This window comes from Salarias fasciatus, chromosome 4, assembly GCF_902148845.1.
Source record: "Salarias fasciatus chromosome 4, fSalaFa1.1, whole genome shotgun sequence".
NCBI lineage: Eukaryota > Metazoa > Chordata > Actinopteri > Blenniiformes > Blenniidae > Salarias > Salarias fasciatus.
The window spans coordinates 11737131-11879496 of NC_043748.1; the positions used below are offsets into that span (position 1 = coordinate 11737131).

At 44.6% G+C, this 142366-nt stretch overlaps 7 protein-coding genes across 15 annotated transcripts; 4 read left to right on the forward strand and 3 right to left on the reverse strand.

Annotated features, from left to right (window-relative positions):
- Window positions 1-979: 979 nt before the first annotated feature.
- LOC115386789 (nuclear GTPase SLIP-GC-like) lies at window positions 980-38098 on the forward strand. The gene is given in 19 exon segments (XM_030089253.1): window positions 980-1088; window positions 2241-2273; window positions 5792-5819; window positions 5935-6009; window positions 6553-6646; window positions 12321-12534; window positions 12617-12829; window positions 13818-14024; window positions 14381-14559; window positions 17750-17879; window positions 17965-18052; window positions 18180-18301; window positions 19983-20156; window positions 21157-21311; window positions 21423-21540; window positions 21801-21909; window positions 22032-22106; window positions 22109-22164; window positions 38021-38098. Coding segments are annotated over 15 exon segments (1977 nt in total). The 5' UTR covers window positions 980-1088; window positions 2241-2273; window positions 5792-5819; window positions 5935-6009; window positions 6553-6587.
- Window positions 38099-38361: 263 nt separating this feature from the next.
- gpr139 (G protein-coupled receptor 139) lies at window positions 38362-49009 on the reverse strand. Its single transcript, XM_030089150.1, has 2 exons — window positions 48502-49009; window positions 38362-39578 (listed from the first exon to the last, which is right to left on the reverse strand). The coding sequence occupies exons 1-2, from the start codon at window positions 48647-48649 to the stop codon at window positions 38575-38577; spliced, it is 1152 nt and encodes a 383-aa protein (XP_029945010.1). The 5' UTR covers window positions 48650-49009; the 3' UTR covers window positions 38362-38574.
- Window positions 49010-56314: 7305 nt separating this feature from the next.
- Window positions 56315-87472, forward strand: proza (protein Z, vitamin K-dependent plasma glycoprotein a). Of its 2 annotated transcripts, XM_030089141.1 has the most exons (11): window positions 56315-56449; window positions 57988-58127; window positions 58592-58743; window positions 58821-58845; window positions 58928-59041; window positions 59117-59251; window positions 60249-60364; window positions 60474-60591; window positions 60684-61219; window positions 84048-84054; window positions 87453-87472. In XM_030089141.1, the coding sequence occupies exons 2-9, from the start codon at window positions 58049-58051 to the stop codon at window positions 61214-61216; spliced, it is 1272 nt and encodes a 423-aa protein (XP_029945001.1). In that variant the 5' UTR covers window positions 56315-56449; window positions 57988-58048; the 3' UTR covers window positions 61217-61219; window positions 84048-84054; window positions 87453-87472. The 2 variants fall into 2 exon arrangements, with proteins under 2 accessions (XP_029945001.1, XP_029945000.1); XM_030089140.1 differs by lacking the exons at window positions 84048-84054; window positions 87453-87472 and having other exon boundaries at window positions 60684-61597.
- gprc5ba (G protein-coupled receptor, class C, group 5, member Ba) lies at window positions 71090-82782 on the forward strand. Of its 3 annotated transcripts, none has more exons than XM_030089147.1 (4): window positions 71090-71585; window positions 78640-79674; window positions 79862-80007; window positions 81233-82782. In XM_030089147.1, exons 2-4 carry the CDS (start codon window positions 78642-78644, stop codon window positions 81275-81277), a joined length of 1224 nt encoding a protein of 407 aa, XP_029945007.1. In that variant the 5' UTR covers window positions 71090-71585; window positions 78640-78641; the 3' UTR covers window positions 81278-82782. The 3 variants fall into 3 exon arrangements, with proteins under 3 accessions (XP_029945007.1, XP_029945008.1, XP_029945009.1); XM_030089148.1 differs by having other exon boundaries at window positions 79862-79983; XM_030089149.1 differs by having other exon boundaries at window positions 71097-71183; window positions 78813-79674.
- iqck (IQ motif containing K) lies at window positions 87162-97058 on the reverse strand. Its single transcript, XM_030089254.1, has 9 exons — window positions 97010-97058; window positions 96821-96927; window positions 96645-96753; window positions 96452-96549; window positions 95990-96042; window positions 95808-95885; window positions 95436-95520; window positions 89987-90098; window positions 87162-87412 (listed from the first exon to the last, which is right to left on the reverse strand). Exons 1-9 carry the CDS (start codon window positions 97056-97058, stop codon window positions 87162-87164), a joined length of 942 nt encoding a protein of 313 aa, XP_029945114.1.
- Window positions 97059-97796: 738 nt separating this feature from the next.
- On the reverse strand, window positions 97797-119318 carry sun1b (Sad1 and UNC84 domain containing 1b). 4 transcript variants are annotated; one of them, XM_030089104.1, is made up of 23 exons: window positions 119186-119294; window positions 113786-113892; window positions 106249-106437; window positions 105228-105496; window positions 104744-105013; window positions 104495-104629; window positions 104007-104132; window positions 103352-103438; window positions 102756-102866; window positions 102520-102639; window positions 102341-102434; window positions 102165-102223; window positions 101888-102078; window positions 101527-101802; window positions 101351-101443; window positions 101174-101265; window positions 100918-101062; window positions 100460-100774; window positions 100288-100372; window positions 99704-99819; window positions 99402-99569; window positions 99215-99307; window positions 97797-99132 (listed from the first exon to the last, which is right to left on the reverse strand). In XM_030089104.1, the coding sequence occupies exons 2-23, from the start codon at window positions 113866-113868 to the stop codon at window positions 99016-99018; spliced, it is 3234 nt and encodes a 1077-aa protein (XP_029944964.1). In that variant the 5' UTR covers window positions 113869-113892; window positions 119186-119294; the 3' UTR covers window positions 97797-99015. The 4 variants fall into 4 exon arrangements, with proteins under 4 accessions (XP_029944964.1, XP_029944962.1, XP_029944960.1 ...); XM_030089102.1 differs by lacking the exon at window positions 119186-119294 and adding an exon at window positions 115878-116078; XM_030089100.1 differs by lacking the exon at window positions 119186-119294 and adding an exon at window positions 114299-115851.
- Window positions 119319-122021: 2703 nt separating this feature from the next.
- On the forward strand, window positions 122022-130245 carry ccp110 (centriolar coiled-coil protein 110). 3 transcript variants are annotated; one of them, XM_030089108.1, is made up of 14 exons: window positions 122022-122166; window positions 123133-123343; window positions 124612-124740; window positions 125770-126952; window positions 127057-127184; window positions 127288-127462; window positions 127565-127674; window positions 127848-127964; window positions 128049-128150; window positions 128236-128352; window positions 128454-128527; window positions 128614-128679; window positions 129030-129089; window positions 129269-130245. In XM_030089108.1, exons 2-14 carry the CDS (start codon window positions 123179-123181, stop codon window positions 129342-129344), a joined length of 2502 nt encoding a protein of 833 aa, XP_029944968.1. In that variant the 5' UTR covers window positions 122022-122166; window positions 123133-123178; the 3' UTR covers window positions 129345-130245. The 3 variants fall into 3 exon arrangements, with proteins under 3 accessions (XP_029944968.1, XP_029944969.1, XP_029944970.1); XM_030089109.1 differs by having other exon boundaries at window positions 127063-127184; XM_030089110.1 differs by lacking the exon at window positions 129269-130245 and having other exon boundaries at window positions 127063-127184; window positions 129030-129093.
- Window positions 130246-142366: the final 12121 nt, after the last annotated feature.

Genomic DNA, 142366 nt, shown 5'->3' on the forward strand with positions numbered 1-142366 from the left:
ACCGGATCAAACTAAACAGAAGAAAGTCGGGTGCTGGAAGGAAAGTCGAAATGTGTTTCAAAATAAAACTGATTTAAAAAAAAAAAAATCGACTTTGTGTTTTTGCCTTAACATTGTTTTTTTTAATTCTTCTATTTGAATACATTACAAAAAAATGCGATCTAATCATTATACATAGAAGAATGAATGACTTTGTACTTAGTCATTGTAGGAAAGTCAAACTATACCAAAATCGCACAAAAAAAAAAGAAAAGAAAAACGCAAAAGAGCAATGTAACTAGAAATGGAACTAGAAATACGTAGCTCTATGAGGTAGCTCTGTGTTGCCAGATTGGTCAGGCTTCTGTCCAGTCAGGCTTTTTTTTGAACACGTTGGGTGGGTAATTGTTCATATGTGATTGTCTATCTCTCTGTGTCTCCCCTGTGATGGACTGTGATCTCTCCACAGTGTATCCTGTCATCGCACATAGTTAGCTGGGATTGGCTCCGGTGACCTGTGACCCTGAACACTGACGAAGCAGGATGGAAGATGGATGCATGTCTAAAACAATGACCACTGAAACATTGCAATTTAATTTTCAGATTCTGCTCTTCATCATGGATGATTTTGTTAAGAATATACTGACTGAATTGAATCTACAAAATTACATTAAGAAATTTCAAGGTAAACTCTGATGGCGCTGATGGTTTATTACACTGAAGATTTCATGAATGCACTCTCAGACATTTTATCCTGTGTAGGATAACAAAGTTTAACTACCTGCAGAAACTTTTAAATACTTTTAAATAATACCTTAATAAATGTATGCACAATATTGTTTATTGAATTTGTGCCCAGTGATGATATAAGAAACACCATACAGATAACACAATGAAAATATTTATTTGACCAAAATGTAATACTAACACATGTTGATTTCGGAGAATCACATTCACTATGAATTTACAAATACTTTTTTTTTTTTTTAATTACAGAGGAAGACATCAGCTTGGAAAGCTTATTTTGTCTTGGAGAAAAAGACATTGAAAAACTGATTCCAAAAGCAGGACCAAGAGCGATATTTGAGAATTACCTCCAGGCTTTGAAGGTAAGGTTCAGGACTTTGTGTATTTCATTTTCTATTTTCTTTATCATTGAGACAATGGTGCTTTTGATCATGTGACGAATAAAACAAGATTCCCCCAAATCTCCAATGATTATCAGACATTTTGTAAAAATGAAACAAATCATATCACTTCAAATTTACATAAAAAATGATGAAAGATATGATTAATTTGTTGACGTGAAGGGTTTAAAAAATTGTGCACACTATTGCCCTTAACGTCAAAATAATTCAACTAAAAAAAGTACAATGATAACAATAATAATCCATTTAACCAGCAACAGTTTTTTTTTAATTGACAACACAGATTTCCCCATTTTTAAATCCAATTTCTAAATCAAATAAAATGCCATTATAAAGTAATTTTAATTTCTGTTATTGTTATTGTTATTGTTGAGCAAGGCCAAACTTTTTCAGATCTCACAGCCTTTTAAAGCGAGGGTTGGCGATCTTGGAAAACTAGCATGTATTCGAACGTAGCATCTCCCCAAGGCTCCGCCTAGCTCAGCCCAGCTCCCGCCCAGCTCCCAACGGGAGCTCCTCCAATGGGACGCACCTGCTTACATGCACGAGCACCGCTGTTACGGGGGGAACGCACTGGACGCAGAAGCACCGCACACGGAGTTTCTGATCGCCTCCCACCTATCTGACTGCCCGCACACAGCGCGCAGGGGATTGCCGCGCGCTCGCAGCGCTGAGAGCGCTTGGTAATGCGCGCACTGAACCAGGGCCAGTGCACGCCATTGAAATGTACACGCAGGGGGCTGGTAGAACGGCGAAGGGATTTGATTGGTTTACAACCAAGGTGTCCCGGCAAGACTATTGGTTGCTGTTTTTCCTGTTTTACTCCTGCTGTAGATAGCGGATATTTTCCGCTCTACTTTAAGAACACGCTATGAATTGCTTCCCATCGGGTCATAAAGATCATTTTAACCAGTATTTAAAAAAAATGTATCTAATTCAGATCGCCAACCCTAGCTTTAAGGGTTCTTTGTAACCTATTTTTTTCCAATGGCATGAAGAAAATACAAATGAAGAAACAGATACACAAGCTGTACAGATATATTTTCATGTATTTAGTTTTCATTTTTTTGCACGACTTTGTATCTAATTGTATTTTAATGTTGTTGTTCAAAGAAACATCAGGAAGGAGGAGATGATTTGGAACAGGTAAGACAAAGGGCTCTATTTTTGTAGACCAAGCACAAATGTAGCGTAGACCAGGTGTGCCGCGCTTGCGCTCCATCAACAGATTGTGTCCAGAACATTTTGTGATTTTTGTGAAGGGTGCAGTCTGGCACAGAGCAGCACATCCATGTCTTCGTCCCTCCCACTGGCGCAAGTGGCAAAGAGGGAGGAGAGAAGGGTCTTGGTTTAAACACAGCTGACTGTAATCATGACCAATCAAATGAATGCCTCTCTTCGCCTTTAAATGTGCCACAGGCAGAAGCGCAATGCAGTTTCACCTCACAATCACCATGGATCACAACAGCTAGCCTGGCATGCCAGACTGACTTTATGTGTTACACACAAGACAGTCTGGTACCGCGCCATTGGGGCAGCATTTCAAACAGGCTGACGAGAGGCGTGACTATTGAGCAGAGAGAACCAATCCAAGAAACAAGGCTGTGACGCAACGACAATGCGATGTACGCAGCACTCCGCTGTAGTAGCTTTGTAGTCCAAAATATGGGATCATGGCATGGAGTTTTACGTCTGTTTTACCCCCAAATTCCACCAGACACTTAAGCACCGTGCCGCGTCTTGTTCCTGAAGTCAACGCACACCGGGAGAGCAGCGCAGCTCCGCGCTGTTTAGAAGCGGCGACCTGAAGCGAGTCACCAACACTGTGATGCATGCCTCCGTCCTGATGATCCGTCGTACCAGCGCTTCTGGGCACTTTCGTGTCCGCTGGAATTTGGGGGTTAGAAAGAAAAGCCTTCAGAGCAGATTCTTGCTGTGGTTTCAGCGCCAAATTCAATTCGTTCAAAACTTCAGACAAACCGTGATAAAACCTCGCTGTGTTGCAGCTGCCACCATGATTGTTTTGAGGGGGGTATAATATGACGCATCGCTAACTCCAGACCTGCCAACCTGTACGCATTTTGCGTAGCAGGTACGCAATTTGACATCAAAATACGCTGGTACGCTCTGCCTCATTAAACTACGCAAAAAGCTGCAGACGTCTGTGAGCGCTGTTATAAATGCGGACCGTGGACGTTCTCATGTCTGACAACACGATGCAGCAGCAGGGCTCTGAAGTGTCACGCATTTCGGAGTGTTGTCACACATTCACGGCACACATTGTATTTGTCACGCTGAAAAAAAATACCGGTAAATTAGGCTAGTGCGCCGCAGCTATGGAACCGGGAGGAAACGCATGTGCTACCCTCGTAGTGCTGCGACGTTCAATGAACGTTTGAATGGCTCTTTCAAGTGAACGACGAGAGCCGGTTCACAGCTGTCTGAGAGTCGTTCCTTTGTGCAAATTGTCCTTGCTTCCTTCACGTGTCTCCTGAGTGTCTCCTGAGTCCAGCTGTCACCGCTGCTTTCGTGTTAACGACCGAGTTTCACTTTTCCGCAGCAGCTCCAGTCACCTGAACGCAGCAGCTAACTAGCGGAGGAGGAGTGTCGCGAAACCGGAGCGGAGCCGGTGTTTTGGAATAACTGAGTCCCTTTTAACTGGCGACTGGGTTTCTTTCATGTCCCTTGTTGCTGATAGATATTAAAAACCAGACAAAAAGTCGTGTCAGACCTTTTATGAGTCTGATTTCAACATCTGCGGCTACCAGCAGCAGCAGCAGGAAGGTCTAAAGGAAGTCAGTCACCAAGGACCAAGGTAACAAGGACACCAGTTAATTTGAAACACCGTATTCACGGCTTTATAAAGGTTTTAGTAATGGAACACACACGCGCACGCATGCGCACACACACACAGCAAAAAATGCTTAGTTGAAGGACATGTAGCAGCATTTTGAAGCTGTTTTCTGGGGACAACGTGCACGGTCAGCCGCAATGTAATGTGTATCAGAAAACTGACAGCCCCCCCCCCCCCTGCTCGACAACTGTTCCGGCAAGTGGTACTCAAAAAATTTCACCAAGGTTGGCAGGTCTGTAACTCCCGCCTCTCGTGGGCTGTGATTGGCCCGGCAGAAGTTTGCCGGGCAGAAGTCAGATTCAATTGGCGCGGTATCAGACTGTTTCCCCATGTATCCCTGAGCATGGAGAGACAGTCTGGCGTGCCAGGCTACACGACAGCAGCAGCAGCTGCAGGCGGTCAAAACTTCTCCTAGTAAAACACTGTAATAAGCTTTATTAAAACATCGCGTAATAAAGATGAGAATCAGAATCAAAATGGAATCAGAAGCACCTGTGCTGAAATGGTGCATTTTTATTGTTTGCTTGTGAAATGAACTTTATTTACATGATTGAATCATGGTAATTTTGGCACGTAACTCCTGATGACACAAAGCTAAAGACGTGAATACATTTGATTAACAGTTTTTTTTTTTTTTACAACACAACCGACTTCTGTGTTCAGTCTCAGTAGATGAGCAGCAGGAGGAGGGAGGTTGGTGACCTGGGGACTGAGGAAGTGTAGGGTGCAGGGAAACAACTCCTCGTGAGACAGAGATGTGGGAGACACAAGTAGAGATGGGTCTGCTTACAGAGCCAGATGCTGGAGAGGCAGGTGAAAACTGGCTTGAGGGCGTGGAAACCCGGCTCCTCGACTTGGAGCTCCATCTGTCCTCTATTGGCTCCAGCCTCGTTAGACTGGCGGATGCAGCCACGTCTCCTCCCATAGGGAATATCCACACCCCCGCAGGCTTCCCCCTCAAAACCAGCAAAACAAGTGCACACAAGGAGGAAGAGGAAGGAGGCACGTTTGTCTCATGAGTGATTTTGTGTATCATTAATGAGACTGAGTAAATTGTGGCCAAAACATGTATAAAGGCAGGCTAATACTCACATTGAAGGGCAGAGCTGAGCAGCCAGGTGGTCTGTTCTCTCCTGTGCACTCTGCTGCTCTAACTGCTGACATGCAGTTCAGCCTCTCTCCATCTTAAGTCCTGTCTTGTCTCCTCCGTAAGGTCAATGTGGCATCCACGGTGTAGAGCTATATTGTGTAGCACGCAACATGCAACAAAGAATACACTAATACTCTGGAAACCAGCCTGTGAGGTTTTGGTGGTGTGAGTGCACTGCACGCTTGTCAACCAAATTACCACTGGACCGGGCGCGGATCACCTGGCAGACAATAGACATGGTTGGCGGCGGTGCACTTTCAACGCAGCTTGCGCGCACTGTTTTAGCATGAAATTGTTACTGTGCTCAGCTGAATCTGTCAGCATCTCCCCCTGGTGTACAGCCCCACACATCTTGCCATAAGCCAAACTGACCAGTCAACAAAATATCAATATAGGCATTGTGCATGTTGCGCCTGCTGAAATTACCTTTGCGTGGCCTGCGTGACCTCCGCCACCCGGCACTACACTGTTAAAATAGAGCCTCTTATTTGAAATAATTTATGTTAACACTTCATATTTCATACACTATTTGTACGCTCACACACCAGTAACTCTATAATATGCACAACAGACTTACAGTAATATACATTATAAAACCTGTGTGACATATATGACATATGTACTACAATTTTCGTTTCTTATATTCATGTCCTCTATCAGAGTCCAAGTACAAGTACAAGTAGTCAAGGTAAGACACAAAACATTTTATTCATGACATTCAATACTGATGTGATTTCTTGACAAAGTCCATATTGAGAACAGTTACCACTACTGTGAGGTGCTTCTTCTTTTGACTGAAATAGGAAAAAGAAGGTTTGACTCTCCAAATAAATCTAACACTGAGCCATCACCAGCAAAACGTTCAGCAGCAGATAGAGGTACACGCGCACACACACACACACGCACAGTCTTGTATTTCTATCCTTGTGGGGACCGTCCATTGACTCCCATTCATGTCTAGCCCCTAACCCTGACCCTTACCCTAACCCTAACCCACACCACAACAAAGCCTAACCCTAAAGAAATGTTTTTGCACTTTTACTTTTTTCAGTAACAACAACATGGTCAAGAAAACACTGTTTCTCCTACTTAGGACCAGAAAAAGGTCCCCACAAGGCACGTCGTTCCACGTTTTGCTATCCTTGTGGGGACATTTGGCCCCGACAAGGATAGAAATACAAGAACGCACACACACACACACACACACACACACACACACACACACACACACACACACACACACACACACACACACACACACACACACACACACACACACCTCATCATTCATGTCTGACTCTCTCTCTCTCTCTCTCTCTCTCTTTCTCTCTCTATCTATCTATCTATCTACCTATCTATCTATCTGTCTATCTCCCTCTCTCTCCTTGTATCGAATGACTTGGTTGATGCTATCTGTTAAGTTGAAGGCTACTCTTTTGAAGAGGTGAAAGCGATAATGAATGGAGTTCAAAGGAAACTGAACTCATCAGAGACTGACTTCACTCAGTTCTTGAGGTAAGAATAATTTGTATTTTCTGTATTCTGTCTTTTTATTTTTTTTAACCAGGTGCCTCTTTGCACACACTGATATCATCTGCATAAAGATTAATATCCACTTTGATGAAAACTATGATTTGCAAACAGTCTGTTGTCAGTATAGTGATTCAAAGAAGTGTGTTCATTCACGTCACTCTCCTGCGTCGCTTCAGATTGCAAAGTCAAATTGAATTTTGTTCCACTGAAAATAAAAAAGCAATCTCCTCTTTGCATTTTATTTTTAGTTATGTCACAAAAAGCTTCTCAAAGAAGGAAATGGAAATTCAGTCTGGATGATTGATTATTAATTTTAAATCTGAGTCAAATAATGCAGCCATACTGAATTGTTTTTAACTGGTTCAGTTCTTATCTCACAGATTGATGTTTTCATGTAATTATGGATATATGTTCCTCAGGAACCCATGAAATTAGGTGTGGGGTTCCCCAAGGTTCAATTTTACGTCCCATTCTTTTAACCTTTACATGCTTCCTCTTGGGGACGTCATCAGGAGACACAGCATCGGTTTCCATAGTTACGCTGATGATTCTCAGCTGTACATCAGTTTCCATAGTTACGTTGAGCTGTACATCGCCATGTCAACTGATGACACAGGGCCAATAGAAACCCTTTTTAACTGTATTTCAGATATCAAGTCAGGACGGCGGTGAATTCCCTACAGCTCAACCAGGACAAAACTGAAGTTTTAGTTATTGGTCCCGAAGGCCAGAGAAAGAAACTTTTACCAAAACTACAAGATTTTAAACCAGCACAATCGGTTAAAAACCTGGGTGTGATTTTTGACTCTGAGCTGAATTTATTCCACATATTAGAAATTTCATAAAGATCAGTTTTTATCATCTTAAAGGGATAGTTCAGGATTTTTGACCTAAATCTGTATGGCATCCCAGTCAGCAGTGTTGTTCATTCGCACAGACTTACCCCTGACAGCGTCCAGTGAGTGGAGATCGTGTCCGGTTTACGTCCAGAGGAAAGTAGTCCGGCAAGTTTGCTGGGGGCACGAAAATAAAGCGTTTTTCTTCTCAAACCAATATGTGTGCGAAAGAGTGATATATTTGCATCACAAAACCGTTGTCCATGAAAAAGTCAGACCTCGTAAACGCTTGGCACTATTTTCTCTCCCTTCATATCACTCCACGCCGTCTCCAGCTGCAGGCAGCGCGGAGATGCTAACAGCTAAAGCTCGAGCTAGCTAGCTCTTTACTAGCGGTAAACAAAGTGAAACCAGCGCATCTGCCCGCAGCTGGAGATGTGTTTTGTGATGCAAATATATCACTCTTTCGCACACATATTGGTTTGAGAAGAAAAACGATTTATTTTTGTGCCCCCAGCAAACTTGCCGGACTACTTTCCTCTGGACGTAAACCGGACACGATCTCCGCTCACTGGACGCTGTCAGGGGTAAGTCTGTGTGAATGAACAATACTGCTGACTGGGATGCCATACAGATTCATGTCAAAAATCCCGAACTATCCCTTTAAGAATACAGCCAGAGTCCGCCCGTTTCTCTCTCAGCCAAGTACAGAGGTGCCGATGCATGCTTTTATCTCCTGTCGGCTAGATTACTGTAATGCCTTGCTCTCTGGCCTTCCAAAAAAGAGTATTTCAAACCTCCCATTACAACTAAATTCAGCTACACACGTGCTGACAAGGAGCAGGGGGCGGGCCCACATTACACCAGTTTTAAAGTGGGGGTGGGAGGGTGCCAGAGCACCGGCAATCTTGGCCCATGACTTCTCCCAGTGTGGATAGCCCCATTGGTGGTGTTTCCCATGATGCTTAGTGCCTTGCCATATCTCCCAAATATATGTGATAAAAGTGGGAGTGTGTATGTTTCTGTATGTGTGTGTGTGTGTGTGTGTGTGCGCACACAATTTCGGTGAAGGTATGGCTATGTTTTTATTTCTATGAGGGGCCGTACAAGACATAATTCATTCTGGCTCTCTCACATACATATATTCTCATGCTTATACACACATATATTCTACTTGCACACACACATATTCTCCTTTCACATACACTTACTCTCTTTTTTTTTTCTTTTTTTTTTCCCTTGTCTTGTTCGGCAGCTGGGGCATGCAATATTGTATGATTGTAGCCTTTTACTATCCGAACAGATTTTAATGTTAGCAGCAGGACGAGACTGAATCTCCTCCTGCTGCTGCCTTTATTTAGAGCTGGCATCCGGCATGGCTGCCGGAGAGGACTGGGACGGAAACGCTCAGAGAGCAAGGACAGAAAGAGAGAAAGATAGAGAGAGGGAGAACGGGGGTGGGGGGTGGGGGGGGGGGGCACAACCTATGTACAAATTCACAATACAAAACAGTGTTGTCGACGCACCACACGCAACCAAGAACAATCCCAAACCCCAATCTAGACAACACCAAAACAGAGCCGACAACCAACACAAAAACTGATAGAACCATACATATACATAATTTTTTTTTTTTTTTTTGAGAATATAGCTAGTAGTAACTAGTAGTAAACTCGGGGCGTACATCAAGAGAGGTCTACTACAGATCACCCTTAGTCTAACCACCACCAGAAGACAAGGTAACCGAGTATGGGAAGAGTGATTAAAGATCAGCGTGATCATGAAAATATGATGGTGATGGTGATGGTGATAGTGATCATGCATATATGACCTCTGACCCCTGAGAAGGCCAGAAGCAGGCCAGAGAGGCCCTTAGAGCCCAGACAGCCAGCAGTCATCACAGAGCCCGGATCCAAGCCGCTCCCGCAGGCAGACGCCCCCGCTCTGGTTCAGAAATGGGGCAGAGGAAAGCCCCGGCCGGGGGCCCCGGCCGGGGACCCCGGCGGTCCCAGGGCCCAGGCCCCGCGGAGCCACGACCGGCAGGAGCCGGTCCACCCCGGGCGCCGGACGCCCGGGGCGGGCAGGGCCGAGAGCCCAAGGTCCAAGAGCCCAAGAGCCAACCCCCCACACAGGCGGAGGGCCATGACCCACCCAAGAGAACCGGCCCACACGGGCGGCTACCCACCCCAGGCCAGTACACCCCCCAGCGCTCCGGCCACGCACCCCGAGATCCAGGACATACATTTATTCTCCTTGCACACACATTTATTGTTTAGCTTACACACACATATATTCTCCTTTCACATACATACATTCACCTAAATAAATAGGTATATATGCATGTGTACAAAGAAAATATATGTATGTAAGAGAAGAATGTATGTGTGTGCGAGTGATTATAGTGGAAAAGGAAGTGAGTATAGTGGAAAAGGAAGTGCGCTGTGATTGGCTAAAAAGCTCAAGCAGGCGGGTATTGTTCAGATCAGTCAAAATTGCCGGTGCAGTGGACTTAGCGCTGCTACAAGCCACTGGGGTGTTGGGAAATATTTTATTATCTCCAGAAACGGTCAGATCCTTATCCTCATGGCTTGAGCAGCAGGTGACAGGTTCATCTGCTCCAGACTGGACTCACAGCAGGGTGGAAAGTGAGAAACTCTTCAGACCTGCCAACGTCCAAGTGGCTTCAGCAGGACAAGGAGCTAACGCTAACACTACACAGCGCCCAATTGGAGAATTAGGGCAATGTTTTTCAACCCCTGTGCCATCATGTAAAGAGTGAATGATGCTTTCCGTATGGATATGATGCCTTAAGACACAGTAAATAAACATACATTATGGAAAAAAACTCTGCTAGCTTAATGCTAATGTTAATGGAAAATAGAATGACCATGCTAATAGTTAGCATAACAGTCACAGAACTTACTGGAACAAATAAACCGAAAATTTCACTTGATTAATACAAATAACAAACTAATTATTTAAAAAATGACTGGACTACCGTATTGGCCCGAATATAAGACGACTCCGATTATAACACGACCCCTATTTTTCAAAGATCATTTTGTGAAAAAAAAAAAAATGCTGAAGACAATAAGGTCACTCATAAAACAACTTTTTATTATATAATTATTATAAACTCAAAAACTCACAACTGAGATAACATTTCATGGGATATGAAATGAAAAAATATATTCTCTTTCTCAAAATAAGAAACAATAAGCAACAAACAAGAAGCCTCAAGGGGTCAAAACTGCATAAATGATGTAAATAACTTCCCAGTGCCTTCAGCTGAATCAGGCTCTGGTGGTGGACATTCCGTCTTTCCGTCTTTCAGAGATGTATTCACTCACCCTTCTATCAGTCTCTCTGAAGCGTCGCTCTCAGGACCACGGAAAGCTTTTCTCATAGAGTTAGCATCTGTAGGCGTTTTTTCTGTGCTATATCGAACGAGGCGCTCTGCTACACCAGATCTCCTGGCAGCTTGGCAGTTGTTTGATGACTCTGCTGCGTTGATCACCATCAGTTTAAAGCTGGTATCATAACTTCTCCTCTGTTGTTTGCTCAGTTGTCCAGCGTTCGAGCCCCTTTGTTCCAGATAATCCGCCATTTTTCATCAGATCATTTGATCCCATTTCATCGCTCCACGCGCTCTCTGGTCAGTGATACTTTGGCTCCATCTAGCGGCGCGGATGCATATTGACCATCTACCGTAAGTCCGCGATTATAACACAGCCCCACTTTTGAGGATGCAATTTCTGGAAAAAAACATTGTCTTATATTCGGGCCAATACGGTATATATTCCTCAATCAGAAGATTACGGACAATAATAAAAATAAGAACATAACACTCAACAAGTAGCTACAGAAGCTCAAGAGGCTCAAAACGCAAATCAAAAATTCATCCAGATTACAGATTCTCATCACTGTTCGTAAGGAGAATTTATGTGTGTGTAAGAGTGACAATATATTAGTGTGCAAGGAGAATATATGTATGTGTAAGGAAAATATACGCTTGGTGAATTCCAACGAATTCACCAAGCGTTGGATTGTTCACCCACTAATAGGGAACGTGAGCTGGGATTAGACCGTCGTGAGACAGGTTAGTTTTACCCTACTGATGATGTGTTGTTGCAATAGTAATCCTGCTCTGAGAATATGTGTATGTGCAAGGAGAATATATGTGTGTGTAAGCATGAGAATATATGTATGTGCAAGGAGAATGTATGTGTGTGAGAGGGCCAGAATAAATTATGTCTTGTACGGCCCCTCATATATTTCATTGTATATTGATTTTTGTTATAATATTGTAACACACTTTGTGTTGTTTCTGTGATAAGAAAAGTGTGTTATAAAGAAAAACGGATTCGATTTGATGTGATAACCTTAAAATTAAAAAGCCTTTCTATTTGCAATTTTATTTTCAAATGACACATTTCAAATTGAATTTGGTTAGCTATGTGCTTGGGCATGTTTTGAAAATTAAATCTGAAATGTCACTTCCTTTTTCATTTTGATGAAGTCATAGAATAAAATGAAAATGAAAATGTGTTTCCAATGTGTCAAATAATACAGAGATAGCCTTGAGAAAGCATTTCTGATAATACATTTTGTTTTTAATTTTACTCCATATTCACTTCCAGACATGACGTCATTGAGTAACATTGATATAAAATAACATTACATTTTCTCAGTTATGTAAACCTGTGATAGTTATGTGTGGAATCAGAGGCATTTACTGTGGTATTTAGTCTCAGCTACAGTTTTTCTGTTACTCTCCTTGTTCTGTGTGTTCAGACTCTTTGATTTATCTTTTACAACAGGAGGAAAATTAAAGACCTGGAGACAGATAAAAAGGAGCTGGTTGGTGTGTTTGGTAGAAGTGGAGCTGGAAAGAGCTCTTTGATCAACGCCATCATTGGAGAGAAGAATCTTTTGCCCACTGGAGTTATTAAAGCATGTACCTCAGTCATGATCAAGATCGAGTCCAACACGAAAAGCGAATATGAGGCCCAGATTGACTTCATCACAAAAGAGGTAAAAATTTGTACTCAGTAAAGTCAGGATTTAAAAAAACAAACAAAAAAAACAGCAACTTTTTTCCACCTTTTTCTAATAGGAGTGGATAGAAGAGTGGTGGTCCTACTATGAGTTTTGCAAAAATAAAAGTGGTCATAAAACTCAAGAAGAAGACGATGATGACATTGCTGAGAAGCTGACAGCGGTGTATGGAGAAGGATGGGAAGACCTTGAAAACCTGCAGGACGACAAACATTTCAGAGAAATTATAGAATTTATTGTGTCAGAGCCAAAGATCATCAAACATAAAACAGTAAGTCTGTTACACAAGTTTATTGTTGTACTGTTGCCAACAAAGAAAGACATTAACTCAGTCTGTCAGCATAATATAGTTGATAAGTCAATACACACATCTAACTTCAAAGTCAGGCATAGTTTTGGTTTAGATACAGTTTTAAAATTAGAATTTATATTCAAAGCTTCACTTTATATTCTACAGCCACAGTTCCAGGGAATTCCAGGAACAAAATGTTCCAATTATTGACATTTCAAGTTTTGTCCAGTGTACAAGACTTAATTAATTATCCTTGCATATACATATAATGAAGGAAATAAGTCTTGTTCGGCCCCTCATACCAGTGACTTCCTGGTTAACTTAAGCTGTCTCAGCATTAGTATTGGTAGCTGCTGGTTGTCAGCAGTTTGAGCCTTGTTGGAAGCACTCGGTTTTTGTATAGTTCCAGTTTATCATCTAGCTTAAGAAAGAAGTAGTTGACCAGTGGCAGGATTTTAATTCGGGAAGGTCAAACAGAAGATGCCAAAAAAGAAGAGGTGGGTGTCCAACGCCTGCATACCAGCTATTGTTAACGTTAATGCCATACAGTGAGATCTCTTATTTTAATTCATTCATATATAATTAGCATTTTACATCAAAAGTACTGCTAATAATGTGGTGGTTTTAATGCATCACTCAACACTACAAATGAAAAAGAAACAACTTTTGTGTCACATGGGTGACTACTTTTTATTTTTTTACCTACAAAAATATTTTTGATGAAATAAGCATTTTGGCCTTCAACCTGTAACACATTTTTATGGGAAAACATTGGGTGGGTGGGGGTGGGGGATTCTCATTGCTTTTGTAACCATAATGCATTATTTGTAGAGATGAAACTGACTTTCTTTATTGACTCAACTTTGTTTTTCTGAATATCACTTTACATGTATCGTACTCACTGTGATTTGTTAAAAGCATGTGAAACAAACTACACTGTATTTTATTTTATTTTTTATAACTGCAGGCTGAAAAGCTCTCAGAGGAATGTGAGAAATTCATCAAAACTGAGACAAAACAAAGAGAAAATAAAGGAGTGAAGAAGTGGTATTGGCCACTGGTGAAGTGTGTGACACTCAGAATACCAAATACGGATCTGCTCCAGGATGTCACACTTGTAGACCTTCCTGGAAATGGAGACCGCAACAAGAGCAGAGATAAACTATGGAAAGAGGTCAATTAATAACTTTTACTTCTGTTTGTTGGAGGTTCGATATTTTTACCTCCACCAATACCAAAACCTGAGGCAGGAGGGGATATTTTAGTTGGGTTTGCTTGTCTGTTTGTCCATGTGTTAGCAACATAACTCAAATAGTTATTCAGGACAGATCATGTTGAATTTTTCAGGAAACGTCTGAAATGGGGACAAGGCACAAGTGATTAGAGTTTGGGAGTGATCCAGAAAGGAGAGAGGGACTGAACTGTTTGGCGGAAGTTTACACTCGCCGCATGCTTTTCTACTTTGAAAACAAATTCCACACATTTTCATGGCAATGATATTTCTTTCTTTACAATAAATGTCTCTTTCAGATGGTTGGAAGTTGTTCTACAGTATGGATTGTGACTGAAGTGACTCGAGCAGCATCAGATAGAGACGCCTGGGAGATCTTGGAAAATGCCAGCAGCCTCATGGGAAATGGGGGCGAGTGTCAGCAAATCCACTTCATCTGCACCAAGTCTGATTACATTGAGAACGTTACAGCAGATGAGTGAGTAAATGAAAAGAAAAACCTCATTGAAAACATCCGTACTGTACACTTTTGTATTGCATGACTAAAATCTCAGCTTCTAATAATAAGCAATGATAACAGTAAACTAAATATAAAAATATGTTGATCTTTTCAAAGGCTTGCTGACCTCATCAGAGAGCTGTTATGTGACACTTGTCTTCCTGAAGTTTATTAAATGCTAAGTACACTTTACCAAAAAGTACACTTTACCATAAATATTGATCATGTGTACTGAGGAAACAATCCAAACTGCCAAGCAACACTTATGAGGTCCTCAAAATGAATCTGTATTAGCAATTGACCCATCATCACCCAGGCCGATTATTGGCACCGATATTCGACAATTTGACGCATATCGTCATCAGCCTGTTTTTGATTCCGACGGCCGACAAGAGATCAATATGAAACGGGATTATTTTGACTCAGATTCAGCCATGTCTCTATTGAGAGTTGCTACTCAGCCTCCAGCATTGTCCCGCCTAGAGCACCATCTGATTAGTTACACTCAGAGCGGCAGGACTAACAGCCAATCAGCGCAATCAGCGAATCAGTGTCTGCTGAGCCATAGATATATGTGCATAGAGATAAGCGAATAAGCTTTGTCAGTGAAATAAGCTCTGGAGAGAAGAGATTTGTCTCCTGACTGGCAGATGAATCATGTAACGGCTGAATTCTGCTTTCCACATGGACGTGACGCCATAAAACACAATAAATCACAACATGCATTATGAAAAAAGTCCCACTACCTTTATGCTAACTTGTATGGGAAAACCCATTGACAAGCTAACAGTTAGCGCAATATCCATCCATTTTCTACCTCTTATCTGGGACCGGGTCGCGGGGGCAGCAGTCTCAACAGGGATGCCCAGACTTCCCTATCCCCAGACACTTTCTCCAGCTCCTCTGGAAGGATCCCAAGAGGTTCCCAGGCCAGCCGCAAGACATAGTCTCTCCAGAGTGTCCTGGGTCTTCCCCGGGGTTTCCTCCCAGTGGGACATGCCGGGAACACCTCCCCAGGGAGGCGTCCAGGAGGCATTCTGAAGAGGTGCCGGAGCCACCTCAACTGGCTCCTCTCGATGCAGAGGAATAGCGGCTTGACTCCGAGCTCCTCCTTGATAACTGAGCTCCCCACCCTATCCCTAAGGGAGCGCCCCAACACCCTACGGAGGAAGCTCATTTCGGCCGCTTATATCTGGGATCTTGTCCTTTCGGTCATGACCCAAAGCTCATGACCATAGGTGAGGGTGGGACAAAAATTGAGAGGGCAAGCCACCTTCTTCCAGTCGAGGACCATGGCCTCGGATTTGAAGGTGCTGGTGCTAATCCTCATCCCCATCGCTTCACACTTGGCTGCGAACCGCCCCAGTGCATGCTGCAGGTCTGGGTTCGATGAAGCCAATAGGACAACATCATCTGCAAAAAGCAGAGACGAAATCCTGTGACTACGCAACCTGACCCCCTCCGGCCCCTGGCTGCACCTAGAAATTCTGTCCATAAAAATGACGAACAGAATCGGTGACCAAGGGCAGCCTTGCCGGAGTCCAACATGCACTGGGAACAGGTCTGACTTACTGCCGGCAATGCGGAGCAGACTCCAGCTTTGGTTGTACAAAAACCAGACAGCCCTTATCAAGGGGCCCCGGGCTCCGTACTCACAAAGCACTCCTAACAAGATACCACAAGGAATGCAGTTGAACGCCTTCTCCAAATACACAATACACATATGGACTGGTTGGGCAAACTCCCACGAGCCCTCGAGCACCCTATGGAGGGTATAGAGCTGGTCCAGCGTTCCACGACCGAGATGAAAACAGCATTGTTCCTCATGGATCCCAGGTTCGACTATCGGTCAAATCCTCTTCTCCAGTACCCTTGAATAGACATTCCCGGGGAGGCTGAGGAGTGTGATCCCCCTATAGTTGTCCCCCTTTTTAAACAGGGGGACCACCACACCGGTCTGCCATTCAGAGGCACTGTCCTTGACCGCCACGCGATGTTACAGAGACGTGTCAACCAAGACAGTCCCTGCACATCCAGAGACTTAAGGTACTCAGGGCGAATCTCGTCCACCCCCAGTGCCTTGCCACCGAGGAGCTTACCAACCACCTCAGTGACTTCAGCTTGGGTGATGGGTGAGTCTGCCTCTGAGACCTCAGGCTCTGCTTCCTCCAAAGAAGATGTAGATGTGATTAAGGAGGTCCTCGAAGTATTCCTTCCACCGTCCAATAATATCCCCAGTTGAGGTCAGCAGCTCCCCGCCTCCACTGTAAATAATGTTGGCGTAGACCTGCTTTCCCCTCCTGAGGTGCTGGACGGTTTGCCAGAATTTCTTCGAGGCTGACCGACAGTCCTCCTCCATGGCCTCCTAGAACTCCTCCCAGACCCAAGTTTTTGCCTCCACAACCGCTCAGGCTGCAGATTGCTTGGCCTGCCGATACCTGTCAGCTGCTTCGGGAGTCCCACGAGCCAACAAGACTTGATAGGACTCCTTCTTCAGCTTGACGGCAGCCCTTACTTCCGGTGTCCACCACCGGGTTCAGGGGTTGCCGCCTGTTTGCACCTCCCTCTTGTTTTTCTTATCTTTTTCTTATGTTCGCTTTTCTTGATTGTATGAGTGACTGCCTCCAGTTTGGATATGTTTGTTCTTTATAAAAAGAAAAAAAAAAGACAAAAACAACATAAAAACAGGGAGTAGCTACAGAAGCCCGAGAAGCTTTGCACTCGTCAAAATTTGACCAGTAGCAGCCTGTGGCGCGGGGCGCAGGTGGAGTGGAGAGCTTGTTTTCTCCGCCCACACCGCCAGCCACGGGCGGTGTGGTGTTAATTCACTTCCGCATCGACAGGAGCGCTCGTTTCCACACCCACGCATTCAAGGCGCATTCCAAACAACACAACAGGTAGGCAACGATTATTTTTAATAAACTGGTTTCTTCAACACTGCCCGCCTGGAATGCGCGGGTATAGAAACGAGCGCTTCCACCAATGCGGAAGTGAATTAATGCCACACCGCCCGCCGCTGACGGTGTAGGCGAACGAAACAAGCTCTCCCACCACCTGCACCCCGCTCCACCGGCCGCTACTGATTTTGACACCAATATTCTAAATTTTACTGCAAAGGAATATTAGGGGTAAGTATCAAGGGATCTTGACTCTACTTAAATGGAAAAATGTTTGACTGCCAAGTGTTATTTTTCCCCAAAGGAATTTCAGGATACCAACTCATACTTTTCTTTCTTGAAAGCGCCAACGACATCAAGGAACAAGTTAAGGACGTTTTCAGGAGAGATGAGGAGATCAATGTGAGGTTTGAACACGAGCAAAATACAATACATTGATTGTATGTACCTTATAGCAAGCCTCATATTCATCACCTTTTTCCTGCAGCAACACTTCAGTGATGGCTGTTTCGAAGTGTTCACAGTGAGCGCCAAATACTCACTTGAAGGCAAACGTCTACACCCAGATGTCAACGGTAAAATCTCCTCTTAGGAACCTATCTGTAGAACTGAATGCAATGTGTAGCTGAAACTGATAATTATGAAGATGTAATGCACAATAAATGATGACTTTTCAAGCAGCTTCACTATATTTGTTTACAGAAATGTGGAAACTTCAGAATGTTTTACGAAATGTCACTGATCATCAGTCAAAGGTTAAACATTATGTTTCTGGAGCTCATGGGATTCTGTCATTGATTGATGGAGCCAGACGTGGAGGAATGGTGAGATCAAAAAATTGATACTTAACTCAGGACATTTTCTTTACATGACTGTACATTTTAACATCAGTTTCACAATCTGCCAGGTCTGTTTTTCTTTGATTTAGTCTTTTGGAAACTATAATCTAGATTAGAGAATCTCAACTATGCCAGGCAAACTTTCATTCCTGTGCATGTGGGCAGTGTGGACCAAAGGATTGCAAGCTTCCCACCTGCAGCGACGCATCATTCAGTCGTTGAACAAGTTGCGCCAATAAATAGCAGCAGAAGACAGATGTAAACATTCAGCTGAAGTTAAGGAAATGTTTTTATAATAAAAATTTAAGATGCAAGTGATGCCACCTCCTCCAAAAAGGCGAGACTGGTGCACAACATCAATCTTGAATGTATTAAGTAGGGCTTTGTGAAGAAGAAGTGAGACAGTGTGCCTTTCAAAACTAAGGGTTCATCATGAAACCAAACATCCAAAGCTAGTTGGGAAATTGATGGATATGTTCAAGAATGTAGAAAAGTGGCTATAAATGTTGTGAATTCGCACTGAGGGCTGTGAAAGTTCTCCCATTCACAACAACATACCTCTGTGAATCAGGATTCTCTATTGTGGCCACAACTAAGACCACAACAGACTCAGAGCATCACTGGAGGCTGAACGCCCAGTCTGTCGCCCATTTCAGCCAGACTGCATCAGTCTCCCATTTCTACCCAGACGGGATCTGATCATGTCTGACAGGCAGGCCCAAGTGTCTCATTAAATGCAGGATTAAAGAAAGGGCTGTAATGCTTGTGACTGTAGGTAATGTTCATTTGTCACAGATTTGTAGAGTTCAGTGAGAATTTTTTAGGTTTTATTAGAGCAATGACTGCAAAATTGTCATTTTTATCAGTAGGTCATTAGAAAAAAATTCAATTGCATGCTATTAAAATTATTACCCCCAAATTTTATTTGTTTGAATTTGTCTTCAGATTTTTGAGTATCTAAATCAAAATATTTTGGGATATCGGAGTCTTTTTTTGTCTTTATAAAAGTGACTTGAACCTTTATATTTGTTCTTGTAGCAACTTTATTTTTTATAATTGCTCATCTGTTTTGTGTAGTCATATGGGAGGGCTTCTCACCCCTGGTCTTTGAGGTGTCCTGCATGTTTTCTATATCTCCTTGCTTCAGCACTCCTTCCTCTGATGTGATATTTCATTATGGTTGTGAAAAAGCCCACCAATGAGCCGTCATTGCAATCAGGTGTGCTGCAACTGGGAGAGACCTAAAACATGCAGGCCACCAGATCTGGATGACTGAGAAGTTCTGTATCTGTGCAGATTTACATACACAATATAAAGAAATGTCTTTGAGATGATCACTGTTGATTGTATTCTTTTTTCAAGGTTTTGGCTTGTTAAAGTTACTTAACTTTATTAAACTGTAAGTGGACTTAATTTGGTTATTGAACACAAGTCAAACCAAGACTGTGATCAGTTGAAATGAAAGTATTAATATTTAAATTGGCCTCAGGCCAATTGGGCCCAGAGGTCAAAAACGGTTGAGAACACTTGGTCTAGATGACTGAAAATGATTGCTGATTGTTTTCTGAATATTAACTAAACTGAAGAAGAATTTTCTAAGCCTAATAAGCAAATATTTCTGATTATTTTGAATGATTTTATTAATTTATCTGACTTTTACTTTCAGGCTGACAATAAAAAACAAGTACGTCTACAGCTTGGCTTAACCTTAACTGATGAATGCATGAAGATCAGGAGTTCAATGGACAAGGCTTTCCTCGAGTTTGAGAAGTGTCTCAATGACGGGCTTGAAAAATCCCAAAAGTCATGTGAAGAAAGGTTGAAATCTGCCATCTATCCAGTACGTATCAGATATATAACCATATACTAGGAGTGTAATGATAAAGAAAAATCTCGGTTCGATACGTACCTCGGGTCTAAGGTCATGGTTCAGTTTCGATACGGTACGGGAACAAAATGCAAAACCTAAATTTTCTTGTTGTTTTCCATGCTTCCCATGTTCGCGTGTCCGCCTCCGCTTTGCCATGCATCACCGATGCATACGCTCATTCTCTCCTGCTACATTTGGGCTCATGTGGTGCACGTTCCATGCAGGCGCACTGATCCACGCATCCTCGAGAAGCTTTTCCGACACTCTATACTGTTTATCTGCTCCTTTATTGTAGATTATTTATAGGAAATGAAGCACATACATTGTCAGAACATTATCATTTAGTATTAGAGTTAATTTAGCCTTTTTTTTTCTGTTTCTGAGTTGCGGGGGCTGCACCTGAGTGATTAGATACTTTCACTTCTGTCGGCAGACCTTCTCATCCCTCCAGACAGTCTGCTCTCTCCATCTACCAGTTTTTCACTCTCTGAATGTCTTTGTAGACGGAGCTGCAGCCTGATGGCTTCATGCAGTCACTTTTCAAAGTTAGCATCTGTCATGGTTTGTTTGCTGTGGCGCTCTGGCGCATGCATATACCGGCATAACGCGGTCACAAAATCTGTCCTGCGCGCGGTCCCGTGTGGACAGGAATTAATGACGATTTTTACATCACAGGGACCAATGCGCACCCACGCGGACATGTGAAGCATGCTAGCAGTCGCCATCATGCGCATGGGCTGCATGTGTAGCTGCACACTGTAGCGGCAGAACGTAAACACGCGCAACGTCCGGCCTGCGAGCCAAAAAAAAAAAAAAAAAACACCCATGCACAGCTCCGTACTGAACCAAACGTCCCGTACCTAAACGGTTCAATAACAATACATGTACTGTTACACCCCTACCGTATACCATTATTTTGACACTTTGAGAATATATTTTTTGAAAATCCTGTTTAACTTTTCATTTTCAGAAAGACAGCGGCAGCGCTTTTCATAAAACACTCCGGAGTGTTGTTGAGAAAGGCGGCGTTCACAAACCAAAAAAAGGGAAACCAATAAACCTCAACGAGACGTTATCTTCATTACTGACTGAGAGCATTGATAAAGAGTTCAGGAAGACCTTCCCGTGAGAAATAACTTTCTGAAGACACAAACAGCAACATTTGAATCCCATCAAATTAACACACACTAGTTCCTGTTTCAATTTTCCATTTTCCATTTTCTTTTCTTTTTTCAGAAATGAAAGGAAAAAGGGAGCATTCGATGACGCCATCAATAAGTTTTCACTTGGAACAAACGAGCTGACTGAAAAGTACAAAGATCTGGAACTGCAGCTGATCTTTCTCAAGACAGAGGTGAAATATTAGAACACCATTATTAGATTTCACCAACCATCTTTTACTTTTGACCATCATTCTATTCATTGGATGTTTATGTTAGGTATTGATCTTGAGTTCTGATGTTTAATGATGTTTTCATGTCAGCTGATCTAAATGGACTCATACTCCAGAAATGATTTTTGAAATGATCAGAGTGAGGAGTAAAGGTTTTTTTTCACCTCATTGGCAGCAGGTTGTGTTCTGATTATCTGATTAATTAGAAGTTTTACTTACAGGAAGAAAAAATAAAGACCAAAGTGAACACAAACATTCGAGACCTGAAGAAAACAATCTACCACAGTCTGACTGAGACCATTGAGGACAGAATGAAAGACGCCTATGACAGTAAGAAAGCAATAAAGACTTTGTGCAATTGTGTGAATATTCTGTTTAATTGTGTGTATGTGTGTTACACCGTTATTTGATCATTTTAAGTTACACAATATCCTAATGATGTTTTTCTTCAGATGCAGCACAAATCAAAGGAACAGACTCACTGAAAAACATGAGAGACACTCTTGAGGATTATGTGACAATTTCAAGGCTGAAATGTTCAGAGAGGCAAAAGACACGATGCTGGCACTGCTGGAAGATCTTCAGGTTTGTCACATTTTCTGAAGTTAAACATAAAGAAATCATCTGCAATAGATTCACAATATAAATCTCTTCCTTCAGCTCTAACGTGTGTGATCTGAAAGAGGATTTTTTAAAATGAAAATACAAACACGAGATAATGTATTTAGTTAATAGAAATATGACATAAAAGCATAAAAGCTTGCAATTATCGTATTATCCATAAAATCTATCTATCTGGTAAAGAGTAAACTAATGTGTTATTTTTTTTTTTTTTTTTTAGCATAACTTTTGACTGTGAAATAAATGTTGATGGGTAAAGTTTGTATTTCTGAATTTAGGATCAGAGTGTGATTGATTTAGAGGAAACCATGCTGAACTCAGTGGCCCTCTCTCTCCGTACCGACGATACTTCAATCCCAGGTAAAGAAATCAAATCCAATTCAAACCTTTTACTTAAAGTACTTAAAACCTTGTGAATACATCATTAACAGGCATATTTATGATCCTCTGTTATCTTCTAGATGTTGCAACTGAGCTTGAAGCAGTGAAAAAAATACTACAGCAAATTGAATGACCTCCACTGGGTAAACAAATATTAAAGCATAAACATATTTTATCAAATAATTATAAATCAGCTGATTTTCAAACACACTAAGATTGATCTCTATAGAGGCCAGACTGAATTTAATTTCATTTTAATGATATGATGAATGTTTTTTTCAGCAGGGAGTCGCTGATCAAACACCGAGGAAACACTGATTACTGACTCCAGGATCCATTCCAGCTGTTTTCAGTTTTAACTCTTGACTTTTAACTTGTACTTTATATTTTAAACTTCCTTTCAGTGAAATTTATGGAGAAGAAAAGAGTTTTTGTTGTTATTGGTGATGGTGGCAGTATTGCTTTACTTGCTGCAGGTTTACTTTTGTTCTTTTTTGGAATGATGAGGCTTTAGTGTGTGTGTATTTGTGTGTGTTTTTTCCACATAAGTATCTACTATTGAAATACTCTTTCATCTTCGTATCCTTGAAATTATTCTGGATTATCTGATGTTGTTAGATTATCCATTTTTCATGTCAGTTACATTATATTGCAATAGCAAATAAGAAAAACAAACAGTTAATACATTGTTAAAACTGCCAGGATATTTAGGTATTTAGGTATTTAGTGGTTGCCTGCATCGATAAGAGTTAATCTCATTCTTAAATTTTGCTCTTAAATTTTGTTGATTATTCCAAGATTACATCGCGATATAAGTGTGGTTTTAAGAATCAGTAAAGAGGCACAAACTAAAATGCAAGCGTTTTACACAAATACTCTTTGATCAGCAAGTGATTGTGCAAAGATTATTTCTGGTGTGGTGCCATTCTAAACATTTCAGTTTAAGGTGTTTTAAATTGGTGAATAGACTTTCATCATTGCTTCAGAACAGCAGTTTGTTGTGATGATGTGCTTATTTTTATTGGGGTAAAAGAAACCGATTGAAGGCGGGATGTGGCCTCTGTGAAACAGTCAATTTATAAAATTTACAAATCTGGAAATTTAAAAAAAAAAAATCAAAATAAAGAAAAGTCAGCATATACGATCATATTTTTTCTCTTTAATTTTCTTCAAGGACTTGGTCTATTCTTGACTGAGGCTTCAGATGTTGTTCCTGGGATTGAACCCTAAAACTCCTGAATATTCTTGAGCTGCGAACAACACAACTGGGATCCATTCATCCAAGCTGCGGCCTGCTGGCAGCACTGACTGAGCAGATTTCACTTCCTGATGCCTCTGCTCTGCGGCTCACTGCGTCTCCATGTGGTCGACACTGGAGGCTGCATGCTGGATATCTATACTGTATTCATGAAGGGTAAAATATCAGTATTTTAATAAAACAGATTTTTAGAACTAAATTTATCGTGAGACATAATGAAAATAGATTAAAGTGATATAAAATGCTTTAATGCAATAGTCTACAATTACCGTTTTAGTCTTCAAAAATGTATTGGGTATTTTAATTTGAAAGCATATAGCAAGCACAAAAGTTCAGCTTGTTTGACTTTGTGCAATGGGAAAAAACATTAGATACCAGCTCCACGAAGTAAGAATATAAGGAAAAATGTGTCAGGAGAACATAAAAACTCTAGTAAAATATGGAGAAATACTTGGATATACTGGCCAACTCTGACTCAAAACTATGTCTTCATGGAAAACTAAAAGCTTCAGCAGTCTTAGTAGCAGCATCAGTAAATCCATCTGGAACCACAGTTGCTGCTGTTGTATAATTTTAGTATTCAAAACATAACTGAGGCGTGTTTCCAATACTGGCACATCAGTCATGCTGCAACAACAAAGCCCAACATGTTTTAGTCATCAGTATTGACAATTTATTTTTTTCCTTTCATTTCTTATCCACACATCCTCATCACTAGCCTGTGTCTCTTCTGGTCTGTGCTCTCTCTCCCTCCTGTAGTCCTGTCCATGAATTTGAATTGAATGGTGAGAAGTGTTATACATACAAAGTCATAACAATTTAAATTGATGTGCATAATGTGAAATAATGATGATATTTACATTAAATGCTTAATTAAAGTAAATATGATGGTCTTTTTGTGTTTTGTAAGAAAAAAAAAAGGTTTAAGACCGATTGTTGTCAACTCCTCGGTCAGGAAAGTTTGAAATGATGTCATCATCTAATTTACATAGTTGCTCATTTGCATATCTAGTTCAAATTAGATGATGACATCATTTAAAACTGATTCATTTTTGCCATCTCCTCAGTCAGGAAAATTCTCATACAGAAAGAAGTAAACATGCATTTTAAAGTTCCTTTAAAGCGAGGGTTGGCGATCTTAGAAAACTAGCATGTATTCGAATATAGCAACTCCCCAAGGCTCCGCCTAGCTCTGCCTAGCTCCCACCCCATTGGAGGAGCTCCCGCTGTTAAGGGGGGAACGCACTGGACGCGGAAGCGCCGCACACGGAGTTTCTGATCGCCTCCCATGTTAACCTATCTGACTGCCCGCACACAACGCGCAGGGGGCCGCGCACGCCGCGGCTCGCGCTCTGCAGCGCGCCCGCTCCGCTTCGTTCTATTTTTCACGCGAGCCGCGAGCACCAAGAGCGCGCTTGGCAATGCGTGCACTGGACCAGGGCCAGTGCACGCCATTGAAATGTACACGCAGGGGGCAGGTCGAACAGCGAAGGGATTCCATTGGTTTACATCCAAGGAGTCCCGGCAAGACTATTGGTTGCTGTTTTTCCCGTTTTACTCCTGCTGTCGATAGCGGATATTTTCCGCTCTACATTAAAAACACGCTATGAATTGCTTCCCATCGGGTCATAAAGATCATTTTAACCGGTATTTAAAAAAAAATGTATCTCATTTAGATCGCCAACCCTAGCTTTAAGAAGAGATCCAAATTCTTTAGCATATTTAAACATGTTTTTATAAGTAATGCAATTACAGTTACTTTGCCTAGTAATTAGTTACTTCTAAAATAATGTAGATCAATTGCTAACCCAGTTACTTTTTGAATAAGTAACTAGTATTGATGACTTATTACTTTTTTAAAAGTAACTTGCCCAACAGTGTTTATTCCTCATGGAAACTTGCCCCTGCACACTTCCTCTCTTCTCCTTCTCCTTTTCCTCCATGTTCCTCCATTAAAATATCACTGTCACTAATTTTGATAGATCCAATGGAAAATCTTTTATGCTTCTGCATTTTTCTACCATTGAAAAAAAAAATTTGGGGGGGGGGGAGAGACAACCTTCTTTCATTTGATCTATTGTGACTAAAGCTGGAAAGAAATTCATTAAGAAGAAGCCATTTTATGAATGTTTATTTGAAATGAGAAGATCTTATAAGGAGAGAGCATGACACCTTGTGGTGTGGAACAAGGAGCTTTAGTTACTGAAGCTCCCCTTTTGTGGATGCACAGTGTGATATTGATCATCAAACCGCAGCTGCTTTATTATGAAGGAAATCACACCAGTTCTTGGGCGATCCAGCGGGGCTTTTTCACTTCACAGGTGTCAGGTCGAAATGACTCCATAAAAATAACGACCACACAAACTCACTTTCTGCTCTGCAGCAAGATTTACCCACGAAGACTGAGACTGATCGGAATAATAAAAGACAGAGCTTCACCACGGCTGCTGATTACTTCTTCAATCAAAGGTAGGAAGAGCTGGTATTGCCACAGCGAAACACCCAAATTAAGTTTAGCCCCCTGAGTTTTGAATCACATTATATAAATGTGGGCCCATAACTGTGAGGTCTGATAGAGTGAAATGGCATTGTGATCTGTTTTGAATTACACCAAAGAGAGACACCCCTGGGAGCAGTGATGACAACTTATTTGGGCCCTTCATGGCTGCCGGCCATACTAATTAATCACACTGTTTTGTATTGAGTACAGAGGAAGGATTTGCTTGGAGAGAGAGAGAGAGAGAGAGAGAGAGAGAGAGAGAGAGAGAGAGAGAGAGAGAGACTGCATCAAACCTCCCCTGACTGCTAAACACAATGAACTCAGTGAACCAAGGAGTTACAGCACAGTAACTTCTACAGGCAGCAAGTGTACAAACAGCAAGGAATTCCCAGTAATCAGGCTCACTTTTTGCTTCTCTCTCTCTGTGTAGCACAGATGTGGAGTGCAGATGTTTCCAACTCTTGCTCACTTCATTGCGCTGTGTTCATCGCTGCCACTTTCACATGTTGACAAGGCCTGACTGTGTGACTGATGTTTATCATTCCATCAGCTGACTTTATTTTCTGCAGAAGCTGAGAAGCAGTTTGGGTGACAAACAACCCGAGACCATAATCATATATCAAAACAGCCATTCAGTACCTCTCCTAACCTCTCATCGGTCACAAGAGTCTCAAACTTGAAATAAAGGCAAGTTACAATTCACCAAGAAAGGAAAAAAAAAAAACAAGAAACAAACAAAAAATCCATGTAAGGTGTCAGGGTTCTCTGCTCATCCTTGGTTCCCTCGTGGTCTTTCATCTCCACCTGCTGTCCACATCATGTCCTACACCCAGTTAGTGTCTCACCTCATGTTTCCAATCATCCCATTAACCAATCCCCTTCCAGCTCTGTGTCTGTCTCCCCTGTCCAGCTCCACCTGTTGCCAGATGGTCTTCTTGAGTTGGCAGTGACATCCTGCACTTCCTGGTGTCCTCTCACATTTCCTACTCCCCAGTTTTCGATCCTCAGCTCACTTTGTAGTTCTATCTCATCCTGCTTCCTGATCTGCTCTGAAACTGTCAGCACTGTCTCAGTCTGCTGTCCTGTCCTATAAATTATCTTATTTTTCCAGATGTTCTTTCTAAACCACTTATTTTTATGACTCTTAGTAGGAGTTTATTCATCCATATTTGGAAAGTGCATCAACAGTTTTTAATTTGATGACACTTTAGTTTCTATTTCACTAAACTTCTGTTAATTGGAGAAGGAGCGCCTCATCAATCTTGAATGAAATAATTCCTCTGCATGAAAATTGTCAAACTCAGACATCATCCACAGTACTTGTGATGAATCTCCCTGCATTTTGATGGATTATCTCAACTCTGTTGCAACCACTTCATCTTGCTGTAGTTCAGACATTTGTTTCTTTCAAGAGGCATTAACATGCAGATTAGGATCTTCTTCCTCCAGAACCTTGACTTAAGTTCAGCTGAACCAGATGAGTGAAGCGATCATTAGACTGACCCACACAGTGCCGGCAGCTGATGAGTCGCTTCAACTCTACTCTCAATCAGCGATAAAGCTTGATTGATCTTCAAATAAAACTCGCTTTTGTTGTGCAGAAACAAACATATTTTTATAGAGAAATATCTGGTGATTTAATCAGTTTAAACTTGTAACCTGAACACGAAATGAGCACATGATATACCTGGGGAGGTCACGAGTTAATCACAGGGCAAATTTAGAGAGATGGACAGTTAAACACACTCAGAATCACACCGAGGGGCAATTTGGGGTCACTACATAGCCTCAAATGTTTGTTTTTGTTGGTCATTGGTCGGGGCCATGCAAGCTGCTCTCAAACTGTATACCTTCCCATCAGAAGGTGACTCATAATAAAACTTCATCCCTGGATTTGCATGTGTCCTCGCTGAACTTAACAATTAAGTCTAAGCTTTTATTTAGATGGAGAATTACTTTGATCAATATCCCTCTTCTGACTGTCTGAACCTAAATCATCTAGATGTAATTGCCTTTTTTAGCCAGAAGTAACACAAGACACAGCAAAAAAAAAAAAAAATCATTATGTTTTTTTTCTTCCCCTCTATCAATTTCCGGCAGTTTGAAAATATGTATATCTGACAGCAGAGTTGTTCAATTTCTCCTGAAATGCCAATTGGGACAGGCGGCGCACTCTCCTCCCCGAGGGTACAGATGAAAACTGGATGTCCCTAATGTGCGCCATACACATGTGGCGCCGGGATATATTCGACTGCCCGGGAGCAAATTGACTGTACGCTACGCTCGCCGGCATGTGCCGGGCCGCTCAACAGATTGCAGCCGGAGCTTGATTGATGGGCTGTCAGCAGATTCCAATTTGCATCCACTGATTGTAAAAACCAATCATTGCAAGAGGAGGAGTGATGAAGAGGAAGAAATAGTCGGAAATCTCCTGTGGTAGCCCATTAACTGGTGCATGTCGTCTTCTTCTGCTTTCCCAAATCACATCATGTTTGACTTCCCTGATGTCTGATCCACACCAGAGAGAAAGGCTCAGAGGTGAATCGAGATCAATCTGAGGATGTTTTTTTTTGTTTACATCTTTCAGCTTGTCGCACTCGATGTCCACCTTCTCCATCTCTCCGTCTATCTCGCCCTTCCTGTCCTCCAGTTCACACTTTGTTCACCTCTCTTTGAAGGTGCTCAGGAGTATTTGGCCAGCAGTTTGCCACCGGGGGGAACGAAATGTCTTTGGAGTCTGGCCTGTGTCAAATAGGATCGTCCTCATTGTCAGCGGTTGTCATTTCGCCAGATAAAACGGGGGCCGATTGCGGTTCCTGTCCTCCGACCGGGCCGGGAGCGAGGCTCAAAGGGAACTCCCCGGAGGGTTGTAAAGGGCGCTGCAGAGGACGGATCCAGCCTCTCGGAGCTCGCCAACACCAGCAGCCACACACTGCTCACTCCTCACACTGTGAAACTGACCCCATTCATCATAAACAACCCTCAGTTTCTGAATCTTTGTAGAGAAGCTCTAATCTTACGAGGACCGACAGCCTCATAGCCTGCTGTTGTTTCTGTAAGTGAATCTTTTCTGAAAGAAAATTAACCCAGGACAGTAACAGTGATGATCTGAAATAGGATTTTACTCCCAGTGGAAATTATCTCCTGACAAGCAAATGATATAAATCTTTTTACCCACCTCTGCTAGATTAAATGCACACTTACAAACATTTTGTCAGAGTCACTTGTTACCTTGTTTCAGAATCTCCTCTGCGAGTCCTCATCAGGCAACGTAATTGAATTTGCATTATTAAATCGGTGTATTTCCCACATTCAAACAGAGGCATCCGACACTGCTGCGCTGCAGTCAATCAGAAAGCAGGCGTTTACATCAATTTTTAAATAGTGGTGGAAATTCTCCAAAGTCGGGTGAGTGGGTTTACACTACCAAGGAAAAACAAAGCCACAAGAAAAATGAACCCGATCACCCAAAATGTTGTTGCCCTGGTGTTGTTTCTGCTCCTCATCCCATATTCAGTTTCTTTTTCTCAGTTCCAGTATTTTGATTGATCGCTCTTGTTGCCTCCTGGTCTTGCATTTTCATGCACTGCATGAATTATGATTGAGGAGGGAGTTAGCTTAAAGCCGCTGCAGGATTAGTGACAGCTGCAGAGAAAGGACGCTATTGGGGGGGAAAAAAAAGAGAGAGGTAGAAGAAAACCCACAGGGGTCATCATTAAAGGAAGTTAGGCCCAAAACACCTTCAGCCATTAAAAGTTGAACTTCGCAGCAGTTTGACCTGGACCACAGCAGAAGAGACGGCGAAGCGATGCGATAAATGTTAGTTGCAACACGAGGCCACAGCCAGAGTTGCTCTCTCTAATTAAACCTGCGGCCGTCCTTCTGTGTTTCCCATCACCTCGCGATGTGTCCCTCAGGAAGGCCTGTGCACCGCTAGCTCCATGCGTCACGGCTTTAATATCAGCTGGCCGGACTTTCCCATTAAACCTCGCTCGATCATTTAGCTACACGTTCTGCGCTGGGTTAGCTGACGCAAACAAGCCAGAAGCTTCACCGTGCGCAATATTTCACCCACACAGATTTAAAACAAAGAAGGCGCACGCTCATGTCAGTGTCAACTTCACAGGTGACCTTTTGTTCCTGCAGTCGCTCGGACATGCGTTCTGTTTGATGCTCTAACCAGCCTGATTCAAGCACTACTCCAACATCAAGGCGGCGCGGTTAGCGAGATGAAAGCACGAGGGGCCGCACAGCGGGTAATACATTAAACAGGCAGGTATTCGCTGCCAGGAGCAAGGCAGCTGGGGAGAAAGACTATGTGTGATGAAAGGGGGGATTAGCATGGATTCATCATCCCCTAAAAGGTGTGAGTGCCACATGAGGCTACTCCGAGATTTCCGGAAGAGAAGCCCAGCAGGGTTGTTGGGCGTCATTACCATAAGTAGTGGCCTTTAATTTGCCTCGCACGTTTTTCTGCGTCCCTTACAAGTGCCCTTAAGACGCATTCATTTGTAATTATTTCACGATTTGACTAGAACGCATCAGCTGTGATGTGTTTTTCAAACAGTTTTCAGAAAACACACACTCCAGCCACATATTCCGTTTGTAGTCCAGATGGTGTTGATGCCTTTAATGCCCCCACACTTTGATGAACCCTTTAACCTCCACTTCTCTCCTGAGTAGATTAACACCCCTGAAAGCGTAATAGCACTATCGGCTGTATTTACCCATGACATTAAATATTCATAACTGAATTAACAGCAGTGTACGTTAACGTTGAGGAATTAACCCTTCCTTAAAGGCACCCTGTGGGGTTTCGATGTGGACAGACATCGTTGGCTTTGGGTGCCGGTGTCAGCCTCCCGTTATTCACCTGATCAGAGGCAGAAGTTGGATTGCTTTGATAAAGTCAAGAAAGAAACTCAAGGTTAAACATTAATGAAACTGGATTAGCATGTTTTGGATTAGAAGGAAAACACAATCCAGGTCCAGGCAGACAGAAGAAGAATGTCCACATTGCTGTGCTCAGCCTCCCACCCCACGCCAGCAGGCGCCTCATCATGGAAACAAATGGGATTTTTGGTGTCATTGCCTCGTTGTTGTCACTGTTTACTTGTTTTATTTGAATTTTTTGATTTTCTATCTTGGTGTTTCCTTCTTTTCTTTGTTATTTTTTTATTATTATTTTTTTAAAGATTATCAAGTCATGTTAATTCTGCTCTATAGCTGTTGTTGTTTGGGATGTGTCAGCTGTGATTTATGTTTCTCTCGGTTCAGCTGCGCTCACTTAATTTCGATACGGTTACTGACGCAAAAAAAGCTATAAAGTTTTTGAGCATCGGGTGTATTGAACTGCTGAGGTGAGTAAACTTCCTTTGACTTCGTAATCTGAAAGAAAATTAGAACAGAATCATTACAAAAAGTTTAAATGTTTGCGTCCATACTGAATACACACACTCCCAGAAGGTGTGTCTGCTCACTCAAGGTGTAAATAAATTAACAAAGGAAAAGGAAATTTGCCTTGTAGGTGATTCATGCTTGAACTTTAATGCCAGCCCGTCTGTTTCATTGTGGCGGTGTGTGGGAGGTTTGGACCGATATGAGAGACTCCAGAGTGTGACTGTCAACACACTGAGGCGTGAGTACAGTAATATCACAGCAAAACACACAACATCACCTCGCTCCCGGTAGAGATCCTCCCACTATCGAACCATTCACAACAGAGCAGATCAAACAACGCTTACGCACTTCAGGTTCATAAAACATCAAAAACTGCCTTAACGTGTGTTTTCATTGTCAAGAAAGCAGCTTTCCAGCACTTCTAGCCAGAATAAAACTCAGTTATGTCTTCCGATATCATTTCCTGTCATCTTCATGATGATGCTTCCTGAAACAATATCACTTATATTCCTGAGTCACCTGAACACGATCGTCTTCTGAAAGAACCACTTTAAAACCTCTTCAGAGTCATTCTGTCACTCTCCAGGTGTAATTTTCCCCCAGCTGTAGACTCACTCTGAGAGAGAGGCGTGTAAAAGCTTCCTGATCTATACGACAAAAAATAATTATCATGTTTCTGCATTAGTCTGTGTGAAAAACTTCTACTTCATCTTTTCAGAAAAGACACTCTTCTCTTTGTATTTCAGCTGCTTTAAAAAAAAAACCAAATCTTAATCTCTAAGCCTGACAATATAAATCCACCAGTTTTTAGATATATCTCATGATGCATCAGCAACTTATGATTTTAACTGTAAAAGCTTTTCCTGTCGCGATCTGAGTGAAGCGCACTAACTTGGAGATTTGCGTAACTGCAGAAGCATAGCCTGAAGTATTAGGTTTCATTAACTATCTTGTGACAGAAGGAAATGTAGGAGGAATTGCAAAATCTGTGAGGCGTCAAAACAATGAAGTTCAGCAAAAAGTAACATATAACTTCAGACCGTATTGACAGAAAAGGGCTCTTTGGAAATGTTCAGTCTTGTTTTCAGTCAAACCGTAAAACAGGAGTCTGGAAATTGGATGTTTCTCCTGGTGCTCCTTGATCTCTCAGCGGCCTGTGGCAGCATCAATCACTCAGAGCTCATTCGGAGGCCCTGCTTCTGAGCGGTTTATGTGACATTTAGCACACAGGTGTTTGGACACAGAGGTGTTTTGTTAATATGAGGAACTTTTGGTAACTGCAGAACACCCAAGAAAGGAGGAAAGAAAGAAAGGAAGTCTTTACATGTGCATACACGTCCACGTGAGAGTCCACTCACAATCAGCTCAGGCATCAGAGCAGCTTCAGACAGCCTCATCCATCTTTATTGCTGCAGCAACACACACACACACACACACACACACACACACACCACACATCTTTATTTTCCGCTCCTATTTTCTCCTCTTTCTTTTTGTCTTTCCAGGACTCTCCTCGTCGCGCTGAAGCGCGAGCTTCACACGGTTCGGAGCTGACAGCGCATTTATCAGATAGACACACTTTATTTCACTGTATATGGATGAAGAGCCGCGCTGACCTCGCCTCGTACAGTCTTAAAGAGAGATGTGGTTTATTGGATTGCAGGTTGCCTCAGTGGAACAGAAACACCGAACATTTTGTTCAGCTGCTGGTAATTTGGCCGTAACGCAGGGAAATAACAGTAAGTCTTCTCTTGCCGTAGGAGCTGTTTCCTGCGAGAAGGGGTGTTAATTGGCCTGTCTTGCGCTCGCTGTGTTGGTGATTGGTAGACTGTGAATATCAACAAGTCAGAGATTGGCTGGCGGCGCCGTGGATGTAACCAGGGGGACTTTAAAAGATGACACACTTGCATGGTTTCAGCATCAATCAGAGGTGATTATAGGCACGTAAAATAGCATCCGTTCTCGTGTGTGTCTGTCCTCGTGCGCAATATGTCTCACAAACACCTCTGACAGGGACAAAGTGTCGGCTGAGTCACTGCTGGTGTCAAAAATTTTAATTAGACACAAAAAAAACAACACACTCAGTGATGTTTCTATCTCTGCAGAGGACTTATTTCCCAGGGAATTATCCTGATCCTGGCTTCAAATCTAAAATTGTGGTCATTTTTTGTTTTGAAATGAGCATTTTTCCTCCAGAATGTGGACTGAGACTCCACAGTGTGACCAGATTTATGTCCATAAAACATAACTAATACATACGTGGTGAATCTCTCCTCTTTAAGGTCAGCTTGCCATATGAACAGTCATGTCCTGTTCTGGATGAAATGTGCGTGGCTGGCACAAATACATAGCAGTGCAACTGATATCAATGTCACACCAACTGCTAGACTTCATTATTGTTGGATTTAGATTGTTTTGTTCATACATTGGCTCGAAGCTTTGACTTTAGCTATACTGCACCAGTGGAGGCGAGCTGAAAACCTAAGAAGAGTTCTTATCTGAACGTGCAAAAGCAGCAGCTCTACGTTTCCACGTGAAATCAAGACTGAAAGAAATGGATTTATTGACATTTACTTGTCAGCGCAGTGTTCAGTAGGTTATTCTCTGCAATTGATTGCTTCATTCAAAGTGAAAATGAGTGCAGAGTGATTCTGTTTGCAGGGAATAAGACACAGTTCGCCAGGAAATCTGTATTTCAAGAGTTTTTTTATTACTTTAATCAAAAAATATCAGCTAATGCTTTTTTGCATACTTTCTCACAGCACTGTAATACATACTCTTTATGCAGTTGATACATTCATTAGGAGGAAAAAAACGGAAATATGCAAGGCTATAATCACTCCGTAACGATCATAAAACACAGCTTTAAAACAGCGCCATGGAGAGAGGTAAAAGACTGTTCAAAAGAGTCATTGTGTAGAAAACCACAATCAGAAAAATACCCCAAAAAACAAGCAAAAAACTGCTATAAGCATCAGTTGTACATTCATGGATATATCATTTCAATACTGTGCTGTACGTGATTTTATTCTTTATGATTGAGTATAAATACATATTCAGTTGAGAACATTACGGGTCCTATGGCACAAACACTTTATTTTAAAGCTTCTGTCAGTCTAATACCAACCCTATTTACACACGCACGCACACACGCGCACACACACACACACACACACACACACACACACACACACACACACACACACACACACACGCACACACACTGTAGAGCGGAGCAGTTACAGAGAGAGACTGAGAGAAAATGAAGCAGCAGAGAATGTGTGAGAAAAAAAAAAATACAATTTTCCATCTGTGATTGATTCGAGTTTGGCGAACTTTTTAATATCTGGCAAAAAAAAAAGAAAAGGTATAGATTCTAGGCATTTTTGTCCCCTCATAATAGGGAAAGATTACGTGGCATCGATTCCCTCCCCTCTCTCTCTCTCCCTCGACCATTTCTTGTGAAACAGGAAGGGACACCTGCATGTGACGACCCCCCCCCCCCCCCCCCCCCCCCCCAGCCCCCGGCTCGTCCCTCCGCTCCGGTTTCCCAGCATGTCAGCCTCCGTCCCCGGAGGCCGCCGCAATGAGCCGCCGGTCCTCGCACAAATGTCACATTAACATGGGTGAGCCGGTGGACGGGGTTTGCCTGGGAAATAAATGTCATGGCAACATTGATCCGGGGAGCGCTCCTCGGTCCGGAGCAGAAATGGTTTCTATCCTTCCCATTTTTATTTTTTTTTTACTATTTACTCTTTGTCAAGATCAAACTCTGCTTATTGAGAAATAATGGCTACAATGAAAGCACACATGACAACACTTTAGCATCCTGCTGAGCACGGCCTTGATGATCCATCACCTTGGATTTACTTCCACACTCCCCTCTGCTCGGGTCAATTTTCTGATGGCCAGACACCGAGTGGTATTGCCGGGATGCTCAGTATGCACACAAAGCGCGCGAGACTCCGAGGTAATCAGTTAACGAGTGAAGAGGACACTTGAGAAATTAACTTTGAGCGAGTGCGTTTGACTTAAAGTGGGATGAGTGGGAGGAGCACGGAGGGAGGTGAGGAGCAGATGGCAATCGCCGCCGTTTCATTCACTTTGCAGTTCTGCAAGAAAAATCAATTTACGTGGAACAAAGAAAACAGGGCGGGCGAGTGGCCGCACATGCAGTTATGGTGCATGTGTGCGCAATCGAATCGAAAAGGGTGACAAGCAGGAAGTTGGGGAATTAGGTTTGCTCGGGTTAAAGCAATCCTTGATGGCAAAATGAGAGCTGGAAGCTGCTACTGTGTGGGTCCAATACTTGGAATTACTACAAACAGGTCGGTCAGGAAAAATGGTTTTCATCTTACTTGGACTGTAAACAGAAGAAAATGTCACTTTTGATTGCTGTGACAGTTTTCATTTCTACTGAGTTACTGATCTTTTCTAACACTTATGGTTGAATGCACTGACTCATGGATTTCCAGTGATTGTATTTAATTTATTGTACACTGCCTTTGTACTTTGTTTTGTTTGGAACATTTCCAACACGTGGGTTTCGTGCAGCAGCCGTGAAGGTCAGGCTGAAATTTAGTTCAATTGAAAGTGCAAATGTGCCCTTTTGACCCGCAGAGGGAAATACGGGTTATCTCTTGCACACATTTCATTTATAGAACAAAATCCTTTTTATGTCAACATACACATTTACACAAACATGATATGTCTCAGATTATTAAAGGGTAGCTTCATCCTCAAATCGTCTGTGCTTGCATTTTGCCCACTGCGGGGTTTTGATTTTCACCAAATACACACTGCAACAGTATCTTTGCTGCACATATTTCACAAATATATATTACAAATTATTCAAGAAAATGTACTTTAAATGTATGTATGTAATTACATTGCCAAAAAAACAAGGAAAATGACTTGTCCCAGCCATGTTAACAAATTAAAACGTAGACAGATCTTTGCTGAATCTTCTATATTTCCAAACTTCTTGTCCAAAGCATGTTCCATGTTGTTCCTTGACAGTTAGTGCAGTTGATAAATAAAAACCTATTGCCCTGATTTTCAGCTGCACTCGAGTTTTGCTTCGATACTTGACATTGTGCACGAAAAAGAAGTGACACTTCAGCATCTGCTGCCTCAAGTGTTTAGGAAATTTGAGTGCCGAATGAGAGTTTTGGGGGGCACGGCGTCGACAGCGACGGCAAACCCACCAGACATTCATCAGATTTAAAGCCTCACAGAAGAAGAAGGCCCGACGCGTCTGATCCCCCCCGGCAGGTATTAGCAGAAATCTGCCCTTTGGCACAGCTCCATTCTCACTGGATAAATGAACCCTGCCTATGCCTCAAGGTGTCTGCAGAATGGATGTGCATTGATCTCAGTGTGCTCTGTCTGTGGGCAATACAGCACACGGCGTGTGTGTGTGTGTGTGTGTGTGTGTGTGTGTGTGTGTGTGTACTCATTTACCAGGCACCGCTGAGACACAGCGGATGTTCGCGACTGTGTTTTGCTGTATAAATGTTACCGTAGTGCCATCAGCAGGCAGAAGAATGAGCAGGGATGAATGTGACACAGCAACCCTGAGAACAGACTCACTGCTGCATCATGGGAAAGAGAACTTTGGATTGGAGAACAAGAAGAAAAAAAAAAAAAGGAAAACTCTGTCTCTCTCTCTCTCTCTCTCTCTCTCTCTCGCTCTCAGAAAGCTAAAGGGTTAAAGAGATGTATGGTTACATTCATTATATTCATCCATTTAATGGCTAACAGTAAGTCATCAAGGATCATTAATAATTTACAGAGGACTATCTACTGACAGCAGAAATTTCCTCATTCTAATATTGGAAATGTGATTACTAGTTTAATAACACCCTGGAGCCACACCAGCTCCAAGTCAGGTTTTTTGTCTCGATTTTTTTTGTTTTTTTGCAAAGCTACAGTAACAGTCAAGTCTACCATTGATAAATATTTTGCCAACAATAAGTAGTGACTCGTCGTATGAAAGTCCGTGGGCTTGATGTTTTCTGCCATGTCTAGAGCCGACTTGCCGGTGGCCTGCGCTCCTCCAGGCAGGGACAGCCGGCGAGGGTTGTTCAATTTCTAAAGACGCCATTTAACACGCCATGGAGAGTCCTCTGCATATCAAAACTTGAACTGATGGGGCTTTTTTTTTTTCGCACACAGACAGTCAGGACTGTGGGCAGCCGACGCACTGCCTGTGCCTGAGTGACTCACCCCTCGAGATGAATGTTTAGCGCCCAGACTCTGACTGGATCTCGGCTTTCCAGGAACGAATCCCAGCAGACAAGGACACAGCTGTTCAGATCTGCTGGCCGCAGCGAGCAGCAGAAAGCATCTGCGACTGACGCCCCGTGAATTCAATTCTTCACCGGCAATTCGTGTCAGTGGTTGATCACTTTATACATTACGGACGGTGGCTCACGCTCAGCGGTCGGTGTCGGTGATGCGCCCTCAGTGGTCACTGAGCAGCAGTCACTCTCACACTCCAGATTTCGTTTTGTTTTTGTTTTTTGCGTGGAGGAAACAGTCGACATGTCTCTGATGCTGATCGTTGTTGTTTTTTTTTTTAAATACGCTATTGAGCAAGAGAGGTTTTGCCATTTTTCTGCCATGCGTCTGCTGCTGGCTTTTCCACCTCGCTAGCTAACTACAATGTTATCTCTCAGTGCTAGCTAAACTGCCACCTCCGAGCTCTCTGGGCGTGTTGACATTTTCAAACCTCAAAGAGTCCCGTGTGTGCAAAGCTGGTTGCCATGGAGAGAAAGCCTGACTACGTTCCCCAAACGACCGATGGCGATGACGGCTGCTGGCAGCTCTGGGCTCAGGAGGAAATGCAGATGGGCTTCCCGTTTTTGTCGTACTGGTACACCAGCATCTTGATGCAGTGGGAGTTGGCGGGCGAGATCCACGGGCTGCTCGTGATGGAGAAATTGTGGCTGGCGTAGAAAGGCGGCGGCTGCTTGCGGCAGTGCACCAGGGCTCGCAGCACGTTGGCCGCCATGCCTCGAAAGCGCTTGCTGATGAAGCAGTAGAGGAAGAAGTTGACGCCGGTGTTGAGCAGCGCCAGCATGTTGGCCAGGTCGGTGAGCACGTGCAGCAGCCGCCCGGCACTTGGCGAGGTCGGGGGCGGGGAGTAGAAGTGGTAGAGGATCATGAGGGTGCGCGGCGCCCACAGAACGGCGAAGATGGAGGTGATGGCGAGGAGGATGGCGGTGGTCTTGCCGGTGGAGTAACCCCGGAGGCGGAAGCAGCTGCGGCGCCTGCGGAGTTTGCGGACGATGACGGCGTTGAGGGAGAAGAAGACGGTGCAGGGGAGGAGGTACACCGTGGCGCAGTGGGCCCAGACCAGGACGTGCTGGGCCGCCGTTCTTCTGCTGCTCTCCCCTCCTCCTCCCCCCCCTCCGTCACCTCCACCCCCACCTCCGACCCCCGGCAGGCTGTGCCACAGCTCGGGCCACCAGTAATACGGCGCCGCGGAGAGCAAGCACCCGATGTACACGGCGAATATCACCCTCCGCGTGCGGGCCGGGTAGGAGACGGTGTGGTAGCGCAGCGGGTGGCAGACGGCGATGTAGCGGTCGATGGTGAGCGGCACGGTGATCCAGATGGAGGTGTGGATGGAGGAGAACTCCAGCACCTGCACCGCGCTGTTCAGCGACGGCGGCAGCGGCGCCGCCAGGATGAAATCCTCCAGGATGAAGTCGACGAAAACAATGAGGAGCAGAACCAGGATGTCGGCGGCTGCCAGAGCCAGGAGATAGTTGTAGGACGACTTCTGACGACGCAGCACCAGCTGGGACAGGATAACCACTGTCAGGATGTTAGCTAGCAAGGAGGAGGAGGAGGTGACGGGGGAGGTGATCGAAGGCGGAGGGAGACAGGAAATGAGGAAATGGAGGGAAAATGAATAAGGAGATGAAGAGAGGGAATGGATGCAGGTTAGGGCAGAGAAAGGAAACAGAGAAATTGAGTGTTAGTGCCCAGGTAATTGAAACAACCAGCAATAAACAAGACGGCGGCAAAGATGCAGAAGATAGCGGCTGAGGCGCTCTGCACATGTACTGTGGGCCCGAACACGAGCCGAGCGCAGTAAACAAACACAGAAGCGACGGGACAAAAGGTCCGAGATTGGTGTGCATATCTCTCAGTGAGTCATCCGGCGAAAGAAACATACAGCTCACTGTCACAGCGATATCTTCATTCAGTTTCTGCTCGCTGCACGCGAAAAGAAAAAAAAAAAAAAGAATTAAAAAAATGAAACCCTGTCATTAATTGCAGACAGTAGCTGCCATGTTTAAGCAGCTCTCCTCCTCTGTAATCTTCCTCCTGCTTATTGCTTTCCTCTCCTATCCTGCCCCCTTCATCTTCACCTGCTGTGTAATTCCAGCAGCACCTGCTTCTGCCTTTGGCCAAATTGTTATCTCTAATAAAGAGCAAAGCCACAAGGAAAAAAAAAAATAGGAGGGCAACATACAGCGGCAGAGCATAGGCAATCTGCTGAGTTCACGCCTGCCAGCCATCCCTCCGCCGGCAATTTAGCTTCTAAAACAATGCACAAGGACAGGCTGGTTTTTTTTTCCCATCGGCCTTACTTTTTTCAATCTCTACCCCATATTGCCAATATGGACCGTCATAACATCTCATCCATGTTGCCGGGTTTCTTTACTCATTTATTCTTGTCATCTTTACTTTTCATGTCCGGTAAATAGCCCGGGCGTGTGCTCGGTCATCTTTTCTGATGAAAAGAATGTGGCTACAAAGGCCTGAATGGGATTAATCCCAGTGCTCTATTTACTGAAGTATGACCTCTGTGCATGTGCACAGCGGCTGCACAGCATCCTCCTCCTCACGTGGACTTCACACAGTTTCAACGCTATATATGCAGTTCATCCCCTGTGTTATTTCCATCTTCTTGGCGAAGTCTATATGGTGGACACTCCAGCCTTCCTGGTGATGACAAACAACACACACACTCTTCTGACTGTGTGATATGAGTGACCAAGATGTCAATAATCAGCTAAATTAATTCTGTATTGATTTTAAATGCCTAAAGGAGAATAATTTTACATATATACTTATCTTAATAAACTTGTGTCTCCTATTTGGATTTTTCTCTTGATAATAAGAAAGTTTTCGCACCAAACGGTATGCTCCCTGTCGGTTCAGAGATTCAGTTTCGTGCTGTGATTGTTCAATTAAGTCCACACAACACTGTGTCTGAGCTCTGCTGCCGCCGACCAGCCTTGTTTAAGGGAAACCTGCTGGTGCAGCAGGAAGCCGGGTCGAACGCTTCCCCCGACTCGGATCCCTCGGACATTGCATTGCAGCCTCACAGACATCAATGCACTTTAACAGCTGTCACAGTTCACGTCGAGTGCGTGTGTGTGTGTGTGTGTGCGCGCACGCGTGCGAGTATAAGTGTGTGTCTGTGATCCTGTTCCCCCTTCGCTGTAATAGATCTGGGATTGGATTAAATATGGCAGCTTGGAGTCTGGCACATCACACTTCACAGCCTCAGCCACTATCAACTGATTACAAATTACAAAGCTGGCTCCAGATAATGACTGAAGATGTGCTCGCATGACAAGGAGGATGTGCAGCAGACGGCACGCACACACGCACACTAATACATGTGAATATGTGCACAGAAAGACACACAGACCATTAAAGATGCACCAATTCATTAGCGTTCAATCCATCAATAACCATAAATGAGACGTCAAAGCTGCTTACAAGACGCAACAAGCCAATATGTCTGTGTTCATGCTGTGCTGCTGCCCCTCCTTCACTCCTGTGTATCTGTGTCCTCATCTCATCTTTGGTTGTAGCCTGTGAGGAAGCTGGAAGCCTTCCCTCACTAATCAGGTGTATTCTGTATTATCAGTTTAAGAATAAATAATCTGGAAAGTCTTGGATTGAATAATTGCAATTACTAAGTAATTCATCCCATCTGGCCGTAATTCATGTTGTTTGAACTTTTTCTAAGTCTTTGTAAACTGTTTTTGTACTTTACTTGAGCTTACTTTGTTTTCTTAATGGCTCATGTTTCAAAGTTAAAGTGAAGGGATCAACACGTGCATGCATACTGCGGATTACTGAAGTTGATTAATCTAAGCGGAAAACATCAATTTAACAAAAATTCACCAGTAAAAAGAAAAAGGTTTAAGATTCCTTTCAAAAGGCATTTTGTATCAATAAATGTAATTTTTCACCTTTTACATGTGCATGAGTCGATTTCAGAAGCTGTTCTTCTCTTGGTTTTACTTACTTAAAATGAAAGTATTCTTTACATGTGTCTTCTACTTGAATGAGAAATATATATTTAATGAAAAAACTAAAATAATGATCAACAGCACACCACTGCTATCTGAAGCTCATTGCAGTGGTTGAATTTAACTGAACTCCCTAAATAAACTTCTTATTTGTTTTTGTTTTAATTGAGCGTTAAATAGGACTTCACAGAACAGGTTGTAGATGTTGGGAAGCGCCGTGCTGGACTCACAGTCAGCATATTGCGGATTTGAATAGAGGCCCGGTCTTCCTGCTCTGAGTTGGCATGTTCTCCCTGTGAATGGGTTTTCTCTGAGTCCTCCAGTTTTCACGTCCCAAAACATGCATGAGTTTAACGGTCGACTCTAAAATGAGTGAGCGTGACCATCTGTCTCCATGTGTCTCGTGTTCTTGGACCCGTTCTGAGAGTTTCCTGCTTTTGCGCTTTGTTAAACTAATGTTTCATAAAAAGAGAAGTTTTTCATCCAGCCAAGTGTTTGTGAGCTCTGGCAGTTTTCTGAAAAGAGAAAAAATAGATGAAAACACAATTTCAGAAATTACTCTGCAGTTTTTGGAGAGGAAAAAAAGAGGGCAGCTCGTCAAGAGTTTCATCTCCTGGAAGAACTGATAAAACAAACTGGAATCTGTGATTGAACTGCCAGGACTCAAGAGGCCAGAAAGAAACAAAACAAAAAACAAAACCAAGAATTTATAAAAACAAAAAAAAAGTTATTTTATTCTATTACGATATGAAGTGCAATGGCAAAAGAAAAGTAGGATTTTATTATTGCATTGTGAGAATTTGTAGCATTTATTTGTCATACATGATTTTGGAACATTGGATTTTGTTTTTGAAGGTTAAAAAAAAAAAAAAACGTTCTTTCCTTGCTCATGCGGATCTCTTGGTTCCTCTCTGTAAAAGCAGCCTTGAAATGACTACCTGTTGCATTTGGCGCTATATAAATAAAGCTGAATTGAATTCAGTTGAACTACAGAGTGGGCCTTGTCTAAATCGTACGAGGGGTCAAAGAAATCGAAGTAGAAATTCTTTGTATTACTTTGTATTCTAACTTGTTGGTCTTTCCATTATTGTCTTTTCTTCAGTCGCATTTCCTTTTCCTCCAAACAGCCGTGTGTGTCCCTGCAGTCTCCAAACTTTGCCACTGCTCATAAATTTCCTCATTCAGAACCACAACAAATCCACCACAACGCGGTTACCCTCATTCTGTCGCCTCACTTCCTCTGAACCTGCCCATTACTCTCTCACGTTCTCCACTCGCGGGCGGCGAGGTGCCGACCGCCGCCGGCCGGGTTTTATTCTGTTTGGGCTCCCCGGTGAGGCATGGCCCACTACAGACAAACAAAAGGGATCCGTCGCGAGCGTGACATTTCCATTTAGCCGCAGCCGCACTGCAGCGGCCTTCCCATTCATTTCAATTGACTCCTGCTCTTTACAGCGGGACAGAGCTGCTTGCGTCGGTCATGTGTTGGGTGGACGAGTTTGTCTTTTGTGTGTGGGAGTGCTCCTCCGTCTCCCCCCCCGCCCCCCACCCCCCACCCCGCCTCCCCTGCCGGGGCTCTAATATAACCATTGACGTTGTTTAGTGGGTAAGGAGAAGACACGGCGTGCTCCCTGAGGTGTGTAACGAGGCTGACTCATCCCGTCACTAAAGGGACGTGTTCAGATGGGCTGTCGACAAACGACCCTGCACCGCTTAACCCCCCGCAAACACAATCTAAACATCACACTCCTGCCTCCAGTTATTAGGCTTTCTTTTTTTGGCTCCATGGAAATGATGGAGTATTGTTAAAAAAGAAAATCATATCTCTTGAAAAGCAAATAAAGGCACAGCGTTGCAGCTTTGCAATCAAGTGAGTTTTTTTCTTCTTCTTTTCCTGTTTTTTTTTTTTTTTTTTTTTTTTTGGTGTCATTTGGAGGAAATTGAGGTCAGGCTTTAACGGCTTATCCGGAGGCTAATAAGATAGAAGAGAAGAATGAGAGAATAGACGGAGGGAGAATGAAAGTGTGGTCTGAGGAAGGTCACACAGAGTTAAAGAACTGAGCAGGTGATGGAGAAATTGAGAGGTAGATTAGAGAAAGAGAGAGACAGAGAGAGAGAGAGAGAGAGAGAGGGGGGGGGGGTGAATATCAAAGCTTGCTTCAAAGGTCACAGGCTTTTTGTTCCTGGTGACAACCATTTCTCTTTTGTCTTCTGTAAGTGTCAGACCGGACATAAAGCAGGACAATCCTTTAATTCTTCTGAACAAAAAGCAGGGGCTCATCATCACCACAAAGCCATGTGAAACACACACACACACACACACACACACACACACACGCACACACACACACACACACACACACACACACACACACACACACACACACACACACACTGAAGACCAAAAATATGATTAAACCGAGCTTATTTCAAATTCAAGGAAAAGAAATCATCAATCATATGCAGATTTATTGTTATTGCTTAAAAAAGATAATATATGCTCAAAGTGTGAACTGGGATCTATCCGGGCACAAAAGAGACAAAAGAAGAAAATTTCATTTGTGCTGAAATGAAACTTGTACTTTTAATGGTCACGTATAGAGAGCAGGAGGCCCCGGTGCGCTGATGATGGTATTGATGCAGCTGCAGAGCTCTGCTGCCTGCTCGCCTCAGCAGCCATTCGTTTTACAGACAGGCCAGAGTGACTCAAGGATCGGAGACGACTGTCCTCACATCAAGGCTGAAACTGTCGCCGGTGATGAGCTGCAGGTGCCGAGCGGCGCATGCCAAAAACCGATTACCATTTCACTGACAGGTTGGTAAAACGTGCTCACAGCTATGACCTGCCCTTGGAATTCCTTTGACCACTTTACAGAGTGGGGGGGGAGGGAAGAAGATGTTTGAAGAGTGAGGGAAAGCGGAAGATGAAATGAAAAACATTTGCTGTAGTTTGCTGTATATTCAGCAGGAGGTGTTGCGTTTTTTTGTTTTCAGCTGGTCGGACGAAGTCAGCTCTGTGACAGCTCATCTCTGATTTACTGCAGCTGCCTCTTCCTCTGCCTCCTCCGCTTTGCTCCTTCGCTTTCGGCCCAAACCTTCACCCCCACTCCATCCCGTTCACCGCAGCTAATCTCAAACTTCACTTTCAGAGCGATACTATCTATTAACAAGCCCCCGTCACTGGCGCAGATTGACAAATCAATAGTTCAAACTGAAAATCGATGGGGCCCATCTCTTCATTAGGTGGCAGGTGACACATGGCGTGAGAGATTGGGTGGGCTGCTGGCGCTCAACGTTTCTGACCTCCCTCCCCCTCCTGGATGGGAGTAAGAGCGGAAGGAGGTGTTGTCCGGCAAACATGTGGGGCGGTGACACATGACGGCGGGCCACAGGGTTGGAGGCGCTCGTCAACGTGAGCACACAGGTGGAGCAGGGGCTTCCTGAGAGTCTCTTGATGCACGTTTCCCCTCACACACACACACACACACACACACACCAAACGTCTCCTCCATGAAGCTAAATCCCGGAGCGATTACGGTTTTGTGGCTTAAGCTGTAAAATCAACAACGTCAAGAAAAAAAACGGTTTATAGGATTAATGTTTTGTTTTAATTTTCATGCAACGCCAGAACGGAGTGAGGCATAAATCCTAAAGCGACCGTAAACGTTGTTTTCTGAACAGCTGCTGAAACAACTGCTCCACCTGTTACTCCTGGGATGGTGCTCGCACTCTCTCCAAGGTCAAAACTGAAACACAATATTGCAATATTTGCAGTCTTCTCTGGATTAATCTGCAATGACTGTTTGAATAAACAAAGCACAATACAAGCATTTTATCTCACTCTTATGCATTTATAGTACACCAAATAAACTACTCGGGGTTAGTCTAGGTAACCCTAAACCAGCCTCAGGGAATGAAAATGCATTACTGCTCCTGTAATTACTTCTCTCTCTTATTTTTACAGCTGCTTTGATTGATGAAATAAACTCAAAATAATGTAATTAATGCACATAAATCAAACGATCCCAGCTTGTGTCTTTGCGCTGTGCTGCACTGTTGGTAGAGCAGATATTTTACTAACCGCTCAACGTTTCTCGGATCATTCGAATTCATCTTGAGGCAAAACTCAGGCGTAAACATCAAACTGGCTTCTGTTTGCCGATTATGCTGACAGACCACCGGAGGGAGTGGAATTTAAAATAAAGGTGTGCGGGTTAAACATCAGTGAGCAACCTTGATGAAGCACAAATTCTGCAACAAAACGTTCGACTCTACGATAATGGCTAAGAAACAGCTGTCTGGGCTCCAGACGTCGGAAGCACCTTCGCAGGAGCATCCGCTTATGTCACCCGACATCAGCTGATGGCTTCCCACCCGGAGCCCCGCGTCTTGAATGCTAATGCCACCAGGGATGCTGTACTGTACGGCGAGCGGGCTTCACCTCTGTAATCCCCAAACGGTGGGGGTGGGGGTGGGTGGGGTGGGGGAATCTGTCGCCTGCGACGCCCGTCCACGTCCGCTCTGTCTCAGGCAGTGTGGCGTGGCGAGTGGGGGAAGCGACGAGGAACGGAGAGGGTCGGCGATTAATTAAAAATGTGGCAATTCGTTTCAGCTCCGCCGTCTGCAGTTCCCCCCACCCCGGGCTTAGAGGTGTTACTTTGCAGGCTCGGCTCTTATTAATCTCTCTCTCTCTCTATTAGTGCTCTGATCTTTCTTTCTTAACTCCGCTGCTCTTCTTCTGGGTGTCCTTGACTTCCGCCTTGGCAGTCTCTCTCTTCGGTTTATCGTCTCCCTTGGTCTCTCGCTAATCTTTTCCCACCACTTGATGTGCCAAATCCTTTTTACTTCCCCCCCCATCACCTGCTTTCATGTTGCTTCCCCGCTCTCGATTCGACCCCTCGCCGTCTGCAGGTCAGAGTGTGGAGGACCGAGCAGATGTGGACGACGTCTCAGTGAAGCCCCGGCGCTGTTAACCAGGGAGTCGACGGCCGGTCCCCGGCAATCAGAATTACAGCCCTCATTCCATCCAGCGTGTTTAATACGTGCGGGTCCGCGGGTCACGCCGCTACTACTCACACGCACACGCCGCGCTCATGAAACATTCATGATGGCAGCGGAACGAGCTGTGTCATAATGATTGAATAAGTTGAACTCGCCGCTGCTGCCGAGCGTCGGCCTGCCGCGCTCGACGCTGCCGTTAATTCCGAACGGCTACTGTAGGATTACCTCCCGCTCGCAGGTTGTTGTCACCCCGTGATTAAACAAACAGACACGATCGCGTTTGTAAAGAGGACTCGGCGGCGGAATCGAATTAAAAACAACAGCCGGGAGAAGCGGCTGGCGCAAGGCTTGCTTCGCCATCCGTGAAAAACAATTAGGGGAGATTTGATCTAAAGTCTTTTACTCTTACAGGAAAGCAAATATCTGGAGGAACAGTAAAATGGCTTTTCTTCCGATAACATCTTTATCTCATTTTCTTCGTTAAAATTGAGGGCAAAGAAGTCTCTACTTGTATACTCAAAAGATAAAAGCTGTGGGTGAATTACTCATAATGTCTCTCATGGGAAAAGTAAAACATAACCTTTTCAAATTATTGTTGAATTGCGACAACTTCATTAAATGATGCTTCATGTTTGACGGCAGGATGAATGACCAGTTTAAGGAAGTGGACTGAATGCATGTCTGAAGCTCCAGAGGGTTTTTAATATCTGAACATTAATCTGTGATTAGGCATCTTTCCCTCTTTCATCTGACCTCCAGATTCTCTGCCTTTCTCCCCGTCTCTCTGTCTCTCTCTCTCTCACACACACACATGCACACACACACACACACACACACACACACACTTCTAAACACAGAGCACTTTACTTCCCTGCGTGAGTCTGGGTCAGTGCTCATAGATCACTCAGTGGGACGCAGACAGCGAAGAGGTCTGGCAATGAGTGTGAACGGAGTCATCATTCAGTGATAAAGATGCGAGAAGCAGGCACCATTAATTCAGGTCGTCCACACGAGCAAAAATAATCACTCATATTCTGTGGTGCATGCATGTGCCCATCAACGCCAGATCAGTGTAAACAGAAGCCGTTTCTAATTCAAAAATCAAAAATGTTTCAATGCTCTGTCAGAATTGTTGCTGCTTCTTCTTCATACGACTTGAATATACGTAAAGTTACAAATGCATCAGTGGACAGACACAGAGAAGTCGAAGTGAGCATGCATGCACGAGGTGACAGCCACAAGGTCAGGATGACAAATCAACAGTATGGGAGCCCGGAGTGGCACTCAGGAGCAGCTGTGCATGACACACTCACTTAGACCTGCACAGCAAATCAAGATGCAAAGCAAAACTCCAGCAGGACATCGATGCAGGCTCTAATCGAAGACCCGAGCGAACTGCCACAGAACGAAGCGCACACGTTTTAGGACAAGAAAAACGCCAAACACACACTTCTGAGAGTGCAGACGTGTCTTACCCGGCAGGCCAAGACAGAGCAGGATGCTGTAGTAGATGACGGGCAGCGGTCCCAGGGGGCATCCCTGGGCAGCCTCCGAGGGATTCTGCCCCGCGCTCCAGCTGCTCCCGTTTGGGGGGAAAACAGGGAAGATGTGGCTGTGCTCCATGGCCTCTTCCTTTATCCTCTTCCTCAGCTGCGCTCAGTGTCAAGAAGACCGGCTGCACCGGTCAGAGAAGCCGGCCGGCCGGTTTGGGTAGAGAGGCTGCTCTGTCCTTGGGTGCCAATCAGCATGAGTGTCTGTTTGCGTGCATTTGCGTGAGACAGCAAGGTTAAGTGTGTGAGAACGGAGGAAGGATGAGAGGAGACGGAGGAGGGAGAGACAAGCAGACGGGGAGATGTGAGAAGATGATATGTGTTAGTAGGTGACAAAAAAAAAAAAAGAAAAAAGAGGAAGGCGGCGAGAGGAGCTGAGAGGGAGGCGTGAAGAGGTGAGCGTGAAGGTAGAAGTGGAGAGGGGAGGATGCTGCCTGAGTGTGTGAGCGAGGGGGAATGAGAGCGAGCCGAAAGCACAGCGGGAGGAGGAGGAGGAGGAGGAGGAGGAGGAGGAAGGAGGAGAGAGGGAGATGGAGAGAAAGGGCACCGTTGAGAGCAGAAAGAGAGGGGGAAGCGGCAGGTGGGAGGCTGAGAGGGGGGCGAGGGGGGAGAAAGATGGGTTTGAGGACGACAGAGACGTAATAAAACTGATTGGGAGACAGATGTGACAGATGAGGAAAGACAAATGGAAGGTGAAGTCGGCCGTGGTGAAGGACGGAGTGCGTCTGTCCTCGTCCACCGGTTTGCTTCCCGTGTCTCTGCTGGAAGGTTTCCCTCTGAAAACGCTTGATTTGATGTTTAAACCACAGAAGCCTCTGACTCTAAAGCGCCCGTCAGGATTCAAACACTTCACAGATATCAATAAAAAATATATGGCCACGTGTGCCTGGACACGTGTTGGTCTGCGTGCGCGCGCGTGCACGTGCGCGTGCGCGTGGATGATGGGGGTTGGGGAGCAACAGCACAAATTTACCATGCAGTGTGAACGCTTTCAATTATCAGCTAAAATGTGCAAAGAAACTCAGGGCTGACAGTAAAAAAAAAAAAGAAAAAGACTCTTATTAAGACTACAAATTCTAGCAATAGCAGCGCCGCGCCTGCTGGATCCTTTTATTATGTATTCATTGGCCAATTTCTTTACAAATACGAGAGCTGTTGCTCCGTGTTCAAATAAAATCTTTATTCCGTACGATTCTTCCCGCTGCATTGCTCTCTTTGACCAGCCTAATGAACGTAACGCAGCAGAGATCAGTGGGGAAATACTCCTGGATGAGTGCTGTGAGCCGTTCTGATTGTTGGGAAAATAATAAATTAAGCGAGGGGAAAAATCCCATTTCAATCCAGACTAATGAATTAGCTTTAGGACCTTTTAAGGTGTTGCTGTTTGTTATTGCAGCATGTCTGAAGAATGTCAAGTGTGTTTTGAATCCAGTTTATTCTGTTGAGAATCTTTAAACATTGCTCGTAGCAAACATATTTTTCGACCCCTTGTAAATATTAATGTTAGAACTGTCAGTCTTCATTTTATTGTCATTGGAACATTGTTTTGTTTTGTTTTTTCACCCCTGTGCAGTTCAGGTGAATTATGAGGATTAGATTCTTCATTTGAAGCTTGAAAATGTTACAAACATCCTGCCTGTGGCCGTGTGTGTTTTGGACTGTTGTGTTAGTGTGTTACATTTCTCTTGCTTGCTGTTATTTCAAGTTAGGATTAGTTAGATTGCTTTGCTAATGGTGCCATTACTTATTTTTGAAGTAGCATTAGAGCCTGATATATTAAACCCGATAAAGTTGATATAGCAGATAAACCTGATATATTGAATCTCTCAAAGTAAGCATTGTGCTATTTTATTCCTCATAATATTTATAAGTTGTTTCTTCATGGATTTATAACCACACTGTTGGAGCATTTTGTTTTAGACGTGTTTTTAAGAAGACAAGTGGGTCTAACTTTTTTTTTTAAAGAAAATACAAAAAGGGTCATTGAAGCATCATTAGTTATTTATCATCATTTCATGGTTATTGCTACAGCACGTTGTTTTATTTCTATGTTTATGTGTAGTGTAGGCAGAGTTAAGTCATTTGTCAGGTCAATTGATTCCTACTTGTTCACTGGGGATGGTAGAGGTGTCAGTGGGGAAATGTTGCCGATGAAAAGAAGAGGAAGAAAAAAAGATTTCCTCAGAAGTATGAGCATCTTGGAGTTGTTGCCATGTTGATTAAACATATTATGGCCCTCATTCCCCACAGAATGGAAAAACGGGAAAAAAACCAACAGTGAAGAAAAGAGGATAAAGAGGATTACGCTTTAAAAGCTACGTTTAGCTTTCAGCTCCAAGAATATGAAATGTTTGCTTCAATCCGACATGTTGGAATCTTTGAAAACTACATTGCACTGTCAGCGTTTCCACCCCCAATAATCTATAAGCATGTAAAATATAGGGCACCCACGTATTTCAGTAGCCCCAAAAGTTACCTACTAGCAGGGTAATCTGACTGTTTTGTCTGCTGCAGGTTTTTTAACCCACTAATTGATTAGTTTACTAACATACAATTCAAATCTGTCCTCATTTGACAGCATTAGCTTCTCCTAAAAGCGCCAGCCGAATGCTGTGGGAGCGATAACTGACCGCCCTCTCACTTTCCTTCCAGAGCTAATTTCTCTACCTCTCAGACAAAAAAAAAAAAAAAAACAGAAAGAGCAAATGGATGGCTGTCCCCCAGCACCGAGCAGCTGTGATTCATCCCGGATGAAGTCTGGATTGTGGCTACAGCGCCTGAAACGACAGGGTCTTTCATGTTTTCTGTGCCTGCAGAAAAGCGAGGCACCAGGACAGCTTCAGTACGAGCGCCGTGTCCATTTAGAGAGCTGTCAGCTGCGTCTGCTCCCCGATCTGGGCCTTCTGCCGCCGCTCCACAGGTCTGCAGGAATAGAGCCGCCCGGCGCTCATCTGCGCCGCCAGGCCGAGATACTGTAGATCATCATATCAAGGTAGCGCACGAGGCTGCGATAAGGACCCCAGGGCAGATGAGATTAAAGAGCCTCGCCAAGGAAAGACAGCAGGAAAAGGGGCTTTGTGGAAGTAAAATAAGCAACTGTACTTTTGAGAAGAGAGCAGCACTTCACCCCTGTACAGGAACCAGGAGCCGCATAAAAGGAGGAACTATTTGGAGAAAATATCCAATAATGGATGACCTGTTTCTGCTGAAAGCCACAAGAATCAGACGAAATGAAAGAGTGAAAGTGTGAGTGCAGGCTAGAGGAGTGAAAAAGAGCAATCACATGTGCTCAAGTTTATTTATTTATTTTTTTCTTCTACACACGAACGAATGAGCTGCGGGCGAAACGGGAGAGGGGGGAGCTCCACGATTAAGTGTTGAATAAAATATGGCCCAGTGACGTGAATTGATCACAGAGGAATGTGGGACAGAGGAAGGCGATTCTTCAAGAGCAGCTCGTGTGGCTGTGAAAGACCCCCACAGGGCTCGGTCCAGCCGGCTCTCCAGTATTTAATACGGCATCGTCATTGGTCCTTGTCGCACAAACTCAGTTCCCCACAAAACCTTAAGGTGCTTTGACACACATGTGACTCTGTGTGCATGAAAGTATCGTGATGTGGAACTGAAGTTATAATGTAGTATTATTATTCTTCAAAACCAAACCAGGGCAGGAAGTGGCTGTTATGTGTTGCTGGGTGGGCATACCTTCACCTGACCTCATTATATCCCCGGGTGATTTATGTGTGTGAGTGTGTGTGTGTTTATACCTCATTACATCACCGCTACATGGATCATCTGGAGACCTCGCGCCGCCGGGTCCTCGCCGTGAAGCAGACACGCACAAGCATGCAGAGTGTTGTAGCGTCAAACTGACAGACATTCGCTTGTTTTTCTGTTCGTCACATTAAAATTCATGACCAGGAACTGAACCGTCTAGAGCAGAAGAATACAGCATGAGTATTTAAAGATATTGCATCTGCATGACCCTTGAATACATCAGTCACTGATTTCTTACTGTTTTGCACTGAAAAATACATATTTTGGAGAATCAGTTCACTGCAAATCCTCAGGTTTTTATCTTTGCCTTTCAGATACACACAATACCTGCAGGACATTTGAAACTGTGGATGACCGACCAATGTTTGGAAAATGTGTACGGAGCATGATTTCATATTGCTGGTGGTTTTTTTCAGTGACACTGAGACTAATTGATGAAGCAATTGTGTGAACACAGCATGGTTAAAGTTCACTTGTTTTCAACTCTTCCTAATTTAAAGTGTCCAATTAAATTAAGTATCACACCCACAATTATTATTTTTTTTTTATTTCCATGATCTTGTTTATTCATTTTGTGATCTCTTACACCATTAATGGACAGACACATGGAGAGGCAAATACTGAAAACTATGGATGAAGCACAAAACCTGTCAAATAAAAGCAAAGCTGTAAATGATGAAACAGAGAAAACAGAGTTATCTGATGTCTTGCTTATGCTTTGATGGATCCATCCATCCATCCATCCATTTTCTACCGCTTATCCGGGGCCGGGTCGCGGGGGCAGCAGTCTCAGCAGGGATGCCCAGACTTCCCTGTCCCCAGACACTTCCTCCAGCTCCTCTGGGAGGATCCCGAGGCGTTCCCAGGCCAGCTGAGAGACATAGTCTCTCCAGCGTGTCCTGGGTCTTCCCCGGGGTCTCCTCCCAGTGGGACATGCCCGGAACACCTCCCTGGGGAGGCGTCCAGGAGGCATCCTAAACAGATGTCCGAGCCACCTCAGCTGGTTCCTCTCGATGTGGAGGAGTAGCGGCTCTACTCCGAGCTCCTCCCTGGTGACTGAGCTCCTCACCCTATCTCTAAGGGAGCGCCCAGCCACCCTACGGAGGAAGCTCATTTCGGCCGCTTGTATCCGGGATCTTGTCCTTTCGGTCATGACCCAAAGCTCATGACCATAGGTGAGGGTGGGAACGTAGATTGACCGGTAAATCGAGAGCTTCGCCTTTCGGCTCAGCTCCTTCTTCACCACGACGGACCGATACAACGACCGCATCACTGCAGCCGCTGCACCGATCCGCCTGTCAATCTCACGCTCCATCCGTCCCCCACTCGTGAACAAGACCCCAAGATACTTGAACTCCTCCACTTGGGCTAGGGTCTCTCCACCAACCTGGAGGGGGCAAGCCACCTTCCTCCGGTCGAGGACCATGGCCTCGGATTTGGAGGTGCTAATCCTCATCCCTGCCGCTTCACACTCGGCTGCGAACCGCCCCAGTGCATGCTGTAGGTCCGGGTTCGATGAAGCCAACAGGACAACATCATCTGCAAAAAGCAGAGATGAAATCCTGTGGTTCCCGAACCGGAACCCCTCCGGCCCCTGGCTGCACCTAGAAATCCAAATCTTTCAAAATAATATTTTGGTAACACTTTACTTGAAGCACCCGGTATAACACGTTATAATTAGTTATAAACACTCATAAATGATCATAATGTTTCATAACCCACTATACAGCATAGGGTTTGGGTTTGGGTTTGGGTTAGGTCCTGATGTTATAAAGCATTGTGATCATTTATGAGTGTAGTTGTACAGTGCTATAATGTATTTATAAGGTGTTATATAAGGGGAAAGTGGTTTCAGAAAATTGTTGGAATGAAAGTCATCAAACTATTTTAATGGATTCAAGTGTCATAATAATGATCATCATTACACTAATATATTTGATTTTTTATCACATTTTATTGTTTTATAGTCTTTACTGAATAATCTGAGCGGTGACCCAGCAGACGGCTGTAAAAGTCTCTGACATTGCTAAAGAGCAGAAAAACTGTAGAAAGATAGGTAGAAAATAATGGTGACTCCAGTCTTTCACAGCAGAGAGTCCTGGGTCCATCCTCAGCCTGTTAAATCTGTCAGAGACTTGTCAAGTATCAGGAGCCATTAATTATAGATGCTTTCTGTGGAACCCGGAGGTGTTTGTTTTGTCTGCCTGTAAAATTGAGCCCTGGATTTGAAAAGGAGCGGGTCGCTGAGGTTACACGTGAGCGCCGCGCCGCCGCTTTCTTCCCCACCGCCCTCCAATTTGGAGCCAACACTCAAAAAATAATGAGAAGAGAGGAAAGAAATGCGAGCGAGAAAGAGAAGGTGAGAGCGAGGCAGAGGTGGAGAGGGCGAGAGACGATTCAAGACGAGGGCATTGAATAAAACATAACAGCGAGAAAGAGATGGATGGATGGAGTAGGTGAGCGTGATATAATATACAGTACAGAGCTCTAATGTAAATTCTCTAATATGAGGCAATAAGCCGTACACGTGGTTATACATGTGCACGGCTCCAGCCACAACACTGGGTCTCACCTCAGACTGGAACCGCCTGGGAAATCACCCAAATCTCAGTCATTTGCACGTCTTGCTGCATGCCTGCAGGCCTGGGCAGGATATCTGTTCACTCTCACCCTCCTCTGGGCGGGTCTCCCCGGACCGGGCAGTCCACTTCCTGCCTCTGTCCGGCACCAGGGACCAGCTGGTCTCATAATACTTCCGCCATTATACTTGGGAAATGAAGACATTTAACACAGCAGCAGCTGAGGTTAGAGCCCCGTGGCCCAGCCTGTGAATTATACTGCTCTCATAAACTATCCCATTAAAACAAGACCACCGAGGAAGGACGTAGGTTCTGCAAACCGCAGGCCTGATGACAAAATGCCTGCATGTGATTATGCTCATTTAATCATCAACAGCGAGAATCACTGAGGTTCACATCATGACACAAGGCCGTGCAGGTTTTGCTGTTGCTTGTAAAATGTTGTAAATTACAGGTTGTTCTAATCGTGCACTTGAGTTTAAAAAAAAACAAAAAAAAAACACAGAGTCTCTCTTGCTGTCAGCAGCTAATCGTCATGCTCACTATGATTTTCATGTTTCTGCTTCAGATGATTTGTGTAGTTCTCTAATCCGGTCCTGGGTTATTTGCCGTTGTCTCAACTCGCCTGTGTTTGTTTGCAGTTTGGCTTTTATTTATTGATCCCTGCAGATTGTCTCGTTTTGTTTGATCAAGTGTGCACACTTCAGAGCTCTGATCAAACGGCTGTGAACAATCACAGTGAAGGTCTTAATTCAGCATGTCGGTGTTTTTCTTCCCCGGGTTTTCAGATGAAGCCGTTCTGCGCTCTGGACTGAAACAGAATACATCGTTGGTGTTCTCTCTCCTCCCCTTATTCTCCTACAAACTGGTTCATCCGCCTGAGCTGAACTCATTTTCTTTGTTCTACCTCCTCTGAGATGCTCTTCCTACAGAACCCCAACAAGTTTCGTACAAGCCTGATGGTAGCTGACACCTCAAACCTGAACATCCACCTCCACCTAATAAACTCTGACACCCTGACTTCACTGCTGCACTTTAACAGCTCGATTTGAAAAGAATAGCTATTGATCCTCCTTAACCGAGTCCTCCCAAGAAACTTTATAGTTTAATACAGTGTTCAACAAGGAGGACGAAACACCCCTGTCTGATGAACAAGCTTATCATTCCTTTAAATATCAGCATTATGGTTTGTGTACATTTTATGTAAATATAGTTTTATTACTCAGTTTCGGGTGTATTTCTCTGTTTTTCCTGTCTGCAGTTTGTTTCCTCTCGGCTGTAGAGAACATGCAGTCCCCTGTGTGTGTCCTCGGTTCTCATCCCGGTCTTACAGCGCCCCCTACAGTTGAGCTCCTGTCATCAGCGTCTGCATGCATACAGTAAACAGTGAGGCGGAGACGGGGACGGGCTCGGATGTGCTCACTTCACGGTACTTCTGGATCCTCGGGCCCGACCCTTCCAGGACGCAGCGGCGGAGAGAGGGCGCAGGCCGGCAGGCATCGACTCAGTCCCGGGCGGTAGGTAGAGAGCATCCACCCGCTGCTGCCGCTGCTGCCATTTGTTTGTACCGTTACCGTTACTCTCCGGCCTGCTGAGCTGAGCCGACCCGCCCTGAACGCAGGGACACCTCTCGCTGTGTTTGGATGGAGCCTCCTCCATCGCTCCATGTTTGCTGGACGGGAGCTAAAAGCTAAAGCAGAGCAGGACGGCGGGTCCCGAAAACGTCAGAATAATCCCGCTGTGATCCGGAGAACAGCCCCCGTAACACCAAAAACACGGTATCAGGGCGCTTTGACGGAGCTGGTTTTGTTTGCAGTGTGTAAACAAACAGTGTGTCATGCTCACCAACATGGCAGCATTTTACCCACACACAGCTTCAGTGGCAATATAATAATAATTAATATTACTAAAACGACCCATTTGAAAGCTCTTTGATATAACTTATAACGTAATAATGCTCAATAGCGTAAAATTCTTTAGCCTTTTTTCAATTTAATAAAGCCCATAATGTTGTAACTTACCAATTATATATTATATTTGATCAATGATGACATTTTGCCAGTAATATACGTTTTTACATGATTGAAATATCATAAAAATCATTTGAAAATGTAATAACTACATTTATTAATGTGGTTATTACATAAATGGGACTGCTTTTCTCATAAGCAAAAGCTTTATTGCTGGTTCTATGCAGTTTGCTTATCAAAAGTAAGTATGGTGGTTTTACTAGTAGTCATGTTCACTTGTTGTGGATACATACTATTCAAAACCCTCAGTCATGGTTGTAAGAAATCTATTTTGAATTTTCTTTATGTTCATAAAAGTTGAAATGTCCACCGGTGTTTGGTTTCAAATTAATGTCACAGGGGCAAACTCAAGGACTTTAAAGAGGAGAAGTAATCTCTTTCAGTTGTAGAATGTAACACTGTGTTTGAAGGAGGGACGGCTTCAATCATTGTGAGGATTGTTTCAATTAACATCCATGCATTTAGTCTCAACCTTGTCACACAGTGATATGACATCATTTCAATTGATACCTGTCCCCAAATAAACATAAAGCCATGTCCTCTGCGTGTAGTTGGATGAAGATACTTAAATATGACACTTTCCTGACAGTCCAAAGCACTTCACATATGTTTTCCTGATATATGAACTAATGTGTTTCACCAAAACACATTAGAAAATAAAATAACAGTTTTTAAAAAGCTTTAAAACGTCAAAGAGAAGACGAGAAACGCAAACAGCTTCCCTGGCAATTTGGAAGTATTGATGGCTCCTCGCTGCAGAGGACTCCCTAAATGAGGCGATTAACTTCATAAATAAGCAGCGAGCCAGCTGCAGCCCAGACCAGGCAATAACTGCACTGCACCACGATAAGTGCACTCCACTCCCTCATAACAACCAGCAGAGGTTTCTATTCATTCCCAGTAAGTGCAACGCTGAAACACATTAAATGACTCTCATTTCTCTCTCGGCTGCTCTGCTCTGGGTCTCCTCGTTTTCACCTGTCGCCCTGTGCATCACGTCTGTTATCTGCTCGCTGTGTTTCTAGGAGGACACACTCATCCAAGCAGCACTGACTTCTTTGGACTGGGATTGGATTCGGAGTCACCATGCGACCCGCGGCAGCTTCTGCCGCCCTCCTGTGTCTGCTGGCCGGAGCCATGGCGGCCGTTCAGCTCCCAGAGACGGGTGGGTGGGCCAGACATGGAGCCCGATGCTGCTGGAAGCTGAATCTCAAGTCAAGAGAGGGAACAGAGATGTCAAATTAAATGTGTACAATGTTAACAAACAGCTATTTATTCTACTCAAAATGGATCATAAACAAGTTTTGATGATGATGTGCAGATGAAGCTTCGTGAAGCGTCATGAACCACTGCTTTACTTTCTGAATCCACTAGATGGTGCTATCTGTTCAAGAAATGTTAGAAAGCACACTTCATTTCTAGTTCTTCAGCCTCTATCTTAGCTCCAGGAGTGCCATCTAGTGGTTTTCAGAAAATGAAGACAGTGGTTCATTAAGCCTCATGAAGCTTTATCTGCAACATCACTAGTTTTAGATAATTGTTGCAGAAATTTCAGTTTTAGGAAGCTCCAAATATTAGGAATAAGCAGCTTGGCGATTTAGATAACTGAGACGTGTCCCGTGTCCTCAGTGTTTCTGGACAAGCAGCAGGCGAGCTCGTTGATGTCCCGTCAGAAGAGGAACACGGGCGGGAGCCAGGCCTCCACTCTGGAGCAGGCCTGCATGGAGAAGGTGTGCACGTACGAGGAGGCCAGAAGGTTCTTCCAGGACTCGTACCGCACGGTGAGCTCACTCTTCGCCCCCTCCTCAAACCACTCTCTGCAACTACAGCTGACCGCTCCGTGCTTCCTCTCTTCCAGGATATCTTCTGGTCGGTCTACATCGGTGAGCGCCGTGTTTTAATGCCTCTCATTAGTGCACGTTGCCGCTCAGTGCATCCTCTCACTGCCTCCTTGTTCGGCTTTAGATGGAGACCAGTGTGCAGAGAAGCCGTGCAAAAACGGAGCCATGTGTTCAGACAGCGTGGGAGGATATGACTGCGTCTGCAAGTCTGGCTTCACGGGCGTCCACTGTGAAACAGGTACGAGCGACACGTCAGCGTCGGTTTGACTTGATCCTCTGTGCGATCGCTGCAACCTTTCCTCTCTGCTTCCAGACCAGACTCTGTGCACCCTGGAAAAAGACAAGGGCTGCTCCCAGTTCTGTAAGCCAGACTACATATCCTACAAATGCTCCTGCGCTCCGGGATGGAGGCTCAGCTCCACCGACAGGAATAAGTGTGAACCAGCAGGTACGTTGGGCTCAATAGATCCTGTCAGTTGTTTCTAAGTTACGACTTTTAACCACAGCAGCACAGAATTCGTCCTGCAAACTGTCGTCATTTAATGTTAAAACTTCACTAAAATGGACTGCTTTAATAAGAGCGATCCACACCATATCACTATGTAGCACTGAGAGAAAGATAATGAATCAGATTAATGATATTGTGAGGGTAAGAGAGAAGGAGGAAGGCTGGAGCAATAAAAAAAAAAAAACTGTAGTGTCTCCAGGAGGACAGAGGTTTATTCAGAGGAGGAGCAGAGTGGGATAAAATACCTGAAGTTACGATGTGATTTGATTCATGTGAGGGAGAAAGTGTAAGATGTTTTTTTTTTTCCATTGCCCCGAGGACGAGTACTTTCACTGCCGTAATCCATTAAACGATGTTGTTTCACCTTGAGTTTCTCCGCTGCGTGAAGGAGAGGAGTCTCTGCAGGGCTTTCCTGGTGAATGTGGAGTTTATTGCTTCTATTTATGATGTGAGATAAAACTTATTTGTGCTGGAAGGGAGTTCAAAGTCGAACGTCGGTGAGGGATATTTTTTGTGGGGGGGGGGGGGTTTCAACACCAAATGAAGTTCGACTGTTTGGGTCCAGAAAAGTTAACAGTGATTCCAAAAACGAGAGTCAGTGTAAGCAGGTATCTCAGTCTGTGGAATGTGGTTTTGATTAAAGTTGTACTCCAGTTCCCAATTTAATGAAAACATCTCAGTCAGTCTAAATACAGTGGATATAGATGATACTCAGAAAAACACACTTCCTCGCCAGTTTTCATGGTTAAGACAGAGGGGAACTGCGCTCAATGAATTCATTTCACAGCCGCACAAATGTCCTTAACGCTGGCAGTCGAGAAAATGAATGTTTTTATTTGTTTTAGATAGAATTTTTCACAGTGATTCTCATCAGCATCAAGGATCTGAAGGCCTCTGAAAGAGGCGTCTATTAACAGTATTAATCCTCTGCTGTCAGTTGCTTACCCCTGTGGTAAGGTGAGGAGCCTGAGCCATGGGGAGATAAGATATACCAGTAACGCGCAGACCAACTTTGAAGGATTCATCTGCACTTCCAAAGAGTGTCCCTGGCACGTAAGGATTCACACACACACACGATGACACACTGAATTACATGCCTGTGATGTTATTTTCTTCCCCACAAAGACAGTGATCCATACTCCTGTGGTCATGTTGTTTGCAGGCGTTCCTGAAGAGTCCAGAGTCAGCAGGTTTCTGTAGCGGCGTCATCCTGAAAGACAACCTCGTCCTGACCACGGCGCAGTGTGTCACCAAATACGATTCCTACCAAGTGGCCGTTGGTGAGTGAACAAACCGCAGAGGGTATCAGCGTGCCTGCACTGGTGCAGTGATGCTGTTAGTGAGCTTGGTTATAATCGTCATGTTTCTTCAGACAAACGCAGTGTGACTCCGGAAAGCGACGGAAGCACGTTTTTCGTGAAGAAGCATCACATCCACCCTCGCTATGTGGAGGGACGTCCCGAGAACGACCTGGCCTTGATCGAGCTCCGCGACCGAATCAGGTTCTCCAGCACCGTCATGGCCGCCTGCCTGCCGGAGAAGGACTTTGCCGAGAGCATCCTGATGAAGGGGGACCTCCCGGCGGTGGTCACCGGCTGGAGGGAGCCCAGAGACAGGCCCGCTTTCCAGGGTCAGCTCTCGCTCAACCACCTGGCGTACAACCGGCTGCCGCAGTGCCTGGACACTTTCCCCGACCTGATGACCAACAAAATGGGCTGCACCGCCCCTCGAGCCCGGGCCGACTGCGACATGAGCGCCGGCAGCCCCCTGCTCACTCTGTACCGGGACGTCTTCTTCCTCACCGGGGTGGTGAGCAAGCCGCCCGGCGCCGACTGCACCAAGGGCTACATCTTCCAGAAGGTGTCGCGCCACCTGGGCTGGCTGCGGAGCCTGGGCGCGCGTTAGAGGGGCGATCAGCGGCGAATATATTATAAAACAGGGAACACCATGAGCATTGTAGTCTTCTCTTCTTATTAGTCCTGTGAGAGTAGCCATAACCACCCTAACATCATACACACTGTTGTCTCTTCCCTCTCTGGGCACTTCCTCTTAAATCCACCAGATGGCGCCGTGTTAACATAAACAGTACAGACCTTACTGCATGTGTCTGACAACCTCAAGATTAGAAACCGCAAGAGGTGTGTGAGTTATTCAGCTTGTGTGTTTGTGATGTGGCCATACCTTTTAGCAGCTCTTAAGGGATGTTATTTTAACAATATCTGTATCGGTTGACATGGACCTTTTAAAACTCCCTCTTCTCGTGTGAATGTAATAAACATTAACACCTCAGCCTCTGTCGCCTACGTCGTTAATATCCCTGAAGAGTATGCTGAGAGAAGAGGAAGATTTGATCTACAAATAGAAACAATAAGAGTGAAAAGTTCACTTGTAAACACTTTGAGATGTGTCACCTTGTTTTTAAGCGGTTCCCAGTGTAATATATCCAGTCGTCATCCAGTGCGTCACAGAGATGACACAAAACAGACAAACATAAACTAACAGTAATCTGAAGTCACGGGTTGAAATAACATAAATGTCTTTGGACTGTCTGCAGGAGGTACCTGCTGAGAACTGCACAGGGAGAACATGCAAACAGCACAGAAAGACCCAGACCGCTTCATTTTTGTTTGTTTCTCATTTGACGTCTCGAATTTAAGTAAACTGCTCTATTTCTGTCTCACACACAGGTTTATCAGTGCTGTAGCGTCAGTTCCAAACTCCATGTTATTCTGTAAATATTCAAACATAAAGATGTAGAATCCTGAAGCACGTGGTGGTGGTTGGGCAGAGCGGAGGTGTCGTGGTTTACACTGGCATTTGGTTTCATTCCAGGCTGACACGCCTTCCTGGTGTTTGCATGTTCTCTTTGTACATTTGTGCTTTTTTTCCCCCCTATATGTTCTTTGATGGAGTGAATGTGGCTGTGTTTGTCGCTCTGTGTGTTTGCCTTGTGACGGAGCGGGTGGACGAAATCTTCTCTTCACCCACCGCCAGCTGGGACTGGCGCCAGACCCCCCGTGACCCCGAGTTGGCTCAGACAGTAGAGTAGATGGATGGATGATAGTAATTGCAATAACAAAGACAAATGGCTTCATCCTCCATTTAATTTGATGACAAATCCATATTTGTTGAGACAATTGATTTCGCACTGAACATATAGTGCCAATCGATGTTCGGCTGTTGGGCCTTGAACCGTTTTAAAATAAACAAGATCTAAAGACTCTAATCAGTTATCATGTTCTAGATGTAAACATTATCATGTTTTGTGTTATATTTATACTTTTATGTGTTCCTTTGGTTTGTTTTCATCATATTTGAGTGTATTTCTATGACGAGATGGAAATTCAGTTCAGTTCTCTTAATTAAATTGGATTGAACTGAACAAATAAATTAAAAAAAAAAGAAAAGAATGCAAACCGAACTGCATTATGCTTCGTTTGGATAGAACCAAACTCACAAATGAGAAAAGCGAGGCTCTAATCGAGCACTGATTCCCCCTGCTGCCTCATGCAGACTGTATTAGCTTGCTCTCGGTGTCGCATGCCCCTGCGTCGTCTGGCAACATTTTCCCACAGACCCGGGCCCTCGGCAGTCTTCTCACAGCCTCTCCTGGTGAAAAAGGCCAGGGCCGTGTCATGTAGGCAGCGAAAAGGAGAAGCGGGAGAGAATGGCGAAGAGACGCCGCGCAACAAAAAAAAAACCTGGCCTGCCACTTTTGATCGGGAGCCTGAAAAGGACGGCTCGGGAAAGCTGGGGCCCACGTTGGCTGTTGCCATGGCGCTCACCAAGGAGATGGCTCCTCGCTCCCAAAAATGGCCGTGCTGTTTTACTGGGCCGTCCAGTGGAGATTAATTTGAGTGGAGCTCCTTCCTTCCTGAGTCTGGTCTCACTCTCTGTTCCTGCCACTTCCATTTATACGACCAGGCTCACAAACACACACACACACACACACACACACACACACACACACACACACACACACACACACACATACACACACACTGAGCAAGGTGTAGTGGATCCTTATCTGCTCTGAGTCACTGAATTCGGTCGGTTAAATCTAATATTATTACTCACAAATGTGCAGGATGACGCAGGATGATTGCTGAGAGGCCAGATGAAACAGATGTGAGGAGAAGATGAGTGAAAGATGTTTGACAGACTGAGAGATAAAGAGCTGAGATGAAAAGATGCAAAAATCTCTTATGGATGAGGAGCGGCAACAAACCGCCAGACTTGGGACTTGAGATGTGAACATCGGAGACGAGCCGGTCCCTGTACGGACGGATTGATGGGCCCACAGTGTATTGGACTCGAACGCTGCAAGTCTCAGAGAGACATCAAAAGGACCATTACTGCTGGAGAGGAGTGAAAGCACTCAGTGTCAGAGCATTCACTCAACACAAATCAAATGCTATTATCACTGGACCAGATTGCCACAAACTGTTGATGTACTTAAAAGCCCCCACAGCGTGTGTGTGTGTGTGGTGTGTGTGTGTATACATCTGTCCAGTGTCCTACTAAATAAATAATCCTTAAGTCTCCCCAAAAACCCCCAAAAGGCTGCATGCTGGGTTCTCAAATCATGCATGAGTGGGTGTGTTTGTGTGTGTGTGTGTGTGTGTGTGTGTGTGTATCCCCTCAAGATAAATCATAATATTTTTAGGAGAAGGGAGTCTTTAAAGCACAGACTTGGTGGAGATGGTCTTGGATAAGGTCAGTTTCAGTTAACTAATATTGATGTGTGAGTGAAATAATTAAAGAACAAAGCAAAAGTCTTTAAAATGTAGCAAAATGGAGCGGAAATAAAGTGTGTGTGAGCACAAATAGGACACTAAACAGGGGTCACACTCATGTGGACAGTCCAAGAGTCCAAAAAGAGCAAAAATGCAGGGCGACAAATGTCCTTCCGTGTATGTGATATTTTTAAGTGCAAATATGTGGGTTTATTCCGAGGTTCTAAACAGGCTGGTGGGGTGTAAAACACGTACGTGCTTACTTAGGGGGCAACATCAAATGACAGACTTTGGGGGGGGATTATGTGTCTGTGTGGTGTCTGATTCCACACGGGGGGTGGGCGCTATATGTCTGACGGACGACGTGTGTAATGAGCTCTCTGCTATCAGTGAAGGCTTGTCCAGAAATCCCTTCTTTCCAAAATCCACGTCCCCAATCCTTTCTCTCTTCAGGACTCATCACAATTCTGTCCCGTCAGATTGGGGACTAAAGCTCCCCTCCCATTATACCCCCCCCATTCATCCACCTACCTATCCCCCAAACTCCCCCCACCAGCCCGACACCGTGGCTAACTCTGCCCCATGCCAGACACAGCGGCTTCTACTTGGTTGGGTAATTGTGCAGAAGGGTGGAGGTAACACAGGACCTCAAGAGGCTGCGGCTTGGGCTGGAAGAAGTAGCTGAAAAGAAAGAATGAGACAGGCTGTAGACTTTTATATAACTCTGCGGTCGCTTCTGGCCCGTTCCTGTTTGACAACACCAGTCAGCCGTGCTCTCAGCTTAGCGAGGCTGCGCTAAGCTCAGGTTTATGCTGAATGCATCAACATGCCGGCGTGTTCACAGCGATCGCGTTAATGTTAACATGACATGTCAATTTAAACTAATGCCACTAATGTAAATACTAAGAAAGATCCGCTGGTATCGTGACTAAAAGTCATCGCCATCACAGTGACAAAGCAGAATCAGCACATTGTTCAATAATGCAGATTCCTTCAGGAGCTGAGATTGGCAAACTGAAGTTATTCATTCTAGAACAACTTCCCCTGCAGTCTCAACTAAACGCATTCAGTTTGCTTTATCTCTCAGAGTTTGATCTGATGCATATTTGCTATGTATGTCCACTGGTCAGTGATCACTTCAGCTGTATGGCTAGTTTTTACATCTGATTCCCACGAACGATGCAACTGTGTTTCATTATGTAAAGTTAGATAAATGGAGTCACACCAATCAAGAAGATCTACTTCAGAGTGAGTTCAAAAAATAAACGGCTTCCTCTAACGGACACATGAACAAACCCAGGCTCAGTCCTCCAGATGGACTTCAAATACGCTGTGTCACTCATCAGTGGCAGCGACTGGACCATAGAGGGGGCAGGTAAATCCCAGGGTCGCCTTTATTCCACTGACCTTGCCCTGACCTAGTTAAATCCTGTTTACTGAAACAGAGACCTGAGGAGCAGACTGATGATCTGCAAGGCTTGAATTCAAATAAGACCATAACTGTGGTCTCTATAGGGAGCAGATATACTTGAAAAACTTGATAACAGATGAGCTTGTTTTAGAAATTCGTGCTATACTGCACGCACAGCATCTAGAACCAGCTTATCTACAGTAGGCTCTTTTAAACTGACCTGACACAAAGTTGACCTATAACATCAATCCTTCCTCTGGTTCAGCTACGCCACTTTAAAAGGTCGGAACCTTTGTGGGTTTTCAGGGTCTGGAACAGCCGGAGGGTCAATGTGGACAGACGAGGATTATCTGGCTCGCCAGCCGACTAGTGATCACTTCAACAGAGTTATCTCACAGTTTGAGAAGAGGGTTCGTCACTGAATTCACAAATGATCTGATCCAATCACTGGAGTTCAGAGGAAAATGGCCACCAGGGGTTTGCGTAAAGGCCACCATAAGATGTCAAACCATGTAGAACTTTGCAGCAGATGGACTCCGGCAGCAGGAAACCACACCAGGTGCTGCTCTGATCAGCTAAGAGCAGGAAACTGAGTCTACAGTTCACACAGGCACCGATCCATCCTGCCTCGCATCGACGGTTCAGACGGGTGGAGGCGTATTGCTGAGGGGGATTTGATATCATGCTTTAATCACCACAGTGTACCTTAGAAATGTTATTTTCTGTGTCCATCTCTTCAACACTCCAGTTGAGCGTCTTCTGATAGCTACTTCCAGCAGGATAAGCCGCCATATCAGAAGAATAGAAACCATTTCAAACGGGTTCGCTGTCCTACAATGACCTCTACCGTCTCCAGATCTCAAATGAGCGCCGGCGGGATACATAAATCCCTGGCGGTGTATCGGATACACCATCACAGCCGACACATGGGTGTGATGGTGTTATCCTTTCAATACGGACCAGAATCACTCAGGAAGAGTGAAAGCATCTCATTGAATTTTTGCCACAACGAATAAAATCTGCTCAGAAGGCGAAAGAGGTCCAACCCAGAAATAAGGTTTACCTAAAAGAGTGTCCGGTGAGTTCAGCATGAGGAGAGACTCACAATTAAATCACTCAACCGAAGTCACTTGAATTTTTTTTCATGATGTGTTGAAGCAGCCTTTCTAAGGAAGACTGAAAGGAATGGAAAGCAAATTAAAGTTGCTATGTGGTCGAAGTGAGTTTGACCAAAATACTCTACTTAGCAGACAGAGATCAGGCATGAGGAGATAAAATGAGTTTTTCTGTGAATTCAGGAATCAGACACAGCAGTAATGGTACAGTGGTGCGGTGGAGCAGTGGTTAGTGCTGTTTCCTCACAGCTGTGTTGTTATTTCTCTTCTTTTGTGGGTTAAATTTGGAACTGCTGATTCCTCCAAATATGGGAAGTAACAAAGACACTTCACATGATGTTTTAATGACAATTTTACTTTTATCCCTTGATTTGAACACAAATATGTTCACAGTAGAAATTGAGGAACGACTTTTAACTTAGAACTTTGTTAAAAGAAGAATCCTGATCTGTTTCATCTCTAATTATTAGGCTACTGAAACTAAAATATATCTCTTTGGTTTGGTTTTTAGATAATAAATGGATTATTTATTTTGTTACGTTTGCTTATTTCACTTACATTATTTTTCATTTGAGTATCTGCATCTTCATCTTCAGCTTCTTTTCTTGTTATTTATTATTTGCAATTTGATTACAGTTTTAGCTGTTTTTGTCATGATGGGTTTTTTTTTTTAATCTTTCTGTTAATGTGAGTCACAGTTTGCCTTTAAAGGACAATCATTTATTTTTATTTTTCCTGTTATCACTGTATAAATATCCACGTGACGCACTTCGAATTGGACCCACCTGCAGGAAAAGACTTCTATAAATAGAATTAGATTGATTGATATTTTTGTATAATTCAATATAGCATTAGGCATCACTGAGAAAAAAAAATCATTATTTTTACCTGCTACTTTTGGAAGCAAGAACATTTCAGGGCCTGTACTTCATTTACTAAAGTAAATAATTTGAAAAAAGGTATTTTAATTCATACAGGCATCTTTACTCTTCTTTTGCCCGTAGGGAGCTGGGATCAGCTGTTACACCCTCAGTAGACATTTTATTGTATTTTGCAACAGAAGGTATCATTAAAATTGGCTTTAAGTTGAGATTATAGTGATTTTTTTTGTTGGAATTGTTTAATTTTACAAAAAGTATAGATATTTTCCATCGTGTTTATACCACAACAAAGAAAACTTATAAAGTATGAGTTTAATGATTTTAATGAATTTAATTTATTCTGTCTCTGCTTCCCCTCCTCATGACTGATCGCTGTTCCCTGATGTCTTTCACCTGTTCCTGAGTGTGTGATTGTCGTCACCTGGTTCCTCGGGTTTATAAAAGGCCGTCCCGTTGTGTTCTGTTTGTCGGTCCGTCTGTGTTTTCTGCCCTCTCAAGATGAACTGAACTGTGTGTTTGCTCCTGAACCGAAATGTGTTTGACACTTCTGGTGCAGAAGATGTATGTTTGGTCGTCTGCTGACTCTGACTGAGCGCTGAGAGTGTTTGAATGTGATTTATCCCTCTGTCTAACTCCTGTCCAGGGTGTACCACGCCTATTATTCTGCATTAGCAGGGCGGTACTCAAAGCAAGTCCTTATGCTCTATCAGATGTAGAATCTATATGTTCACTGTCACATGATGAATGAATGGATTTCCAGATCGTTCAGGTGATATTTACTCCTCCGTTGCTATCACACTCCACATCCTCAGTCCCTGTTGGAGACGCTGCCGTCTGTGAAATGGGACGGGTGTCGGGAATCAAAGTGCTTTTTAAAATTAGACTCTCTTCCTGCTAATTTTGGACACCTGCATCCTGTCATAGTTAATACATCCTGTTGGGTCAGAGGCACTCCTTCTGATGCTTGTCGCTGGAAACAGATGCGGCGTGCCGTCTGTGTGTCAGCCGCCCCCGCTGTCGCTGTGCGGTTTGTTGTTCGGAGGCAAGCGAGGCCTTGACACGATGAGGCAACCTCCGGGCAGCGCCGGGGCATGCAGTGAAGGAAGGATGAGAGAGGGGGAAGCAAAGAATGTAAACACACAGGCATGTGAAGGCTGTGGATTCTGTATATTGAATAAAGTATGTTTTTCCAAAAGGGACGTGACTGCTCCTGTCTTGCTGTGATACGAGACACCTCAGCTACATGTACTGTCCTCGTAAAGGGACGGCGAGTCATCGGGCAGAGCCAAAGTTAGTCCAGAACCTGTCTGTGAAGTTATATTAGTCATGGACTGAGACTTACACACGCTCACATGGAGCCAGGACCTCGTCACCCTCTATAAATACGAAGGCAGAAGCTCTCCGCTGACAGCTTTCATCTGAGGTCCAGGCTGACACTCTCACTGTACTGGAGATTTAAGTCTAGATATCACATTACAGGCTGAGTTGGCTCAGATCAACACACAGCCAAACTGAAACTGTGTTCTTAAACCACAAAAACGACAAAAATATTTCCCAGTAGATTAAACTTAATACACGATTCAACCCTTTTATTTGTTTTCATTATTGGCTATAGAGCTGACAGTAACACAAATCAAAGGGTCACTAAATGTGAGGATTTTTCAAAAGATCATAATTCAGCCGCAGTTTGTCTTACACACACAAAACACATCAATCGGGCCACTTTGTCCTGCAGCACAAAGTCTATTGCCCCTGTCCTGCACCACATTCAGTAATTACACGGTAATAAACCTGTTAATTACCCTATTAATTTAATCTGATGAGGTATTCTCATGGGAATATTCCTCCATTACCCTTTATTGTGATTAACCGTGAGAGTTTCCTGTTCTCGTCACAAAGCTCTCGTAAAGACGGCCAGAATGAGGATGTTGCTGATGAATTACCGCGGGGTGCCTGTCTGCTGATAGCGAGGCGAGAGGACCATTAATCTCCTCAGTCGTCCTTACCCAGCAGTGACCCCTCCTCCTCATCCTCATCCTCTTCCTCCACCCCCTCTTCTCATGCTGTCACTCTCCCGGCCTGCACCTGTCAGATTAGTCTCACATCCTCAGCTGCCACTCCATATGATACGCCTCCTCGCTGCCCACGGCCTGCACGTCCTGTCTCTACCTCCACCTCCAAACGCTGCTCTCAAGAAGGGGAAAGTGGGAGAGGCAATGAGTAGACAGACTGAATTGTGCACGTGGATCAGGTGTGAGTGTCATGGCTGCCATAGGTTCTCGAGAACCTATGGCAGAAACTGCAGTGAGGTTTTGAAAAGATGTGCAAAATAATAACATTAATAATATAGAGCAAAAGCAATACAGTTAAAATGTTTAAAAAAATTAGTTTTCAGGGCTTTGAAGGTGTTGGAGTTGGGTTAGCAGCTGAGAAGGTCCTCAGGTCTTGGCCTAGGCGCGTATAGAGTGTGTATTTGTGTGTGTATTTGTGTGTGTTTGTGTCATGAGTTACTCTGGAAAATCTTCCTGCTAGATGGACTGGAGCAGCTGAGGCAACAACCATGTGATGTGAGTGAGAAATAATAGGCATCACAGCAGTTTGTGGTAGTGTGAAGATCTCATGAATAACAAGAGGAACACAGGAAGTGTGGCTGGGTTACTTTCAAAATAAAAGCTCACTCTTTAATGGCTACACTAAAGTGAAGTTGGAGGCAAAAAACTAACAAAGCTCATAAAGTGAAACAACAGCAGGCTCATTTTGCACCATTTTCAGGTGTTACATGAATTCATGCAGGATCATCTGGAGAAAAACAAGAGCTGTGGCCTGAACATCATCTGTCCTCTCATAGAGGCAAACCATTGAGTCCAATATCCATCCATCCATCCATCACCAGGTCACCAGTCCATCACAGGGCAAATACAGAGAGACACACACACACACACACACTCACATCCACACCTAGAGGGCAATTTAGGGTCACCAATTAATGCATGTTTTTTTTGGACAGTGGGAGAAAACCAGAGCATCCAGACACATATGTCAATTTGAGTCCACTGCTTTGTCCATTTTCCCAGGAATATTCTGCTTCCGATCACGCCTCCCAGTACAGACCAGTCAGGAGCTTTATTTTGAAAGACGCAGCCGGATGCTGGATCGGAGTGGATCACCTTGACGCGTGTCTCCGTGTGTTGTTTGACTCGGTGCGGTCCGCATAAGTAAAACAGGACTTCACCAGAGGGGTAAAACAGAGCAGCACTAATAGGGTCCAAACCGTGCGCGCAGTTTGTGCCGTTGACATGAAGACAGCGGATTTTAGGAGGGTGTGTGTCAGTGTGTGTTTATGTGTGAGCGCGAGCCGCACGCGCTGCCCCTGATTTAATGGAATTCCAGGAGACAATTTATCCCCGCAAAACAGCGTAAAGTGAGGGAGGATCCAGGAGCGACCGCCGCGGCTGTGGAGGCTCTGTCCAGGGAGCTGTCACTTTCTCCGTGCGTGCGCACACGTGCGGGTGCGCAGCGGGATTATCATTACGCACGTTATGCGGAGCGCAGTTTTGGGTGATGCGCTCAGTCGGCAGCGGAGCGGCGAGGAGCGCCTGAGCGTCGACCGGGACATTTAGCGCCACGTTCAGTGGTGGGGGGGGGAATCCGCAGGTTATGGGGGCGCAGATTTTGCGCATCGCAGGATTTCCACGCGCCGTGTGTTTTATTTATTTTGGCGAGGGCTCCGTCGCTGCGGCTGCAGAGAGAAAGTCAAAGATGCGCACCGCCGAACAAAGGATTTAGATTGGAAACGATAAAGAAAACCCTCCATATTTTTAATCCTTGCACCCCGTTGCGTGTTTTTTTTTTTCTTCCCTCCCCTCCTCTCTGTGGACTTACATCCATGCCCTGTCTGACGGGCTGAATAACCGGGGCTCCGGCGGCTCGTAACCCGGAGCAGGAGGAATCATCTGGGCTCATCGCGCACTTGTCCATGTGGATGGAGACAGAACACGCAAACCCAACGAGCGGAGCTCATTCCGACATGTGACATTTTTATATCTCTGCCGCCTATCAAAACCAACTACTGTGCATCCGTCTTTTTTTTTTTTTTTTTTTTCTAGCTCTCATCTGTTTACATCGATCAAGGTACGTGCTGCTCAGAGAATACTGATTAACCCAAACCAGGGGCAGTGGGGGGAGAGTGCTGTCCTTTTGGAAATAATGTGCCACTGTATGGCTGCAAATCCCACATGGGGTGGGGGAAACCACGGCTCGTTTGAAAGCATGTTGTGTCCATGATTGTTAAAAGAAAAAAGCTGTTTTGGGGGGGTTTAGTCGCCACTGAGGTGGAGGTTGCATCGCAGGCAGCCCTGATGGGAGAGAGGCAACGTCGATGCGCCAAATGCATAGGTGTGTGAAGCGGGGAGGGCACACGGTGTTACAGACACGTTGCAGAATTATACATTTACGCACAGAGCTTGGCACATGGCCCTGACCTCCAGGGTCATTTGACAAGCCGTGATGGTGGATGGATTTTGGATCTGTGTGAAACTGACGCCTTTTTTTTCCCACGAGGATAAAAAAAACAACTAAAAAAAAAAAAAAAAAAAAGGTTGGATCTCATTCAGTGGCCGCGCCTCCATTTCTATCCCAGAATACTCTGCTATATTTCAGGAGTGTCAATCACTTCTCCATCCTTTAGTTTGGAGGTTAGATGTCATTCTTTATTTTAGGATCACACACACATACACACACACCTCAGTAACAATGGTCCCCTCAAACAAACACACTCTTCTGGAACCCCCCAGGGACCCTCCCATGTGGCCTGTATTGTTAAGAGAGGGGGTGTGCTGAAAAAAAAGAAAAGAAAAAAAAAGAGCATTCTCTAAATGTGTGTTTGCATTAAGCTGCTCCTTAGGTCAGCTAAAACCAAGGGTGTCCCCCTTTAGAAGACGCGTTTCTCCCACGCCAGACTCATAAACAGGACCAGACCTCCATAGGTTGCTTAACGTGTCCTGAAATCGCGGTTAAATGCCCACTTGGGTGTCATTTTATGAAGGAAGCTTGTATGTAAATGGCTGTCAGTGCATGAACTCACTTAGAGTTGGTCAATAAATAGATGAAACACACACTCCAGGCTACTGGATTCATGTTCCCTGAAAGCTCCTGCTCCTATTTTGGAGTCTTCTGATTTCCATCACGGATCAGTATTGAGAAGAGAGGAGCTGTTTATTCTCTGACTCCGCATTTCTGAGTTAGTAAGCTTCCTCCTGGGAAAAGATGGGACTTGTCATCTGGGCTCATGCCATATGTACCTTGTTTGGATGATTGTGTGTTTTGTGTGTGTGTGTGTGTGTGTGTGTGTGTGTGTGTGTGTGTGTGTGTGTGTGTGTGTGTGTGTGGAGCCACGTATACACGACACACATGAGTGTGCAGTTGTCACATACATGGGAACTTCCCTGCTTCTCTTTTCATATGTGCATTTATATTCATGCACCCACGCCTCCTCCCTGTGCACAGACACAACATGCACACACACACACACACACACACACACACACACATGCTCCAGGCGCGAGGCTCGCTCCAATTCTTCCTCTGCACATCCGGCTGTTCCTCGTTTTCTCCTGCTCCTCTGATCACAATCACGCTCGCTAACCGAATCTGATCTCCCCGGGCTCCTGCGATCTGCCCCCCTCCCCAATCTGCCCCGGCCCTCACTCCGTCTGTAATGGAAGATGCTTGTTCATATCAGAGCTGGACCGCATGACACCGGAGCCCCGGCTCTGCTCTCGGGGACATTTGGGGGGTATTTTTTTTGGATGCCTTCACATCTGACTGGTCACCTCCTCCTTGTTATCGATGTTTCAGGGGGAAAAAAAGGGAAGAGGGAGTAAAGGGAGGCGAGCGAGGGTCGAGATTAAACATTGGCACTGTTAATTGCCAACTCAATTAGCATACGGTCTTGCTGTGAGCCCAGTCACATGGTAATGAGGCCTAATTAGGGTGGCCGGAGATGTCTGAAGAGGCTGAGGAGAATACTTCCACTGTCGGTTTCTTCATTGTGGTACCCGGGAGGTTGGAGCGCTGAATGGACCTCCTCATCTTTAGTCCTGCCTTTCAGCATTTTCTTCATTTGTTTTGTCCAAATTCTCTTTTCTGTTCCCAAAAAAACACCGTTCATCCAACTCCTCCTCAATATTTCAGCACCCATCACTCGTCATATCCACTGCATCTCTTCCCCTCTTCTCTTCTCTTCTCTTCACACTTATATTCCCATGTTACCTCATCTGTCACTAACAGCTGTGACGGGGAAGTGAGGCCACCCTGGAGGCTAGAAATGTAGAGATTTGCAACAAACTGAAAGAGATTTGGTGGTTGGGTGGATTTCGTGGATCAGAAACATCTGCTGAATTAATTTCTGTACATTTCTTTAGAGCAAATGTGTCTGAGAGTCAGGAAACATCCAAGCCAGGAACATTCATAGGATCCCAGTGAGCACAGCTCTTCATTTTATTAACTTTGTACCTGAAATGTAAGGTTAGATTTGGGTTTCCAACACAACCTGAAAGCACTGCTGAGAGGTGTTCTTAGTAAAGTTATAAGTTCAAGGATTCCAACATGCCTCATGGGAAAGTGTCCTTGAGCAAAGCAGAAAGCTCCTCTGTCCACAGTCACCCCATTTATTTTAAAGACACATTCTGTTTTTCTGGATTTCATCTCACTTTTTTTGCAATTGAACAACAAAATAATAGTTAGCAAACTTCTCCAGAAGTCATGTTCACCTTGTTATTGTGAGACTTCAGTTGTTTCTGGATGTTGATGCACTGATGAGAGCATTCAACAAATATGCTCTTCATGGTTTTATATGATTAATTTTCTGTGAAGTAACTCTTTAAGGAAACAAAATTCCTGCATCAGTGACACCAACTTTTATTTTGGTAATCTGTGCTCATAGCAGTAAACTGGAAACAGAAGCAGGAGTTCAGTAAATCTGACATTTTCAGCCTTTAAATAACCATCCTGTTAATGTTCTCCCTTGTACCCTTTTTATGGACTCTGTCTACAAAAAAACAACCATAAAGGTTAGAGTGGTTGGTGAGATATTCAGATCTTTATTACTTCTGTTGGAGCGAATCCATTTGTTTAATGCGGCGTCTTAATGAAGACGGTGGCGTCACAAGCAAAAATATTCCAGTGCTCTGTGTATCCGCGCCTGTCTGCAGGATCAAGACGTTTGTCACCACACACCTGCAGACCATTCTCCCCTCTCACAGGCAGGCATGCACTCCACGGTACTCAAAATAGTCGGAACAGTTGGAGGAAAAAATGAGAACTCAAAGGAGTCGTCAAAACGCAATAATAATCCCAATTATCACCACAGTAATTAGACGGCATCTGGTTGTGCGCTGGCTCTGATAATTATAGGAGCTTGTAATTGTACAGGACGGCCTGCTACACCCCCCCCCCCCCCCCCCCCCCAACCTATCCAGTGCGTATCCAGCCTGGAGCAGGGTCTGAATGACTGCAGTGCTGCACATTTGCACTCTCACGCTTGTTTCCCCGTTGTGCGTTGACGGCGGCGGCATCAGGAATGCGCGCTGCATATTTTTTCCACATTCGGCTCCGTGTCAGAATGCGTTGGCTTTACAGACGCGTGCATAATACATGCCACCGAGATGAATGTTACATTTACATGTAAATAGAGGCAACACATACGGGCACGGTGCCAACGTGTGAGTGTGTGTGTGTGTGTGTAACATGCAGCACCGATTGCATGCAACACTGCTACTTGCAGCATAGAAAACTCAGATGGGCTTGAGGAGTGCCAGGAGGCTGCTTGGCACCGAGGAACATGATGCCTGAGAAACAGCAGCCATGCAGCAGAACTCCTGGATCCTTCCCCTGGTTACATAAGATACACAGCAAGAAAGAGAGGCAAGGGGCGGGGAGGGGAGGGGAGGGGGGCACAGGGAAGGAAGGAAAAGATGCCAAAATGGAAGGAAAAGGGGCGGGATTAGGATTAGACGGTGAGAGTGAAAAGATAAAATGTGAGGATTCGAGGTGTGTGCGGCGGATCCCTTTATAGCACTTGTATGGCGGCGGCCGCGGAGGGCTGACACCGCTCCGGCTGCTCCGGAGTGGAGGGGGCACCGAGATCCAGCAGAACGGGGGATTTTAAATGGAGGGGAGGACAGAAATGGCTGCATGGAGCGGCAGTGACAGAGAGGGAAACATGTCTAGAAAGATAGAGGGGAGGGGAGGATGAGACGGCGGCAGCATCCTTGTGCTGCACAAAGCAGAAGGCCAGAGGCTCGCTTGCCCTCTCTCTCTCTCTCTCTGTTCACACAGTTCATTTCAGCATGCAGGAAAGACGAGGACTTGTGAGCATCCGTGCTATAGGTGTGTGACATGCAGCGTATGTATGGGGGCTTTTGCACGTACATGCGATCGCGCGTGCACGGCCCTCCGTGCGCGTCCTTTCGGCTTTCCAGTTCACCAGTGTCAGAACGCAGCCAGAGCAACCATCTGCGCGAGAGTGAGCGGCTGGGTGAGAGGGTGAGCGAGTCAAAAAGTCACCAGCGTGCAGAACATGAGCTCCAGTGAGCCCGCACTCGCTTCGTGACAAAGACTGTGGCAAAAAAAAAAGAAAAACAAAGCACACACAGAGAGGAGCAGCTTGCTCAGCTTGTGGAGGATAAGTCACTGAGTGCTTCACTCTTTGTTTCCTCTCTCTTTTGTAGTTCAGAGATGGGCTGTAACGCGGATATCTTGGGTTTGGAGGAAAGACAGCGCTATGGGGGATGCATGACTTTATCAGCGGTGTTTTTGTGTCGCATGTCATTGTCAGGTGTTTGTGTCTGTGTGTAAAGGAGCTTTGGTGACTCATCCCTCTGTAAGCGCTGATTGATGTTAAAGTAGACCAGTAATCACCAGCGGCGGTGAGCTGCTGCAGCAAATAAAGGAGAAGACAACAGGAAATAACAGCAGGAAATGAGGGAGTGAGGAATCTTCGTAATGAGGAGGTGTGAGGAAGAATTTTGGAGGGTGTGAGTCTCGGAGGGTTACATAAAAGAGCTCCAAGCTCTTGAATATGCACAAAACATATATGCACGCATGCATCTTTTACTAGGAAATCCTCTGGAGACTCCAAGAAATGAATAATCATATTTTTCTGTTGTAAACAAGTGTTGTCTTTTAAAATGTTTTCAAGATGGATATGAGCACAGAGAGATGAAAGGCTATTGAATAAATAGACCAATGTTTTGGGCAAATGTGTGTTTACATGAAACCAAGAATGAAAATAAACCTACTAATAACAATTCTTTATGGCAAGTTGCCATAAAAAGAAAAAAAAAAAAAGCAAATTATGCTTCTGTAGATTGTTTCTTTTTACAGTGTTTTCATTATATCCCTTTCAGTTTAATGAAAAATCTCTTGGACAAACTATTGCTAACATGACGCCTCAACCCAGAAACAAGAGGATGAAAGAAACGCTGAAACGTCACCTTCTAAGCTCATATTTTAAACCCATTAAAAAGCATGTGACTTCATGTTTATCAAACCTCTATAAATAGACTTCTTCGTCGGTATACAGCCATGTTTCTGGCCACATGACGATATGATTGTAACATCTCTCAGTTAAACCGTGCAAGATGTTGAACTCAGGAAGGAAACTGGAGTATCGGTAGAAAATTTGTGCATTTTCAGGGAGAAGATCCGAACAGAAAGGCCCCCTCTACTGTGATGCTGGACAGCTAATCAGATTACTAGAAGTTTCTATAAACCCCCACAGAGCGATAGGACCTAAACAAAATTAAGGTCTCAGTGCTTTATCAAGTGAACCCATTCATACATTTTCCTATATTTTGCTGTTGATCGGCCGCATCTCTTTTCCCGTGCTCCGTCTAATAACATACATCAGACTATCGCAGCTACTTCTCCCCGCTGCAGTCTGCCTGATTTAATGAGCAGCACGCCAAGCAGACCGATGTTTATGCGAACCTGGGTTTCTCCCCGTCTGCCGGACCATGTGACTCACTGGTGTGGAGGGAGAATATGACGCTGTGGATATTCAGTGTCCTTTATGCGGTATGTAAATATTGTGGTCCGGTCTATTTGCGGGACGCTCCGAGACTTTTGACGTCAAACTTATTCGCAGGACTAATGTTCCCCGAAATAAACAGTCCAGCGTTGCGGCGCGGCGCGGACAGAAAGGTGCATTGTGGGAGCTGATTGTTTAACACGCTAATGTGAGAGCCGGCTTGGAAGGCATTTCAGAAAGCTTTGTGACAGGAGCCTGGCAGGAAGATTGCTTTGTGTGTATGTGTGTTATTGTGGGGCCTTTAAATACAGATCGACCCCCCCCCCCCCCATGAAACACGCAGCCTGTCAGGAGAAACGACAGCACTGATCATCCCTGCAAAGCCCTCAATGAAACAAAACATGCATTTTTCTGTTTTTTGTGTGTGTATCTGTGTGTGTGTGTGACAGCTGTGATGAATAAAGAAAAAGGTAGAGTCAGACAGCATTGATTTTGCACCACACTGCTGTTTTTCTTTTTCTTTTTTTTTTTTCCCTGGGACACTTTCAAAAGCACACGACTGCTCGTACTCGCGCTCGAGGCGCTGTGTATTTGTGTGCAGTGTATTATGTGTTTGTCTCACAACTTGCTGGATGCCCTCAGATGTCTGATCGTGAGTGGATCTGCTTGTACGCGCCACTTCCTCTCCCTGTTCCATGAAAATATGCATGATGCTGCAGCTCACCTGTCTGGCTGGTTCCGCTGAGCGAGCTGCCCGGGACGCTGGCGGCCCGACGGCTCGTCTGGGTTTTACAGCCATCGTTTGCATCGGTGTTTCTAAAGTGAAACTGTTTTCAGCATCATAAAATCTTCAGAGGTTTACGGAGGGTTTTAGGGCTGTAGGCCTTTATTGGCAACACAGGATGTGTTTTACTGTGTTTTCAAAGGCGTCAGTCATTCACCCTGCGTGGACCACTGTCCTTTGTTTTCTTTCTAAAACACAGCGGCGGCTGATTGTTTCTATTGTCACGCAGAGAGATGATTGCTGTGGGATTGACTGACTGCTGAAGCTCTCCAAATGTTTCTGACCAGGATGACTCACTGTATTCTCCCTTTCTCTCTCTCTCTGTTCCCCCTCGTTGCCCCTCTCTGCCTTCCCTCCTATTGATTTCTCAGAGATGGCCTTCCAAGCAGTTTTCCTACTGATGCTGCTGGCTGTTGCGCGTCGGGCCAGCAGTCAAAACGTCGACGACCCTCAGTCCAGTCTCCCGAGAGGCTGCGGCTGGGGGCTGGTGCGCCCCTACACCCTGCTCTGCGACCTGGACTCTATATGGGGAGTGGCCGTTGAGTCCGTCGCCGCCGGCGGGGCGCTGGCCGCCATCCTGCTCGCTCTCGTCCTGCTGTGCCGTTTGCGCCACATCAGCGAGGCCGAGAAGCGCAGCGGCGTGGGACCCATCCTCCTGCTGCTCCTCGGCATCCTGGGCCTGTTCGGCCTGAGCTTCGCGTACCTGATCGAGCAGGACGAGTCGCTGTGCCTGCTCCGCCGGGCCTTGTGGGGCCTTCTCTTCGCCGTCTGCTTCTCCTGCTTGCTCGTCCAGGGCGTCCGTCTGCGCAGGCTGGGCCGGGAGCGGCGGAGCCCGGGGGGCTGCGCCCTGACGGGCCTGGCGCTGGGTCTGAGCGCCGTGCAGGGCATCATAGCGGCGGAGTGGCTGCTTCTCACCGTGTTGCGGGAGAGGAGAGCCGCCTGCCAGTACCTGCCTCTGGACTTCTCGCTGGCCTGCAGCTACGTGCTCGCCCTCCTGCTAGCCGCGCTGACTGCCGCCTCGCTGGCCCTGTGCGGGAAGACCCGCCAGTGGCGCTGCAACGCCATCTGGCTGCTGGTGACCTGCCTGATGTCGCTGCTGCTGTGGGTGGCCTGGGTGGGCTTCTACCTGTACGGCAACGCGTGGCTCGGCAGGTCTCCGGACTGGAACGACCCCGCGCTGGCGATCGCCCTGGTGGCTCAGGGCTGGCTGCTGCTCATCTTCCACGCCATTCCCGAATCCCACATCTGCCTAAAGCCGCCGCCGCAGCCCACCGCGCCGGACTACTTCGACACGTCTCAGAATTCAACGCGGATGAGAGAGACGAGCTTCGACGAGGACATCCCTCTGTCTCACAGGCAGTTCGTGGAGAACCAGGGTTACGGATACAACGACGAGAACACTGCAGGTACGGCAAAAATCCGGACAGGCGTAATTTGTGTGGACAGATAGAACACCTGAAATGATTTGCCTGCCCAGCAAGAAGCACGTAGAGGAGGAATTTTTGCCGTGAAGTGTTTCTTTATCCAAGAGAGGACAGGGATCACTGTGAGTCACGGTGAATAATCTCTTCGCCTCCGTCTCTTCCGTGCCAGGCTTGAGAAGCGGCGGCGGTGCCGGGCAACACAGCGGCAACACCGGCGCCAGGCCAAGCGCTCCTTTCCGCAGCAACGTCTACCAGCCCACCGAGATGACCATGATCCTGAACGGGGGAGCGGTGAGTACATCCTCCCAGTCACAGGTACATGCCGCTTACTCGCCGCTCTCTCATTCAACCCGCTCCGACAGGACTGCATGCACATCCGTGCGTTCCGGACCATAAGCCATTTGCACAAGAATGAGGGAGAGGTGTGAGTTGTGTGTGCATGCTCACGTGCTGGGGCCGGTTGTATTTTGTGGGCCACGTGCGCGGGTGGGTCTGTCACAAATGGTCACTCATCTGACATTGATTCGTGTTTGGACGGCTGTGAGCGAGCGTCCGTGTGCTGCTGTGTGTGAATAACCTGCGAGTGTTATCTGTTGGCCGGGTGATGCGATTATCAGCCGCGCTCTTCATCACGCAGGATGAACGGCCATAGGTGACCTGCTTTCCGGTCCCTGCGCTTCGCATTCCCCTGCTCACATAGCGCAGGATTCTAAAAACCCGAAAGTTACGACTCCCTCAGTTGTACCGATTTAGCCGACAAAAGAAGCGTCGACACTTCCTTAAGCAGCTTTGCATAAAATAGTGTTACCTCGCAAGAACAGTGTGTTTGTGCATCTGGCTGGCAGCCAGCCGCAATTTATTTTCATAACATGCTTAAAAGATGCTCAAAGAGAGGTGCTCTCGTAAGCCGCGAAATGTAACCAGAAGGAAGTTCAGTTTTTTAACAGCGTTTCAAAAGACAAAAATCATGCAAAACGCATCAAAACATGGAAAAGAAAGGATGAAAGAGTAAACCAGATTATGGTTTCAGGATCTAAGACTAAGCTAACAAAAGAGTTTGACATTTCAAGAGATAGGCATAGTCACTATCTTGCAGAGAGATGAGGAATCAATACCACCCACTAGACTGGAAACTAAATATGTAGCGGCTGCCAGCAGATAGTTTAGCTGAGCAGAAAGTAGATAGAGAGGCAGTTTGCCGCGCCGCGTGACTTTAACAGATCAAATCAGTGCTTACTAATTACAAGCAATTAGCGGCAGCCAGGCTTCAGTCTTGCTATGCAGACGTGACCGTCGTTTTTGGTTATTTTGACTATTTATCAAAAAATAAAAATGTGAAACTCAATGGTGTCGTCCCCAAAATGTCAAACATTGGGAATTAGCGGTGTTGTATCCGGATAGCCACTGAAAGTTGAATGAGAAAAGGTTTTGTGCGACTGCTGTGTGCGTGCACTGTGCGTGCGTGTGTCTGTGTGTGTGTGTGTGTGTGTGATTCCAACCCACTCTTAATCATTTACAGTCTTCTATCTTCTACCCACAGGTGCCCTCTGCCCCTCCCACCTACACCGGGAGGCAGCTGTGGTGAGGCCGAGGACTGGATTGAGGATGTGTGATAGAAAATAAAGCGAAGAGGATGGAGAGGGTGAGGAGGGTGAGGAGGGAGGGGTCCCGGGACGACGGAGCCTGTCCAGCCGGATTGGACTTACAGCACAGATGCCTGCAGGGCCTCGCCACTCCGTGTACAGACTCCAACACTGACTGCGTGCCAATTAAGTATTGAGTGAGTGTGAGTGAGACCGAGAGACGGCGGCGCATGGAGGACAGAGCTGAAGCTTCTCTTGCACATGAAGAGTTAACAATGAAACACGACCAGCAAGTAGCAAAACAAACAAAAAGCACCGAAAACATCCAGACGCAGCACTCCTGTTTTTTCGGTCTGATTTGCTCCTCTGACTCCTCAAGCTCTGTAGGCATCCTGAAAAACTGTGAATTCTCCTTCTTTTTTTCTCTCCTGCTCTGCCTCCGGTTGTGTCAGGCAGGATGTCTTTTCTGCTGCTCCTCACAATGCTGGCGCTCAAGTGGAAACATTTGGCTCTGTCCTCCATCCGTCCGTCCATCCATCCATCCATCCATCCATCCACAGTGTAGGTGAAGACAGAGCACATGGGCGACTGTACAGCTCCAGCACCGCCCTCGTAAAAAAACAATCCAGCCTCTGTGGGTGTATATGTGCAGTACACGAGGAGGAAAGAGTGTGTGTGTGTGTGTGTGTGTGTGTGTGTGTGTGTGTGTGTGTGTGTGTGTATGTGTGTGTGTGTGTGTGTGTGTGTGTGTGTGTGTGTGTGTGTGTGTGTGCTTTTTCCCACAGCTCTCCGGCTCCAGCAGACTGTTACCCCCGGCCTCTCCTCCCTCCCTCTCCCTCTCCGTCCCGCTCTGCGTTTCCCTGCACCGTCTGTGAATACGACACACAACCCCCCCTCTCACCTCGCGTCGTCATCCCACCAACCTGCATGGACACTTTGCAAAACACAAACTGCAAGGCCCGGGAGCTCCGGGCGGCAGAGAGGCAGGACATTCACCTGAGCGGAGGTTCTCACAAAGCTGCTAATGAACTGCTGTTAGACCCCGGACGGAGCGGAGTGAGGGCCGTGATTGGACGAGGGGGGGCGTCGGTCGTCGGCGAGGAGGCGCCGCTCGGTGAATCTAGGTCAGACCGCTGTGCTCTCCCACATCTTCGGCGGCGGCGGCGGCGGCGGCCACTGGCGGTTTGAACCAGCCAAGAGAAACTGTCACTTTGTATCAGCAGGAAACAGAGCGAGGAAATGAAATGGTCTCTCGTTCCGAGTTCCTCCATCTGTGTTTTAGTGTGCGTTCGTGAGTGTTGTGATTTCACAAGTGTTGGCTGGGAAAAAAAAAACAAAAAAAACAAAGTCCAAGTTGCGCTCTGGTGCTAAATATTCCTCCACACGAGTCTCCAGCGATGCACAGAACTACAGAAACAAACACTGATGGAGACGCATTTGTCAAACTGTGAGTGACAGACTATTTATAGGGCTGCGGCTGGCGAGTGGAGATATCCTGGAGCCTTAGGAAGATCAGATTTACAGTGTGAGGGAGAAAGAGGAAGATCAAATATAGGTGGAGCAGACAGGAGGGGGGGGCAGAGGAAGGAGGAAGCCGGGGAAGTCGGCAGCGATTGTCAAATCTCTGACTTCCTTCAGCCGCCGGTCTGTGTGAGAAGAAACGCTCACCGCTTCGTCTGTGTGTGTTTGTGTGATGTGGAGGCGGCCGTGTTGCCCTGTTGTCTTCTTTATCTGGCAAAGTGTGGCTCCCTCCCTTCCTCCTCCTCCTCCTCGTCTTCGTGCTCCTGCTGTCTCTCTGTGGTCAGCTATAGCTCAAGTCCCCGTGCCAAGAAGGACTCTGGTTTCATTGGAGTCTCCGTTTCACGCTCTGTTCCTTCATCTTGACACCGGCTCTCTCTCTCGCTGGAGAAGCTGTGTACATAGTAGTGCTGTAAAGCTTTGCTTGCTTGTTTACTTTATTTCTCATATACTTTTTTTTTTAACTGTAGGCTGAATTTGACCAGTGACACACTGGATAACTGACCACTGCAAATTGTTTTCTCTTTATTTTGAATGGTTTGCTTTGTGCTCATATATTTGCCTGTTGTTACTTTATGCTTCTATTTTTTTTAATCCAGCATATTGAAATTGTTTTGCCAACACTAGATATGCTTCTCTTGTTTTGTTTTGTTTTTTTGGGGGGGATTAATGTTCGAGGATATTCTGTGAGTTGCCATTTCTGTTGGTTGTACCTTCTACTCTCAGCCGAGACAGCGGGCCACTCTTTGCTGTTACGGGAATACAAACACGCGATTATTTCGACATTTTCTGAAAATCAACGATGGCTGTGAATAATTGTGGCACTCATACTGATTTTATCTGTGATCATTTAGGGATAACTTTAAGAAAATAAGCAGGGAGGGCAGGATAAACTAACTACAAACTCACCTATCGTCAGTCTGGTGACCCTTGATCTCAACTAAGAAAAGATGTGGGGGGGGGGTCAACCTTTGACTGCTGCTGTATGTTTATGTCTTACACACTGGCTTTTTCTAAAATAGGACTGGTACTTGCAGGCCAGCTTCATGCCCAAAGACAGCTTGTCCCCCGACGCCGGGCTCTGTTTGGGCCGATCCTGGTCACGGGCCTCAGATCCACGCGAGAAGGACTGTCCTCAGGGTTTCTGGACGGTCGGCAGTGGAAGTGTCAGAGCTGAGGGGGGAACTTTCAAGTCTTGTGATGTTTTCACTCAATGTGGAGTACATAAAAAAAAAATAATAACATGATGTGACTTCGTAGATTTTGCACTCGTCGACTACCTATCTGTGCATGCTTATCACCATTTCTACATATAAGACCTTTCTCAGATGTACTTTTGAATACTAACTATTTATGTAAAGGTCATGTGACAGCAATCATAATTTCCGTGTATATCAGATGACACACTTTATGTCTGTGCTTTCTTCGACACAAAAGAGAGCTGGTTTCTGAGACGCAAAGAGATTAAAGCCGGGGGGAAATGGTCCAAACTGTATGATTCCCAAAAAGGAACAAAATGCCATCGTCACTGGACCTAATAATACCTTCCTCTGATGGTTGGAGACTCGAGGGTAAAAAAAAAAAAAAGAAAAAAGGAAAAAAAAAAAGGAGAATCTTCCAACAGATGTTGTCTCTATGTTTAAAATCAAATAGACTGTGGTGAAATTTGCACAAAACTTGTATGTTGAGTTTGTCGTCCATGGGAAGCCGATTAGAAGACCTATCCTCCCCGGGGTTGACGTGTCCTTGCCTGTCCTCTCCTGATTCGTCTTGCCTTCAGACTGCTCCTGCGGGGCAGCTGACGGGGGTAATATTGGTTTTCACAGCTATGACTGTGCAGTGACGCAGCATGCCTATGTATAGAAACTTAATTCCCCTGATTAGAAAAAGAACAAAAAAAACAACAACAGTTAATTCTCTTGTTTCTGTAACCGATTCAGGAAAAAAAAGTTCAATAAAAGTGTCATGTTTGTAGTTAAACATTAATTGGCTGTGTTTTCTTTTTCTTTTCCCTTTTTATTGTCCCTGAATGACCTTGTGGGAGGTCTTTTACAAATTAGGGATCAAATGAAAGTCAGTGTATCTGATACATCCAGTTGCCAACGACTGCTTATACTTGCGGCGGCTTCCTCAGTAGAGTTTCAGTAAAATGTGGACAAATGTGAACAGATCACATTGTTCAAGAGTTGAAATTTTAATCATCATACAGAAGTTTTCTGATGCAGTTAGGGAAAAGAAGCTTATGAAATCCACCCAGAGATCTGATATTACTGAGCAGGAATTAGTCCAGCATATAGATACACGTTTTTATGTTACCCCTCTGGTAGATTATCTACTCAGTCCCGTAATTGATTGTAAAACTGTGATTATATCATTAAATTAGTTACTTTTTTTAAAGACGCAGGTCAACAGCCCATATGCTCATTATACTGCAGGTGAAGACACTGTATATATCAGACAGATAAGAAGACACAAAAAAAGAGACAATTATACAAACTGCAGGCAAATTAGAATCACAAAAAAAACCAGGAACCCATTTTGGGCTGTGGAAAGAAAGTAGAATAAATAGAGAAAGCCAACACACGCACAGGAAAAACATGAACTCTTCACAAAGAAAAGACCTAGAAATGATGTAGAAATGATGAGTAAAGAAACAAGGTCCTATGTTTTTATTATAGGTTTCAGTGAATCAGTCAGTTTAATACAAAGCGCAGCTGTAATCGTCTTTAACCGTGCACCACAACCTGAGCAGCTGGGAGAATAAAGCCTCTATAGTGGACTCATTGAAATGCTTAGAAATGGAAAAACTTCAACAACTGGATGTTGTTAGCTAATGCTATTTTTGTATTTGTGGCTTTTCAGAATTGGTCTTGACCTTTAAATAACAATAAAAACACTAAAAAGGCTTTATTTAGACTGTATGCCTCCAGAAAGCTTTAAAAGTTAATTTTAAAGAAACAAGAAGAAGTTGGAAGTGTCCATATATGGTTACTCATCCCATGGAGGCCGAAAGGTCAGATCTGGACTCAAACCAGGATATTTCAGGTTATTTAACCTCTAGACCACTACCTCCTCTTCCTTAAATATGTTTGGCTTTCTGCAAACAGGAATATGATGTTAAGAATATGTTTGTACACAGTTCCAATCCACACGTCTCGCTCGGGCTCCAGCGGAGAGCCGGGTGTTATCTGGCTGTGCTCCGACAGCCGAGTCTTCTGCTGCTGTGTGATCCTGTTTCAGTCGGCCCGGCGCTGCCAGACTCCGCGGAGCTGTGCCGCACTATCAGATGTCCCCCAGAATGAAATGGGCCTGCTTTATCGCCTCGCCCAGTGGCAGCTGTCTCCCGGGCAGCCACATACCTGCAGAGGGAGATACATAACCCCCCCCCCCCCCCCCCCCCCCCCCCCTCCCCCCACCTCACTGAGAGGCGGCCTGCTTCAGTGACCGGGATGGTCAGGAGAGTCGTCCATCATGGGAAGAAGCGGAAACCAGCGTCATCCTCTCAGGTATTTTTGGTGCGTGTAGCGATGGAAATATGCCAGGAGAGCACTTTATTCGCTCACGTAATTGGCACACAGGGAGGAGACGGCAGCAACATGCTTTGGTCTGAAGGACGGAGGACCTGCAGAGACGGTCCACCAGCATGTGGTCTTTCAGTTTCTGTGAGACCAATTTGCAACTTTGCATGTGTGCAAAGTTGCATATGTGACATTTCAGATGACGTTTGATGGCCGGCAGCTGCAACAACAGATAGCTCCTGCTGAAATGAAAGACATCTAAACACGGGAAGTTATCATGCAAAGGAAAAAGAACTAGTTTTGGAAAAATGCAAATATTCTGATTTCTGAGAGAGGTTCTCGAATGCTCACTTCGCCTTTGTTTCCTTCACAGAGCGGTTTCCTTTCTTGATAAACAGGATAAAAAGTGCTGTGCCTCAACATCCAAGCGACCTTTCACCCCGACCTCGGTGGTTTGCTCTGAATGGAAACAGTGTGAGCTCCTCTCCGGAGAGAAATGAACCGCTCAGGAAAACGGAAAAGAGCGATCAAAGGAAATACCTTCCAGCCAGAGGTGGGGAGAGCGGATCTGGTCGGTTAGAAGAGGGTCTGCTGGTGACAGTATAATCTGAGAACTGTATTATATGGTGTTCACTCGTTGGAGGAAAGTGATCCATCAAAAAGGCAATGAATGCAATATACTAATTAGACATGGATCTGGGACCATAAATCCCGGCCTGGCTGTGTCCAATTGGTTGGAGGCGTCTTTAATGGCTTGTTTGACTGATCACTTCAGCCAGTTTGATGTCAACCTAACAAACTCTAACAGCCTTTTAATACCAGAGAAACCTTGTACGGAGACGTAATGGTTTCACTTAAAAATAGCGCCGGTCTGACCGAGGCTATTAGCTCCGGGCGAAGGCGGCGATCTGCTGATGGGCTCGGACACGGACAGGAAGCTCATCAGCGCCGCGGAGCCCGGCGACAGCCGGTCGCAGGCCTCCGGGGTCATGTGGCCGCTGGGCGTGTGGACGGCCGTGCTCTGTGGGGTGGGGGACAGCACCTTGATGGACACGTCCTCGGGCCGGGGGCTCTCCGGAGCCTCGCTCATCACCGTCCCCACTGGAGACGGAGACGGACAGGAAGATGGGAAGATCCGCCGCATGTTGTGTTGTTATTCATCCAGATTTGCAGCACAAACACATACTGACAACTAAAGAGCAACTATTGATTCATTTTCTCTGCAAAATACACACATATCCCATGAGCTTAATATTTAATAGCTAGAAAAAGTGTGTCAGGCAGACTCGATAGCTGCAGCTCTACTGCAGTCGTCTTGTGCTACCTGCAGTTCAAACCAACGGCTGTGACAATCTGGACGTATGGATGCTATATTTACGCCACAGACACGTCTTTTTCATTTGGTATTAAAGCTTTCTTTGCTTTATTTCATGAATGTTTCTAGAAAGGCCTTCCACTCTGGGTTCCTGTGACCTTTACTGTTAGAAAGGTTGCGCATTATAAACATCCCGTAAGATATATCTATAATACATGAAGCAGACATTAAAAATAGAGGCTTTCTATTAGCATAATTATATAACCACTCTATTTAGCGGTGTCTGAAGTGACGCCGCTACGCCGACGGTAAACATCCGTCACGCCGCGCTGCAGTCAAGGACAGTCCCAGGTTGATTCATGGACTGTTGAGAGCTGCACCTGTCCAACGAGCGGCCGGCTTCTGGCCTCTGCACAGAGCGCCGGGTGTCTGCTATTTGCTCTTCGCCTCATTGTTTTTCCCTCCATCTCTGACTCAGTTTCATTTGTGGCGACGGGATGGCAGGAGAGGGGATTGCATGCTGGGTCGACTTGAGAGGAGCGCAGCTGTCGCAGGATCGACTTAAAGAGAGCGCGTACAGTAAAGGGTGGAGGGAGTGTGTGAGGATGAGGTTTTAATTCGAACTCCGACCTTAAAGCATCTAGAAAGTCTTCATATTCAGTCCGCAACTGTCAAAACTGTCATACGTCTGATTACATTTAGAAACTTGTGCAGCACTCCGTTCATTGTGTTGTGTTTAAAGTCATTTAGGCCATCACACACACACACACACACTCTGGTCCCCAGGCCCCCTGCCAGAATGTGGGTTCAGCAGAGGCAGCGGCGGCAGGCCTTTGTTTTGTGGAATGTGTCGGCGTGGAAACAACCTGCGCTCACGATGGCGGCGCCCATTGTTTCAGTTCCGACGAAAACAGAGACGCGATCGCGGCTCTGATGTGTCACGGAGCGTGCTCGTCGTGATGCTCCGCCACGCTTCAGTGGGTAAACAACAATGTTTATCGTGATTAGCTGCGGGGAGCAGAGCTTTGGTTTTGTTTTTGTAATCTCAGTTTCATTATAACCACAATTAGAGAGTCACATTAATTTTTTTCTTTTTTTAATTAAATCTTTGAGTCAAAGAGCTCTCAGTCATGTTGCTCCCATATGGCTCTCATTCAATCCAGCAAATGTTGAATTATTCTGAAAAACATCTCTCGAAGTTTAACTTCACAGTTCAACAGTTAAAACAATGAGTCACGTTATAAAAGTTGAACAAGTAAAGAAAGAAAACCTAAAAACCAAAATAAATGGTACCACAGTTAAGTTAAAAAACTATTGTTACTTCTGACACCATATATGTATTTTTATACGTAATTCTAATGTTAGCATGTCGATATTTATGATGTTGGTAATATTTTTAGATAAATGTGTTTACAAGCTATTCAGTGCTATTTCCTGGTTGGTATGACTTCTTCCATGATTAGTGACACTAGCATGGCTGTTTAACACCTGCTGGAACCAAAAACCATCATGTCAGAGGCTGAGATGTGTTCAGGTGATGAATGATTATTATACACTATGTAACACTAGAATTTATCGATGGTGGAACACAATAAACCAACATATTTCACTTTTATTTTTACATGTTATTCCTTCTGCTTCCCCTAAAACAAATGCTTTTTTCTTCCCATTTTGCTGAAATTCTTCTTTTGCTGAGCAGCTTGTCAGCTCAAAGTTCCTGAGTGGAGCCACTAAAAGGATTGTGGGTGCTGCTGCGTTTATTTCGAAGGATGAAGTTTAGTCACTATCCTTGAGCTCTAATATCAGTCGGTCACATTGGACACTGGCCTGCATTCTCAGCTGCTCTGCGGCGTCCTTCATGTGTCTACACACACACACACGTGCATGCACGCTCACACCAATTTCTACTTCTCGGTCTTCATCTCTGCCGCTCTTCGCAGTTTCTCTCTTCCTCCTCGTGCTCCCAGCCCCCATCCTCCGCCGTCCCTGCCCCACAAACACACCCCGAGCCCTGCAGACATTCTCTTTCCCTTTCTTCCTCTGTTTCTGGCCTCGTTCTCTATATGTGGGAGAGACTTCTCCCGCAATCTTCATCCCGAAGCTTTAACATCAAAACCCTGCCTGGATGAATACTGTATATCTGCAGCGGTTTACATGAGTGACGCTTAAATGTCCTCAAGTTGGCACAGATTCTGTCTTTGCTTATTGTAAACGGGTAAATGTGATATGAGCAGAAATGTTCCAGTGACTTTGAGAAGCAACTGTCACATACTGAAAAAAGAAATTCGATACCGTCGTGTTGCCAGCAGGCCTGAGGCCCTGCGTTCAGTGCTGCCGTGTGATTGTTTATCGGCGCTCACCTCGTCTCTCCTGCTGCGCCCAGAACCTCTCCACGGTTTTGGCGATGTCACGGTTCTCTCTCAGTCTTCTCTGCAACTGCCGAAGCTCCTGCACGTCAGGCCGCGACCGGATCTGGAACAGTCCGACACGCACGTGCACAGACGGCACGTGCACGAAATCCCCATAAACAAACACCATCGATAGTTTAATGAAGCTGTGAGCTGTCGGCTCCGGAAAACCTCTGGTGTTGTTTAAAGAGGGACATTTAGAATATGATAACGCATCTAATGGCAAATTCTACATTTCTGTCCATTTCAAACAGATCGTGTAAAAATCCTGCATGTTTTTTGATTAAAAACCATAATTTAGCAGCTCATATTCTGAGCAGCTATTCATCAAATCTAAAAACAATAGACCTTTATGCATAGATAACATAACCAAATGTGCTTGGGTTGTTTCATACATGCAGGTTAAGCTGTGACTCATGCAGGCTAATTGTCAATAAGCTTTATTTAATTCCTCGCTGCGTCCAGGCTGCAGCTGTCATGAATCCTGTCTTTGTTCTTGGAGGAAACCCCTGTCGTCGTTGTGTGTTTTTGTGTGGGCCGCCTGGTTTCCTTAGAGATTACTAAATAGATTTTCTGCTTTGGTGAAATCTGCGCTCCGTGTTCTTGATCTCCTCCTCCTGGTCGTGTTGCGCTAACTAGGTCTCCGTCTCCTTCCTTCTCTTCCTATCCTCGCTTTCCTCCCTCATCTGCAGGAGGTTCTCAACTTCCCCTCTCCTCTCGACCTGCCTCTCGTATCAATACTTCACTGTCTCGTGGCCCTCCTCTTCCTTTAATATTCACCCATCTCTGTTTTCCAGAGCTTTGCTTTCCTCCTGTTTCAGGAAACCAACTTTCTCCCGAATGCCTGGCTGTGGCAACAATACCGCTGCTATTAGTGGGTATGAAAGTAGGTCTGTTATATAAGCCTGATGATGGGTTTAGGAATGGGTAAGACCAGCGAGCTCATATAGTTAATTCAGTGTGTGTGTGTGTGTGTGTGTGTGTGTGTGTGTGTGTGTGTGTGTGTGTGTGCCACAACAGACCCACCCGATCTGCTCGTGGGAGCAAACCATAGAAATGGAAATGAGGGTTGAGGGTCAGGGAGGGTTGGGGGGTTGGAGCCTGTTGTGTTTGCTCACCATCGCTTGTGTGTGTGTGAGTGCCGTTTCTGCTCTGTGTCACTTCTCACCGGCGTCCTCCATGAATTTTATATTTTCTGTCCTGCTTGCGCTGCTTGTCTGCAGCTCATGAATGATGAAGGCGTCCGACGGCCGGCGAGGCGGCCCTTAATAACCCGTCAAACACGCCGTTACAAAATCAAACCCAGGTCTCGCAAAGCCGCGACGAGATGTTTGACGGTCTGTGCGTGAGACGGAAGCAGACAAAGAGCTGAGTGTGTTGTGAAGGCTGTCCGGCCGCATCGGCGCGGCTGATTAGCAGGGACGAGGTATTGTTTTGACCCTGCGCATGAAGACAGCGCAGCACTCACTATGGATATTTTTATCGCTTGCAGGCACACAAATGCGCCTTTGCATCTCCTCCAGCAGGTCTGGGTGCTTAGTGAACCCGAGGACCGTGTTGCTATAATCATCCACGCTGCAGCAGACTCTGGTTTAATGCCGCATGTGAGTCAGTCTTTCTCATGCTGCGTGTTCGATGAAGGCGGAGATTAGACCAGTTTAGGCCGTACAACCATCTATTTGCATCATGTGAAACACAATCATACCACTAAAGGCAAATGTCGTGGGTCCAGATACCAGGGATTTCACCTCCACTAGCACTGGTCCACAGACAATGGCCTGGAATCAGCTGTTAATAATGATACACTGCAGTGTATCAGGAAGTCTGGGATTTCTGTAAAAGTCAGTATGTTGGGTGAAGTGAAACTGCTTCCACGACAGGAAATTATGTACACTTCATGTGTTTTTGTCACATAAAAAAAAAAGAAAAACAATATAGCAGTAATTTCTATCCCTTCCTATTAGCCGCCCTTTGTCTTCTTCACATCCCCCAAAAGCCTGCAGCTCATAGAGCACTCTCACACGCCCCCAAATTACACACAGCCACCTGGAGACACTCGCCGGGTCGAGCCTCAGCGTCTCAAGCAGCTTTTAATTCTCTGGTGTGAAGCGCCGATTAGATTGAGCTTCTCCTACATCCTCACACTTTGGAACAGCGCCGCGGTTTCTTTCTGGAGGAACCGACTGTACTGAAACGACCCAGCGTCACGCCGCTCTATCTCTCACCCTCCTTTAAACCACACATCTATTTTGGCATCCTCAGGCAGAGTGACGGCACAGCAACCTCCCGTCTCAATATTTATAGGGAAACACAATCTGATAAACTCTTCGATTAAAAAAAGACAAAATGTGTTTCTAATCATGGTTCAAACGGGCAGCCGCATGGTACGAAAGTGACGTGCGGACCGGGCAGAAATGTCCTGAGTGCTTGTGACATATTTCCAACGTGGACGCCACTGCAGGGCCGTGCCTTAACGCTGACCCTCCATTCAGGCCATTCATCTGCCGCTGACCTCCGATCACTCAACTGGAATCACAGACCTACTTCTGCTGTCGACTATATACGCCTCTCTACATGCTATTGTAGAGTGTGTGTGTGTGTGTGTGTGTGTGTGAGTGTGTATGTGGAAGTGTGTGATTCCTTTCCAGCACCTCTATTAATTTATGTCAAGAGGAATACCACTCAGTACTCACAGTGCCCCAGTTCCGACCAGCGCCGACGCCTGCTAGTGAAAGTCCCGTATACAGTCCTGTTCTCTGACATGCCGGAACTCGAGAGAGGCTGACGTTTTGGGTTTAGCAGAATAAATGGAAAACCAGCTGATAAAACCCTCATTTTAAACCACCGTGCCGATGAAATGAGAAGCTCTATGAATCCTGCGACTCTGAGGACTGATCCATAAAGGATGTATGTTAGCGGGAGAAAAAGCAGAATCGCGCTACTGAGATGTAACCAAAACACGTAAAGCTGTCGATATTTAATCTGGACAAAAACAGCTATTCACCGTCTTATCGAGGGTCACATGCTGGCTGTGAGAAAGCAGGAATCTCCCCCGGCTGTCTGACTGCTCCCATGGGAAGAAGGAGACTCCATCCTTCTGTTTTCAGTCGTTTTGCTGAGATTTGTGTTCAACATATAAACATGTGAGGGGTTTGTTTTGGTTCGGTGTATTTCCCAAAATGTTCAACCATTTGGCAACATTTGGCTGTAAATGTGACGACTAATCAATACAGCCGTCAAACCGCGACGGTGGCTGAGGTTTTTCTGCGCTCGGACAAGGCCGGCCACAGCCTGTGAACCTGACAGAGCCGCAAATGGAGAGGAAAGCCTTGAACTGACCACAACCTCTTAACATCGGCATCCTAATTGTAACGAGAATTTATTACACAACACCCGCACAACTTTAACACCGCTCACCAGACTTAAGCAGTCTCATGGAGACTTAGCGATCGCTGGAGTGTGTGTTTGTGTGTGTGTGCATGTGTGTGTTACAGTAGCGGGCATGGATGAATAGATTAGAGCTGGGTTGAGGCCCGCAGTGCAAAGAAGATTATGTAATATATTCAGACTTCACAGCTCTTTATAGTTATGTGTGAGTGAGACATGAGACAGCCGCATTGTCTGGGTCATGGAGGTGTGTGCGTGTGTGTGTGTGTGTGTGTATGTGTGTGTGTTTGCATCCCCACCACTGCTCTCCTTCAGCCCGCAATGTTTTGATGAAGGAGATTAATAATGGAGAGATAAAACTCCAGTATACAAAAATACTCGCCGTCTCTGCATCCCGGCCTTCCGTCCATCTGAATGTCTGTCTGTCTTAGCAGAAAGTGCACACTTACACAAACACACACATCCACTGCAGTCAGGGCTGCGTCAGGCAGGTTATATAACAAGCCAGCGTATAAGAGTCAGGGGAGAAGAGAGGGTGCATGCTGGGTAGTTCGGTGGGGGTGTAAAGATAATGGTGTGTATTGATTTTTCCAAAATCCCTTAAAACCTGGAGAAATGTTCTCCTGATGGAAATGATTCCCCTCAAAACTCAGATTTTAGAGACTCTTTCTGCTAACATGAAATGTGATATGGGGTAATAGATGTGGAGTGATCGTCTTCGATCATCACACGGTTTGCAAACACACGCCCATATTTCCTCCTCACTGCAAGGTAACGGCAGTCATGACACACTTCAGCGTCTGTCAACCCAAAATATCTCCACCTCGTGCTTCCTGAATAAGTCATGATCCTCCCAGTTCTAGCTGCTCCTGACATTCTCCACATTTTATCTTTGCTCATCATCATCATCCCATACAAACCAGGCAAGGCTGCATTTTTCTCATGTAAGGGTTGATTTTCCTGCTTTTTTTTTTCCGATGTTAATCTATCCACATAATCCTCTCCTCTCCTCGCTGTTCATCTCCTCCAGGTCGCACGTCAGTCCTTCGGTTCTCCTGGCTGCGGCCTTCTGGGTGAATCCACTGACCCTTCAGGGTCCAGCAGGGTAAACAGGGTGAGGACAGGAGGCCAGCTGGCTCTCTGCTGCCTCCACATGTGAGCAGAGGTCAATCAGACCTTCCTTTTCAAGAGGTGATGTCGCCCCCTGCTGGCCAACACGGAAGCACAAAAAACTGAACATCCTTTATCTGCAACCATAAGTCCACAACCACATGTGCAAACATATTTTCACTTCATTCAGATACAAGATAATCACTCTTGGCAGTAACAGCTGGCGTCTCCTCTTCATGGTTTGTGCTGAAAGCTTCACACACAGAAAACAAGACCTCCTGCTGACCCCCTGCTTCTCCTTACACTACTGGATGTTCCTTATCTTTTCATTTGTGTGTATGTGTGAAGAAATTGCTGATGTTTGCCCCTGGTAACGTCTGCATATATCTATTTGCAGAGCTCTTCAGACCACGACGCCCACACAGGAAGGAATTAAAGCCCGGCATCGCCGATGACATAATCAGGCTGCTGAATGAAACTGCGGCCTCTGTGGAAGACAGGCTTTCCAGCGGGATGGGATTATACAACAAGACTGCGCTGTGGGCTGATGCACTCAGTAAGCGGCCGACTGTATGCGAGCAGGCCCGCACACGCGTGACTTGTTAACACAATGCCTCCTTGCTGTCTTCCTCTAAACTCTCATTATTCCACATTGTAACTTCTGAGATAATTTGAAATTGTTTTAATTCAGAATGTGTGAAATTAAGCCAGCAAATCCAAGGTTAAGCCGTGTTTATTGTGACACCTGACAATCCTAGGTTTTGGGGTTTTGTTTAATTTTTTTCCTGCTTTTTTGCAGATTCTCAGAGCAGTGAAATGGCCTTGAAAGTGAAGTGTTTGGATGATACGCGGTTTGACAGGCAGCCTGTAAACAACACGGCGCTTCCAGTCATATCCACTGTACCTTGTATCCCCTCCAGAAAGCCTGGATGAGCAGAGCGGCCTGGTCGTCGCTCAGCAGCAGAGAGAGAGGGAGGGGAGGCCTGGGGCTAGAGGAAGGACACGGGGAAGCCGGATGAGTGACAGAAGACGAGACACGTCTCTGCATATGCTGCACAGCAAAAATGCAGTAAATTTCAAACATCGAAATGATAGGGAACTGTCATTACTTCACTGTAGATTTATATTTTGCTATAAAAACTGCATATGGACACTAAACAGAGCGACTTCATGTTTGTTTCTCATGTGAGAACCTAAATGTACATATAATACAGGCTTTGTAGAAGCAAAACGGTAAATCCCAACAAGGAATCTCAGAACACTCTCAGACACTCACTGCAGGCTGAGCCAGTCTTTGACAAAGGGGATGTCGTGAAAGTCGACCTGGACCTGTCCGTGCCTGCAGGGGTTATGACTGAATCAGGGAGAAAAACATCAAACAAACACAATGTTTCACACAAAATGCTTATAATATGTGTTGTTGACACTGCATGAGAAAAAATGTGTGTGAGTTCTTACTTGTACAGCCATTCAGTCAGAAAGTCCAAAGGGAAAAATGCTGTTGTTTTCCTCTGAAAGGAAAACAAAGGATTGATTAAACTGAGTAAATAGTCAGAGTTCAAATCTATCTTGAAACAACATCAATAGAAGAAGTGTGTTTCAGTGTATCATGTGGAGACAATATGGAGCAGTGCACAATAAATTGTTGCATTGGGGCCTTTCTGTGGGCAAGTTTTGCATGTTCTGGTTTTCTCAGGGTACTATTCTTTGTTTCCACAGTGTCCTTAAGTGTGAATGACAGTGCACGTGATTGTCTTTGTTTTTTCCCTGTATACTGAACTGGTGACCTGGTCTAGTTGAATCCTGCCCTTTGGGATCTATAAACTGACATCGCCTCCAGCCCAGTTCAATAAATCAGTACAGAAGATAGTTGGAGATGAGAGCAGTATCCGCAGCAGCTCTAGTTTCAGTGTTTCTAACCTGAAAGCAGCCGTGTTTCTCAGCCTCTCTCAGCAGAGCCTCCAGTCCAGGTAACAAAACTGGAAACACTCTCCTCTCCAAGTAGTGTGTGACAGGGTCTGACAAAAAACAAACATGAATGTGGACAACATTTAGAGGTTTATATGACTCTGAATGAGGAGCAAACCTGCATTAGAAGAGATTGTTCACTAACGTTCAGTGATCTGGGGAGAAGACATGATTTCAGCTGTTGATGGAGGCCTCTGATGTGAAGTTGGGTGTTTTTCTAACACAAAGTCCAAATCTTTAAGAGGATCATCTTCCTGAAAGCACATGGATGTCGAAATGACAGAGGTTTCACGATGATTTGCCGGGTACAGGATGCCTCACCTTGGCTGTCAGGAGTGCGGAGTGAGTCCTGGAGCTGTGAGGGCTCACAGGGCCGCTGTCTGTCCGCACGGCTCCCGGAGGACAGCAGGGCCGCTCCGCGTCAAACTCTACAAAAAACACCGCCAACGCACAAGGACCGGGTTCCTTCAGTGTTTCAAAGCTCAAATAAATAACATAGTATCAACATACCCTCACACACTTGTTCCCAGAGTGATTTCTCGTCTCGAGACGTCGCCATTTTTGCTGCCGTCTGGTTGCTAAGGACTCTTTAGTTGCCATGGAAACACCACCCACGCATACAATATAATAGCACTAATGATTTTTAAGCCTTTTAGTGGTTTGAGGTTCTGTTTATATATTTAATGTATAATAAACAATTCTGCAACGTCTATACCCGTTTCTTTACTTCAAATAAAAAAATAAAATAAAACTGACAGTCCCGGAAGCGACCACTAGAGGGCAGCAGATGTCCAATCTCTTCTGCACTAATGTTGGTTTTAAGACATGACAGCCACCCAGGAGATTTCTTCAAAATTAAAGTCTTTATTGGAATAAACTCCAAAGCAGTTAAGTCATCTTATGACTAAACAAAAATAGCCATTTATCATTAAAAAAAAGTCCCAAGATGGTTCCAAAATGCACTGAACAGCTTATGACAAAATATACACAGCAGTAACTCATATCTGGCAGCCACTAATTGACTTGTTAATAAATAAAAATTGTCAACAAAATATTTTACACATTATTTTTAAATTTGCCCGTATTTTCAACCAAGACCGACTGAACAACCCCGTTTTTAAACAGATTATGACGACCCGTGCCACAAACATTTGTCTAACAAGTTGCTGCAGTGCATCCTCTGACATTATTGACAACCCTCCCCAAACAAAACCAGGAAGAAAAAAAAAAAACAATGAGTAACAATAAAAAACAATAGTGATACAATAATGATAATAATAGTAACAACACAATGTTGTTTTTTTCATAAAGCAACACTGGCAAAAGTAGATATTATAAAGGGCCAACTATCAACAATGAAATATACAGATTACATTCCTTCAGGGATTCAGAATAGTGGGAGCCCGTGTGAGGACGTTAAACAGACCTATAGGGAGATACAGGATCTTGTCTCCAGAGAAACAAAACAGAAGAAAGCACACTATTTGTAGGAGTAGTTATATAATCCAGCTTTAATTATTGGTTGGTCAACTGAGATCCAGGCACAGGACTCAAATGATCAGAGAAAACATTCTCTCTGGTAAGTCATTATGCATGTAAAGGTTAAGAGTAGTTCAGGAAGAGTCACATGCTAGCGTTACTCCTTGAGTCAGTCCACTATCAAAAGGTTTTCTCTACTGTACATCGTGTGGGGCCTTAAGAGCTCAGGTCAGTGGTTTCATAGTGTTTCTGCGTACTTAAAGGAAACTTGCATCGAGCCTCCACTCGAGGAAACATTCAAAGCTAGTCCTTAGGCAGCATGTTCAGTTAAAGAAAAAGACTAAGTTATGGCTGTGTGAACGCGTGAAGCCGAAACAAGAACACAGTGAACCTAACATGTGAGCGGTGCACATCCACAGTGAGCATCGACCTGGAGAGACTCTCCACAGTTCAGCTGAAGTCACTGAGGAGACTTGATTTGAATGAAGGGAGCGGCGTGCCTGGAAAGCAGCGCAGGCAACGCCAGATCCTAAATGAGAGAAGTTCAACAAATGTGAAACGGAAGATTAAGGACAGAAAACCAGTCGGAGTGAAATACAGTGTGTGAGGAAATGGGAGAGATGAGTCTGTAACCCTCCGTTCCAAGTGTCCGCCTTCCTTCCTGGAGAGGTGGAAGGTGCTCGGGGGGGGGGGGGGGGGGGGGGGGGGGTGCTGTAGTCCGCTCAGGGGCTGATTCAGTGCAAGAGGCCTTCCAAGAAAAGGGAACGGGGACTTCTAGCTTCTTCGTGGTTCCATTTCTCTTTCATTATCCATGATAGTCTCAATAGATGCTTTCTTGTGATTCTTTCAATACAAAAGTATCACGTGTTCGCGATTCAGTCTGAGCACACTGCTGGAACAATCCACAACTTCTGTATGCATGTCTTTAATAGAAAATCGTCATTCGGGCAGTCCCCTCCGCTCTGAGGAAGCTGGTGGCAGCTATGTACAGACAGGATGATATGTCAGACGTGAAGGTGTGTGTGGCGGGGCGTGGGTCACTGGGGGCGGGGCTCGCCGTGCACTCTGAACCGGTACATGCAGGTGTATTCCGGGTGACCCCAGTTGGACAGCACCCGCACTTCGATGATCTGGAAGGCCTTATCGTTCTGCTCCTGGAAGGGGAGAGGAGACATTCAGCAGGCTGGAGGAGACAGTCTCTCTCACAAAGGACTGAGGAGGTGTCTCTAACGTCACCTTAACAGGAAACGACTGCAGAGACTCCCCGTCTTCCTGGTAGGTGTAGTGGCCCAGCAGCTTCCCTTCTTCCTGGTACTCGTCATCAAGACCCTGCGCATGGAAAAATCAACCGCAGCAGTCAATGGCGCTGGTGTCAGAATGAAAAATGTCTCAATGCAGAGCCGAGCGTCAGTGTGCTGCTTACATAGACGGTGAAGTTTTGAGGGGCGCTGGTGATGTTTCCGGTCGGGGACAGGGCTTTGGGGATGTGCTCCACGCAGAAGGACGTGGGCAGGATTCTCAGGGACAGCCGGATCACCAGATAGCCCTGAGAGCCTTTAAACGCCCAGCAGTTACCTGGATACACATCGGGCTGAAGAGGTGGAGAGAGAGGGAGGGAGGGAGAGAGAGAGAGAGAGAGAGCGAGAGAGCGAGAGAGAGAGGTTACTGCTTGAAGGGCGGTTCGTCTGGTACTTATCGTTTACTTTGCCAGTGGAACCTGCTCACCTGGATGACCACGCGTGGAGACTGGGAGAAGTACCAGAGAGGCAGGCCGAACAGACTCATGAGGGCCGTCTTGGTCTCGTACGTCTCAGAGCAGCGCGTGCTGAGGATGCTGCCGCCTGGACCAAACCAAAACAGCAGCAGATTATATGAAATTATCACAGGGGAAAAAAAAAAAACTAAGATCTGAGCAAAGGGAAAAATGAAGCTCTGTACAGCTGTGAGTCAGATAAGCTGGTGAATTCCTCCACCCAGTGATGCTACACATATGAACGATACTGTATATTTTAGAACTAAACATAAGAAACCAGAATAAACCTGATACAGAAGGATAAACATCTGCTACTAAACTCTACTGTCCCGTGCAGATGACTACTGGAGACATGTAGGTCAACAGACTGCTTAGTGGCACATTTCACAATGGAGCCTCAACGTTTGTCATTAATACCCCGTTGTCCTTGAGAGCACTAATGCCTGCATCCTCACTGCGTAAGAGAAATACTCTCCAGCATAACGCTCTGTGGAAGAGCTGTTTTGCTAATCCCTTCAGTTTGAGTGGAGTCCCAGTGGACCGGCTGCCTCCTTACCCCCGGACTCCAGTGCGTAGTCCACCAGGCCGGTTCGGTCCTGAGAGTAGAGCTTCAGGGCGTTCTGGACAATCAGCTTCACTTGCTGGAATGAAAACAAAAACATTGGCGCAGAAGGTTATGGAGCGCCTCATAAATATGGCAGCCAAGCAAAAAGTCAGTTGTCCATTACCTCCTCGGACAGTCCCTCGGCGGCGGAGGTGTGCCGAACAGACCCGGTGACGGTCTGAACAAGCGTCTTGGCCTGCGACTCCACTTCGTCTCGCGTCTGCGCCCGGTTCTGCTCCAGCTGCAGGGAAATGTTCCGGAGGATGCTGAGCTCCAGGGAAGCCAGGGACGCCTGCAGGTCCTGTGCAGTCACGTAACGCTGAGACAGCCAGAGGATCAGAGACTCCGGGATCTCTTTCTGATCGTCTCCGGATCCACCGCTGCCGTAGAACAGAGTCTGCAACTCCTTACGCATCTGAGCCGTCACCTGGGCCGTTATCTACAGCAGGAACGTCAAAAACAAAAGAACCAGCATGTCAGGATTGGTTATTCATTTATCGTAAATTATTCAGGAACTCAACCGTCAGACTAAACTAACTATTAACTATCACACCCAGATAATAGTCAGCATTCGTCACTTACCGTCTCCTGCAGGGCGTCCAGCTGCTCACACTTGCCCTTGCATCCCGCGACTCCCTGGAGGTCTGCTCGGACTTTACCCAGCTCCAGCTCCAGTCTGCGCACCTCGGCTAACAGAGCGTCGTGCTCCTCCTGCTTCACACCCACACTTCAGGAAACACAGGAAGGATATGTGAACTGGCAACATCTGAACAAAAGTGTTCACAGAAGAAGAAACGACACTGACAGGCTGATGCAAGGTTTACTGATTTCTTTATACCTGACAGGAGGCGAGTCCGCTGCTGAGGAGACGACCTCTTCCTCCCTTTTCTCCTTCTGGAGCTCGAACAGCTGCTGCTTCTTCTGAAGATCCTATAACGCAATTGGGCACAAAAATATGTAGATTTTTTTTTGGGAAAAAAAACTTTGATCTAATAAAACATAATAAAATGCATACCTCCGTCCTGGCAGACAGAGCGCTGAGCATCAGTTCTAAATCAGCCAGCCGCGCCGCCTGACTCTCCTGTTGGTGTTTCTGCTGATCTGCTCTCTGTGGAAAGAGCGAACGACGCGGTCATCTTCACATCAAACGTTCACTCCTATCACACCGTGTGTTAGCCTCTGTCCTCCTACCTGGGCCACGAGTGTGTTCTCCTGCTCCAGCTCTCCACGCAGCACGCCGATCTTCTGCTCCAGCAGGGACGACACCCACAGCCCCAGGCTCTCCCTGTCCGTCTGGGTGTGGAGCTGCTCCCTCAGGGTGCTGTAGAGACCCAGCAGCTCTCCGTGACGCTCGTCCTGCTTCTGGTCGCCGTGCTGGACTCGCTCCCACAGCAGGGCCAGTTGGCGCTCCACACTCTCAAGGCGCTTGAAGTCGAAGTCAGAAAGTGCTGCAGGGGGAAGCACCGGCTGCAGGAGAAGAACGCAAAGGTTAAGCAGGGAAGAAAAGCTGAAATATTGAATATCTATGTATACATCATGCTTCCTGTCTTACCGGTGCCTGAGAGACAGGGCTGGCTGGGGTCGGCTTCAGTGGAGCCTCCGTTGGAGGAGCAGGAACAGAAGCAGGAGCCGGCATCATGCTGGAGAAGAAGGCGACGGGGGACGCAGGACGCCACTCGGTGAGGTTGATGGCCGGAAGGTAAGCAAGCAGGGCAGCGGTGGACGGACCCCAAAACCATAAAGCTGCATCAGGATGAGTCAGAGAGTGCGGTTTAGAAATACTCAAAACCCTTAAAGGGTAAAACAGGAATCAGACTGATGAGACTCACCGAGAAGGAACAAAAGAGGTAAAAGGAGCCAAAGGAGCTTCCACAGCTTTGGAAGGCATCTGAAACGCAAAATGACATAATCGTAGCATGAAGAAATGGTAGGATTTAACGTTTCTCATTGAAAAAGATAAGCACTTCGATCTGCCAAGAGCGTGCCGGGAGGGGAAGGCTCTTACCGAGTCAAAAAGAAGACATTGAGGAGCGACATGAGAGACACCAGCTGGTACCATCCTGTCGCCAGTAACCACAGAAGCCCCCGGCCAGCCTTCACTGGAAACACACGGCGACACACGGTGAGAACGGGAATGAAGTCGGACTGTGCACGTATGCTGGGGGGGGGAAGACGGCGACTAACCGGGGGCTGCGAGCAGCGTCCACATCGCTGAGAGCAGCTTGTGCGCTACTGTCCCAGCTCCAGATGCTAAAGCCCCGCCTGCTCTGACCACGGAGTGACCTGGCAGGAGGAGGCAGTGGCCTGGAAGACACGGAGATGGGAGCGTTTTGGTGCAATCAATACAGCACAATGAATGACCGATGAATGGATGAGAACTATGCATGAGTTCATCAACGTTAAGAGGAGTGTTGGTTAACCTGCATAAACTAGGGCGCTCCACAGCGCCCCCGCCAGGCGGCGAGGCCTGGAGGACTGTGTGGTGAGGACGGTGTGTGTCTCTGAGTGCTGCGTCCCTTTACAGTCATCACCTGCGTGCGGCCCAACAAAGAAACCAGTCAGTAAACTCACACGTATTATAAAGAAAAACTGAAAACCATCATTCAAAAAACTATCAAAGCGAAGGAAAGAAAATCCACAAAAGACAATGAAAGAAAACAAAACCGAGTAAGATCCAACAGGTGCTTTACCACTTCCACTGTTCTGACAGTGTTTGTTTCATTTCAGTGTGAGATTTCACTCAACAGCTGGACTATCAGGTTTTTCAGCTTCATATTTAACGTCTGGAATGGTGAAGTTTCAAACTTAAATCTCGAAGTAGGCTTGGGGTGAAAGAGCAGCATCTGCACGTCACTAAAGGTCAACGGGCTGCTGGCCGGATAAAGCGGTTCACACAACCTCTGCCTGCCGCTCTGGCCACAGGTCATGCATATTATTAACGCTGTCAATCAGAGCCACACACAGGAAAACCAGAAGAGGCAGAATAAGGAAGCACGCGGTGTGTGTGGCTGCTTACACAGAGAGCCATTCAGATTCAGCTGTGATGATGCATCTTCAGTCACCAGGTCCTTCACGTTCAAGCTCCTACAGTAACTGGAGTCAGCTGCAACACACACGCACAAACACACGTCAAGAACTGAAAAGCATCATAAAAGAAATGTAATCTAGAATTCTATGGATTTTACTTCATTTGCTTTAGTCCTAAATCTGAGCTTTAAATGTTTATGCAGACATATCAGCTGCATGCATACAGATCTTAAACAGCATGTGGAGTTCGAACACAAGAATCTGGCTGACTGCTGGCTGAAAAGACGGTGAAAGTATGCTACATACAAGCTCACTATTGACCACTGTTGTGCATAATGTCACAGGTCAAACAGACATTGCCCAACACTGACAAGCTGACCGCGGACAAACTCCTATCTGATTGTGGTGCAAGCTGAAAAAAAGAAATACCGCATTTTCTGGCGATACCAAACGCCAGAAAACGACCTGAAGCCCTGAACTGATTTTCAGTTATTTTTCTGCCTGCAAGTGGAAAAACAAGACTAGGCAGGATGAGAGCGACACGCCGAGGAGATTATTTAAAGTGATAGTTATTAATCCTAAAACAAAACCTCCTTGTTCTTAAGACACCTTTAACCTGAGCTTTGTATGGTCACAGCAGCTACCTTGTCCTTCATAGCCATTGGCCTTGTGGCCCATCATCCTGTGGAGAGTGTTCTCCTTTAACAGCCACAGCTGGGACCAACTGGAAGAAGCTGCTTGTCTCAATGAGTCCGAAAAGGCAAAGACACCTGGTGAGACACCAAGGCAGAAAAACAATGTTAAAGTAAGTATTGGAGACGTAAAGTTCATGTTCCAAACACTCTGACAGAAAGGCATTTCCAGAAAACTCTAGTAGTTCCAGTAGGAGGAAGAAGTAAAAAGAATACAAATGAAATACTACGCAGAGCGCTAATGAGAAGGCAGAGAGAAGCCAACAGGAAGACAAAAAGCTAAAGCTTTAAATTAGCTGCACAAATCTCCAAGAGCTCTTGAAGTAAGGCTGCATTCAGTCTCAAACTGGACGCTGACTCAAGGCACCGTCACGACGACAAAAAGGGAAAGAAGCAAACGGACAAAAGCCAAAGACCAAAGAATGATTCCTGTTGTATACCTCTTTCAGATGAGCTCTTGACCTTTGAACCCAGCCAGACCGCACTGCTGAAGAGTGTGGTGAAGACGGACACTATGGGAGCCAAGGCTCGTTTGCTGTAGTGCAAACACCGATTAGACACTGACACCAGAACACCTGGAGAGAGACACCGCTACCAATTAAACTCCTGCGTTTGCAGCAAACAAACAAAACAACCCTACAACAGCTGTCCATTTCTACATTCTGGCAGTGTGATCAAGAGCTCCTCACCGGACTTGCTCTTTCGATTCCTGTCTCTGGTGTATATGCTGGTGAAGGGCGACGATGGCGAGGTGAGGGCGTCTGTGCAGGTTTCTGCCGCGTGAGATGGCGACGACAAGGATAAGGACGAGGATGACGACCGTGCGATTTGGGAATCCGCTGCTTTCTGAGAGTGCAAAGAGCAGTCTCTGCAGATGTAGCCGTTTGCAAGCATGGTGTGGGACTTGGACACACTGGCGTCGCCGTTGACGCTGGATGAGCCGTGGCTGGAACCTTGTCCTGGAAGGAGAAAAAGAAAACAATGAATCAGTCAACAACAACAGAGGGTTACAGTAAACTATGTACACTTATATTTTTAATATTTCAGTTCCAGATGTTGAAATACGTTCGCTGGTTCTGTAAATATGCCGTTTTCCATGCAGCTGAAATAACTGCTGAATTTCACTTGATCAAAGCAAACATTTTGAGAGGGAATCTCTCTCTACGGACTGACCCCAGTGTCCATCGACAGCAGCGGTGGTGGTGGAGGTTCTGGTGGTGACTGTTCGTTGTCTCAGGTGGGACTGGTCCAGACCGGGGGTGAGCAGTGAGGCGTCAGTCTCTACGTTGCTCTCCTGAAAGTTGCTGCTCTTGCTGCTGCTGCTGCTGTCAATCGGCGTGCTGGCAGCCAAGAAAGAAAGGGTTTTCCTTGGAGTGGCGACTTGGCTCAGTGATAAAGTCCGAGAACTGGATGTGGACTGTGACTTTCTGCTCCGGAGCACCCTGAAATATTACAAAAGCAACAAAGCTGTGAGTTTCATTGCAGGAATTAATACAACAGAGACATGTTCATAGCGCCAGAAAGTTATGTAAGATTTATCCCAGTACAAAGAGTATCATGCTGAACAATTCACTAAAACCAACTAACCCACAAAAATATTCACACTTCTTCAAAAAGCTCTTTAAACCCTGCTCACAGATACTTCTGAGTCGATCCTACAACTCAGTGCTGTTTCCTACACGTCCAGATGGTACAGGAAATGTGAAGAAGTTGGAGATGTGTTAGGTTCATTATGAATATTATGTATAAACACTTTAAAGCATTATAAAATGGTCTCAGACTATTTATTTTTCAGATAATTTTAGGTGATATTGAAAAGAAAGTTTAATTGATTGATGACAGAATGCCATCATTGGCAGTAACAACGCTCCACTGGATGAAGAGAGCATGAAAACTTCAATCTGTGAAATATGATGAAGCGGCAGTGCTTGGTGTGTGTGTGTGTGTCTGACTAATCTATCTTATTTGTTCATAGCCCTGGAACCTTATAAAGCAGCTGAACTGGCTGAAGTGTGTACAGGGCCTGGCAAAACCTCAGTTGATAGATGGTGCAATTACAGAAATGTGGAGCATAACTTGGCCCTTTACTACTTACAAAGCACCACATGTTTCTGCATCTGAAACAGTCAGCCGATGCTCAGACGAACATAAACATATTTGAATGCTGCACCCCATTGTCCATTGTCAGTCTCACCGTGTCTCTCTGCTGGCGCTGGCGTAGCCGCTGCTGTGGTTCTGGGAGAAATCGGCCAGGCTCTCGTTGCCGCGGTAACCAGCAGCGGCCTGCAGACGCAGGCTCCGTCGTGACATCCTGGGCGACTCGTACACGGGGGCAATCTGGTGCTGCTGCTCGAACTCGAGTGCTGCTGTGGAGTAGCTGGAGCTGGGAGAGGCGGGAGGGATTGCACAGAGGAGGGAAAAAAAAAGAAAAGAGAGTCAGAAAGTTGCAGGAAAAAAAAAGTTCTCTGAAAGGCAAGATTACATGACAGGGCATTTCTCTTATCTGCTGCATGGATATTCATTCAGACACAAATATGCTTGGAGTGATTTAAGTCTCAAATCAATATTGAGTGTGGATATCCTGCACTTGGGCTGATCTGTTTTATCGCCAACGCCTTTAGTTTAGTTTTTTTTTTTTTTTGAAAAACAAACAGCCCTGTTATGAAGCTGTGTTGCTGTTGTTTCTTGCAGCTGGCAGCGTTCCTGACAGGAAGTGACTCACTCGCAAGGGAGAGAGAGAGAGAAAGGACAAGAGAATAAGCTCAGTATGTCTCTGGAAACAAAACTGGGAAAGAGAAAAAAATACATCCATAAAATGTGGTATTCAGTTGGAGAGAAAAACAAGTACTTTGCTCTACTGACTGCCATCCAAAGCCAGCCGTAAAGTGGAAACACACCATGGCTGCTGTTTGCAATGCTTTGCTGTGAGTCACGAGGCCACACCCACCTGGCTGAGTAGGCACCGGGCTCCAAACTCAGCCGTGACTCACAGGGAGCAGGGCAACAATTGCAAAATCCACAATAGGATCTGTTCTTTTAGTAAGTCCTAACTGCTGTACAGAAAGCAACGCTAATGAAGTGTCTTCTTCCTTTCAAATGGTGAAATAGGCATCTTCTTTAAGTACACAACAGCCTCTGATGGTGTGTTTATCTGTCTGACTTTTGGATTAACTCTCCACGGAGAAGAGACAATAATACCTCCTGACACGAACTTGAAAAGGAAGAAGCACCATTGTTGGATCTGATTTAAGGCATGAGCACACACGCCCAGGTTTTCTGCGGAAGATGCACAGGCTTGGCTAAAAATATGACACCCAGCACATCATTACAACACAGACATTAGCAGCCAGACTTCGCAATGTCAGAATTACAGCGCACACGCATGTATTGTGGCGGCTCCTTCCTGGCACTCGCTGCGGCTCTAAACCCTGAGGATTATGTTCCCAGCGAGAGCCAATTATGTGCTTTCATCCCTGCTCTACCTCCTGCGTGTTGATCCAACTGACTGGTATCTGAACACAATATCTGAGCAGCATCTCTTCCTGTGTCTTGAGGGTCTGAAACCAAACTTCTGGAGCTAAACATTTGCCATCTAGTCCAACAACAGAGATACTGAGTCACTCTGGCACTATAAAGCAAATGAGACCAGCAAATTAATATTTACTGAGGAGTTCTACTATGAATAAATGCCCTGTTTGGAGAAAGAGTCCTCTTCCACTTGATTTCATTGATTTAAGATAACTTCTTTTTCGCATTTTTCTATTTGTTTCAACATGAGTACAAAACAATATTTACAAATGATATATTCTTGAAAAATAAACAAATTAAATGCACTGGAACAATTTTTTTTGCATTTAAAACAAACCTTTAAAGTATTCATGTACACATTTTTATTTCAATCTACCTATGACAGACCTCTCTTAGGATAAAAAAAAAAAGCTCAAAAGCTACCACCAAATGCAAAAACCAAAGTAGTGTCTAAATCATGCAATTTTTCAATACTATACAAATCCATGTGTTGCACATCAGTAATAAGCATAAGCGTGTAAGGTACTGATGGCACAGCTGCATGTGTGTGTAGCCTGGACTGAAGCACAAACACTGTTAAAACCACCTGCTCTAGGCTGCAACTGCCTCGCTGTCTGCACAAAGTAATAACCAGCCAGTCATCTATTTGGGTTTAACAAAACAAAAATAAAAAAAAAAAACAATTCCCTATGGTAGCGCCAATAATCCATTTTTCTCATAAATTACTCAAATTTGTCAACAGCATTTGTTCAGAGTAATCCAAACTGACCCGTCTCCCAGGCAGCTCCGCCGGCCCACTTCTGCACTAAAAATAGAGATGGAGTCAGCGTTTTCAAAAAATGAGTGAGGAAGGTACTGATGGGGGACAAACGTAAAGCATATAGACCATTTCCATCCTGACTGTCAGCTTCCTGGAATCTCTCCTTACATAACTCTACAGCTTTGATTCTCTTCCCACACTCAGTGGGCACAGCCAAACTTTCTTACAACGCTCACAACCGCGCTCTGAATCTGGTCTGATAAAGCTCCACTTTTCATGAGCTCCGGTTTTATTTCCTGCCTTTTGAGGCACACATGCAAAGGACAGGAAGACAAACATTTATCGATATCTGTATCTGAGTGATAACGCAAGATGAGCGATACGATCCAGGTGGAAGCAGTCAAACACAAATGATCCAGTGACTTCATTTCTGTACTCCACTCACTGTTTTCTAATAATCAACTATTATGTAATAGATTGATGATCGATTTTTTTGTTTTTTTGATGGTTTAATCACACAAATGATTAATTAAAAGAATATTCAAGTGAATTTCTTTAAGCGCATCAGATGATTCAGACAGCATTCAGACAGTATGGCTGTCAAGAATTCATCCAGGCGTAAAGGTAAGAACGATGACTGAATCTGTATCACTTGGCAAAGCATGTGCCCAGGGGGTGAAGCCTCAGCTCTTTACTGGTTCATTAAGAAAGAACATACTCTGGAGGCACGGAGGAGCTTGTTTCCTTGTCATGGAAGCATCTGAATAACTGAAGCACAACCTGCTCGTCATTGTTTCTTTCTGATCCGTCCTGAGAGACAGGAGGTGAATTCCTCGGTGTCGAAAGAAGCTACTCCTGTGACATGGCCTGCGGTGAATCTACACCTCCAGCATCATGCCTGGTTTCCTGCAACTAGAGGGGCTTGTCAGCCGCCCACATGCAATCTTGGTTGCATGCATCATATGAGCTTGAGTTGTGTTGGATGTATTCAGCAGTCCAGTTTGTACACTAACATGCATGAACAGTGTGTCTCACATAATCAACACGAGTTACACTGCTGAACTAAAACACATGCTGCTGCTGCTGCAATAAAAACTAAAACCTTTCGTGTCCTGACTGAACTCAGTATATTTTGGCGGTTCATTTTTTGTCCCCCATTGACACACAGACACAGACACGCGATTGAAACCATGTGGCTTGTAAACTCCAGCTTCAAAACCACAATTTTAGTTACATAAGCTTTTTTTTTTTTCTTCTTCTAAAGAACTGCTTACACTTTCACAAGAAAAATAACTTACTCAAACTTGCTTGGCACAAGTCAATGAACCGACTGCAGGCAGCGGCAGAAGGAACTACACCTGTGGATGTAAAAAACTTGGAGTCTATCAAAAACACATCTTTCATCAGTGACTCTGTAACTGCCATCTGTAAATTAGTTTAGTCGGAACAAAATGAATAATACTGTTCCTCATGGAGCACAGAATGGCAATATTGTGAGCCCTAGCGATTTTGAGGCAACCACACTGAATATTAATCCTTCTGGGTTAGATCTGTGCCAGCAAAAAAAAAAATCATTTTACAGACTTGGGATGTTATTTGGCGGAGTCTCACTGAGTATTTAGTTATTCATTTCCAACAATTAATTTTTATCTCCTCCCTACAACACCGAGGGACCAGGCTGTAATCAGAATGAAAATGTAGCACACTGTGTCTTCCCTCTTCCTTACAGAGGGGAGAAAAGAGCTCATGTTGACTAGAAGCAGATAGCTGGGACTCTAGGACCAAGCAGGGAGTCTTCAAATTTCCATCTCCCCATCTCTCGGTGGGCAGGCGTTGGCACTGCGATTAGTATCGTTCCAGCCCACCCTCTTTTCCTCTCCCACAGAAAACACTTGCCTTCTACCCTCCTCTCTCTGTGGTGTCCTTCGCTATCACTCTGTCTATCACGCACTTCAGTGCATGTTTCATGTTGCTTCGGTTGCTACAGAGATCCCGATAAACAGCTCACAGGCTTGAGAGAGGCTGTGATCATTAGCAGGGACTGGATATGCACCGCTTCCAATGACAGATGCAGTCGCAAACAAAATAAATCAAGCCGGAATTTTTTTTCCCGAAGGCGTATAAAATACCTCAACAAATAACTTGTTCAGTTCAAACAGTAGTAAAAGCTCTACAAGCAGGACGACTCCAGGACGATCTGTGGACACACTAACAAAAAGGCAGTTATGATGCTGAATTCCAGCTGCTGTCAGTTGCTCAGCACTTGGACCAGTGGTTTGTGTACTGAAACACACTCGGGCCACATGTCTAAACAACTGCGACGGCAACACGGACAACAACTGCTCAGCCACTCATAGCTGCTGCTTGTTATTAGTTACATCCTAGGATCCTGCCATGAGGGTACGGATATGAATATAGGCTGAAAGCAGTTTCAAGAAAATAATACTTGCAGCTACTATAATGGTCACATAAAGACTTTACTATTGATCTCGGATCAGTCAGTACGCCAAAGACAGTACTGGATAAGTCACTCAACACTGCTGCTTCCTTTTTCACAGCTCAGTTATCACTTGAAAAATAACTTCAACCACAGGCCCGAGCTCCACTGACCCACTTTCACCATCATAAAATATGAAGGGTCTGAGGCAGTCAATATCTGCACACACACCTTCTTTCAGTGAGTTCAGGAAGGGAGTCACCGCTCAGCTACTTGGTGTGATACAGAATATAACAAATGACCATCAACAATTACAGCCGTGGAAAGCAATGTGGTCAGACATTTCAGTTATAGTTGTGACCATTGAACACATAGTATTAAATGTGTTTTACATTCTCATGGCGTAAACCAGCACATTTAGTGCTAGTTTACAACACAAAGTCACACAAATGTCAGAAATCTGTCTACAAAAAATAAAAAATGCAATAGCAGTAAAAAATAAACAAGCAATTTTTGGCATTCTGAATAAGTCTACTTGCAAATAAATGATGTTAATGCTCTTATGACTATCCAATTATCCATCTATATTGTATTCTGCTTTATTCAGGGGCAGCGGTCGCTGGAGCAGGCCGCACACTGGACAGATCAGCAATCCTGACAAGAAATATTTGTTATACAACACTCTACGTGTCGACTATCTTGGACTTTGCTGATATAATAAATGAGCTAGGTGTTCCATTTATGAGAGGTGTGTTCACTGAATCCTGTCAGCAGCAACAAGAAAGTAAAAGTCAAGCATATGCTCGATCAAGATGTGATACAATAAATGTTTGATAAATGATATATATTTTATGGCTGATCCTACAGGAAGCCACAGATTAACCTCACATGCATGCTTTTGAACTGGGAAAAAAACATCTGAATGATTACTCACGTTACTGTTTAAGTTTGTCAGGTTGTTTTGGAAGTATTGAACTGGAGAAGCGAGAACCCGTATTTAGAAATCCAAATAGTGCAAAAAGAAAAGCTGCCCATCATAATGTCACAGGCAATGATGAATCGGCAAAACCATAGATATGAACTGCACCACGACGAGAGGCTCTGAGAAGCTAAGTGTGCATGGAAACCGTGCTTGACGTCTTGACTCTTTGTATCCGATGTTACAAAACTTGTCGCTGCTCTTTTGAGTTGTAACAACAGATGGGCCAACGGCCTCTGTCACCTGACCCCGTCTGGCTCCGCCCTGCCCTCCTATATCCACACGCTGCACACAAGACTCCGTCTGAAGTCCAGGCACAATCGGCAACAGATCAGAGCAAGCAGTCACCTTCACACCCGAGCTTTTCAGCTATTTAATTGAAATGTACAAATAAACAGAGCAGCCCTTCAGTTAGATCATTTGCATTTAATCAAGTGTGTTTCTCAGGAGAGCTTAGAATGATCAGTCTCTCAGCTATGCAGGCTAATAAAAACCATGGACCTCTCGACTAGCTAGTCAAGAAGCATAAACTATTAGTCTAATCCTGGGATCAGGGCCACGGTTGTGACCGAGAGGTTCATTAATAGCTTCTCAGCTGACTGCATTCAAAGGAACACGATTAGCTTGCTCCAGGCTTTCAGTCTGCCTGGCAGGTTCCACTGTGGTGTCAAACAAGCTTTAATGCATTCCTCTCACTTTGCCGCTGCCTTTTTAATGGAGACTGTATCCCACAATGCTGGAGCGTAACACAGCTGACCTGAGAACACCTGCCAATATTTGTGTTTTATGATGTTACGATGTCTTCTGACATCTTGTCACATGTCACCTGCTCTTCAAAAGACGACCCAAAAAAAGTAGCATGATTTAATGATATTCCTGTCTTCAACAATTCAATTTTCACACATTATGGCATTTAAAAACAATGCAGTCTGAACTTAACAGCAGAAATGTCTGGCGGCACTTTCCACAATACATTCAGCCTCGCTGGAAAACACAGCTGTAAATGTAATGACAGGTCTCTGTTCCAACTTGACCTTTTATGACACACTTTCATACTTTTACTTGAAATGTGGGAGGCCACCGCTCCTTTCAGTTCGGCAACTGCATTACCTTTCCCTAAAGTCAGAAAGCAGGCTGCAGGGAGTGAGGTGATTTATCGAGTTGGGGCCAACGCGCCTGAAGGCGCTGCGCTCTACTGATGGCAGCCGACATCAACGGTGACAGTAATGAAGACAACAGCATTCCTTCACATGCACAGACCTTCCTGTAATGTGTCGACCACACCCACACCAAAAGCTGTGACGACAGGCAACAATAAAAAAAAAACAAAAAAAAACGCACTAATAAAGACCACAAAGGGAAAAGTATTATATATTTTCGATTCAACCAACAATTTTGACATCTCTTAACTTCTCAAAAGGCTCAAAAAGTTGACAGATTCCACAGTTTGGTAACAGTATTCATGGTCGAACTTAGGACACGCGTTCTGCTTTGACTCTGTGCAGGGCTTTCCACAGAAGCAGGTGCCAACTAAATCATGACTAATCGAAACCAAAACCCCAGGATATTCTAGTAGAAAGAGCTACAGAATTATGAAATCTCTTCGAGTTAGAAAAGCAACAATGCTATCAAAAGTAAGTACAATCCAACATCTTGTTCTGTGTTTGCATATATAGCTTACTTGCTTTTTAAACGACAACTGGAAATCAGTTCATAGGAACCGGACTGCAGACACACTGCAGCTAGTCTGCAGCCTGCTGACATAAATATACATCGAGGTCAGTGCTGGAAAATATTTCTGTCCATAATGTATGAACACACAAGCAGAGTATGAAGCAACACACTGAAAACTAAGACCACCAAGATGTGTTTTGTTATATTACATGATAAGAACAAAAATCTGAATATACTAGACGGTCGTTACTACAGCTGAAAAGTATTTAAAGAAATCAAAATGTGGCAGCTAACTTGTGTGCACAGCCTTCAGTCACAAACGTCAGGCATGGTAGGCAGCTCTGAGGTCTCACCTGAGAGAGTAAGTATAGCCAGTGTTCTCCGGAGCACACTGCGGTGGCGTGTATGTGTGCAGTTGGGAGAAATCCATGGTCATTCTTCTTTGCCTTTCTCTTTCAGACTGCAACAGTTCAAATGCAGGGGACAGGACACATTGAGGCAACGCTGACACGGCAGTGGACGGTAACAACAACTACAGCTGTCTAACTTCTACACACACATACACACGCACTCATTCAATCTTTCTCTTCACACTGAATTAGTTCTGCCAAGGAGCTCGTCTTGTGTTGTGCCACCAGCTGACAAACTCAGCGCTCTATCTACACATTAAAAATAGGCCGGAGCTGGCAGGTCCCCGGCTCCTCTCAGATCGAGCCCAGCGCTATTCACTGGGCTGCTCTCCAAGAAAGCACGGCTACGCTACAACGCCAGTTCAGAGAGCTCTAATGAGAGCTGCTGGACATTCCTCCTCCTCGGGAACACAACAATGCTACTGTAGTTCTGTCTGTGGCTGAGTGCTGGCCAACCTCGTCCTGCATGTTGACTCCGGCTGCTCGCTGGCAAGAGACTACGGACACTTGGTGAAGCGGCAATAAATGAGAAGTCTCTTCTTCTCCTGTTCGGGAAAAAGGTGGCGCAAAATGCCGGTAGAGACAGGACAGGAAAAACGATCCTATTTCCCTTTGTAGTGAACACACTCCTCACCAGGACAGAGTGAACTCTGTATTATGAAACCCAGTAAAGCAGCGAGGGGTGGGGCAGATTTTTAGGCAATGGGCGGGAAGCAGCTGGCCTGAGGGTTGAGCTTCTGTAGTGAAACCTGCTCTGTGTGAACAAGCTATGTAAATACTATGTTGGTATACTGCAATTCAGTTGGGATTATGGAATATGCAGTTTAAACTGCTATAAAATAAACTTGTTGCATCATTTTGACAGCAAGTGGAATTTAAGCAAAACATCAGTGAATTGCCAAAGTTACAATATGACCTGGCATTTTCGAGAAGCCTGCAAATAATGTGTGGGTTTAGGGTTTTCCAGAACAGAGAAAGATGTTAACAGTGCTGCATGCTGCCAGACCCGACTCATTCTGAGACTTTGACTCAGACAGGACAGCAGTGACACGAAAGTGGGGAGGCACCTAAACCACATGGCTACCAGCAAAATCCACCAGCACAATCTCAAGGCGTAATCTTAATCATGGGTTGAGTCCACAGCCAGGTCTGTCAGCCAAAAAGAGGGATGAATGAAAACAAATACTCAAAAGTCAAGGGGACTACTTAAAATCAGCCAGGATTAGTTTTTCCCCCCCAAAATGTCAAGTTGTGAAGATAATTATGATGCAAGCACTGAGAATGGACACCAAATTAAATCGCACCCTCCTGCAGTGCATCCAATCCACTCTAACCACCGCAGGATGAAGTGTAAATCAGATAAAGGCTTAAATTCAACTTTAGGATGCTGCTAAATCTTTTCAGCACTAATGTGACATGAGCATTAAGGAACACACACAGCTGACAGGCTTCCCCACACAGTGCTGTATTTCACCTCAGATCACACCAGTGTTTTGATGCCTCCTTTACGCAAACCACCCGCGACCGACAGGGCAGACAGCTGAGTGCTGCCACCGCTGCACATATCGTCAGGCTGGCTTCACACTGGCGCCTTTAAAGACACACGTTTGCTTTAATTATAACTGCAAAGTGTCCGGCCAAGTGACATATAAGCCGGGATACATTCCCCCGTTGCTCGGCGCTAAAATTAGACGTTGGATGTATTTAGATTGCGCCGTCACCCGCCGAAGCACTGACTTACGGGGCTTGTGTAACGACGCACTATTATTATTTCTTATCTTACAGGCTAGTTTAACAATTACCGGGCATAACCGGATACTGCTGAGAGCAGATCATGCATTAAATAGCTGACATTTCCCCATATATGTTGAAACAACCGAGAAAAATAAGGCCTGAGACTGCGCACAACAGCTGTTGGTAAAGGAGCTCAGCAAAACCAAAATAGACCCCAATAAAACACAGAAACGCATTCACACTACACACACTGCGCTATCACGACATATAGAGTGCTGCTGGTTGCAGGATGTCAACTTGCCCGCGTGGTTAGAGTCCATGGATGTTATTTTCCTTTTAAGAGCGTAATCCCAAGGATCATGATCCACACATTACTATCGCGGAAGATGCGCAAACTTGTGTCGGCATCCTGACGCACGCGTCTCCAAAAGGTTATTTATTATTGCGGACGCACGCGTCCCGAGCGGTATTTCCTTGAAGAGTCACGGAAGAAGAAGAATGAAAAAAAAAAAAAGAAGAAGCCAAAGTTTGCAGGCAGGCAGTGACTGTTACGCTAGTGCACCGCTAACAGTCTTTCAAAATGGCTTCCCGGAGTAACAAAGCCAGAAGGATCGCTGTTGAGCTGGTCCTCCCACTCCGAGGCCTCCATTGTCGGCCGGAGCGCTGCGCACACTTCAAATCTATTGGAGGAGCGCGAGCGGCGCTGCGGCGGCGCGCGCTGGACTCAACTGCGGGGAAGGACCTGCTGTCATATGAGGCTCACATGCGAACATCTTTCATATACTCGAACATGCCTGCTTGAAAAAAAATATATATTCATGATATCTTATGCTATTATGATAAAATATTTTATCACAATATTTTTTAAAAATTATTATTGTTTATTATACAAACTGAGCATATGTGTTACAGTATTACAATGACGCTAAGCTTTATTTTTAATTTAGAATGATTGGTTAGATTTACTAAGTTGTCACACCTTTTCAGACATGTTTTATTTGTAACTAATTTACAAATAAAACTGCTAATTTCAGACAAATATAATCACCTGTAATAACAGTTTTGAAAATTTGATACTATTAAAAACTTTTCTGTCTACATTACTTAAAAAATATATTTTTACTTGCTTGGAGTTTGTCTGAGATGTGTTGAATATGGAGAATATTTTTTTACAAGTAAAAACAATATATAATACAAGGGATAAATGCAGTTTAAAAGTTATTTTCGGGAGCAGTACTTAGTATTTTCTCTTGACTTTTGTTTCATCAACAGCATTTTCATTTATACTGATAACAATAGCTGTATTTGAATAGCACTCCTCAGTAGTCTCTGCAAGTTATATTCACAAAACAACCACTAGCTTGTGCATGCACTAGATTTTAAAATGATGTGTCATATTCTCTCAGATTTTAGTTTAATTAACACTCAGATTCCTGAGAGAGAAGAATTTGGCATCAGTGCAAGTGTCTGACCTGGGATTTGGCTGAGTACCCAATGCAAAACAGTCAACAAACAATAATAAGTATATAGTGCTTGTATTAGCTGTATGAATCCAAACTGTAAGTGATCTAATTTTTCCTATCCCCACACATGCAACACTGACTGAAACCAACTGATTTCCACCTTTGGAGCTGAATCGCTGTTAAAGCAGAACATCACAGTATGCGGCAACAAAATCAGATGTGTAAGCAGTATATTATATCAATTATTCAAGTTATACTGTCATTTGTAGAGCTTACAAGGAAGGAGACTGAAGCAAAGAGACTTTTGTCAAATACATTACTTTGTATCTGATAAGCCTCATCTGCTTTGGTTAATTTTAAACTCATCTGAGGTCTTGTTAATGAATAGTTTGGTTCCACCTTGAAAACACTGATAAAGGTCGTTAAACAGTGATAGTAAACACAAATGGCGAGTTTATCAAAAAGCTCATCATGTGGTTGTTTATCATGATTGTCACTTTCATTTGCCCCAACAAGAAGCAGTTTACAAATGTATTGTATGCGGGTAAGAATTGAAGGAAAAATTCCTTCCTGTAATAAGAGATGGTTGTTGTTCCAGTTGCTTGCATATCAGCATAGCAGTGAAATATTTTAAATGGAAAAAAAAACTTCTCAAAAGCAATGTTATGGATCATCGAAACGCAGCAAAAGAGAAGAGATTTAAACAACCCCATGAAACCTTCCTGTGACACTGCAAACAGAATAGCCCCAGCACTTTCAATAAATCAATCATATTAACAAATCAAGCAAAGAATGACTGAACAATCAAGTGCAGATCAAGACTAATCACACTAAGAACCTCATTATCTGATAACATGGCCTGTAACAAAAGAGGAAAACAGTTCATTTGATCCTATCATGCTGCCTAATGCTTTAATTCCACCTTCACAAAGAGCTTGTGTAATTGTTACAATAACAACTGTATTTCACTGCATTTACAAAGACGTAATTATCTCATTAAATATAATGCTGTTTGATATTTGGATATTTCAGGCTTGGTCTGAAAGGATTGGTGGGGATTGTAGGGGGGCAGTAGTGAGTATAGCTGCAACAAACCAACAGGAATTTTCCTCTATGGTACACTTTGATTTTTAGGTATGTCAGCCAAGATAGAAGCATGGGTGTTATTGAACACAATTGTTCACACTGATATGTTTACACTTAAAACTCATATTATCCATTTAACTGAGGGACTGTTATACTGTGAACCCTATCAGCACTGCAGTTTCTTCTTTTAATCATATTTCTGAAGGGGAGCATGCCATTCAAATAATAAATATTTCACCAGACAAATGAGACCAACATTAAAGTTTTTATCGATGCGCCATCTGCTGGGCATCTGTCCACAAACCTTATTTCAACTCTGCACGTAATACAAGTGCGACCTTTGGGCTGAACAGAAAGCGGTTTATGCCTTCAGTGACTGAACAATGCCACTATTCACCATGATTCAACCGTATGAGATTCACTTGAAAATGTCGTTTATTATGAGTTAGTTGTATTTAAGACAAGAAATAGGAGACGTCGCTCTTAACCTAATCGAACACAATATTATTCAAAAATACAACCCTGTACAACATGAGAGGGTTCGTAAAACAATACAGCTGTTAAAAAATAACAGCGTAATAAGCTTGGACCAGCTGCAGTAAGTTAAACGAAAGCGGAAGTGCAGAGGGGTGAATCATCCCGCTCTGCACGGTTTGTTATGCTAGGAATAGCCACAACGGACAGTAGGTTAGTAGTTAAACAATAATAAAATAAAAGCTTTTACAATAACCGTTATCATGACTGAATGACAGAATGACATTAAAACAAACCGCTCCAAAACACATAATATGAAAAGAAATGAGCACAGCGTGAAACAAGATCTCAGTCTGTGCTCCCTTCAGCTTTAACATGGAGTAAATTTTCATCTTGTCCCTCGGTAATATTCAGTAAAAGAACCCCAACTAGCCGAAAAAGACACAACAAGCTGAACAAAACTGATGCCCTGCAAGACAAGTTTGACTTCTGCAGCAACCGTAAGGCTGCAGGCAAGTTGTAAAAGTTGGGAATAACACTCGTAAATGGTTTATCCGGCTAGCGACACAGAGGTTAGTGTACTTACATGGTGGCTGAGGCCGCGGATCGCTGAAGTGAAACTTGTAAACGTGAAACAATCACCTGACCGGTTCGCTTTTCCTCTCTCAGAAGAGGGACCTTGGTCTAACGTTCGCCTTTCCCGCACACGCTCAGGTTTTCCGTTGCGACACATGCGTGATGCGTCACATGCGTCAGTCCATATATGGTCATAATGACCATATATGGGATCTACTCAACCCAGTGACTTTGTGAAACCACACAGCGCCACTTACTGGCCACTCAGCTAAGTTACATCTAAAATACTTCTGTGCATTTGTGCAAGAATAAAATGCAACAGTCCTTTTTTTCTTTCTGCATCTATCCTGAACAATGTTTCTCAGCCCTAGATGATGTTCTGGTCAACAGCAGGGGAACCTTCATTCATTCATTCATTCATTCATTCATTCATTCATTCATTCATTTCTCCCACCGTTTTAACATGTACATAATGAAGTTTAGTCACAATTACTTTTTTCAGTTTTAAGGTCGAGGATGTATATGTTTTTCTTTTTTGTTTTTGTGGGGGGCTGTACAGTATTTGATCTGTTCTTCATTTCCTTGATTTTTGTTATTTTCATTTAGGATCCATATGTTTATATATTATGGTGTACTTACGTTCTTTATCGACTGATCTACTTCTCTGTGTTGCTAATTTCTGCTCAGTTATTTTCACTTTATATGCACAAAACCCAATAAGTATGCTGCTCTATTTAAAGCTTGAAGACATACTATCTTCTTCCCGAATGTTTTATGCTTTTAAGCTGCTTGGATCTATAATGTGTGAAATGTTTTGCTTCAAAAGGCAGTAGGTAATCAGTTTATTTACAGCTGACATCAAGGAGTGAATTAACTTTTTGTCCATGGACCAGATAGGACTGTTCTTGTTCTCATGATACCTCAGACAGCTCATTATGGTCCCAGAATCAGCACCTTGGACAGCACTTTGCCCACACATGCCATCTATCCATCCAGCCATCCATCTATGCTTTCTGTGATGTGTTCATGAGCCCTTTATCTCAGCTGACACTTGGTGAGAGACATCATAAACCAGTACATCAGAAAGTGAAGGGATTCAGACACTGCCACACTGACAAATTTGGAGACAATTTAAAACCCTGAACATGTAGTAAAACCAGAAATATGACCAATGTTACAGTCCTAAACACTGCACCACGGCAACCTTATCTTTAGTCGATCTCTAACCACTACAACAACCTTATCTTTCTGTCAACTTATCTCAAAACAATGAATCAACATTGAAATATAGCATTATTTTCTTTTAAATAAATGCACAGTGACTCCATCGTCCTGCCAAGTATATGTCACAATACAATGTCTTGCTCATCATCCTATTCATTGATTCAATTACCCATCGACTTTAGGTGTTTGAATAATTGAATGATAACCCCATGAGTAATTACGTCTGTGTGATGCAGAGGGATTGGGATAATGTGTTTAAAAATTCTGCATACTGTGAACAAACAACAATCAACACAACAGAGACTAAACTCAGAGCAGCCAACTGCTTCTATTCATCTATTTCAGACAATGTGGTCACATGATACCGGGAACAATGTGATCACATCACCACCATTCCACAAATGACAAGAGACCAGTTTTTCAGGTTCAGATGTTGCTGAGACATGTGTTGCCCTTGGAACTGGATTCAAATCCTTAGATGACTTGTCTATTGAAAGAGACATAAGGCTCATATATGTTTATATTTTTTGGCAAATATGATTTTATTTTAGTATCATTGCTTTGAATCCTAGCTTTTCAGTGTGGAGTGTTTTGTTTCTCCAAGTACTCAAAATCCCCATCACAATCCAAATGTGTGTGTGTGTGTGTGTGTGTGTGTGTGTGTGTGTGTGTGTGTGTGTGTGTGTGTATGTCAATAGAATTTACTCAGCTATCCAAATCATTGAATTCGGGAGTTCTGGTCACTTCCAACACACCCAGGCATGCAGACTATTCTGCAAACCTTGGTGAAAGAAGGGGTCTCTCTAAGGAGCTCAGTGAATTCCAGTGTGGCACAGTGTTAGGATGCCACCAATCCAGTCTACTAGACTCTAGAACAGTGGAGACATGTTCTCTGGAGTGATGAATCGCACTTCTCCATCTTACAATCTGACGGACAAGTTTGGGCATTTCCAGGAAAATACTTGTCTCAATGCACTGTGCCAAGTGTAAAGTTTTGGTGTAAGGGGGATTACAGTGCAGGTTTGTTGGGTTTGCCCTTTTAGTTAAAGTGAATGAAACTCTGAAAGGTTTAGCATATACTAAGACATTTTGGGAAAAAATTCTTTCTCTCACTTTATCAGAACAGTTTGGAGATGGACACCAGTGCACAAAGCGAGATCCAGAAAGACATGGATGAGGGAGTTTGGTGATGCACAGTCCTGACCTGCGTGCCTCTGTGTGTGTGTTTGTGTGTGTTCAAATATACATGCACGTGGAAGAATATTTGTGTCCATCTCTGAAGAGAGGAAATGTGCCTGAAATAATGTATGTCTCAACAGCTAATTTTAAATTAGATACAATGGCTGTACCAAAACAACTGCAATGTTCACCATGTTTGTCGACATGTCCTTTGGAGACAAAGTCCATGAAGCTCCGGACATTCAGACTGAACTGAGTGGGATTTAGAGACAGAACTGAGACATTAGTTGTGTGTTAGGGGGACGTTCCAAACAGGTAAGGTGAGCATTACGCGCGGAGCTGATTGGAACGCGGCCCGCGTGCTGTTGCTAGGAGGCGCTGTGGCAGCCCGGAAGAGTTGAGCACGACGACGACGACGATGATGATGATGATGATGATGGTGATGGTGGTGGTGACCGAGCCGAGATTGAGTGGAGAGAGGTCTGCTGATAAAGCCGTCACTTTGCGGTGGTTCCCAGCCACGTTCTGAACGCTCGTCGCCAGGAGGGAGGAGAGGAGAGGGGTCGTTACTTTCCCTCCGTCCTGCAGGTACGTGACACGCGATCAGCTGGTGTTCTGCACAGCAGCAGCACATCTGGACCCAGACGTCCTTCTGGATTCAAGGGGTGCGAAACAACAGCGGGGGACCGCGGACTGGAATTAAGCTCGAATAGATGGGAAAACAAACAGAAGCCATTCATTCCCGCCGCGGGCTGTATGGATGGCGCGTGTCTTCAGACCACTGACAGCAGCAGGGACTAACCGGGCTGAAGGCGTGTCATTTTTTTTTTTTTTTTTAACACAAATACTCGTTTAAATCGCCACATTTCGCAGTTGATGCAACATCCTCGCGTCCAGGCTGACGCCCTGGGGTTGGATCGCGTTTCCGTGGAGGGTCCGCATTATTATCATCTGCTGACAGTCGTTTCAGAAATAGGAGCTGTATTGATCAGACTCGTGCCCGGCCGCCGCTCGCTTTCCCACGAGACGCGAGAGGAGAAGTCAGCAAGCAGCAGCGTCTGATTGGAAGGCATGACAGGAATGTGATGAGTGTGATTCAAACAGTCACAGCACACAGACCCTCTTTTGTTGGAGGTGATTTCGTCCTGTCTGGTTTCTCTTGACTGGACCAAGCCCAGTCCAGCCTTCCATGTTTACCCCATGATTCATTTGTTTGGCAAGGACAGTGTTCATTGATTACCTGAATGGTAAATGTAATTAGATCAGAGTTTGCTCAGGAAGCTCTTCTATTATGGTGAAGAACAAAAAAGCAAGATAACAAGAGTATTTACTGTATTTGGCAACATAAAACTAAATGAACACATTACCAGTGCTTCAGTCCTAGATTTTTTTGTATTATAAATATAACATTCCTGTGAGAAAAGTACCCAGAATAGAATTTGCAGCTCACATGTACAGATGTTTATCTTATCTGAACTGAAATTCCATGCCTGAACTTGCTGACTGATTTGTATGCCATTCTTCTAATTTCACATTCTCTGTTTCGCCCAACAGCTGGTCGACCAGGCTACATGGTGTGTGTTTCCTGCCCGGAGTGTGGATGTGTGGGTGTCCAGAGATGGAGAGCTATGAGGAATTCTGTCTGCGGAGTTTGGCTCTGTTGCAGGAAGAGGGGAAGTTCAAGACGAAAACATGTGAGCCACTGTGCTCCCTGAAGGATTGCTCTGTCATCCGCTTCCATGGGAGGGCTGTGCTCTCCCCTCTGGTAAGAAGAAAGACAAACAACCATGAGGGAGAATTCTTAGGAGACATCACAAGATGTTACTAAACTAATTAAAGCTTTTTCTTATCAAGAGCAGACAGAAACCATAACTAACTGGTGTTTTTAGAGGTTTGCAATAGGGATTGGAGACTCTTTCTTTAAATGTCAAAGTGTTGGGTTAGAATCCGTGTTATCCTGTGTGATTGTGGTTGGAAACAAATCACTCCATTACAACACTGTACACATATAGACAAGTGGTGTCAAACACATTTTAGTTCAGGGGCCACAGACAGCCCAACTTCATCTTCAGTGGACTGGTCAAATAGTGCCATGTTAACATTTAGGTTTAACCTTTGAAGTTTTTTGTGGTGCAGAGAAATGACTACAATTTCAGTATAAAACCAGTTTCAGTGACACCTTCTGGTTCAAAATACAGTGAAATGTCCAAAACACTTCTCCTATAGCTGTTATGTATATTTTTCCTAACTCACCCTGACAGCATGGGTTTGAAGCTAACACTGGTTTACATTTTCTTTTGTGTTTCTACAATTTGCTTGGTGGGCCAGATTGGAAATGTGTTACAGGCCGTTTTTGGACCACTGGCCTTATGTTTGACACCTCTGCTACAGACTGTAAGAAACATTAAATGTTGAACATATTGTAGAGAGACTTGGAGAGCATATTTAATTAATAAATATGAGCTGTCAGGTCTTCTTCAGAGCAGATATTTGTGGCTGGAAAAGCACAACTGTTAAAAAAAACAGCATTATATTTAGGCGAGCTACTTCCAGCATCCTTTTATTGTGTGGGCTTGCTCATTGTGAATGGCAGTTTCCTGATTAGACCTTTCCTCCCGATTATTATTAACTGCTCGCTCATATGGGAATTTGTATTTTATTCTAAGGGCTTGACATTGCTTTTCAAAGTGCCTCAAGGAGACTGGTTTTGTGATTTAGTTTTATTAAATTAATCTCTTCTACTTCAGAGGTTGGCAAGGACAGCAACAAACATCAAGGCAAGAGGTTTAAACTCAGGATGAATTGTCAGATGTCAAACTGAGGCTCTGGTTTGCCGAAGGTTTCACTGTTATACACACATAGTTCCACTGGAACAGGTTTCTCTCAGTAAACCAAAGCCAACCTCAAACATTTGCATTGTATTTGGTAGCACTTTACTCTAAATTATGTGACTCAGTTTTCTCTAAAAGGCTATACGATGACTGAATTAAGGTTAAAAAATACAAATACAGAGTGTTGTGTTGCTTTTTCCAGCTGAGTGCAGAGCGGCGCCGTGAGATGTGCAGCTACAGACAAAATGCCGTCAAACTGGAGGAAGACAGACGGAACCGGCAGAGAAACAAGCCTCCGACCCCGGTTCAGGTCATTCTGGAGCAAGTTCAGGTCAGTAGCACTGTAGTACTCTCTCCACAGGCCTGGAAATGAAAAATGTTCATGTATTCAATGACAGTCTTGTTTTATAACAGCGCCCCTCATACACGGCGGGCAGCCCAAAGTTCTTTAACATAAAAAGAGAAAACAAATGAAAATTATTTCCCAAGTCAACATAAAAGCAGAATGAAAGTCAAGATTGAGAGAAAACAATTAGAACAAGTTGGCTAATATTTCTTAAACCTGTCAGGAGGGTTCTCTTATATGAGCTGACAGTTTGTTCTCAACCTCCTGAGCATGAAAACAAAATGATGTTTCATCTTCCTTTTTATATTTCAGTTCAAAAGCTCTGGCTTTAAAAACCCTGCAGTCTGTTCCACTGCGACTGGTGACGTTTGCAATCTTCAGCGCAGGTTGTCTGACTAGACATTTCCTCTGATGTTGTTATCTCTGTTATGAGGTGTATTCGTCATCTCAGCATCTGAAGCATTATCAGTCGCTTTAGAATCTGCTTTGCATATGAAAAATCCCAGGTTTCATATTCAAGGGCGTGGGCAATTTTTGGTCTCCAGCTATATCTGCTTTATGGAAGACATTAGTAGTGCTACCAATACTGAAGAATACATTTACTCTAATGATGTTGACAGTATTTATACCATAACAATATTTATAGATATTAATCAAACAACAAGACTTTTTTTCCTTTTGAATTTGTGGTTTATGTTGAAGTAAGTAACACTCTCATGTCACTTGATTCCTGGCTTGGATGAATTTGCATGTTCCACCTGCGTGTGTGTGTGTGTGTGTGTGTGTGTGTGTGCGTTTGAATTGTGATGACAGTGTGTCCTCTGCGTTATCAGCTGGCGACTGGCTCCACCGTCCCACAACCCAAGATTTGATAAAGCTAATACAAAAGATGACTGGTTGAATGGGTGTTTGTACAAAGCCGATGAAAGAACTGCCTTGTTTAAAGATTAAGCGAAATGTTACAAGCAATGTTGCTACTTCTTGATTTTCTTTTTTTATCTTGCATATTTACAGAAATCACCAAGTCATGAGGCTAATAAGCTCCCAGTTTCCAAATCGTCTACTGTAAATGGCTACACTCTGGTTACTGACTCACCCGGGCTTCCCAGAGACCCCGGCTCTGGAGTTCAGACCAATCAGCAGCCTGCCGTGCCGTCCTCCGAAACCCCCATCCTGAATGGTCACAAGCCAAAGGAGGAAGTCAAGGTGGAGAACCAAGAGAAGACTGAAGAGGAGGAAGAGGAAGAGGAGGAAGAAGAGGACATTAGCCTGGACAGCCTTCTTAAGAGATCCAGGGAGTATGTGAAGCGAGAGCAGAGTCAGCAGGAATCAAAAACGGTCCAGGCGGTCCCGGAGCCTGCTCTGCCTGAGCCCATCCTTGTGGAGAAAGACAAGAGCCACAGTCCAGTGGGCGTAGAGTTCGGATTCAGTCTGCACCATAGTCCTGTTGGCGCCCCTCCAGTTCAGCATCAGGCTCTGTATGACCCCAGTCCTCATAAGTCCGTCTGCCTCTCACCAAACTTTCCAGAGCCATATGCCTGTCTTCCCAGTCCAGAGTCCTGCAACAGTCCGAGGCCGCAGAGACGCAGGCCACGTCCAGTTTCCACCGGGAACATCCACATTTCATTCCCCATCGGTCCTGCTGACCTCGTCCCTCGCAGTCCGGGGAGACTGGGCGAAGGCGGTGCGGCGGCGGACTGGGGGGCCGCTTCTTTGGGAGACTCAATGTTCAGTGGTCACTGGGACGATACAAGCAGGACCGGCAATCGTAGATCCAGTCACTGTGGTACTAGTCCAGTGCAGGAGACCTGCAGCCCTGTTAGTGCCTCAGTCCCCAGCTCGATGGGACGCCACGACCATCTCGCCGCGGGATTCCGCCGACGTTGCCACACCCTGGACAGCCAGCTGCACACCTACGGCTCCGGTGTTGAGCACGTAGACCGGAGTCAAGAGAGGGTCCCTCGCTTCATGGCAGGAGTTACGCTGCTGGCTCCAAGTCGTCGCCCCCCATCGGTTCCCCTGAATCAATCTTTCGAGGTTGAGACTCCATCACCAACGTTCCGGAGGCCTTGTGTGACTCCTGAGTTTGCTCACGTTGCTCCTCGGATGGAGCTCAGTGATTCTCAGGGGCTCAGTAATGACAGGAAAACACCAACTGCCCTTAGAAGTACAGCTGAGACTCAGACCGACAAGACGGGTGAGTCTCTTCATATCTGTAACGGTTGGGTGCATCCAGTGGTTCCATTTTGAATCCGTTCTCCCCACCAGGAAAGATTTTACATGTGTGGATTTTGTTCACAGTGACAGAGGAGACACAGTGGCGAGCACATGCTCTGGAGGACATGAGGAGGCGTCTGGATGAGGAGCATGCCTTGCAGATGTCCCTGCTCCTGGCCGAACAGGAGAAGGAGCAACACCGCCTCCATCTGGTCAGCTTGTGGAATCACAGAATATTCATTTTGAAGAAATAATTTTCTGTGCATTCATTTAAATAAATTGACAAATAGATGATTATGATTTATGGTGTTGTAGGAGCTTGAGGAGACGGAGAGAAGACTGAATAACCAGGGATGTGTTCGCCCTCTCTCTGGGGATGCTGGCGGCTGGAATCGTCGGTCTGTGAACAGCTGTCCTCTTGTGAGCCCCTCCTGCCCGGTATTGAGTCCGATCCACACACCATCTGAGAGGCCCTCTGGAAACAGTATAGGTAACACTTCGCTTTACTGCACTGAGTTTGTAAATCTACAGTTGTAATCGATGTAGTACACTGATATGACTGATAGTTTGGTTCACTGTTTTCTTTTTCTAGGTTTCTCCAGTCCCATTCCTTCTGCTGTAACCTCTCCTTCTGTCCAGTCTCCTGTTTATCTCTGGGGATCCAGCAGGGCAGGAAACAAACCTCGGGGACGGCTCAGTCTGGTGGGTCTACTAATAGAGAGAAAGTAGTTTTTATTTATTTTCCAAGGTGTCCAAAGCATGCAAAGAGAATATTAGACTACCATTGTAGTCTGCTGTTGTATCCCACGGAGTTCAGGGAGTGTGCTGTAGGTTTGAAGCCTCTTTTGTTGAGCTGTTCTTGTGGTGATCTCCAGGTTCTGACAGCAGAGCAGCAGAGAGCGTTCTGTCACATCGGTGCCATCGTCCGCGGCTTCCTCACACGACGGCTTCTCAAAACAGAGAAGCTCAAACACTTGCGCCAAACCGTCGTGGTGAGGAAACAAAAGTTATTTAATTACTAAATTGCAATGTTGATGGCAGAAAAGTACTAAATGTTGTTGTTGATGTGTCCTCAGGACACACAGGAATTCATCCGTTCATTTCAAACAGAAGCTTCACAGAAAAGAGGCATCTACTCAGCACAGGACCTCTCCCTGCAGGAGAGAGTTAGAGCCCAGGTATGGCCCTGTTTTTTCTGTCTCTGAACACAAGACGTCCGTCTTTCTTCATGTGCTCAGCCTCTGCATATCGTTTGTCCCACAGTTGCGTGCTGCCCTGTACGATATCCATGACATCTTTTTCGAAATGCCTCTGGTGGATCGTTTGGCACTTCTGCAGCAGGAGAGGGAGCTCCGCGCCGAGAGGAAGCTTCGAGACATGGTAACAAGGAGTTTATTTTGTGGTGAACTTATCTCAAGCCTTGTTTCCACTGTCAATATCCATCATCGTATCCCGAACCTAAACTGTAATGTTCTCCTCAGGAGAAAAACAAAGGCCACAAGGAGAGAGTGGTTCTTTCTACTGCAACACAGAGGTCCATGGACAGGAAAAAGAGGTAAAATGAGAAAAAAACCTAACAAAACCCAACACAGCGTACTGTGATTATCAGTGATTTTAATTCTGTGGCCGATGTTGTTTTAGGGTGGGTGAATCTCCAGCACAGGTCAGGAAGATTCAACAGAAGCCAAAGAGCCCAACGATCAACAGGTGAAACACACAGCTGTGCATTTACATATATTAAAACATTCGGTAACACTTTACTTTAAGCACCCGGTATAACACATTATAAGTAGTTATAAACACTCATAAATGATCACATTGCTTTATAACCCACTATACAGCATAGGATTAGGGTTAGGGTTAGGTCCTGGCATTGTGATCATCTATGAATGTTTATAACTATAGCTACACGTGTTATAATGGCATTATAATGCTTTATAGATGTACTTATAATGTGTTATACAGGGGGGGCTTCAAATAAAGTGTTACCAATTATTCTATATTATTTTTATTCCTACAAGTTGTTCTTACATATTTGTTTTTCTTTTGTCTTCAAGAGTCCTGAAGCCAAGTCAAGGCCAAAATTCTCCTCTGACAGGCCAGCTTAATCGCCAGGGGTGAGTTTATCTCTCTCAATGACTTTTCGGTGCAGTTTTGAAATTCCATATCATGCTTTTTGGGTTGCTCTCTTTAATAATGTAATGCACAGATCAGCTTACGTTTGTATTTAGACTCATGCTTTGCTAAAACCTGCATTTGAAGTGGTCTCAGTGTGACCGTGAGTCTGTCCCTTCAGGAGCTGGTACAGGAAGACTCCGGAGGAGAGAGTGCGGCGCTCAGACAGCCTGAAGAAGCAACACTCCTTGGGTTGACACATGGCTGACACCTCCTCCAACCTCTTAACTTGATTTTATACTGTTATATTTCAAACATTGCACCGGTGAAACACATGTCAGCGCTGCTTACAATATGATTGTCTTTTTATGATTGTATTCACCTCCACCCTTTAACCCACTGAAAGGCGACGTCACCGTGCTATTATTTTACCTGTTGCTGCTTGATGAAGTTAATTTTTTGTTTTAGCACTTGACTGTCATGCTAAAGATGGTCATGTGATAAGAGTATGTGATAACTGGAGTGGATTTGAAGAAACTAGTAGCTGTACTTAATTGTAAAATATGTAAAACAAAAAAATATCTGTGCCTACAAACAATGCCTTTGCTACTTGCCATATGTTAGCTTGCATGTAATCGCCAGATGTTTCCACAAACCTGAAGTGCATCGAGGTGGAAGTCACATGCTGTGTTTTTTTTTCTGTGAATAAGCAGTACTGAAGTGTGAATGTCTGAATTCGATATTTGTGGGACTTCTGTTCAAAGGGCTTGAGTACATGTTTGCGCTTTGACTCTTCATTTGATGGAGTTTACAACACACTGAGTCATTTTTACATTAACATTTGGCTGGAAATGGTTCTTGACGAAAACGTCTATATGTATTTGCTTTCAGTGTTGCTGCTAGACGAACGCATCTGCAGGCAATTGGAGATACACAGAAAACATTCTTTACCAAAAATTAACCTGTGAAGAAAATAGCATTCATGTAAATACGATATAAGCACCTGTTAATAAGAAGCTACCATCACATTCAGTGCACTGCTGCTTCTGCTTAGCTTTCAATGTGTTGACTTTTTCCACGATGTTGCTTTTCTTTACAATATTTTCCTTTTTTAATTTTGTTTGGGACACCAAATTTTCATGTTTTGTACAAACACAATAAACTCTGAAACCAGGGTTCTCAACTTTTGAGGAGTTGTAGTTGTTGGTTTTGGGCAGGGGGAGGTTCTTATCACTCAGACTGTCCATATCATGAAACTTTACCTCTGGAACACCCAGAAGCAGCCGTCGACACATTGCTGAGGACGGAGAAGACGGATTGTTTAAAGAGAAAATTTCTTCAATGACAGGTAAAAAACAGGAATGATTTTTTATCATTTTTATTGTAAATTTAGTCAATTTATTGCCATTATTGCACCTTGAAGAGTATCTTTATTCGATCCATGAGTGTTTGTTGGAGCAAAGTGAAAGTGCCATGTAATGTCACATTTGGGCTGTAGAGGGCAGTATTGAGTCACTGCTTTTACCTTCTTTGGCTTATATCAGAGATTCTCTATTATAAACCAAGAACAGGGCAGTTTAGGTTGATGATTACATCTATGTGTAGAAATCTTTATCTACAATTGCATAACTTATTTGTTTTAGTTTTTGGTTATTTTCGTATCCTATTTCTCAAATAGATCAAGAAACACTTCAAATGAGAAATATTTGGCACTGTTCTAAAATTTAAAAAATCAGAAACTGATGATGAGGCAGTGCTGTATTTAATCTCTTTGTCAACCAAAAATGCTTCGCCCTGATTAGGGTCCCTCACTGAAAAAAGGGTGAGAACCCCTGATCTGGGCTTAGATCCACATGCATGTTTCTGGAATGTGAACATGGAGAAAGGTGATGCAGAAACAAGAGCAACATGCAAACTCCACTCAAATGGAGTCTTAACCAGGGTTTATAATTAAAAAAAAATCTGACATGCTGTATCTTCAAGCAGAGACTATCTTCACCTGTGGCTCATTGTAGGCATCACTAGGAAAATCTTGCTGCTTCAGCAACTTGTAAAATTCTTCTGTCATCTTCTCAGGAGAATGAAAATAATCTGAGACTGAGTTAAAGAGCAGCTATTAGCTTGACGGTTAAAATCTTTCAGAGAAATAGATGAAAATGGTTTCTGACTGTTGCAGAGTGGCAGCTGGAGATCTTCTGGATGATGTGTTTCAACACACTCTCAGGAAAAACAATTTTAATTTTTTGCTGGAATTTTACTGAAGAGGATACTCACTGTGAAAAGACCAGAAACCTGCAAGGGTTGAGAAATAAATACGAGCCAGTAAAAAGGCAGTCGTTTAGTGCTGCTGGATTTTACTTTTCGGCCATTAGTTGTCGTCAAGCCCCGCCGGGAATTGTGGAAGGAAATGTTGCAGAATGACTCTAAAGTTGGACAAAAGTATGTCTCGGCTTTACTCGTTACTTTACTTCAGCATCTCGGTCTGGATCCCAATACACTGAAGTCTTAAAACTAAAATGTTCAACTTTATGTTCAGCTCAGTTTGAATGTTCCAATCATTTTTCTAAGCTGCAGTTTTCCTTGGTAAAATAAATTCAGTAATAAAGATTACTTTAACAGTAAAACCAGTCCTCTCCTACTGTTATTGATGACCTTAATCCAGGATAATGCTGAATGGATCTGCAGTCTGTCTAACTTAATAAGAAAGGCAGACATTCACCTCCACGGACGCCTACGGGTACTTTATAGTCACCAAATGACCAAACATGTGTGTGACTGGATCGTGAAAAGGGGCTACAGCCCCACAGGACCTGCAAACCGGAGGAAATCCCCTGAAGGCCTGTGAACCAGCGCTAACATCACTGGACGCCCTGGAGACTGAGCATGACGAACCTCCAAGTGTGTGTTCCTGCTGAAGCACCAGGGGGCAGAAGCAGTCGGTGTTTTACCAGTTGCTTCCAAGATCCTAGTAAAATTTGACTCTTTGTGACAAAACTTCACTCACAAGAAAAGCAGAAGCCAACGTTTGATGAAAAACACTTCACAGTGTTGACAGAATGAAAATCTGCTATCAAAACCTCTTAAACCTTTCTCCAAATGTTTTGCAAACTCCTCATAGAAGGACCCCCAATTCTCAGCAATTCTAACCTATAACCCCCAAATATGAAGAATCAACTATTCCTTCATGATGCTATCATAATAAAATGGATCATAAAAGTAAGATGTAAGCTCATGCTGTTCTGTGTTTCTGATCTAGGTCACTGTGACTGCTTTACTGGAAGCGCCGCGTCTTCTGTGACTGAGTGTCCCTGTTCACCTGTCTCCAGCGCCCAGCCGGACTGACCAGACCTTTCCATGACCCTGCTCCGCGGTGCGGGCTGCACCCAGTCTCTGCGGAACAGTGGTTCCTTCAAAACCAAGACCCTCGAGACAGACAAACAGTCAGAATAGGCCCTGACTCAGCCTCAGCCACCCAGGTGTGCCCCGGTCGCCTGGCACAGTAACTCTCCTATTTGCCACTTGTTTACCTCTTTTCCCCTTATTTCTCTGCTTCGTATTTATAGTCATGCTGAGCAATCCGGGGATTTTCCTCGTCAGGTTAATTCTCGATCATCAGGAAGTGTCAAAATAACTTTGAATTTGTGAAAGTGAGAACAAATAAACATGTAACTTTCAGATCTTACTGCAGAGACGATCCAAGGGTTTGGTATCTGTGGGCAGGTAAAACCATGAAAAAGTAACAAACTGCAGAGCGCCAGTGTGCTGCTGTTGTTCTCTGTGTTTTGTTTTTTTTATTTTTTTGTGTCACGTCTGTCCAGAAGGGGTCATTCTCAGGGCACAGTCATCAAGATATGCTGTAAGCAATAAGAAACTAAACCCAGCTTTAATATGATCCTTATCTAGCAAGGAGGGTGTATTCTCATCTGGACTCTCAGTGAGAACCAGCTCACCAGAACTAATGCTGCAACACATTTCACTGCCAGTAAAGAATCAAACAGTAAAAAAAAAAAAAAAAAAAGAAAAAAAAGAAAAGATATTTACATACCTAAGATCCGGAACAAAATTACTTGTTTGCTGTTGAGCAAATGTTATTATTGTGGCCCAGAAAGAATTTAAATCTCCGTTGAGGGTTTTTTTATTTGTGTTGTGCTCTTTGCATTGTGGTGATCCCTCTGGTATGTTGTGATTGTAAATCCGCTGACTTAATATACACTCCAAACAAGACAGGGAGACGACATGCGGCGGTACTCCTGTGTATTGAGACAATGCCTGGATCAGGACCTCGACACACACACACAGAAATGTAATTGCTGTTCTCCGCCCTGATGTGGGTTAACTGTCTTCACCTGGTGACAGCGGGGCGTATATACTGGGCGTCTTCTCTGTCTTCTGACTGTTTGCTCCTCTGTCTCTGTGTGAGCAGCTCTCTAGTAGTGTCTGCATTCTCAAAAACACGGGAAATGCTCGACTGTGTTGTCCTCTCGCGTCTCCTTTCTTCCGTTTCCATCCGCTTCGTTGTCATCACACTGGATCTGAGCTCTGCGAACAGCGAAGGAACAAACCTCTGTGTAATGTAACTTTGTGTTTATACATCCAAAAGACCAAAGTGGACTGGCACCATCAGAGGATCTGGGACCCATTAAAAAAAAAAAAAAGAAGACGCCCATGTGAATCTGAGACATTAATTGACGCTTCAACAAAAGTATGAGGATGCCCAGAGAGAAATATGGAGGTGGTTCACTAACACGGCTTGTCACCAGGAAACCAAACACTGCCCTCATATGAGGATCAGTTTGAGAGAAAACACAGAGGAAGTATAAATCCTCGCTGTCTGTCATTCTTTCTTTCTTGCTCACTTAACCTATGTCTCGGACCATAAAAGGCAGAGATGTTGATGTGATGGATGGCAGCGCAGCCTCTCGCCGAACGGGCGGCAGCGGTGCCACTCTGCAGAAACCCTGCAGTTTCTCCATTCAGCCGCATTCACAGATGACAGCACGAGGAAAACCCCACAACTCCTGCCGTGCAAAAGATTCCTGGCTGCCTGCTCGCTGCAACACACCCCCATCCCACTTCCAGTGTCCCACATTCCAGACTCAGTGACTCTACTGTATTTTCTAGGTGTTCAACAAGCTGCTCCCTAACAACTCCCCTTCAATAAAGCACGATTAGCTGTGATATATATATATTTCTTTATTTACTTGTGTTTTTATATGTTAAAAAAAAAACTTTCAATCAATATATGAGTTAAATGTAATGTTGCAATTCATCCCTCAGCACCTCTTCACTCTATTAAAACTGACTGGGGACAAGGTGAGAAGTCCTCTGTTGACAGCTTATGTCCACTGCATGGAAAAGCCAGCACAACACACACACACACACACACACACACACACACACACACACACACACACACATCGACACGCGCACACAGGCACACACACTTTTCTAAATGTTGATGGAGCCGAGGCTGTCCAGCAGCTCTGCGGGATTCTAGGAAAGCCAACAATGTCCCCTTTGCTCTCGGCTCTTCTTCCATCCCCTCCCTCCCTCCTCCCCACATCAGTCCTTCTTTCCTGTTCTAACCACCGCCCCACCGCCACTGGTTGCCTCAACACCATAAATACAGACAGTTTCCTCTTTCCTCTTCCTATGTAACTACATATGTCACATTCAATTCTCTCTGAAGTTTAATGTAAGACGGAGACTTGCTGTTTAACCAGAATCCATAGCTTGAAGTTTAACAATGAGGGATTTTCCTTCCCAGTTAGATGTAAATAGAATGCATATTTATTTGGAAAAAAAAATGTTATTTAGTGTTCTACTTTGCAGATTAATTCTGTTTCAGATTAAAGTTGGTAGATGTGACACTGTCTTTAAACAGTTTAGACTGAGTTTGCTCCTTTCCTGTAAGTGTGGGAACTCACACTGCTGGCATATTTGCAAACATTGCCTACAATCTCTTCTTTCACATAATCAGTTATAGCTGGGCATCCCACTTAATGTTTAGAGTTTTCTGATGCCTGCTGCTTTCAGAGCAATCAGCTCTGGTGTTGGTACTGCGAACCCAAGCGGCACTACAAAAACCCAATCCCTGTACCAGTGGAGTCGATTCCACTAACAGGTTTAGGACCCTATATACATCCTGTGTTCATCAAGGCTTTGGCGTCCATCCAACATGCCCTCACTGGTGATTTATACGTTGTATATAAACTCACTGGCCACATTAAGTGCACATTAGTTGTACCCGCTTTGAAACTTCAGACCGTTCAACATGGCGCTGGAAACATGAACCGTCTTGGCAAATGTTGCTGTGATAATCACATTATTGTCACAAATTTGTGACATTAACATTGAAAATTCATGATATAAACCTGTTTTGGTCATAATTGTGGAGCCATTTGCAGTGATTGCAGCTCTGTGACATGTTATGTTATGTAGTACTATTTGTTATGTGTTACAAGCTGCAATAAAGGATTTAAATTATACTTATTTGGTTTTATCAGCCTGAACAACTGATCCAAGGCAGATAGATCCATGATTTTATTATATGGATGACAACTTCTGGCCTTTACATCTGCAATTTAATTTTTTTTTTTTTTTTTGTATCTCCAACCCATCTGACAATCAGCTATGAAAAGTGAAAGTGACACCAGGTGGCCGAGACTCAAACCATTAACTGGACATAGAGGGGATTGAACCCGCTGCATTAATTTTGTCACGTTTACGAAGAGATTCTAAAATTTCCATGAATCAAGAAGCCAAGCACCAATAAACAATTTAGCAATACAAATAAATCCATCTATTAATTTAGTTGGGTGGTGCAAATATAAGTGAACTAATTGCACTAGTATTCCTTTTACGTTTCATTTTCTAAACTTTTCAATTTAATTAAAAGATAAAAATCAGTGGCAATCTTGAAGGTTTATATCTGACCTGTGTGTGCATGTGGTGTAAATTTTAATGTGGTAAACACAGAATACGATGGTTTTATACTGGGACCACCCACGTCTGCCTTGCTTGTTGTGCACATCGAATAAAGTTTCACATACTGTTTGTTGGTGGTCGTTAGTCAAGCAGTATGTTTATGCTCAACAATGAGGATATTATATCGTATTTTGTTTTCTTGAAGGGCTCTCTGAGGCTTTAGGTACATTGCAAACGTTTTTCCCACAATGAAAATGTTGGACCTCGCCTCCCTCACAGTGAGAGCCAGTTTTCCCAGCAGTTATCGAAGCTGCTGGCCTCCTCGATGAGCCCTCCTGAGTGATGGGTTGATTAAGCTGCTTCTTTGGCGTGGATGCATCGAAGTAATGGTGATTCAGATGGAGAGAAAAGAGAGAGCGGACCAACAACTTATTAACCCTTCATGGTGCAGGTTACTATATTTGGCCACTTTAAAGGTGCTGTAGGCAGGATTCCGCATCTCCGCCATCTTGCTTAGGTTCACCTAAGCAAGATGGCGATTTGACCCATCTAAGATGGCGCTTTGAAACCCAGCACAGTCAATCCTGTCCTGTTTTCTCTGACATCACGCCCTTACGCAAGTTAAGACCCTCCCACAAGAACGTGTGACGAATGCCCCCTGCGCCCTCGTGGTAGTGCAACTATGCTACACTCCTAAAGGATTATCAATGGATACTCTAACATTTAATGCAAGGAAAACACAGAAAAATTAGCATTGACGAGCAAAATCCTGCCTACAGCACCTTTAACATAAAAGTTGAAATTCAAAGACGGCAAATTTTTGATAGTTGTGTCTACTTGAGAAGTTGTGTCGGGTGTCGACAAGTTTTGTGGCACATCAAGCATCACCGGATGCTGAAATTTTTATGTGTCCTGTCCAGCATCAACGCAAGCAGATTTAAGGGAGAGAGCACAAGAGAAAAAATAAAGAGAGGAGAGAAGAAAGAAAGAGAGACACAGCAACGACCGTTCAACTGGTCGACTGGTTACTACACCTGCAGTGACACAACAAGGAATATCCAAAGGGCTTTTTGTTTGGAACTTAATGTGCTTTAACACTAAGTGTTTCCTGAACTGAAAATAGAATTACTTCAAAGTCTTTGGAGTTCAAAAAACACTTTGCAAAACCAAACCAAAAGGACATTTAAGTCTCAATCAAAATTATGATGACTTCCATTGCATTTCTTATTTCAATGCCGTAATGCGATTGTACGCAAAAAATTCAACGCTTCGCCAGTCTTTTTTTCACGAGAGCTTCTGACATTTCTTGGGTCAGTTTTTGCTGGCACAGTGCAAGACTGAATGGATTTTATCATTTGTCTTTCAACTGCATTGATCTCTGCCTTCAGCCAAGGCTTGAGTTTTGCCTTTAACAGAATTTTTATAGAAGTGACTTCAGTAGATTTGCTATCTTCTCTTGGTTGCTTGCTGGAGGATTCTAGTCCACTGAATTAGATGTGACAGCCTCCACTGGTGATTCTTTTGCTAAGCATGACCTTCTGTACCAGCTCACTGATGAACAGGTGACCAAAGCAACAGTCTTCTCTGAAAGCATCAATCCACCACATTTTCCCTTTCCACTTAAACAAAGAAACACAGCACATGAGCTTCTTCCTCTTTGGGCCACGAAATGAAATTCTGGAAAACAATCCACGCTCTTTCGCTTTGTTTACGTACCGGACATCAAGTTTGCGTGTTTTGTCGGTCTTGGGTTCCACGTGGAGGCAGGCAGCGTTGAAAGGCCTTGTCCTTGGTGGCTGTGACGGCTCACCGCCGGTCTCTGGGCGCGGCAGCATGAGGACGCCAGCTCGATCAGAGTTTCAGTCTCTTTATTTGCAGGACTGTGGGTCAAAATACCAAAGAACAAGAAACACAAGGCGAGACGCTGGAGTCCATTTTCATGTGCCCTGAAAACATGCAAACTCCACTCAGCAGTGCCATCTAACAATAAGGACATTTCATATAAAGCAAAAATATGTTATTGATATTAGCTTGATGATGAAAAAAAAATGTTTTTCAGTGCGTATTCATTGAGTAGCTTATAAAGGGTTTAGGACTATTGAAAGAAAGGCTTCTTTCAGGGGAGAGGCCAAGAGCAAGAAATTATATTAGCAGAGTAACTGAGCAAATTATTTAAAAAAAATAAATAAATAAACCCATTCATGCCCTGACTCTCTCTCTCTCTTGTCATTCCCTCCTTTCAGTCATTAACACAGAAAACCAATCCAAATTATTCATAGTGGGGGGAAAATAAACGCAGACATATGGAACTTTACAGCTGAATGAAGCACACAAAAACAAGTGTTGGCCTCAATGTTCTCACAGGAATCCTTGTTTTATTGGCAGCTCCGTGTTTATGTTCGTTTGGGTGTATTTAAAAACTTTCCCATTTCAGAGGGAGTTGTTTTAGGAAAAATTAAATCTTGCTGTGAATTATTGAAGGTGGAAGTGGCGCAAAGGACACGGTGGATGCAGGATATTGACAGATGAGTGGAAAGAGACACAGAGTACAAACAAGTTATATTTGCAGCGACACATTTAGCTCCAACTGTGAGACATTTTGGCTCATCTTAACTGTAATTTTTTTTTCTTGTTCTTTTTCTCACAGTGAGATTCTTTAAGACTATAAACTGTCATCTTTAACAAACACCCAACAGGTTTTTGATCAATATCCACACAGCAACCCTCTTTAACCTACAGATGGCGCAAGATGACCAGCCATAAAATGAGGCTCTGTCTGGACGCTGCTGAGTCTTTGTTTGACTCAAGTCATTTTTCTGTCTGTATTTCTGGACAGGTTTGTTGCTGTAATGTGCTTTGAGGAAGTGGACTCACTAAGTGAAACTCTGAGCTGTAACAATTTCCCCTGTACTGCTTCAAATTGTTTTGGTTTTTCTATTTTGGTCATAATTTTGAATAAATATATAGATGGTCTTGATGCTTTCTGCTGTAGGCCAGGCTACACATTGTAAGATGACTGTTCACTGTTCAACCACGACACTCCACTGTGTCCCTACTGAACTGATGGTAATGATCGTTTCAATAACCTTTCATGAGCCAGTGAGAGGAACATTAAGAAAAAGCCACTTTTCCACTTTTATATTTACAAAGTGAATATAATGCTGAAGCTTGATCTCATATTGGTTCTGACTGCACACGTCTTTCAATACTCTGCAGGACATGCAGCCTGTCTTGACTGCCAGATGATTTTCATCTACCCAGAGTAAACATATAAAAGCTATATGTGCCTGTGGGAGCTCTTCCCTGACTGTCTGACTACAGAGCGGCAGTGTTGCTGCTTCGCTGGGATCCTCCTCCACAAACAGAAGGCAACCCGGAGGAAGAGCAGCTGATTGATTCAGTTTCCACACTTCCTCTTGCTGCAGGGAGCCTGGGTCAGTGGGGAGGTGGTCGGGGAGCAAATTGGAAAACTAAACAGGATAGCAACAGAGGAAAGTGTGGCACATTTGAGGTGAGGGGTCCAGGGGTTTTTTTCTTCGAGGCTGTGGAGCTTAGAATTTAAAAAAAAAAAATTTCAGCATCCTGAGAGCACAACAAAATACCTACATGTCGTTCTTAGATGTTTCTTCCTATAAAAGTGGGACGTCCAGATTTTAGATTCCCGTGACTGCTGGTCTGTCATGATGCCCTCCCCGCGTCCGGCCAAGCGGAGGCCCTCATTAGGCGTGCGTTTGTTGGGATGCTCCTGAGCCGTAAAGCTTTACTCTCTAACTACCGGGTTTTTCAGTTGATGGACCTTTGAATTGGCAAGATGGTCTGACTCCACCACCGTAAAGTTCCGAAATAACAGAGCTGAGTGGCTGAGAGAGAAAGAAAGAGGCAGGCAGACACCACATGTGCCAAAACTATTCAGTGGAGTTTATTCAACACCGTTCTGTGCACATCTAATGGCAGCAAACAAAACCAAAAACAAAAAAAAAAAAAAAAAAAAGGGGGGGGGTGTCCTTAAAATGACAATGTAGCTCTTGTAACTAAAATATCTTCATCGGTCTGCTGGTAGAATAACCAAGTGTGAAAAAGCTGGTCATCTCGTTCCCCCGCAGAGGGGAGGGAAAGTCAAGGCTGGATGAGCCCGCTGGCTTCCTTCCAAAATCCCCAAACCCTATTGAAGTTTATTCAAGGACTAATCAAACCCTGCCAGCGAGTGTTTCTTTGAAAAGAAAACCTGTGAAATACAAGGCACAGAGAGGTTAAAGAGAAAGGAAGGAGCTTGGCAGTCGAGACGCTCTGTGTACACACGAGCGTATTTCAGTGAGAGCAGAAGCTTCAAAATGCCTCAACATTGGACGGGTTCCCGAGAGGGAAACGCACACATATCAAGTTTCTTCATGTAGTTTGTTACACAAGTGTCTGAAGTTGTCCATCGCCTCTCTTCCCTCCCTGTGGGAGCTGTCGAGGTTCAAAGAGGTCACCTCTGACAGGAAGAAATATTGTATCTGACTGTAAAAATTGATTTGCGTCTCAGAGCCTTTCTGTCTGTAAATACGAGTGAAGACATTTTTCCGAGCGGCAGTAAGGAGGGTATTTTCTCCCGTCCCGCCCGGCGGAGTCTTCGCTGCTTCGTCTTTCATGTCAGACTGTCGCTGGCGTCCCGCAGGGTCGAGTGTTGGGTCACGTCAGAGTGGTGCCAAGTGTCCTGGTGTCTCCATCGCTGTGAAGCCACACTAACACACATGTATGTACAAGGAATTTACATGTGCAAACAGGCGGCGCACACACACACACACACACACATGTGTACATGTGTATGTGACATGCCTGCTGCACATGCATGCACAAATGTGTACATGCTCACACAGACGGCAGACTATAGCATGACTCCAGTCTCTCTGCCACCTGATCAATCATCCTAACTGCCATTAGATATACAGGAGAGGCATTCCTTCCTAACAACTGGAGAGGGGCAGATAGTCAGTGTGTGGACAAGGGGAGGGCCGGGGGGTTTGAGGGGGGAAAGGGGTCTCAAGTATTTCCACTCCAAGAAAATCATAATCGCCCACTTATGCTTTTTTTCTCCTAATACAGTAAACACTGCTTTCTTTAATAATAGTGTAATTAGTTTTTTGAATGCTTTAATGCATGCAGACATAGCTGGAAAATGTAAAGGGGGGGGGAAAAAAAACTGTCAAAGTTCAAGAAACACTACGAAAAAGTTGCCTCTAGCTTGTGTCATGTCGATGCATGTTTCGTACCAGACTGGTGCAGAGGCAGCAGAGGAGGAGTGAAGCCGTGTGGATCAAGTACTTTATCTCCCCTGCTGTCTGGATCTTTCACCCCTTCCCTCCTTCTCCTCGCCTCAACCCTTTGATTTTTCTTTCTTCTGCTTGCTGAGAGAACTGAGTGTGCAGCTCCAGCCCATCGTGTGTGTGTGTGTGTGTGTTGTGCATTGTTCCCCTCTTCTTCAATATGATGAGAAAAGCTTGAAATAACAATGTCTGGAGGCGGAGTGAGACCCTCTGTTCTCTGTTTCATCTCCTCTCTCTCTCTCTCTCTCTCTCTCTGTTCTTGCTTCTCCACATGTCGGTGATGCTCTCTGCAGATCTCCTGCAGGTGTGGGCTTATTGACCTCCTCCGGGACGAATCGCGCACTCATGCCTGTGCACACACACACACACACACACACACACACACACACACACACACACACACACACACACACACACACACAGACTGGAGTGCAAATCCGTGCGCACGTAGAAACATGCTCAAACCCTGGCGGAGCATGTGCGTAGACCGCACAAAGTGTGGCGGCGAGATAAGAAGCTTGCGGTGACTTTTTAATCTGCGCAACAAAACCCGAAAATATCACCAGCAGATGAAGCGACCATGTCTATAACAGACACACACATGCAGGGCAACTTTAACCTCCCTGACACGAGGAGAAGACAAACGCGTGCTCGCCATGCAGCTATGAGGACAGGATTATCGCAGGATCTGACCTGCTGACCTTGAGGAGGTCATGTGTGAGACGTAGGCTGCGGCCACCGGCCCCGCCAACACCAGAATGTCTGACGTCTCAGGAATCTATACAGCGCAACACGGCGAAGGGAGATTCTGTAGTTTAGGTCTGAGCCAATGCATGACAGGGGAAAAAAAAAAAGAAAAAGAAAAGAAAAAGGAAACGGGAAAGACTGACTCACTAACATAAGCTATAATTACAAATTTTGCTGCCTGGTGCATTTCTGTGTCATATTGTGACATATTTTTGAATAGAAATTCTCCATTACAAAATATTTTGAGGAAGACATTTAGTGCTTGAAGCTGTTGCACAAGCAGCAGTTTGAGTGAAAAT

Excerpts from the sequence above, each read along its gene's own strand:
- gpr139 (XM_030089150.1), bottom strand. The coding sequence starts at position 48,649 with ATGGAGCACAGCCACATCTTCCCTGTTTTCCCCCCAAACGGGAGCAGC. Across the intron at positions 39,579-48,501 it reads GCTCTGTCTTGGCCTGCCGG|CTAACATCCTGACAGTGGTT; the intron begins GTAAGACACGTC and ends CCTCCTTGCTAG.
- proza (XM_030089141.1), top strand. The coding sequence starts at position 58,049 with ATGCGACCCGCGGCAGCTTCTGCCGCCCTCCTGTGTCTGCTGGCCGGA. Across the intron at positions 59,042-59,116 it reads GGGCGTCCACTGTGAAACAG|ACCAGACTCTGTGCACCCTG; the intron begins GTACGAGCGACA and ends CTCTGCTTCCAG. Across the intron at positions 60,365-60,473 it reads CCAAAGAGTGTCCCTGGCAC|GCGTTCCTGAAGAGTCCAGA; the intron begins GTAAGGATTCAC and ends TGTTGTTTGCAG.
- gprc5ba (XM_030089147.1), top strand. The coding sequence starts at position 78,642 with ATGGCCTTCCAAGCAGTTTTCCTACTGATGCTGCTGGCTGTTGCGCGT. Across the intron at positions 79,675-79,861 it reads CAACGACGAGAACACTGCAG|GCTTGAGAAGCGGCGGCGGT; the intron begins GTACGGCAAAAA and ends CTTCCGTGCCAG. Across the intron at positions 80,008-81,232 it reads GTACATCCTCCCAGTCACAG|GTGCCCTCTGCCCCTCCCAC; the intron begins GTACATGCCGCT and ends TTCTACCCACAG.
- iqck (XM_030089254.1), bottom strand. The coding sequence starts at position 97,058 with ATGGCGACGTCTCGAGACGAGAAATCACTCTGGGAACAAGTGTGTGAG. Across the intron at positions 96,928-97,009 it reads CTGGGAACAAGTGTGTGAGG|AGTTTGACGCGGAGCGGCCC; the intron begins GTATGTTGATAC and ends TGTTTTTTGTAG. Across the intron at positions 95,886-95,989 it reads CTGACTGAATGGCTGTACAA|TCATAACCCCTGCAGGCACG; the intron begins GTAAGAACTCAC and ends TCCCTGATTCAG.
- sun1b (XM_030089100.1), bottom strand. Across the intron at positions 106,438-113,785 it reads GGCTATACTTACTCTCTCAG|CTCCAGCTACTCCACAGCAG; the intron begins GTGAGACCTCAG and ends CGCCTCTCCCAG. Across the intron at positions 99,570-99,703 it reads CTCCACGCGTGGTCATCCAG|CCCGATGTGTATCCAGGTAA; the intron begins GTGAGCAGGTTC and ends CCACCTCTTCAG.
- ccp110 (XM_030089108.1), top strand. The coding sequence starts at position 123,179 with ATGTGTGGGTGTCCAGAGATGGAGAGCTATGAGGAATTCTGTCTGCGG. Across the intron at positions 128,528-128,613 it reads TCCATGGACAGGAAAAAGAG|GGTGGGTGAATCTCCAGCAC; the intron begins GTAAAATGAGAA and ends ATGTTGTTTTAG. Across the intron at positions 128,680-129,029 it reads AAGAGCCCAACGATCAACAG|AGTCCTGAAGCCAAGTCAAG; the intron begins GTGAAACACACA and ends TTTGTCTTCAAG.